A 144,179-nucleotide genomic window follows, 5' to 3' on the forward strand; every position below is an offset into this window, starting at 1 on the left:
AATTAAATTTAGACACTCCATTAAGAATGCATTTGTTGACTAGCTACAACTACTATTTACAATTTTTTTTCTATCTATTTTAAAATTTAATAATAAATGTGATCCATATTTTAAAAATTTTACAATACACTTCGAACATCTTTTCCAATGATTTTTGAAGTGAAACTTCTTTAGGCGCGTTGAGAGTAAAATTTCAAGGTCGCGTCATGGCAATACCGTCACATCATGGAGTAAGGCGACGATTTGGTATATTCGAATATTGCCAAAGAAGTTTCACATCTGACACGTGTGCTCGGTAGACGAGCTCTTTTTAGATTTAATAAAAATTTTGATTAAATAACGCTTTGTTTTATTAAAATACCCAATTAAATAATAAGTAATTAGATATAAGATATTGACCACTTTTAAATAGTATTCAATAAGTACGTTTGGAACAAATTTACACACATAATATAGACACAATTTTTAACCGACTTCAAAAAAAAGGAGGAGGTTATCAATTCGGCCGTAAGTTTTTTTTTATGTATGTACACCGATTATTCCGAGGTGTCTGAACCGATTTACGTGATTCTTTTTTTGTTCGATGCGGGATGGTGTCGAATTGGTCCCATAAAAATTTTATTCGGATAGGCCCAGTAGTTTTTATTTTATGAGCATTTTTGTCTGTAGGTATTTGTAAATTTTGCAAGTGCAAGTTTGAAGTCGGTTGTTTTTAACGCAGTTATCACTTGTTATATATGGACACATTGTAACTAAATTAAGGCACATATTTATCTACATTCTACGAAACTACTTACAAGTTTACAATTTCGTTTTTATTGGTAAAGGGTGAGTAGTTCAGGATACATCGCCCATTTTTGCAAGTGACTACTATCAAGCTGATTTTCCGTTTGTAGCTTTATTTTGATGAGACGCCCAATAATTTCGTGTACGAAAGTCTCGATTGTGGTAGCTAACAAAGATAACAAGGATAAAATTTTTTGATTTGATGGTTCTCAAATATTTATTACGCAATTTGTAGGACAATATGTCTGTTGAATTATATAAACATTAACTAAGTGAAAACAAAAAAATCAGCTTGTTAGTAATCATTTATGATGACCTCGTTATCGATACATTTTGGAAAGGGGGACTCTTTGAACCAACCATAGATTTTGTAGGACAAATATTTTTTCGAATAATTTAGGTAATTATCTTGAGATTGAACAAAAAAAATAATTCAGTTAGTAATAAATATTTGAGAACCATCAAATCAAAAATTTTTATCCTTGTTATCTCTGTTAGCTACCACAATCGAGACTTTCGAACACGAAATTATTCGGTGTCTCATCAAAATAAAGCTACAAACGGAAAATTAGCTTGATAGTAGTCACTTGCAAAAATGGGCGATGTATCCTGAACTAGAGTAAATTATCAAAATCAAAACTTTTAAATAGCGGAATTATTTAAAACAACATTCTTTATACATAACTAGCTTACCGCCCGCGGCTTCGCCCGCTTTGTCTAAAATCTAATAAATTATATACTAAAACCATCCTCTTGAATCACTCTATCTATTAAAAAAACCGCATCAAAATCCGTTGCGTAGTTTTAAAGATTTAAGCATACAAAGGGACATAGGGACAGAGAAAGCGACTTGTTTTATACTATGTAGTGGTATATAAGTTGACGTTATTTTTTTTATTTTATCGCAATTTTTTTTTTAATCTAACCCGCTAGATATTTTTTACCAAATTGTAATCTAATTCTTAATCTTATATATAAAAATGAATCGCAAAATGTGTTGGTAAGCGCATAACTCGAGAACGGCTGAACCTATTTCGATAATTCTTTTTTTATTATATTCCTTGAAGTACGAGGATGGATCTTATGTAGAGAAAACGTAAATATGTACCACGGGGGAAGCCGGGGCGGATCGCTAGTACTATAATAAATGCGAAATGAGTTTGTTTGTCTTTATTTCACGTCTCAATAGACGTAGAACGAAGAGAAACTATTTTCTACAATTTTTTGTCATAAATACATATTTTATACACATACGTATCCAAACCCCAAGTCACTAAAAATCACTAAACATTGTTAACCCTTTATCAGAACGTCGGCTATAAAAATCTACCAAGGTTTTAACTATGTACATGCAATGATTTTATATATGTAAATCCACAGTATTATTATAAATTATAAATGCGAAAGTAACTCTGTCTGTCTGTTACTCAATCACACCTTAACTACTGAACCAATTTGCATGAAAGTATAGAGATATTTTGATACCCGAGAAAGGACATAGGATAGGTTTTACCCCGGAAATCCCACGGGAACGGGAACTATGCGGGTTTTTCTTTGCGCGAGCGATGCCGCGGGTGGAAAGCTAGTCCACAATAAATTGACCCATTAAAACATCAAACTACGCAGTTTTAGCACTAGTCCTCTTCTGTGATTTATCCACATAAATTCTTGGGAACAAAACAAATTTCCCGCCCTGTATTTTCTTAGTTTCATGTATCGCGTCTTCCATATTCCACGAGGGCACTTCACAATCTGTCCAATTTCTAGAACATTCTGGAATTTGCAGTTTATCGAGCACCTTTTTACTTATATCCGGTACAATTGGCTGTAATATTATTGAGCAGATTCTTATAGTTTCCAACGTAACGTGTAGTACTACGTCTAATTCTTTCTGACATTCGGGTTTTTTCTTTAACTCCCACGGTTTAAGAGTTTCAAAGAATAGATTGGCCATGTGCAAGGCTCGTATGACCGCGTCTACCACTTTGTAGAACTGATAATTTGTGTAGTGCTTGTGGCATATTTCTGGAATAAAAATAAATAAATAAATAAATATTATAGGACATTATTACACAAATCGACCTAGTCCCACAGTAAGCTCAATTAAGGCTTGTGGTGTGGGCAGGGCTCGGAAACCGGTTTAAATTCTTAACCGGTTTCGGTCATTGACCCCAAACCGAAATTGATTTAGGTTAAAGGTTGCACTTTACCGGTTTTTACCGGTTTATGCGAAATACCGGTTTTTCATTAATATTGGTTTTGGTGGTGAAAATTAACCGGTTAAAACCAAGTTACATAAGGATCCTCGGCCCCCGCTACCCTCGCTCGACGGGCCTGGACGTTGCGAAGTCATTTAGTTACAAAATTCTTAATCGCACTCAAGTTCGCAATTTTAGTTTATATTTGAAAAATTGAAACTAGCTTCCGCCCGCGACTCCGTCCGCGCGGATGTCGGTCTTTGCGTGGATGGTTTATTTCTCCATTTTGAGTAACTCGGACAATGACATCTTATAAATATCTATTGGACCCAAATACGGCTAGGTCTATAATAATACGCAACGTGTGTTCGCGGTACCTACTACAGAACAACGTCTATGGATAACTGAAAAATTGAGATTAATTTTTTTTCTACGTATTTTTCCAGGATAAAAAGTATCCTATTTTACGCCCAGGATAATAAGGTATAATTATACCAAGTTTCATCGAAATCGAACCGGTAGTTTTCACGTGATGTCTTCACATACAGACAGACAGACAGACAGACAGACAGACAGACAAAAATTTTTTTAATCACATATTTGGGTTTGGTGTCGATCCAGTTACACCCCCTGCTAGTTATTTTTTCAATATTTTCAATGTACAGAATTGACCCTTCTACAGATTTATTATATGTATAGATTTGAATTTGATAACTAGATTTCCGCCCGCGGCTTCGCTCGCGTTTGCAAAGGAAAACCCGCATAGTTCCCGTTCCCGTGGGATTTCCGGGATAAAAACTATCCTATGTGTTAATCCAAGTTACCCTCTATATGTGTGCTAAACATCTATACATCCATAGATCTATACTTACAAACTATATTTTAGAATAGAATATATTAGATATATTAGATACTAGCTTCCGCCCGCGACTCCGTCCGCACGGAAAAATTAAGATTAATTTTTTTCTACGTATTTTTCCGGGATAAAAAGTATCCTATTTTATGCCCAGGATAATAAGGTATAATTATACCAAGTTTCATCGAAATCGAACCGTTAGTTTTCACGTGATGCCTGAACATACAGACAGACAAAAATTTTTTTTAATCACATATTTGGGTTTGGTATCGATCCAGTAACACCCCCTGGTATTTATTTTTTCAATATTTTCAATGTACAGAATTGACCCTTCTACAGATTTATTATATGTATAGATATTAGATTCACTATATCTTGTGGCAAGCGTTAAAAAATGAGGCAAAAATAAAGGAATTAACCGGTTAATTTGGGTGTCAAAACCGTTTGTGCAGAAGTAACCGGTAACCTTAATCGTTTGGGTTACTTATAAACAGTTCACTTGTTTAACCGGTAAATGAAGGAACGATATATTTACCGGTATATAATCTAAATTAACCGCTCTTTTCAAACCGGTTCCGAGCCCTGGGTGTGGGTACTAGGCGACGATAAATATAATATTTAATAAATACATATATAGATAATAACACCCAGACCCAAGAACAAATAATTGAGTTCATCACACAAATATTTGCCCTGACCGGGGATCGAACCCGGGACCGTCGGCTCAGTAGGCAGTTACTTTACCACTGCGCCAACCGCGTCGTCAAAAATAAAAATAAATAAATTAGAATTATCAATTACTAGCCGTGCCCCGCGGTTTTACCCGCGTTGCTCCGCTCCTGTTGGTTTTAGCGTGATGATTTATAGCCTGCCTTTCTTGATAATTGGTCTATCTAACACCGAAATAATTTTTCAAATCGGACCAGTAGTCCCCGAGATTAGCGCGCAAACAAACAAACAAACTCTTCAGCTTTATAATATTAGTATAGATTCAGGATTTAAGAAGATGTAGGTAATAGTTCAAATGCGTTATGAAAAGCTTATACTTTATGGCGGCATCTTAACATTCTTGCAAATTAGTATTATTTGAATTCTTTCACGTGATATTCGAAAATATGATTATTATGATAGGCGGAATGTTAATTTGCTTATAGTCGAGCCAATTTAATAGGCAACATTTGACGTCTATCAATTTTATCTTCGAAGAGAGGTAACCTGCTTAAAAACATCGATTGAAGTGTATTAATCGATACGGATTTGAAACATTTGTCAATCGAATTTATTAATTTATGATGATTTGTATTCACAAGTAATCAATGCATTCGATTCTAGATGTCAGATTTCGATTTTTAGAGTAACGTATATGTATAGTAGTATTTAAAAAGAAAAAAGGTTTATTGACACAAAATTGTAGCGACGTCAGTTCTTCAATTCAGAAATTGTTTATTATGTTTAGTATGGTTTATCAGTAAAATGAAATCTTAAAATTACTTGTATCGGTCATTATTATTATAAATATGTAATTGTAATTGAAAAAAGTTAAGCAAATGTGCAGTTCTAACAAAACGAAATATCATGTTATTCTATGTCGTCGTTACTAGGTTACGTTGTTGAATTTTGTTGAACTGTCAAATGTTGCCTATTAAAATGGCTCTACTATAACATTTGTTAAGCAAGTTGGCAACAACGCTCGAACAGAGAAAATACATTTATTTTAATTTCAGTACGGACGGCAGTACAAAGTGTCAGTTATAATTTTTTTTTCCAAAAATTTGTTCACGGAAAGAAATCAAACAATAATTTATCGCACAATAATCAACAATTAGAACTACTATACCCAGTGTGAGTGAGCTTGCATTACACAGTATACTCTACCTGGCAACACTTGAACTTGGTGCAGCAGCACAATAAACTACATTTGGCAACACCGTTTCAATATTTTCTACAATAATATAACGCGTCTCATTAAAGAGACGAATCTTCAATGGCGGCCAAAGCTGACACTGACATATGGTAGGGTCAGCATAAAAGAAAATAAAAATAACGTAAATGGGTAATAATTTTATAAATTATTTTAATTTGTTTGTTAACAAACTGTTTTCTTATTGTATTTGTGTATTTATAAGAAGTACCATATTTACGAATACAGAATGCAACAAAAATCCCCATAATACTCGTATTGAGCCCATAAAACTGAACAACTTTTCCCAAAGAACATATTATGTGAAATTCCAATAAAACATTTTTTGGTACAATCACAAATACATAATTGTCATTGTAAATATATGATAAATACTATTATAGGGAAAATCAAATACATTTTAGTGATTTTATTATTCCCTATTTTTTTTGCATGCCGTAAGTGCGTGTAAGCGAGAGGGAATGATAAACGCCGCCATTTAAGATTCGTTTCTTTAATGAAATGCGTTATAGCAATAAAAGCTTGCAATACTTGCTGCACTCACCTGGCAACACTTGCACCTGGTGCAGCAGCAGCACGGTGGGCTGCAGCTGGCAGCACTTGGTCAGCAGCGCGGGTCTCAGCGCTGGGAACTCGCCGCGCGGGTTCAGCGCTGAGCCGATGCTGCGGCTGACCAGGTTGCCCAGCGTGTCCGCGAGCTCCGCGTTCGCTGTGTTTATCAGTTTCGTCTCGCTGTAATCTGTGAAATTAGAAAAGGCCGAAAATTATAATAGAATAAAGAAGAAAGGGTAAAAAAATACTTATACATTACAACAGTTTATCAGTTTTGTTTCGCTTGTTGCGAGTTATTTGACACATGAATGGTTTTTAATGCAGAATAACGAGTAATTGTTGAATCAATCAATTATTCAATAGGTATAAAAAGAAAGACCAAATGGGTGAATTAAAGACCGAATGAGTAAATGAATGACTGTACGAATGAATGAATAATCGTAATCTATACTTATACTATATTATAAAGCTGAAGAGTTTGTTTGTTTGTTTGTTTGTTCGAACGCGCTAATCTCGGGAACTACTAGTCCGATTTGAAAAATTCTTTCGGTGTTAGATAGCCCATTTATCGAGAAAGGCTATATGCTATATATCATCACGCTAAGACCAACAGGAGCGGAGCAATTCGAGTGAAACCGCGGGGAACAGCTAGTAATGAATAAATAGTTTATATAATTTTTTTTCTGATTATGCGGAGCTGTAAAAACTATTTTTGCATGCCAGTGTAACTGGCGAATGTGCTGTACTTTCCTTATTGTAATAACTTGTAAACCACATTTGAGCAAATAAAGATATTTATTATTACTCACTGGCATCATCCGCTACAGTAGCCTCCCTCAGCAGCAGATATCTCAGCGCATGCGCAGCCGGCACACCCCTCGGGTGCACCACGTTGCCCACACTCTTGGACATCTTGTTCCCGTTCACCGTCCAGTGTGAGTGCACGAGCAGCCGGCGGGGGGGGTGACGTCGGGCGGCCATTAGAAACGCCGGCCAGTAGATGCCGTGGAACCTGAGAGATATTTTATATGTTTAGTAAACAAGACTTGTTTACTAAACATATAAAATACTCACTTGTTTAACAAGTGATAACTGCGTTAAAATTTTGGCATATTATGATATATTATGTATAAGTTAGATATAAGTTACATATTATGTAATATTGACATGATTTTAAAAGAGCAACTATGGAGTTTCTTGCCGATTCTTCTCCATAGACACTGCTTTCCGAATCGGTGGTAAATGTTAAAAATACTTATGTAATGACGATTCGAAAGTGCTACTAAATAGTAGTCTAATTGAATAAATGAATGTTTGAGTTTGAGTTTATTACGGAAAAACAACCGACTTCAAACTTACACTTGCATCATTTACAAATACGGACAAAAATGCTCATAAAATAAAAACTACTGGGCCTATCCGAATAAATTTTTTATGGGACCAATTCCACACCATCCCGCATCGAACAAAAAAAGAATCACGTAAATCGGTTCAGAAACCTCGGAATAATCGGTGTACATACATAAAAAAAACTTACGGCCGAATTGATAACCTCCTCCTTTTTTTGAAGTCGGTTAAATATAAAAATATGATACATAGTTGTTTTATTCAATTTGATCTACCAAATACACATAAGAAAAATGTGGGACACCTGATTGGAACGAAGTTCCTTTCGTTTTGAAATAAGTAGTATAGAGGGTATTATTTAATAAATTAACAATATTTAGGAGTTAAATGATAAATGAAATAAGTTAATACGGAAATTCGTTCCAAATTCATGAGTCGGTCAAACCGTCATCACCATCGGACATCGAGGTGTGTCATAAACACACCACAAGACACAAGAATTTTAATGTCTAGAAGGAAACATAAAACTAACTTAAACACACTCACTATATACAGTAGAATCTTTAGGTGTGTTGGTTCTGTAATATCAGGGGTATTCATTCCAACACGAACGCAGTGTACCTACTTGCTACGTGTTGAACTGGATTTTAATTCCACCTATCGTGCAGATCATTGCTACGACATGATTGTTAACGCTGACTGCGTCCGCTCAACTCGACACAAGAATGAAGAACGCTGACTGCGTCCGCTCAACTCGACACAAGAATGAAGAACGCTGACTGCGTCCGCTCAACTCGACACAAGAATGAAGAACGCTGACTGCGTCCGCTCAACTCGACACAAGAATGAAGAACGCTGACTGCGTCCGCTCAACTCGACACAAGAATGAAGAACGCTGACTGCGTCCGCTCAACTCGACACAAGAATGAAGAACGCTGACTGCGTCCGCTCAACTCGACACAAGAATGAAGAATGCTCACGCGTCCGCTCAACTCGACACAAGAATGAAGAATGCTCACGCGTCCGCTCAACTCGACACAAGAATGAAGAATGCTCACGCGTCCGCTCAACTCGACACAAGAATGAAGAACGCTCACTGAAGGCAGAGGCGCGCATGCGTCGCCACTTGTCGCGTCAAAACGACATGCGCACATGAAGACAAGTGCCTTGTCCTAATTTACTAACATTATTATTAAGTTTTTTAAGTTATTAAAGTGAAACTTTTATTACATCGTCTCAAACTTTTTGGTCTGTGATAATTATCATACAAATTTAAGTTTTTTAAGTTATTAAAGTGAAACTTTTATTACATCGTCTCAAACTTTTTGGTCTGTGATAATTATCATACAAATACGATAATTATCGTAAGTTTCACTTTTACCGTGGTTTCATAAAACCACACAACATTTTATATTATAATATGTATTTCACTAACAAATGGATCTGTTATCTGTACAGTATGGAAAATAAAAATAAAATAGAGATTCATACGTTTCGGCTATCATCAACGACGGCATGCATTTCACTAAAATCAGCCTAAATACCTATTACATATTGATATTGTGTATCAATGGCCATATGAAATCTATTGGCTAAAGCCAGCTGCTGATGAACAAACGAGGATCTAGTGATCAGTTTCTATTAAACTCAAACATTTATTTATTCAATTAGACTTTAATTAGAGCGGAAGAGAGCTACAGTTCCATACAGGCTTTCTGTGTGGCACGAATGCATTCTCTGGGACAGAACAGTATTAATTTACGTTTCTCATTTGTGAGTGAGGAGTTCGTAAGGTCATGGCATGGCTCATGGCTCAGGCAATGTGAACAGAAGAACAGTGCACCCCTATCCAAGCTCTGCGTCAACTTCTCAAATATCAGCGAAACGGTGAGCACATATTTTGAAGTGAAAACTTCTTTAGCGGCGTTGGGTATAAAATCTTAAACACGCGTCAGGACATGTGGCCTGATCGAAAAAGCGTAAGACGGATGTTTTTTTTTTAGCCCTCATATTCCATGCGTAAGACCAAAATATCAAACATGCTGAACGTTAATAATCAAGTTTTCACTTCTGCCGGCACTCCCGGAGTGCAACCCGTCTTTTTTTCCATCGCGTTGGTGTATGCGGTTACATTCGGGATGATATACTATCGTCTCTTTGTTCATCTTGAAGGTTGCGGAATGCGATCACCAGACCCGCAGGTTCCATACCTGAAATGATGAACAGTATGCCCGTCCCGTGAAAATAAAATTGAACTCGACTGCTAAGCCCTTCTAGACACAAGAAGCAAGAACGAAGGCGGAGCACATAACGAAAGCCTTTGGTCGGATATGGCACAAAGCGCTTCTTTCGAAGGTTGATCACGTGGGGTCACCACTTTAGGTGTGTTGGGTGTTCTAAATGAAATACTCGCTTACGAAGCATACATATTTATTCAATCAACTGGGAGTTTCACACTGTATATAATACATTACATTTATTATTATTATTACATTATGTGTTTTGTAAGTCAGCAAAACCCCTACAAATCCTTTTATTGACTCTTGTTATATTGACCAACCGCTTATTATGACGTATTACACAGCAAAGTTTGATTTTCATATAAAATTCTTAATAAAAGTCGGATAAAATGACTTCGTTTATAATGACATATCGTTTATTGTGACCAATTTTTAATGAATTGTCCGGTTATACTGACCGAAATTAATTCTAAAACTTTCAACACTAATTTCTGTTTGGGAAAATTGTGATATCCGACAACACTTTGTTTTGTTTGTTTTAAGTCTCAATGTGTAGGCATCTCTATTTTGTTTCTCTGGATTACATACTAACAAAAACAGGTGATTGTTTATTTTCTCCAAAATGCTTTGTATGACGTCCGTGACGTGTTTGATATTTCCCTTCAATGGCACTATAAACGGATTCCACTGTACTACCAACTCAAACCCACTCACTTCATGATATTCTTGCCAACCACCTGCACATCAGCAGGCCAGGGTCTGCCCCGACTCTTCACTAGCTCATCATCAGGGTACCCGCACATCGTAAACAAGTGACCGACATAATAATATTATTACCTTCAACAAGCCTTTTTACGCTATCTGGACAAAAAACTAACGCAACCCACTCACTTTAAAGTACCAACTTGGCTCACTACACAAACCCACTCACTCACTACACATTACCAACTCAAACCCACTCACTTCATGATATCCTTGCCGACCACCTGCACATCAGCAGGCCAGGGTCTACCCCGACTCTTCACCAGCTCATCATCAGGGTACCCGCTGACGGTCAGGTAGTTCACGAGTGCGTCGAGCCACACGTATATACTCTGCTCTTCGTCGTCTGGTACCTTGAAAAATTATAAAAAAAACCTTGTAGATATAAATTTAAAAAGAATAGAAAAAAATCGATCACGAGGCCGGATTTGAACCCGCGTCCTTCTCGCCAATCCGGGGCCGGGATGCCACTCGTGTAGATATATATAGGATACTAGCTTACCGTCCGCGGCTTCGCCCGCTTTGTCTAAAACCTAATAAATTATATACTAAAACCTTCCTCTTGAATCACTATATCAAAGGGACATAGGGACAGAGAAAGCGACGTTGTTTTATACTATGTAGTGAAGTCATAAAAAAATATTTTTTAGTTTATTTCCGAAATCAATGTATTCTTTCTTTCAAAAAATAGCGTGTGTGTCGAGCACATGTGTAAGAAGTGAAACTTCTTCGGCAAAATTCAAAGATACCAAATTGTCGCCTTACTCCATAACGTGATGGAATTGTAAAACGCGACCTTGAAATTTTACTTTCAACGCGCCTAAAGAAGTTTTAATTTAAAATTTCATTTATTTTGATGATACATTATCCAAATCAAGATTTTGCCATAGAAATGTCAATATTTACGATTCTTCATTTCAAAAGTTAATCAATTCAATATTAAATAAATATTTTTTTATTGTTTCAATTGTAGATGTGATATTTGTTAAAACAAAAGTATTATACTCCAATAAAATTATACATTATATTCACTACATAGTATAAAACAAAGTCGCTTTTCTCTGTCCCTATGTCCCTTTGTATGCTTAAATCTTTAAAACTACGCAACGGATTTTGATTCCGGTTTTTTTTATAGACAGAGTGATTCAAGAGGTAGGTTTTATATTTTATTAGGTTTTAGACAAAGCGGGCGAAGCCGCGGTCGGTAAGCTAGTCATTAATAAATCGTTAAGAAATCTCATATAAAGCTGTCATACCCGTATAGCCCAGTGTACCCTAGAGGCAGGTCTGCTGACAGAGATGTCTGGCAGGTATACATCGTCTTCCACCATCTCTTGGAGCTGCTTGTGGAATTTTACAGGTTTGACTACGCCATCTGATGATTAAGAATTTTATGTTACGATTTAACGCCATCAAAACATTACAAAATAAACTGTTTTTTATCCAACCCATGACCACAGAATACATAATAGTAGCTAAACGCTACAGAACGGACACTCTCCGCCTCCCGCCAAAATTAAACACTTACCTCACCCCGCACGATCAGACATAAAATGGTCCATATTTTTCTACAGGGACGATACGCAACGAAGATTGACAACATTAATCAAATTGACTTAAAGTAATTTTATTATTTTGGATTTGTGATTATCGTTTTTCATAGAAAATGGTTAGATATTGTGGTGTTTAGGGATGTATTTCATCAGAAAAACGCGAATTTTTTTTTACGCTAATCAAAAATGTGCCAACCATAAAGCGTTAACACACACATTTGCAGTCTCTACAGTGTGACTGTCAAAACGATAATTTTGTATGGAGTGTCCGGGGTGTGACATGACATATTACAAAATTGTTGATAAATTATTTCTGCTTAAAATGTGTTCAATTTCATAATGTCATTTTTTAAACATCCGTAGTAACATAAGATATTTATTTAATACAAGCTGTTCCACGCGGTTTCACCCGCATTGCTCCACTCCTGTTAGCCGTAGCGTGATGATATTATAGCCTATAGCCTTCCACGATAAATGAGCTATCTAACACCGAAAGAATTTTTCAAATCGGACCAGTAGTTCCCGAGATAAGTGCGTTCAAACAAACAAACAAACTCTTCAGCTTTATAATATTAGTATAGATATGAATGAAAAAAATATAATAATAGAATAGAGTATTTTAATATTAATCAGCAGTTTCTGAGATCAGAGCTTTTAAGTTTTAACCAAACCAACAAAATCAACAATAAAAAAAAAGAGTGTGTGTACTTATGTACACGCGTTAGAAGTTATACTTCTTTGGCGTATGGAAAATACTAGAATATACAACTTGAACATAGTTATCAATTTTCATACCACCTAGAACTAACTTCATGCTGTTAAATTCAGGTGTCGGTGTGCGCGCGCATCGTAAAAATTCACTCTCATCATTTTTCTCCATCGCGCCAAAAGAAGTATAACTTCAAATATCTATAATACATAATTCAAACCTGTTTTCAGCCAATTCTTAAGGTGCGTCTTGAAAGCACTCAATCTAAACATGTAATTGCTTTCCTCAGTCCACTCCACTCTGTGTCCTGATTCTATCGACACTCTGACCTGTTAAAAAATATAAAAAATCGTATGTAGGTACCATTGTTATGTATTTTATAATTTAAAACAAAAAATTCTAACTGCACACCGCAGCTTCACTCAATTGGTAGTCAATAGTCATAAAAAAATGTAAATGTATAAATCTAGATTTTATAGCAGTAGTGTATTTAGCATATTCTATTTATTTTATACAATTAGCCCATTATTCATTTTTACCCATTACCATTTTATTATAATAAATCAATTACATACTTAACTAATTTCGATAGCTGATTGTGTTATAATTACTAACTGCAAAATTGTTATTTCTCATATTTGCAAAAGATCATATTGTATTGTTCTTGTTTATGAGATAAATAAAGTTCTTTAAACCGAATTACCCTATCATAACACATCATTTACTCATGTATTTATTTGATGTAATTACTAATTAGCCCTATTGTCCACATAACACGCACGTCATGTGCACGCTTTCCTCAATCAACGGATTGCAGGCTTGTATCTTGCGTAAATTGTAAAACTGTATCAACGGAGCGGCAACGTCGTGTCCGCTGTTTGTAGTGCGGAGCGGCAACGTCGCGTTTGCTGCTCGACGTTCGGAGCGGCAATCTCGCGTACAGTGCCACAAACATAACTGACCCGGTGGCAAAAACTGGAACTACGTGCCGCCTTTTTGAAATGGCACATTTTCACAGACTTTTCATACGGAATATTTTGTATAAATAAAAAGTTACTGTAAGTATTAATGTTAATTTACACCATTGGCAATGACATTATTTTTACCCTTGCATCCGGGGAAATACTATTTAGCGGCACTAAAATCGACATCAGCGACACCCTTACCGGGTCAGTTAAGTTTGTGGCACTGTAAGTCGCTTGTCAAGCGGAGCGGCAACGCCGCATCAGTCGTGATGCGTTCGTCGTGCGACGTTGTCGCTCCGTTGACACAGGATGAAAGCATACGCATGTTGGACGTACTACGTAAACAATAGGCTTAACATCTTCACAAAATTGATCATTTATAATAGAAGTTATTGAAATATTCAACTGAGCTGTTTTTTCGAAAATTACGTAATTTAAACGAAATTGTAATAATTTAGTGTTTATAATTCATATTTGTTTTATTTTTATAAATGAGTAAAATATATTTAATTAAAACAAGCAAAACCTTTTCTTTGCTATAAACCTCACGGAGCCCGAGACCTTTCCAACGAATGCAAAACCGTGGAAATCGGTTCGTGCATTCTGGAGTTATAGCGTCAGGAAGGAAAACCCGACTTTTTTTATACATATAGTAGATTAGAAAATCCATAATCATAAGAATGGTTTTATCGAAAAAATAAATAAATAAATGTCCATTCTGCGGCTCACCTTACCGTCGTTAGTGACTTCTTCTCTCGTGTGAGTTTCAGGCACGAACGCTTCATCGTTCACACTGTACCAGCCGGAATATTTCGCTTTGTATATGTAGTCTTGGTCTCTTAGTTCTTTCTGTAAAGATGAGAGTTATAGTCATTTTATTAAGAGCTGGGATCTTAAATACCTCTATCATGAATTTTAGGTTTTGATTTAAAAAGATATTTAAATCAAAACCTAAAATTTTATAGATATACATATACACCCAGTGAACTTTATAACACCTGTCTTTTTTTTTCTAAATGTTTAAACTTGCCATGCATTACATGGAAACATTTCAAAATCAAAATAAAACTAATCGGATTTAGTGTTTCTAGAGTTTTAGTAAGTAACAAACAGCATTTGATTTTTATATATACTGATACAAATACTAATTTGACAGAGAATTAGATTAAGAATTTCTTCTATATAATCGAATTTGAATGAATAACTTGGAAATTATTGCAAAAGGAATCTGACATAGACTACTTGGACATTTCTTTCTCATTAAATCTCACCCAAAAATGCTTAACCGCCTTCAAATGCCGCTCCTCAGTAGTTCGCACAAAGTCTGTATAATCCACATGGAACTCTTTGAACAAATCTCTATACTCTTTAGATATAGTACTACAGTACTCTGGTGGGGATTGATTGGCTTTTGCCGCTGCTTGCTGGATTTTAGTGCCATGCTCGTCTGTGCCTGTTAAGGAATATTATCTTTTATCTTTACTAATATTATAAAGCTAAAGTTTGTTTGTTTGAATGCGCTAATCTCAGGAACTACTGGTCCGATTTAAAATTATTTCAGTGTTTGATAGTCCATTTATCGAGGCTATATATCATGATGCTAAGATCAACAGAGGCGGAGCTACGCGGGTGAAACCGCGAAGCGCAGTTAGTATATTATATATTATTTGGTATGGGAATAATATGTTCAATTTTAATTTTTTGTGGTACTTTTAAAGTGCTCATGCATGGATTAATAGATAAGCTGTCATCATTTTAAAAAATGACAAGATTCTAATAATCCTTTATTTTTTCAAAAAAAAATATAAAATAATTTCTTTTAATAACAAGGTCAAAATATAGCATTGGTATAAATTAAATTTTAGTAAGTATCTCTTTAGTTTTGGTGTATATTATGTAAATTAAGCAATTGTATTAAACTATCTATATTCTATATTATAAAAAATATTTTACAAACCTGTACTAAATATTACTTTACAATCTGGATTGGTTAGTTTCTCAAATCTCTGAATGGCATCTGCAACTACAGCTGTGTATAAATGGCCCAAGTGAGGAGCTGAAAATCAAACTAAATTAGTAAGTCTTAATTTAATAAAATTGCTGCTTTAAATTGAATAACTTAGTACTTAGTAGCTAAAACATTTCATAACTATCTTTACTTTTGACAATGTAATTAACATAGTTATAACATTTCATTTATTTATTAAAATATGGAGAAAAGATTTTACTCCTTATTATAATATGGTGAAAAAATATATATATTTTAGGTATACCAGTTAGAAAATGAGGTATGAAAACAGCTGTATTTACATAATATTAAGGCTTATAATAAAACTCACCAGCATTTACATAAAATATCGGCGTAGTAACATAAAATGGTCTCTTTTGCACCAGAGAAGAAAGCAAACGAGTTGTTAATCTCATCTTTGATCTTTAAATATCAACAATAATAGATAGGTTATCCTTTTATTTAATTAGTTTTCCTTGAAAGGCCATTAAAGTTCTGTATCTGGCTTGTGATTTTTTTAACGATAAAACAGTATTTTTTATTATATTTTAACTATTGTTCCATAATTTACTTGTGATTTTAAATGTAGAATGTAGATGTTTTGAAAGCTGTGTGAAAAACACAGATTATGTATTAGTTACGTGAAAAATGTTTGAAAGTCAAATATTTCAAAACTCAAAGTCAAACTTCTAAAATAAAATAAAATTTTGTTGCCACCTATGAAATTTTAAAATTAGCTTAAAGCACAGATTATTTGATAGTACCTAGCTAAAAAAGATTTAAATGTAATGCCAGTCACTCACAATAGCACGAATAATAAAGTACGATATTCACAAACGTTTTAAATTATAAATGAGCACAATTATTCGTACTTTGCACGAATAATTTTAGTGTACGTACGTGAATCAAAACTTTTTCTCCTTCTTCTTATTTAATTATGGCCCCGCTCACGCCCCACCCAATTAAGGGACATCGCTAGAGTCCAGTGTAAAGGTGCGCTTATACGGGCAAATATAATTGCTCAATTCCAGTTCCAGTCAATTCTCGTCAACTATGACGTCACGAGTACATCAAGCAATTTACTGCAACGGCAACAAGTATCAATGTAGCGCAATACAATATGGAGCGATACGGCGTACCTTCATCAAGTAGGCAATACTATCATACACGAGCAATTGAGTATTCGCTCGCTATGGACGACATTGGTCTTGTCACTCTCCTCGCAGAAGCCAGACAGCAAGCCGCAAAACAAACAAGTGCAAGTGCAAGATAAAAAAATTGCCTGCAATTTCCAAGCCAAATGGATATTCGGAAATTCAAATCTGCAACAATGAGAGCGATATAAAATATATGGGGCAATTAGAAGCAATATCGCCGAAATAGTTGCCGCAATTTATTGAAATTTCTCCATTGCTCCACTAATTTACTCGATCGTGTTGCCGAGCAATTATTGTCCTTGTCACAGATCTAGCACTTGTGTAGGCGCACCAGGCACCTCTGTGAATGCGATGGCCGATGAATCATGTTGACTTCTGACAACTGACATGAGACATCTGTTAATTGTGTTGACATTTTGAAACAAGAAACAATTTGGATTCGAAAAAAATAAAGTAATAAAACAGTTTTTATAATAATAACTTAACCCAGCAGCTATTTAATAAGCGAAAAATGGAAGAATGCGATAATGAAAATGAGTATAAAAGAAATAAGGTAAATAACCTCACATTGTTTATTATTATGCCGATATCGGCATAAAACTTAAAGAATATTTTCTAGAATAATTCCATACATTTTTGAAAGTACAAACCTGCTTTTATATGTTTATGTTACTTATACCCTATACTTATAACATGCTATTTGTATCGAAAATATATTTATTTAGTATTTACATAACAGCTGTGTTTAAAAAACAATAAATCATTTTACGCCAAGTTAATTTAAAGATTTAAATAGTAATATTTATGTTTTGCACCTTTAATATAATACTGATTAGTGTTTTATTGTGTATTAAGCAATTTGGTTGGTTTATTTTTACATTTTGTTTGAAATGAATCAAAGAAATCAATGAAATGCTTAATTTGTTGCTAAATGCAAATCTCGAGAACAGCTGAACCGATTTCGCCATTTTTTATATTCTTTGAAGTATGAGGATCTCTTCTCTTCTTATGGAGAGAAATTGTAAACATGTACTACAGGCGAATCAGTGGCGGACCGCTAGTATAAATTTTATATTTTTTTCATAAGTAGATCATATTCCCTATGAAGTCTGTCAGATTTTTATTTAAAGTGCTATTGTACTGCAATTTAAATTTCTAACTAGTACAATTTTTAATACTGATGAAATATCTTCTAGGACCGGAGCCCATCCCCTGGAGTAAAATCGACAGCAGTAGTAAAGTTCACAGCATTCCAAAGTCCTGTGGGCTATGCACGGTTGCAATGTAACACTGACCTTAACCTCCCCCCATCAAATTGGGGCGGGATAGATACATATGGCCTGAAACAGATCTTGACTAGAGGAAAGGGGTTGTCAAGGTATGTATTTCTGAAAATATTTTAATGTTTTGCTTAATCTTTTTTTTATATATTGTTTCTCTTATACAACCAACTTTAAATTATCAAGGATTCTGGATTAAGTGATTTTGATGATATGTACTTTAAATTGTCATACAAATAGTTTTAGATACAGAGACAGTATAAGAGAATTAATATACAAGAATCATAATTGATTGAAACTGTTTTATTTACTATTGATTATTTTTAAACATATTTATTTATGTTTTATGCTATTCTCTGTATAACAGTAATTATGAAATATTGATGTTTGGTTACCAAAATCTTTGACACACACATACAACATAGCCTATATCATTATGGTAATATACTTACCATTTTTTTGTTTATTACAGCTTCAGAATGGCGCACATGTTCCCGGACTGTGTTGGCGAGGTGGACGTGATATCAGACGCCGAATGCATCAAGAAATTACTCAAACTGCCATACCAACCTAATGGAACTGTAAGTAGTCTGCTATCATACCTTAAATATAACAGTTAACCAAAACTTTATTAAGGACTAGCGGTCCGCCCCGGTTTCGCCCGTGGTACATATTCACGTTTTCTCTACATAAGAACCATCCTCGAACTTCAAGGAATATTATAAAAAAAGAATTAACGAAATCGGTTAAGCCTTGGTGACCTCTTATACTTATTTCTATTTCATTAATTATTATAAGTTAATATTAGATTACCATTTCCTTTTTAAAGTATAACGAGTGATGGGCTAATAAATTAAAATTTTCCCTGCTGTAGCGGAATAAAAAATACACACACACACACACGAAATTAATAAAAATGGTACCAAATTTTCCATCAGGTCAGCATGATGGTGCACCGCGTGGAAAACACCCTGCTTCTTGATGACTTCGACGTCTACGATTACCTGATGAAGTCGGAGTGGTCGTGGCTTAAGGACTTCTTCTATGAGAATATATTGAAAACTATGTCTGAGAAGGTAAGATTTTTAATGTGTAAAAAAATTGTTTTCTTTAAGCGCAACAGTGTTTTTATATTATAACTAGCTTACCGCCCGCGGCTTCGACCGCTTTGTCTAAAACCTAATAAATTATATACTAAAACCTTCCTCTTGAATCACTATCCATTAAAAAAAAAACCGCATCGAAATCCGTTGCGTAGTTTTAAAGATTTAAACATACAAAGGGACATAAGGAAATAGGGACAGAGAAAGCGACTTTGTTTTATACTATGAAGTGATTTTAATATAGAGGTAAAATAAGCAACAAGAAAAATATCGTCCAAAGTAAATCTCTGCCTGCTCAGTTTCTAATGAGCGTGTAAAATAGATTTTATATACATATTACGAAATAAAGAATGAATGTTTTCGAAAACGCCTTTCGGACATTTTTGACGACCGTACCGAATCAAGATGTGAAAGGATATTAGACATAATTAGATCCTAAAGAGTAAAATATGCTGCTTTTATTGCGACGAAATATAGAGAAAAAAAAATTTCCTTTTGGCCCCGCGGGCGGAGCTGCCTGTTACAACAAGCCTAGCATATCAATTGTTTTATATAATTTAAATGCTAGGCTAGTTGTAACAGGCAGAATCGCCCGCGGAGCTAAAGGAAATTATTTTTTCTCTATATTCCTTCAAACTAAATTTCTTCATAACTGACATATAAAGTTAAAATTCATACACATACATATTCGACTACGACGATACTGAAATCATTTTAAGGGATCTTTTATAATTCTTAACAACATAATATGGATAAAAAAAAAATATACTTAGATATAATAAATCACATCAACAAAAAATGTTTATAAATTACAACATAATATATGCACAACTACACCCACACATACACACATGCACACACACTCACACACAAACACCCACACACACTTACACACACCCAGACACACACATACACACACACACACACACACACACACATACAATCACTCACATTCATCTAGATACACAAATGCGCTTACGTAATAATTTAACTTACCTCATCATTAATTTTGTTATTTTAGAGCTTTTACTTTAGTTTATAGACATAATATTATGATCAATATTGGGAGAAGCCTCTGGCTCCTGAGACACAGTTTAAAACTAGTTAGGGAGCCAAAGGATTCATTACCTATTTAGACCTGTGTAATTATGTCAATAAAGAATTTTATTATTATTTTATTATTATATAATTTTTGTCCCCAGGAGCGTATGTCCCTCACCCCCGCCCCGAGCCCCAGTTCTCTTCAACTCACGCACAAGTTTCTGTCCCACAGTGTGGTGGAACGGCCCCAGCCACTGCCGGCCACTTTGCCCCATACCCCTATGTGTTTAACTGGTGCGTATTTTTTTATTAGTGTTATTTTTTGTATTTAAAAGTTTAGGTATTTGAAGTTTTTTTAATAAGTACAATTTTTTCTAATATTATCTTTAATTGAACTTGTTACTCTTTGGCATACAAATTTGATTTATTCATCATCAGATGAAAAACAAAGATTTTTATTAAAAATATTTGTAATATCTGGAATGATTAAACAATTTTAAATGGATTTTAAACCTGATGTATTTTATATTTCGAACACTTTACAGCGAGCATGAGCACGCCAATTTTAAAATCATTTTAAAAAATGCTTAATTTCTAAGTTTGTAATACTCGCGAGAAAATCAAATACAACAAAATACTTTGCAATGTTTTTCCCACAAGCATATATACAAAATACAAAAAATTGCAGGACCATTTCTGCCCGAACCCGAAACTCGGCCAGAAGAACCGGCAGAAAACGCATTTAATCGTAACGTTCTCTGGACATTCGAAGATATACACATGTTAATTGGCAGCAATTTGCCCATTTTTGGGGATAAAGACAGGCCATGTGTTTCCTTACGACTCAGAGACGCTAGAGAACCTATAAATGTTCTTACTGGAATAGACTATTGGCTGGATAACCTAATGTGCAACGTTCCTGAAGTTCTAATGTGCTATCATCTTGACGGAATAGTTCAGAAATACGAACCCATGAAGACGGAGGACTTGCCGAACATGGAAAACTCGAAATTTTCCCCCAAAGTTATAAGAAATGTAGCGCAGAATATACTGTCCTTTTTAAAGTCGAATGCTACCAAATCTGGGCATACTTATTGGTTGTTTAAAGGGCCACATGATGATGTTGTCAAACTATATGATCTAACGTCACTATGCCCTGATAGTTTGGACAATCCGTTCACAACTCCCGTGGGAATGTTGTTATATAGAGTGGCAAGGAATATGAGGTTGATGAATAGATCGAAACATGTCCGCCAACTGTTGGGCCACGTTGTGCAACTGTTGAAAGCGGAACGATATCCGCAAATAATAGCGTCGTCGTACTACATGTTGTCTGATTTGTATGTGCCGGCTACTACTAATCCTGCTAATCCGGAGTTTAAAGGTATGTCTTTGTTGAATTTGTTGGAATGAACATATTAAATATTTTTTTTTCAGAATAATTTTGGTTACTTAAAATTTCATTATACGGACATTAAAAGGTTTTCAGAATTCACTGCAAACAGTCGACACCTATAGACAAATGTCGTTAATATTGTTTCAAAGAAACTTTTGGTTTTAGTTCTTTTATGATCTCCTTTCATAGATAATATTCGTTGTCGTTACATACGGGCAAAAGCCACGTTCTGCAGCTTATGGTAAACTCTGGTACACACTCTATATTTTTTTATTTTTTCGCCTGAAAGAGCAATGAACATACATACAAATTATTGATATTTTTTTTCAACACAGATGAAAGTTCAGATTCCGACGAGGAATCTGATTACGAGGCTGAAAGTTACGCAGAAAACTTTGAAAACGCGTCCGAGCGAGATAGTAATATGGGTGAAAAGGATGACACTACTGAAAAGGAAAATGATGGTGAAAAGGTCAGTATGAGAAATTAAGAAATAGATAACAAAATAAGTGAAATAAAATTAAATTATAATTGAATATTTATTAAAATTATTTTTATCAGGTCTTAGTAACTTCCTAAAGAAAATCGAAAATATTATTAATGAGTTTAGATTATGTTTTGGATAATACATAAAATTGTTGCATAATTTTCAAGTTAGTATTTAAACAATAAGATGTCAATGACAAAAATAAAGTAATAAATACACAGTAATCATATAATTTCAGGCGAAAGAAAAAGAAAAAGATACATTTGAGACCAATGAAAACGTAGAAGACATTTCAAGTGAGGACCGTCTCGCGTTACAAGTGAGAGGTTTAGCATTAAGGGATATTGGACATAGACCTACAAATTCTACTACTGTGAGTTCTTTTAATTTATCTGTGAAAGATTAAGTATTTTTTAAAGTTAAATCTGTAGATTGTAATAATGTGCCATTGTTGTAGATTAGTAACAGCAAAGGACCAAATACATAACCTAGTGGCACACCTGTTATAGTAAGGTTATGAGTAAAGCCAATCAGCCATTTTATTTGTGTTTCTTTTACTAAACAGTTAATATTTTAAAAAAGTTTTAGATCTAACGCGTTAGATGATCATTTAAGAATATACTTTTTTATATCTATCTTTTAAAGGTGTTCATAAAATGAAATAAACATTTTTATATAGTTAGGTTAGAAGAATAAAGCCACATGTAATTTTGTCGTTAAAATTCATTTAAAATTTCTATAATAGGACGAGAAATCCAAAGAGAGTGAGAGCAAAGGTCTCGGCTTGGAAGTGCCGGAGCGGTGTGGACGCGCCTTAACACATGCGCTGAAGGGACTGTTGGCCCTGCATCATCTTACCATTGATAAGTCTAAAGTATGATAGTAGTAAATGTTCTTTTTTTAGCTTTGAAGGTTGTTAATTGTAAAATGTCAATTTATTTATTAGGCTCTTAACCCATTGAGCACCGAGCGGCCCAATCGGACCACGACACAATAGATTTTCAATTGTGTCTGTGATTCCGGAGGCTGAGTTATTATTAAAATGTCTGTAGTAGGTCTGAGTTTCTGACTCTTCGACACACTCTTTTTTTCTACAGAAATAGAGATGAAATTAAGATTAACGTACGATTTACGCGTGTGCTATTTAGCTGGAACTCAAAACTATATATACGAAAGTAAATGATTTATATCAGTGACATTATTTTTTGGTTATTTCTAATAGCAAGACTGCTGCAAAATAGCACGCTTGACTTTTTTGGCGTATAACATGTTTGAAAATCTTGAACCCAGTAATGACTTTATACAACATTTAAACTTCGCAGGAAGAAGAGCGCGAACGTCTCAAACAGCAAATAATAATCGAGGAACAAAATCCAAAAATGGCGAACCCATACGAACCAATCAAAATGAGTTACGAACCCATCAAAAAGAAAGACGCAAAAGAACACGTATCCAGAAACCGTCGCAGAAAACGCGAAAGGAAACAATCAGAGAAATCAGGAAACTACTTAATAGAAGTGAACTCGAATGTGGATAAGAACGCCATTTTAATACGAAAAGAGAATACACTACCAACATGGCACGAACCTAACAGAGATGATAATTTCGCTTGGAAGTTACATTTGAAAACGTTACTCTATGAGAAATTATGTCTTGCGTACGCGACGTTAGCTGAATATAGCTATTCGCATGAACAATACGGTTTTTCTCTAAAATATATAGATATGGCTAGTAAATGCCAAAAGTTATTAAGCAGTATGATAATAAAAAGTCGCGTGGTAGATGCAAGTTGCTTGATCGGTCGTGTGGGGGATAATTTCTTTCAGTTAAGCAAACATTGGGCTAGCTTGGAACAGTTTAAGAAACAATTTGAAACGGACCATGGTATTGATGTAAGGATAAAAATGGAGATCGAGAATGATATGGTTGAAGAGATTGAGGATGAACCGTGTGAGGATTTCGATTTAGGTATGTTTTGGTGTCTGTTGCATATATTTTTTCAAACTCAAACATTTATATAATATTCAATCAGACTTCTTCTAGAAGCACTTTTGAATTGTCATAAAATATTAAACATCGGTGGTAACACCGATTCGGAAAGCAGTATCAGCAGAAGACGAACCGGCAAGAGAACCCTAGTTGCTCTTTTAATGTTATTTTGTGTGCAATAAATATTCACGATCGAGTTCAAAAATTTAGGCAGAGTTTTCTAATTAGTGTATACAGTTCACTTTAAACATCCTCTCGAAATAAGGTGTTAATTTAAATGAATGCCGGATATTTTTGACGACCTTTTAATAGGCGATTATTAGTCTAATTATTTTTATTTATCAATTTAATGACTAGGATTATTATAATTTGAAACATTTTTTATGATGCAAATTTTTATAAACGATATCTTCGGTTATGGATTTTTCTACTTTTTAGGTTAGATAGCAATAAACTTCACAGTATAAAAATCTTTACAAAATTGTCGAGTAATAAATTGTTTTCCAGTAAACTTACCTATTTAGATTTGTGCAACTAATACAGTTAAAAATAATGCCTTTACTAAACCATATATTCCTTCAATCTATCACAATAAATTAAAATTACAGATATAAGTTTCCCAACAAGCGAAACAGAAGCAATGTTATCTTCCTGCCTATACTACAGACGAGCAGCGGGGGCTGGGGGTCAAGGGGGTTCTGATTCATCCGAAAATTTAGGGGTTTCAGGGGGTTCAGGGGGTTTCCATAAACGCGGGGAGTTATTGAGGCGTCTAGCTTCTGTGTGCAACGAGTTGGCTGTCAGATACATGAACGATGGACAACGTATGTATGTTGTGGTGTTTAAATTTGGGTGTTGTGTTGTAACGTGTTGTATTTTATTAGAATAGTCCTGGGTTCGATTCCCGGTGGAGACGAAAAAATCGCGGTTTGGCAGGACACAGAAGGCTGATTTACTTGTTCCTAAAGAAAATCGATCAGTGCAACAGATGTATGCATGGTCATGTGACTTTACTTTGGGTGTTTTTAAAGCATACTGATTGAGCAACATTGTATTTGGTGTTAGAAATGAGTTTATTTTTCACACATTTGCGCCCTAAAAGGTATGGGCACAAACCTGGAAAATCTCAATCTGTTGTAATAAAAACAAAATAATTCTTAAATATTCGGTACATTTCATTTGATGTTAAAAATAAGTTTGTTTTGATGTTAAATGTATAACATTTACTACCTAAAAGGTACATACAATCCTGGAAAACCTCATTCTGCTATAATTGAAACAAAATAATATAAAATATTCACCAGACTTACTTTTTATTTACTTCTTCTAGAAATCTACATGAAATACATAGAAGAAGAAGAGCAGGACAGTGCAAAAGCGAAGCTATTGCTAAAACAATTCAGCTCAATGTCGCGTAAATCCGCGGAGTGTTTGGACGAAGCGACCGCCATATTTGAGCAAGTGAACGACGTGCCTAATTTGGCACTTTTGTATTGTAATAAGGCGAGGTATATGAGGTTTAAGGCGCATTGTGAACAGGGTGGTTTTAAGTGAGTATTTAGTTATTTTTTGTACTATAATATATCTTCTATAATCTATATCATATCCTACTACTATTCTAAAATTTTTGAGATGTGCATGGATGTGTGTTGCTCTTTCACGCAAATACTACTGAACCGATTACAATTAAATTTCGCACACACATATATGGTAACTTGGATTAACACATAGGAAAGGTCTTATCCCGGAAATTCCACACGAACGGAAACTATGCGGGTTTTTCTTTGAAAACGCGGGTGAAGCCGCGTGTGGAAAGCCAGTTATAATATCAACGTCAAATGTGTTGCTGAGCGTAAATCTCGAGAATTTGATCGAGATTAATTAGATTTTTTTTTCTAAAGTTAATGTTAAGAACCTTTCTTATGGAGAGAAACGAGATAATAGGGCAGAACAACGTCTGCTGACGAAGGTATTGAGAGAAAAGAAATAATGGGGCAGAACAACGTCTGTCGGGGCAGCTAGTACAATATGATAAATTAATGAAGTGATAAACTATTATACTGTCATATTGTTTAGTATGTTCTGTTACTACTGAATTTACAATTCAGTAACAGTTAGAGTATCCGTTGACAAACTAACCAAGGTGACATTCGTTTTCAATTTCCCATAGGCTTTCGCCATATAAAAATATGCCTCTTACTCATATAACACCCGTCTCTCGTAGCGCGGACAAGCGTCGTCTCTACAGCCAAGCAGAAGAGCTGTATGGCGAAGCCCTACGCCTGCTCGGGCCTCGGGAGATGTGTGGGGCTGCGCCCGTGTGGGAGCTCGTGCGCTGGGAGCTCAGCTGCCATCTCTACACTCGTGCTGTGTTGATGCAGGACTCGCCGCATATTTATGCTGACGTGAGTTTAGAGTAGCTCTACGGCTCTACGGATATCGCTCTACGGATATAGCGCTTCGGATGTAGCTCTACGGATATAGCGCTTCGGATGTAGCTCTACGGATATAGCTCTACGGATATAGCGCTTCGGATGTAGCTCTACGGATATAGCTCTATGGATATAGCGCTTCGGATGTAGCTCTACGGATATAGCGCTTCGGATGTAGCTCTACGGATATAGCTCTACGGCTACAGCTCTATAGCTACAGCTTTACAGCTATAGCTCTACAGCTACAACTCTACATGATATCATACTGCACATATCAACTATAATGCACATGAAATTCCTGCGTAGTAAAAAAATAAAAAAAAGAACGAGTTAGTCGTTTCGGGCACAATTTACGTGTCACGGTGAACGAATAACATGAAATACAGGAGAATTTCTTTATATTAGACAAGCCATTAATATAGATTAGAAATAAGAATGGTCCTAGTAGGCACCCTTGAGGTACTGCATATCTATTTTATTCAGATGTGTAATTGTAAGCAACATTCTTCTCGTCTTTCTCTATATTTAATTTTTTCTATTTGTTGGATAGCTTGTTATCAACTCATATTCATGGTTCCAAATACGAAATTTCTTACAGTTGAATGTTAATATAATGTGAGTCACAGAATCAAAAGCTTTTGCCAAATCAAAGTGACAAATAAAATAAATAGCAATAAAACCTGGACTTATATACAAAACATTATTACAGGAGGTCACAGAAGTAGCTGAAGCGTTTAAACACGCGCTTAAGTACTGTCTCTTAAGCCCTGGACCAAGACAGTATTTATATCAGTTCAGAGCTGCCATGATTCATCATAGATTGGGTTCTCTATATCACTCGCAGTACAGGTAAGTCGTTTTTGTATAATTTTGATGTACGTCTAAAACTGTTTGATTTTTATAATCTCTTTGACTTTTTATTGTGTTACTAATAGATTTGTGGTGGTCAATTAATTTTCTTTTAGCTCTTTTAATTGTTTTCGATAGAACATTATTTTATTTTTTTGTTTAACTTATGTGAGATTGAAAAGTGTAAAAATGCATTTTATTAACGTTATAAACGTGATAGTTAATGTACGTATCTGTGTTTACCAAACCCACGCGAAGTTAACTAGTTTTTTAACGGTTTTTGATGATGCTTGGCAGTGATGTAGTTCAAATACCAGAATGACACATAATCTATAAATATATACTTCATTTTTCCCACGATTTCCACGTTTTAACCGTTTGGCACAGCTAGTGCCAACGACGAACATTTGACTCCATACCCGTAAAATTCCCCAGGATAACAACAGAAGACGGTCCCAAACGGCGTACACTATTCAACGCAACGTGCACGAACTACGAGCGAGCCGCGATACAGTTCGCTGCGCTGGAGGACGCCGCCATGTTCCTCACTGTTCGGCTCGAGCACGTGGCTGCATTGGAGGCCCACGCACAAGGTATACACACTCACCCCACTCTCATCCTCTCACTCACACCAACTCACTGTGTACACATTCATGCACACCAACTCAGTGTATATGCTACAGTCAAAACCCTGAACCAGTCAACGACATATAAAATCAGTCAATAAGGATATTAGTCAATAACATTAATAACCGTCAATAAGGATATTGACTGGTTCAGGGTTTTGACTGTAGCACATACACTGACTCGCAACAACTCACTGCACAACTCATGCGCTCAAAGTGCGCGCGAGCCGCTTACCAACTAACTCACACTCACGCACTTACGAACTAACACTGATTCATTTATAAAACAAACTTACACTTACTTAAGAACTCACCTGTCGGTGACTTACAAATTAATTAACACTCACGTAGATACGAACTAACTAATACTAATGCACTTACGAACTTATTTTAACACTCACGTAGACACGTACTAACTTACACTAATGCATTTCCGAACTAAAACTTACAAACTAACTAAGTCTCAATTACCTACTAAAATACCTATAAACCAACCCGTTCACATATGGATGGGTTCGAATATCGAATAAATAATTATTTAAAATATTATAATCGAGTCAGTTAAGTTAAATACCTTTACACTTGATCATCTTAACTGCACCTTGTATACATTCTCAGTATATTTCGAACTTTTTATCTTCTTTTTTCATACATTGTATTATTTTAACTGGCATACAAACTAAACATAGCATTGGAAGACTGTAATACCATATATAACTTCCCGACGATATCCGTGAAACGACGTATCGTATCGTTATCGAATCGCATCAACGTCGTGTCGTTATCAAAATTACAAGATACACAAGTGATAACTGCGTTAAAAACAACCGACTTCAAACTTGCACTTGCAAAATTTACAAATACCTACAGACAAAAATGCTCATAAAATAAAAACTACTGGGCCTATCCGAATAAAATTTTTATGGGACCAATTCGACACCATCCCGCATCGAAAAAAAAAAGAATCACGTAAATCGGTTCAGAAACCTCGGAGTAATCGGTGTACATACATAAAAAAAAAAAAAATATATATACCGGCCGAATTGATAACCTCCTCCTTTTTTTTGAAGTCGGTTAACAAAAATAAGTACGGATTTAAAATTAAAATAACTAAATATAATACAAATAAACTAATCTCCTGCCACGTTGTCACTTTTGAGTTGGCATCAATTGATAATATTATACAGTCACAGAGTATATTTAATCTGTAATTAAAATATTTATAACCACAGACTATGTAAACGTTTATTTTTATTAATTACATATATTTGTCTTGGTCTTTCTTTGATTTAAATTGTTTGAGAAGATTGAGAGACGCGAAATCATTATGTGGAATCATGGAGAATTTAATCTATAGATATTTTTAGATCCTGTCTAGAAATAGATATATCCTTAAATTGAGGATTACTACTATACAACTATTATATACGTAAAAGATTGTGAGAATGGATAAATGTTATGTATAACTACCCTTTTTAACCGACTTCAAAAAAAAGGAGGAGGTTATCAATTCGGCCGGTATGTTTTTTTTTTTTTATGTATGTACACCGATTACTCCAAGGTTTCTGAACCGATTTACGTGATTCTTTTTTTGTTCGATGCGGGATGGTGTCGAATTGGTCCCATAAAAATTTTATTCGGATAGGCCCAGTAGTTTTTATTTTATGAGCATTTTTGTCTGTATTTGTAAAAGTTTGAAGTCGGTTGTTTTTAACGCAGTTATTGACTTGTACTACAAGGGTTGAAATTTGAGACAAAAGTGAAATTTAACCATGCGAGCAATGCCGCAGGCGCCAGCTTATATAAACCACTTCCTCTCATTGTGAGATTTACTGAATAAAACCTATCCTATGTGTTAATCCAAGTTATCCTCTATATGTGTGCTAAATTTCATTGTAATCGGTTCAGTCGCATTTGCGTGAAAGAGTAACAAACATACACACACATACACATACATCCATCCTCACAAACCTTCGCATTTATAATATTACTAGGATAGGATTTGAACATCTTTAATTTTTATGACATTATCTTAATTCCTTTTATTTTTCTTCCACACATTACAGTAAATAAGTGTTAAGAAAGATAATCCCATGTTACGTGTTTTCTTGTGAGTTGGCATCAGCTGATGAAAATAAACGTTTAAGATTAGATTAATTACACTGCAGAGAAATTCATATGTAAATAACTTTATCGCTAAATATTTGTATGAGAGATTCTTTATTTAATTGAGTTTTAGTGTTTTATGACTGAAAGGGCTATGAAAAATAAATGTCTAACCTCTGTATCACGTTTACTATTTTAAGGTTTATTTTTAAAAGTTGCCTGTAAATATTGCATGGTTTAAAATATCAGACAGTTAATGTAGAAAATAGCAAAGTTTATTAAAAAGCAAACAGTACATTAATGTGAAGACTCAATCAAATTATAAAAGATACTTTTAAAGATTTGTTTGGGTTATAACTAAAAATACTGTAAATAATTCATTAGCATACTTTGCATAAAGCAATAATTAAGTCACTTTTTTAAATTAATTTTATTTCTCTCCACAGTATCACCGAATCTAAAACTGAAATCGCTCCAAACGGCCATAGAGTTACTCCGACAATCGCACTCTATAATGAGACTGCTAAAGAACCGCGATCCAGAAGACAAAGATACACAAAAACCCGACGAAAGTGATGACAAAAGTCTCAGAAATGAACAGAGCCTACTTACTTTATACGAAAGCAGATTACACTATATATTAAAAAGTATAATACAGTACTGCAGATCGAAAACCAATAAAGATTATGAAAAAATAGCAGAGTTAAATAAGAAATTGTACTGCGCCAGCCTAAAGATCAAGAAAGATGACGATATCCGGGTGTACGCGGCTAGTATATGCGATGTGCTGACGGCAATGGATGAGATTAGTAAAGAGTTTGCCTGAGATTTAAATAAAATTGTTATTTATTGGATTACGAAGAAAATTGGATTTTCGGAAGAGTTTTTCCATCTAAATTGCCTTGGAATTCCTTGATTCTTGGTAATTAGGGCTCGATTTTATACCTGCAATGCCTAAATTTGGTAGAAAAGTTGATAAAAGAATCGAACTAACTCGAAATACTAACACTTCACTTGATAACTCGTAAGTAATGAACAAATATTCCGGAATGCATCTGGCCCATACCTCATAAGTAAATGTCACGTTCTTTGCCATTGTACAAAGTACCTTATATATTGGCTGTAATTAGAGATAACAAATAAATATGTGGTGCGAAAGTCATATTTTATATTAATTGCAAGTATTTTTATCTGTTTTTTCATTCAATGTCAGGTGTTGAGGAGAATGAAGGAAATTTTATTATTCAAGTAAAATTTTACAAAATTGGTATTACTTGCGGTTTTTCATGTTAAGTTATTTTTAAAAAAGATGCACTATAGTGAAATTTTCTACTTCATATGTTAAATTTATAGGGTTGCAACTAAAGGTGCCTTAATATAAAAGTATGTAGTGTTGTACGTAATTGTTACAGTTTTGTATTCACTTCTTTAATGTGTCAACCCTATTGTGAATTGTAAACATTAATAATAGGGTATTTTAATTTTCTTTTATTTGTGTCTTAAAATTTAATAGTGCTTTCTTTTTAACAAACTTATCAAGCTTTTTCATAATAGGGTCTGCATTCAGTCAATGTTTATCGAAACATGTATTAATATTTTATCATTGACTTTTTTAATAATTTAAATCAAATCGAATTTGTTTATATTGCTCGTATATGGTCATACAAAGGTGTTAAGTGTGTCCTATCGAGCCCCATACACAAAAATCAAGATTTTTTCCCTTTTCCTGACAAGAATTGAACCTGCGACTCTAAAAATAACTTTTTCTTCACTAACTAACCACCATGAAAGAAAATGTTCTTTTATAAGATATAGAAATCTCGACTTTATCTAAGAATACGTTTTGATAAGATTCAGACTGTTTGTATAATTAAATGTATGTAAATAAGGTGTTAATAAACGTTTATTTTTTATATTTGTTGTTTTATTTGAGATTTAATTGTAAGAAATCCTCTGATTAAGACATTGTACAAGTCTAAACTAGGGTGCATTTACATCTAACGAACATAGAGCTAGAGCAAGAGCATTCTTTCGTGATATTTTTTTATTTATAAATTTTGGAAAACAAAATTTCACATTTATTTCAAACACAGTTACTTACGAGGTAATTAACCTTTTAGCGTAAACGTAATCTCGTATTCAGTGTTGTTCAGTATTAGAACATTGCATAGAATCTTTACAAACGTACTAAGAACAACGAAAGAATGTTCTATGCCTGTAAAATAATTTGCCCGTTTGATGTAAATACACCGTAAGTAAACAACAAAAAAGTTGACTTGAGTTGTAGCAAGCATTTATTTTATTTTTTTTAATTACATTATCGATAATAAATAAAAAATAGGTATAGGTAAAAAAGATAGGATAGGATAGGCAATAAAAATACTATAAAGGTTTCAAATTTTTATTTAAACAAAGATTATCACAATTTACAGTCTAAAATAAATTTATGTACAAAAGTATAACATGGTAATAAATTCATTCATTCGAAACTGGTTTAGAAATATACGAAGAATATTATTTCTTTTGGTGATCCAAAAATATTTCGTATAGAAAATACCAAAAAAGTTTAATGCCTAAGTAAGTCTTCATTTATATTTCTAAACAGTCACTTATATACCTTAAATTTGTACTTTGGTATATAATAAATTCGTCTAAAAACATATTTCATAAATATTTCTAAATTCGTTTCAAAACGTCACTGAGTATAAAAATTCGTCAAAAGTGATTCCAATAACATAAAATATAATATTTATGGTCTTATAAAATACGTATAAAATATAACTACAGCTTTAAAGGCTGATATGTTTGTGATGATTAAATATTTGCTAAAAGTAGATAACATATCAAAATAATAATTTTAAAGCTTGTAGCTTATAGGAAGATTTACTATCATTTAACTATTTGTAGCATGATAAAGCCAGCTATAAGTAATTTTAAAACAACTACAACTGTTTAAGTCTAATAGCCGTTTAAAAAATGATAGATCACATATAGCCATGTATGGCTATTATAAGGAACATTTATAGTCAGTTATAGTCATTATAAGTATGTAATTAAGAATTATAGTCAGCTATAGCCATTATAAGTATGTAAGTATTAACTATAGTCAGCTGTAGCCATTTTAAGACTTACTTATAGTCAACTATAGCCATTTTTAGTCACTTATAACCGGCTTTATCTATAATTCGGCTTAGCCGTATAACTATTGCGCACGCATTAGATAAAAATAACACTTGGTCCCACACATCCTTCGCAAATCTCAAATAAACATAAATTTACAAAAAACAACTAGTTAGGATACAATTTGATTTATTTACGCCTTCTCCGGTTTTGGTTTTCTGAAAATAAAAATAAAAAATGTTAATTTTGTTTTCGTTTTAATATTTGTGAATATTAACAAATAAATAACATGAAAATAGAAATAAAACACATATCTATAAATACGTGAAACGAGTATTATCAAGACCACAGCAGAGTTTTTTGGATTGCATTTGAAAATTGACACAATCTATCAGATAGGTACGAGACTTATTTACGTCAATTGGTCGTTTTGTCATTTGTATCAATATAAATAAAAGATAATAATCATCGTTACTAAGGGATTTTTCATTTTCATATTGAACCTGATACTGAAATATATTATATGCAAAATTGAATTTCATCCTAATTACCCATAACCGTAAACTAATCAGTAACAGTAACCATAACTATAAAGTTATTTTGGTGTTAAGTCATGGTTATGGTTACTGTTATGGTCTATTGTTAAACTAGTCACACGGTTAGGTAGTTTATCTACATAACAGTAACTATAACCGTAATCATAACAGTTACCATAATCATAACCGTAACCATAACCGTAAATAAGCACTCACCCGCCAGCAAGCATCTCCTGTATCTCCTGGAAGCTCTTGCCCTTAGTTTCGGGAACCACAAAGAGTGTAAAGAAGAAAGCGAGTACACAGCACACGCCGAAGATCCAGAAGCCCACGTACATTCCCAGACTGTCGGATATTGTGGGGAAATACCTGTTGGAGTAAAACATGTTAGTTGTTGTTGGCTAAATTCGATATTTTAGGCCAAGAGTCGGAGCTTTAGGTATCAATGTACAATGTTGATTTTAAATTTATGGTGAGTATGTTGGATCAAAAACAATTTAAATATTACAGAAAATATTCCAGTATTTACACTAATTGATAATCTAAATTTATTTGTTTATTGTAATATTACATATAAGATGATAAAAAGTAAATTATAATTTATAGCTATTCAGAAACGACAATATAAATGACCAGCTGGTTTAATGCTAATCACAATTTGCACCTGTAAAACACAACTCACTTATTAACCATGAAGGTTATAATCCAATAGAACAAGCAGACTCCTTATAACCTAAACCTGGCAAACAACATTTTTCTTCCTTTTTCCCGTTGTTTCTTAAACTCACCTAGTTACAAGGAAGGCCATGATCCAACAGAAAGCCGTAGCTATCGGAGAAGCAGCAGCCTTAACTTCAATAGGGAACAGTTCGCTCATGACCGCCCAGGGTAATGGTCCAAGTCCCCAACAATATGTCACTATGAATAACACTAGGGACAGAATTGGCAGAAAACTGATGGAATCAACTACGGGACTCTGTTGTTCAGCTAGTAGGAAGAACATGCCGAGGAGACCCTGTAGAAATATTGTTGTGATTATTTCATTTATTTATTCGTCTTCATCACTAGGTACATAGTATAAAACAAAGTCGCTTTCTCTGTCCCTATGTCCCTTTGTATGCTTAAATCTTTAAAACTACGCAACGGATTGTGATCTATGATATATAAAAAAGCTAGATACGTTACCCGCTCTCTATTTTGGCAAGAAAAAACTCAGCTAAGTGCCCGAGTTTCATTTAGTCACGCACCATTCAGCGTCGTGGCTGGACGTTCTTTTTGTATTTTAATCGGCAGTTGTTATTACGAAGTACATGAGTGAGACATGTATTATGTATCGTACGTGAGAGTGAAAGAGAGAACAACTGTATTGGTGATAATGCGTTAGTAAGTAGGTATGTATTAATTACGCTGTTTTTTAGTGCAATGATGTTGGCGTATGCCGCGTCTACTAGTATAATAGGTCATTGATTGTGATACGGTTTTTTTTAATAGATAGAGTGATTCAAGAGGAGGGTTTTATATGAATTTTATTTATAAGATTATTATTTAATTTATTATATACAGGCGGACTAATTTATTAGGTTTTAGACAAAGCGGGCGAAGCCGCGGACGGTAAGCTAGTTAATCCATATAAAATATTTAAAGGTAATTGTTTAAAATATGTAATGACGATTCGAAATTGCTTCTAAAAGAAGTCTAATTGAATAAATAAATGTTTGAGTTTGAACGAGCATTGTGATTAATGAAAAAAATGGTGACAAAGTGCTGTACAATTATTTTCTAACCGGCACGGAATTTTGGCCACTGCAAATTTTTTCATAAAATAACACTATTTCTTTTCTACTACAAAATACAATAAAAATTTAATCAAAACTAGTTACTTTAATGTTTTTACTAACTTTTAGTAATAATTGGAAGTTTATAAGAAGTACTACCGCGTAGATATGAATTAAACAAGAATTTACGCTTTTCCTGTGAAATTTAAACGATTTCTTAAAAAATGCTAAAAAATTAGAAAGAACGTTTCCATATAAAAAAATTGAACCTTTTAATAAAGGGTGTTTCCTTCTCTTGCCTTAAACACTGTTTGCATCCAGTCTGGCATACTCTAGAAGACATTTTTGATGTCCACTTGAGCTATAGTGTACCAAACGGCCCCAGTTGTATTTCTAAGCTCATCTAACATTAGTGCTGGGTTGGAATCGAACTTTATGTTTCTTTTAAGCATGTCCCAGATGTGTTCTATTGGATTAAGATCCGGGCTACGAGCTGGCCACTCCAAATTTTCAATAATAACCTCTTGAAGGTACTCTTATACGCATCGTACGACACGTGGACGTGCGTTATAGTGTATTAGTAGCAAATTTTCTTCACTGATAAACCTGTAATAGGGCTGAACATGTTCCTGGAGAATTTCCTCGATGTACCTGATCAAATTTATGCCATTATCTACGATAAATAACTCCGTGCGAGCATCGGAACTTATACCTCCCCATACCATTATAGACCCTCCATGAAAAATCGCAGTTTGAGTGTGGTGATGGGTGAAAACCTCTCTTCTCGTCTCCTCTATACTGACTCTTGGCTATCAAAAGCTCGTAAAGTGCCTTAGCAGTCATCTGTGAACACCCCACGAGCGCACTGGCTGTGGGTCCAGTTTTCATGTTTTCGTGCAAAACGAAGACGTGCTTCTCTGTGATGTCTGAGGAGTTCTGGACGGCGTGCTGGTCTGCAAACCTTCAAATTAACTTCCTTCATTAGTCTTCTCACCGATTGCTCACTCACATTTATTGTCCTGGTGTTTTAGAGCCGGTGGCGTATCTCAAAAACTGTCAGAAAGCCATTTCTGAGTATCTCTTGAACAATAAACGGGTATTCTCGAGCTGGTGTGCACCTCACGCCTTCATTTCCTGGTTAGTACATGTAGCTGCCAGTCTCCTGGTATCTTTTCCATGCATAGAGCATCGCTGAACGTGGTACGTACTGTACATTAGGTACTTTACGTTGCGGCAGTCATTGGTCTAACATTGTGATGGCCTGAGTAGGTTGTTCAGATGTTAATGGCATTTTTTATTGTTTGTTATGATCATTGACTATAGTACAACAATAACAATATCTTAAAACGGCATAAACGATATCCAAAAAAGTTTAAAACGAACAATTCGTAACTTCGGCTTAACCGCACAAATCACAAATTTCGAGTAACTCTTAAAAAGTGGTAAAAAATTAATCTCAAACTTAATGATTTCTTACCATAAAATTAAACAAATAATATGTTAACATATCTGCATACAAAAAAATCGTGAAAAACACTTCAAACTTTTTTTATCGGCAAATTTGTAAGTGGCCAAGATTCCGTGCCGGTGAGTGTATTATTATAACAAACCATGAATTAAGGGGACTTTTTATACATATTCTGTAGGAATACAGACTTCTTATCAGAAGGTTACTGACCGATATTACACGTTGTCGAACTTTTCCAAGACTTGTTTATTTTTATCAAGCTATTGCATAGCTTCTATCGCGGGGACCGAATCGAGAAATTCCATAACGAAAAAACCTCACGTTCCTCACTCCGACGGGCGGAGGTGTGGCTTGAAGGCATAGCATGCAATAGCGCAACCGCCCCAGTCCCCGAGTGACACACGTCTTTTTTTATTCTAAGTTCTTTTCGCCTTCTTTTATAAAAGTGCACAAGTGCTAAAGAGTTCGGCCCAAATATTTTTGATAATCACCTATTGCATAAAATTGATGTTTTTAAGGTCAAAATTATATTACGAAAGACGATACGAAGATGATTAAAACCAAGAATCCCAATTAACTTACCAGGCCAATAGCTGTTCCTGTACAAGAAATGAGCAATAGGATCCTCCTTCCGAGTCGGTCCACCACCAGAGGTGTGATGAAGGAAGCTACAACCTGGAAACCAACATATTATAAGAATATTTCATGTTCTATTTTATCTTTATCATATTATAAAGTGTTTGTGCATTGAAAAAAAAATGTCTCGGTCTGGCAGGACACAGAAGGCTGATCACCTACTTGTCTCTGAAGAAAATCGATCAGTGAAACAGATGTATGTATATTGTATAATGCATCATCAGCAAACCTAAATAAAACAGCGTAGAACCGAGGGGTCCGGGGTTCGATTCCCGGTGGAGACAAAGAAAAAGAAATGTCTGGCAGGATACAGAAGGCTGATCACCTACTTGTCCCTAAAGAAAATCGATCAGTGAAACAGATGTATAATGCATCTGCCCCTTACCCCACTAGGGGACACGGGACTTCACTTTTTATTTATAGACAAGGATCCATTAATTCTTATTATACAGATAAAAAATGAACGTACCTGAACAGCACCAACAATAATAGTAGCAATGGCTGGTTCTAGAGATGTTCCAGAGGCTTCGAAAATGGTGGTCATGTAGAACAGCACGGCGTTAATACCACAGAACTGTTGGAAGAATACTAACGCGCAGGATATGTAGAAGGCTTTGAAATTACTGCCTCTGAACACATCCATTACCTAGTGGAAAAACATTTTTTTATTTAGAAGTTAGGAGGGCAAAAGTTTTTATGATAGCACATAATTAGTAATGTCTTACTGAAGTATTTTAACACAGTTACCTACCAATAATTGAATTTACAATTTAAAAAAAGTGTGTGTCGAGCACACGTGTTAGAAGTGAAACTTCTTTGGCAAGATTAGATACCAAAATCGTCGCCTTACTCTATGACGTGATGTTATTGTCATAACACGACTTCCTTTTGATTCGAGAAAACATTGAAAATATTCACTTCGGATAGAAATCTACAGAAAAGAGCTAAAAAAAAGGATTTATCGTTATCTCTAAAAGAAAGTTACTTATTTTAACTCATAAAGTCATTCCTAGCATATTCCTACTTCCTACAAAACTAAAGAATCAAAGTCATTCCTATAGCATATTCCTACATCCTACAAAATCTAAATTCTTACCGTAGCAGTTTTCTCCAAAGAGGCTTTAACTTCAGACTCCAATTTACTGAGTTCTGCTTCAACACCGGCGCGGGATTTACCACGAATGGTGGCTAAGCAGTCTGCTGCTGAATCTCTATCATCTAGGGAAAGATATAGACTTGTAACTTCTACAGCAGATACTCCTAACCACAGCTCCTAACTTTTGACTTTTATTTTAACTAACTATTTACTTTTAACTTCTAATAGAGTAACTAGGAACTTCTTACTTCTAATTACTACTTTTACATTCAATTAAGGAAATTTTCTAACATCTAAACTACAAACTTGTAAGGCGATTAACACACGGTGCCGCGTGCCGCCGCGGTTGGCGGTGAAGCGGTTCTCAAGTTGCATTGGCTTCTATTAAATCCGTTGATACCAAACACACATACACCGCTCGACCGCGCGGTCGAACAGTCCGTTCCTCGTAGGGATTCACTGCCAACCGCCGCGGTGCGCGGTGCCGTGTGTTAATCGCCTAATAGGGATATTTGTTATTTCTTACAGAAAGCTTCAAATTGAGGAAATTTTAATTTCTCGAACTTGAAATAATAGCTGAGCGAATAGTCGGAGTTTTTTTCTATTTGCGTTTTGGCTACCACAAGTAACAGAAAAGAAAAAAAAATCGTTTATAACATAAGGATCATAGTTAACATTGAAAGAACTTATAGGTATATTTTTAAAGCAATTAACAATATTTTTTTTTATAATATAGATACTTAACATCCTAAAGTTTAGGAAAAACTAAATATATTTTTCGATAACTACATTATTAAAGAAGTAGAAGCACATACCTTTCAATAAATAGTACGTAGGACTCTCCGGCATGAAGAAGAAGAGTACACAGAAGACAGCAACAGCGGCCGTACCGACATACGCGATAGCAGAATACGAGATGTAAGGCCCGATGCCGTAGATTAATAGGAAACCAAGTGTGATGAACGCTTGCAGGAAAGAGCCTAGAGCACCTCGACTGTCATCCTGTTAAATGAGAGAAATCCATACTAATATTATAAATGTGAAAGTAACTCTGTCTATCTGTTACTCAAACACGCCTAAACTACTGAACCAATTTGCATGAAATTTGGTATGGAGATATTTTGATACCCGAGAAAGGACATAGGCTACTTTTTACCCCGGGACATAGGATACTTAGTATAATATAAAGAGGACATTTTGGATTGCTTGTTTGTAAAAAGATACTGAAGCAATTTGAATTCTTACATCAGCAGAAAACTATATTATTTTCGGTCATTATAAACAAGCGCTCCATCCGCGGCTTCGCCCGCGTAGTTGAAGGAAAACCTGTATAGTTTCCGTTCCCGTAGGATTTCCGCTATAAAATGTATCTCTTCCTTTCTCAGATCCTATTTATAAATATACCAAATTTCGTCCAAATCCGTTCAGTTATTTAGACGTGAAGAAGAGACAGAAAGAGTTACTTACGGGCAGACAGAAAGATTTAATTTTACTTACAAGTTAAAAATGATATTAGTAAGGATTTGAATACAGGTGTATCTTGCTTGGATTCATTCATTACTATTCTCTAATTCAACTGACTCATTTGCTATTATGCATAAAAATTGTAGTATGATTGATGCTATTGGGTAATAAATTCCTTACTTCAACTTCTACTCTTGGCGATTCTTATCAAACAAACATAAAGAAAAATATTTGTATTTATGTGTTATTACACTAATTTCTGCAATATTTCCCTATACATATTCATCATCATCATTAACAGCCCATGTTCGTCCACTGCTGGACATAGGCCTCAGTCATGGCACGCCACTGCGCCCGGTCACTCGCTTGTTGTCGCCAGTTTGGCCCAGCAACCCTGCGGATGTCGTCACTCCACCTTGTAGCAGGGCGTCCTACGCTACGTATATATTATATGTATACATATACATATCTATACATATTATATGGTGATTATCTCTATATACTTAATTTTTTTTCCTCAACTTTTTTAAAGAATAGGTAGAATAACTACAATGTTATTCGTTTACTAGAACTGAACTTTGTACTTAAATTTTATGAATGTCCCGACTATTATGACGGGTGTTTTTTAATATATTATTATCAGGTTATCAAAGTGCATTAATTACATGCAATCTCCACGTAAGTTATCAACGAGAGGAGTATGGTGAAGGGCGATCCTTGGCACAGTAATGATAAGCTTATCATGCACACACCCTCGAAATAAAAATGGATTAAAGCACATTATTTTATTATTTTCATGATGTTTAAACATTGCTTAAACTTTAAAGTATGTTATTGTATGGAATTGATCGTTATTCGTTTTATACAAATTATGAAAATAATTTTTGTAGTGATAATTTGTATGAAGCTTGAACCAATATATTGTATGTTGGTGATAGACTTAGGATGCTAAAAATTAAAAAAAATATATATTTGCATCTGATACGATTTTAGACTGTTTCATCCATTTATTGCAATTATACATAAACAATATTTTTGTTTGATATTACGATAAAAACGAAATCCTAAGATAAATTTCATCACGATACGTGCCGGTGAGAGATCTTTCAGAATTTTAACTATCGGCTATCCTAAATTCATATGTAGGTAAAGCGTCTGCGTATTAAAAGGAAATGCAAAAAAAATACGGAATAGACAAGCCTACTTATTCCTAAATTATTGGTCTATAAAAACAGTAGATCCCAGTCGAATATTCCTTCATTTCAATTCGAGCACATAACCTATATTCCTAACCTCACATTGTAGTCAACATAGGTCAGGTAGATTGCATCATTTGACGAAGTTATTTAGCATTTTAGAATAAATACGTCATAATTAATTAGAAATATACTTGCTGATGATATATCAAAGAAATGGGATTACTAAAATAAGAAAAATGTGTGCGTGTACTAGTGTACACACGTAAGAAGTGAAACTTCTTTATGACCTTATTTTTCAAAAAATAATTTACTATATTCAACTTTACAGAATTTATACGTCGAATCACGCGTGGTAGGGATAAGAAAAAGATGGCGCGTAACGGAAAAATGTTACGCGTAACGAAAAAATGTTACACTAAATTTTTTTCCAACCCCGATAAAGAAGTTTCACTTCAATAAAGAAGTACGTGGATATCCACTTTTTGAATATAGATAGAAATAAAACGCACACTGAAGAATGGCGAAGCAAAATACTATCTCTTGAGTAAAGGGAGATAGATGTATCTTTAGGTAGGTACTATTTCTTATCAAATATATCTTTATTATACGCAATACTTCATTTCTCGTCCGAACTTCTAAGGAATTCTTTGCCAGAGTCCACTTTTACTGGATTATTTTAAAGCAAGAATAAGTTTCTCCACCACTTAAATCACGGTCAATACCTATCGCAAATGGTAGACGTATGTCCTATGTTCAAATGTCACCTTAAATTAATAAAAAATAAAGAACTTTCTCCCAAAATAGGCTCCAAAAAAATTATTAGCAACTTCAAATATAACATTACAATATTGCTCTGCCTTCTGAACTAGGTATCTGTATCTCAGAAGGCAGTGCCTTCCCTTACAAATTCCATATTACATTATATTTGGCAAGTTAAAAGCCTAACTTTAACTAGTAACTCACCGTGGCTATTTCAGCACAGTACATAGGCGATATAGTAAACACCATGCCCACAGCAATGCCCCAGAACACTCTGGCAGCGAACAGGTAGGCCATGGTCTGAGCCACGGCAACTAACACCCAGCCAATGTATAGAGGAATAGTGGACGCCATTAATGCCCATTTCCTGCCGATTTTTGACGCGGCTAGACCACCGACGAATGGACCTGGGAAAAGGACATTTTAGATATTGAACATCTGTTTATTAATTATGAAGACTGTAATATCGTTTTGTAAAATACGTGGAGTTAAAAGAAAGAAAAGCTGAAGAAAATAATTTCAGAGTCACGTGTAGAGTCACGCAACATATCAACATTGTAACCTGTGATTGTAAGAAACAATTTTCGCACAGTAAGTCTGAAAATTATTGATCTAACTGATTAATGAAAGAAAAGATTAGGAACACACCGGTTTGGTAATTTACTGAAGAACTAAAAATAGAAGGAGTCATTCTGTAAATGGAATCAGTAAACTATAAGAAAAACAAATAATTACGATAAAACGCCTTCTAAACATAGCATAATTCACACAATGAGTTTTCTGTAATAGCAATCCATAAACTACACTTTATTAAAATGTAATTAAAAAGCCTCTACATACCAAGTATAGCACCAACAGACACCAGAGATCCCATCCACGCAAGCTCATCAGATGTCGGCAGTTTGTCCAAAGGCGTTTCTTCTGTGTTATTTAGTTTGACGTTTATGGGAGCCGTCCACCCCATGTTGTAACCTAACGACGCGACCAGTAGGTTCGCTGGAAGATAATATCGTTGTTAAGTAACACGATTACTCAATATTTAGCTGAAAAGTTTGTCCGTTTAGTGGAACGTGCTCATCTCAGGAAAAACTGATTGCAATTGAATTTTTTAGTGGACATTTATCGAGGAGGCTATACTTATAGCATCACGACTAAAAGACAAGGAATAGCTATGAAAAATGTTGTAAAAATATTCATATGGATAGCAGACGCAGTTGTGTAGGTCAGCTTGGTGAAGCTAGAGTGTTTTATTTAATTATTTTCACTAAAGACCTTAAAGTTATTCCTTGGTACGATGGTTTAGACGTGGGTGAAGAATCAAGGTGTTCTAAGTTTAGTCTTGTAAGAAAGGCTGATTTCTGCTTATACGTGAAGCAAATATAAGGAAAATTAATTAGAAATCCATTTGCCTTATACTATAGAGTATATAACGGGACACTACACTTTACTTTTAAAACTTTTAAATGTTCGAAAACAATTATTCATGTATACCACAAGAAACAACCAACAATAGAACCCTAAAAATCGAAAATAGATTCCCAATTTATTTATAGAATAAAATATTATAATGAAACGCAATTTCCTAGATAAGGATTCTCGTTATGGAAAACGTTGTGATTATTTATACAACTAACATATATGTTGCTCCAATATTAGCATATTGTTATACACTATTATAGCTCTTATCTAAAGGGAATAAAGACCTATTTGCGTTGAATAGTTTTAATACGTTAATGTAAACATTTGTATTATTACGATTGTTCGAAGTAGGAAGCAGTTTTACAGACAATTGAACAAGAGATGATCGTCACACTGATTTTATTAAATGCAGCATTCATGTATAATTCGTATGTTTTGTGAACTATTTAATTAATTGTTATAAAATGGACAATAATTTTATATTTTTTATGAAAAATGCGCTGAATAAGTAGGATTTTGAAAAAACTACGAGTAAGTAGCTGAAAATTGTGTTCTTCATTTGATATAGCCTAGGTTTGATATAATCGTAGATTTGTATTCCATCTATGAAGTGTCTAAGAAAATACCTATGTTTATAAATCCATAAAACACTCTTTCATATTTTTGAGTTTTGACTCTATATCGCACGTTGTTTACCAATATTAGAATTATATAATTATCCTTAAGCACTTCTTCATATTTACGCAAATTTTCTGACTGATAGTAACTGTATATTTTGTTTCTACATAGGTATAATTCCATAGACAATTTATTATACCTTAGTTCTATTGAACAGCAAAGCTCAAACACGTTACAAGTGATTGAAAATGCGGGCTTGGCTCTAATGTTGTTTGGCTTGGCTTATGGTAATTCTTAATGAAAACAAACACTTGGAGAGCTAGGAGTTTTTATGGAATTTCCCTTGTTGGAAATTCTGTATTCTTTCCCTAGTAATAACTATCATAAGGAATGCTACATAAACCTGAATGTCCTAAATTCTGCAAAAAAATTGGTTGTCTGTAAAGTCGGTTCACTGACGATAGTTGAACGTGTCAACGTCCGATTGTGCTTCTTTGTCGCTCGTTCCGCGCTCTCGCTTGCACATGGAACGCCTCAAGCGAGGTAACGCCGCATGAGTCATGCGTGCGTGCGTTTGTGCGTTTTCGTGCGTGCAGCCGGCTCTATCGAATTATAAGACGTTGTCACGTCAAAAATAATTGTAAGACATCTACCGAGAGTTTTTGGAAAGTGTATAGTAAGAGAGTTTATTAGGTATAAACTCATGTCACAGTTGAATATCTTCCTATTCCATATGGGTCTGAAATACAATAACGCTAATTCCCTTTACTAAGTAGTAAATTAGCTGGTAACTATTATTTCATCTGTTACTCATTGTATTTTTATTGTTTATGCGGATGGAACGCTCTATTTTGAATTTTGATAATAACATATCAACAATATTGTAACTTTATTAGTCACTAGTTACCTACTACCTATCATTTATTTTGTACCTTGTGACGCAAATACATACATCATTGTATTTACATGTTTATTAAATAGATCCTGTTATATCCCAGTCGCTGATCGAAATAGTATTTTGAAAATAAACAAATATAGTAATAAATAAACCTTCAATAATTCCGGTATAAATCAAACAGGGTTCTACAGTTGTTTAAAATAATAGTAGTGCCCTGCTGCGCTTCAGTTAACTACAATACTATGGTTTCATCCATACTATTATTAATATTATAAATGCGGAAGTAACTCTGTCTGTCTGTCTGTTACTCAATCACGCCTAAACTACTGAACCAATTTTCATGAAATTTGCTATGGAGATATTTAGTTACCCGAGAAAGGACATAGGCTACTTTTTATCCTGGGAAAATGACGCAATCCCGGAAATCCCACGGGAACGGGAACTATGCGGGTTTTTCTTTGACTGCGCGGGCGAAGCCGCGGGCGGAAAATTAGTAGTTGATAAATAAGGGAAAATCGTGGAAAAATAGACTAAAACAAAACCAACGTTTGAAGTAGGAATGTTTGTAATATCTGTATACTTACATAGTGTCTACTGCCTAAAAGCTATAGGAAGATTCATAGTCGCTTTTAACTGGAGTTTGTTTACTTGACTGTAACAAGAATTCTTCGCTATCTAGGTATGTCTTCCTATCATTTTTAGTTCAAACGAATGTGGCACGCAGTTCTATATATATGTAGGTATATTAAAAGCCCCTTTGCATTGGTATCTAAAAATAAGAGCAACATAAGACGGGATAATACGCCACTTCCCAATTGACCGGCTAATTTATCGACATTGCGTCCCGTTTTGACGCGTTATCTTGTATTGAGATCTTGCAGTTTTGTATTACACACCTATTTGGTTTTTATGGCAGAATAAAGCAAAGGAGTACCTAGGTGTGGCACCTGAAGTAAAGTTGTCACTAGCCTATAAATAAATTTTATATGTATGTAGGTATATTAGTTAGCTGGAAACCGTATCTTCACTTGTGTGTTTTCTAGTGCTGATCCACATTATAATGTAATTAAATCTGTACCTACTAATTTTAATACAAATACTATCAGCTCACAGCTGTTGCCTGTTTTGGCGTCATTGAGTTAGAAACATTCAAACTTTTACATTTATATAATAATTTATACTTTACTACTTATATGTATACTTTATTATATAATATCGGAATAACCTACTGTAATATCCTTTCTTACTTGCTTATTTCAAGTACCCTGAATCAGTAGGTATAGATAAAATCTCTACAACCGAAACAATTATATTACAGGTACAATTATATTTTCTATGAACCTATTTCATAGGTATTATATGATATTTGACGAGAATATTCAACCGGAAAGACCTTCTCATTAATGGCCCCCGTAGATGGCTTCAGAAATATTAACAATAGCATCATAAAGACAGCATAATAATTATTGATATATTGTCTCCGAGAACAAAAATACGACTCATCTTAGACAGATAAGGTTTTGAGATTGATACTTAGTAACTAATTAATAAATAGACTGCGTTTTAACTTTTAGTTGGCAGATATAGGTAGTTAACTACCCATTGAGTGTAAAAATTTGTGTCTTGATTAACGTAGTAGTTAGGTAGTCTTAATATAAATCAGTAAAGTTGGGCGGGTTGCTTGTTATTATTTGTACACGTGTACACATAGAGTTTTAAGAATTCATCTATTAAAAAAAAATGCGTCTGGAATTTTATAAGTATTTTTTACGAACTCAGCGCATGCAAAACTATAACCTCCTTTGAACTTAGTATACTAACAGTGGGACACCCTGTATATACCTACTTATAACTAGTAGTTTTTAATGACTAAGATGACTCGTAAAAAAAGCTATGTTACTCGGAAAAGAAAAAAGCTCTACGTTACATTTAAATGGTAAAAGAATTCTTCAAACCAATCGAGTTGTTTTTGTGATAATTGACACAAACAAACGAATAATCAATTATTGTATTGTCACCGATCCTTAATTAGTTTACAAATAAGTTTAAATTAAATCTGTCTGTATGTTATATACAAACACACAGGGGTGCTTTTCCACGTTTGTAAATAACCAATAGTATCGCTTCAAACGCTAAACCAACGCTAAACGTTTAAAACTTCAAACTAAATGAAACTAAAGAAGTCAATTCCTTTCCCTTCATTCAGTTACGTTAAATAAATACAAACAAGTCAACAATCCACACCCACTGAAAACGTTTCACCAAATCATTATTCCGATCAATCTCGGGCGTCGCGTGATAGTTTTTATTTTTACATCACTATAAATAAACTATGTATAACAATTGTTTATTACACGTGCTCTTTTACGTTAGTTGTGACGGTACATCACTGATCACGATCACACCCATTTAAATTTTTGGCAGATTGTAAAAATATGCATTTACGACAGTATTATGTTTATTTATTAATGTTGCTGACGTGTTAATAACTTGGCTGAGAAGAACAATTGCTATCATTATTATGACAATTGTATCACATGTTTTGGATTCTCAAAAACTGTTTTGTTTATAATACTAATCGCGCAACTCGGTTCCGCTCGTTGTGTATAATAACACGCTTATATTATCTTCACCTGTATGTATGCGATCGACTTCAGTCTCGATTTTGACCAACTTTAAATAGACAGATTAAATCAAACTTTGTACACTTATCAAGGATCGGTGAATGTAATAATTTTAAGAGTTTATCTTAGTAAAGGGTTTTTTTATTTTTTAACTCTATCTTGACATTAAAACGATTTTTTGTATTGATTTGATTCATTTTTATTTATATAGCTAATAAAAACTACCAGTTACTGGAAAATATTCACGTGAAGTAGTAGAAACATTTCCATTTATCGAATCTATCAATAGATAATTTAGAGTGCTATCAGTATGATTACAAGAAAGTGTGCCTTTACAACTTGTAAATGATAATGATTACAACATCTAGGTACATTGTCTAGGTCTTAATTTATTTGTTATGCATAATTATGTAATGTATCCTATTAGTCCTGTATTAGTATTTTCTCGTGTTTGATTTTACTCGGGTACCTATTATTCTTTTAGAAATTAAAACTTATCGCCGGTCGCTCTCTGTAAAGTTTCGAAACGTCGAATTAAATAATATTATAATGAATAAATCGGATTTAAAATCCTTTGATTTCTAGCTCTGTCTTATTTTTTCGTGATGATCAAACAGCTGATCGGAACTATAAAATTTTGCCACTTAAGCTATTTTTCAAATAGGTAAAATGTACAGTCCTTTTTGGGCTACTCATATACACTATACAATGGTTTTGGCCTGTATCTATCTATATCTCTTTTTATGTGTTATATATTTATTTATAACTAGCGGTCCGCCCCGGCTTCGCCCGTGGTACATGTTTACGTTTTCTCTACATAAGATCCATCTTCGTACTTCAAGGAATATAATAAAAAAAGAATTATCGAAATTGGTTCAGCCGTTCTCGAGTTATGCGCTTACCAACACATTTTGCGATTCATTTTTATTTATAAGAAGACTTAATAAGTATACTTCTTTAATTGTCTACTAATCTACATAATGGGAATTACTTTTTCCAATAAGAAGATTAAAGAAACCGGTCTTCAGAAAAATAACTCAAATAACATAATCCTATCCAAATTTAGTTACTTATTATAACCAGCCGTGCCAATATTTATTGTTTTATTAAAATGTAATACAACTATAATATTGATAAGTTGATAAGATAGGAAATGGCATTTTACAACATCTTTGTATGGGTGTAAATTATCGTGTTTGCGTGGGTTTAGTCATATCTTATTGTATTGCTATTGTTGCAGTTAAGTCGAAATTATAATTAGATTATGTGTTGACTTTCTTTGACTATACTTGTGTTAAATTAGGTTAAATTGTGTCCTATAGTTTACAAAAGTTAATCATTTTTTAAAGTTTTTAAACACGTAATATATTACGACCTTTTAAATTTCTAAATTCCTATTATTTCTGATGGGCCACAGCATCACATAAGTGATTGGGTTGAATGTTAATCTTGCCTTTGCTTTTTAATATGTTAATGGTTATTGGTTGTAAAATAAATTCCCTCGAGGACCATGAAGAAACTGGAAAGTATGTTCCTTTGAATCTTTCCTGAAATTTTGATTATCAGAGCTAAATCGTCACCATATATTGTTTAATTCCATTTTTTATAGAAGTCAATCGATTGTATTTATATATTAATTCTATTTTGTTTTTACCTTCACAAAAATAATTATTGTTATCGTCTATTCTACTTTTAATTATAGTGATAAGTACGTAGGTACCTACTGAAGGAAATTATTAAAAATAAATATATATTGTATTCTCATGGTTACTTTTTTATTTCTTTATAAGCAATATTATTGCTACTTGAGTGCACCTGTACGCGTAACTAGTAGGTACATTATCAATTATAAATTAATTATTATAGTAGATAATTAGTATTAGTTATTGAGGTATGATAGTAACGTAAGGTAATAAAATGAGCAAAGTACATTACCTATTTGATAAACAGTACATTGATATTACTTACAAATGGTGTAGCAAAGTATTATACTAGCTGTGCTCCGTGGTTTTACCCGTATTGATCAGCTACTGTTGGTCTTACTGTGATGATATATAGCCAATAGGCTACCTCGATAAGTGGTCTAACACCGAAATAATTTTTCAGTACGGACCAGTAGTTCCTGAGATTAGCGCGTCCAAACAAACAAACTCTTTAGCTTTATAATATTTATAAGTATAGATGATTACCTATACTGTGGCTGTAGTGTATGTTTGTTCATTTACCGACAAAAAAAAGATTTATTAATATAATATGTTGTCAAAATATGAGTTAATTTTTAGAGCTTATAATTTCGAATGTGATAAGCTCATTTTCTGGATCTGTGATTACTGATTCTATCCCATCTATGTTACTGCATGTTTCTTCGTCTATTTCAATATAGCCTATATTTTTCCTAATTATTAGGAATAATAATTATATTATTAGGAGAGTTTTGACTCTTAATTTTCTTAGTCCTTAAATGCGAAAGTTTGTGAGGATGTGTGTGTGTGTTTGTTACCCTTTCACGCAAATACTACTGAACCGATTACAATGAAATTTAGCACACATATAGAGGGTAACTTGGATTAACACATAGAATAGGTTTTATACCGGAAATCCCACGGGAACGGGAACTATGCGAGTTTTTCTTTGAAAACGCGGGCTCGGGCATCTAGTCTCTAATCTCTCTCTAATCTATTAAGTGCAATAATAGTTTTTTTATTAGGTATTTAATTTGCGCAATACGATAAACATTTTCTACAATTAAATAAAACGTTTTATCAACATGTTTGCGAGTATAAATACCATATTAATGTGCGATTAAATTATTTTTCATAATAATCATTATCATGTGTGATAAATGTATATTTTATTGAAGGTTAATATTGATAATATTTATCATACTGTGCATACCTATGTACTGTAGATAATATTACGTTATGTAATGTAACTTTTTACATTTTGATAACCCCCAATATCTAAATGCTAGCTAAAGCGTTTGACTTTGTCCATATAATATCTTCTATAATATAAAAATGAATCGCAAAATGTGTTGGTAAGCGCATAACTCGAGAACAACTGAACCGATTTCGTTAATTCTTTTTTTTTATTACATTTCTTGAAGTACGAGGATGGTTCTTATGGAGAGAAAACGTAAAAATGTACCACACGCGAAGCCGGGGCGGACCGCTAGTTTGAGTTAATTTTCTATACAATTTACGTCTAACTTAGTAAGGTCAATATAACTTTTTCATTACATTTTCAGTACATAGTCGGTATAAATTATTTATCTATTATAATAATAACATAAAACAATTCTGTCTATCAGTTTGTTTTGGCTAATCTCCCGAACGGATGGATTATTACTGGAACTCTCTGATAACTGATGTTATGACTAACTAATGCTACGTTAAGCAGTCATTAAATTTTTCTCGTTTTAGGGTTGCCATCAGCTAATTATTTAGTTTATAATATAATAGGGAAAATATTTTTCTAAATCGTCTTACTACAATATGTCACAAAAAATATGTAGTAAGAAAAACTATTTCGTAAAAATATTATCAGAAACAATAATATTTTTAATATATAAATTGGTGTTTTAATATTTTTTTGACATCGAATTATGATAGGCTCTACATGGTCTACGAAAGTGCTACGAAACGTAGGCCTTGTTACACTTTCTAAATGAACTTTTAGAAGCACAAAAATAGATGGTATGGATCTTCATATAACAGCATAGAAAATATTATTTTATTGTTTACATATGTTTTTCGATTTATCTGTATCTTTCTAATTATCAATCATAACAGATTACCAATAGCCAATATCATGACCACCTTCTAAATTTTATAAATCTACAATTTAGATATTATTTTAATTTATAATCTTTATAATATCGTAACTATTATATTCTTTAAGCTTGTAATCTTTTAAGATAACCCCTAGCCAACAATGTTTATCTTTTACATTTTTGTTATTTTGCGGGACGAAAAAGATTAGGCTCGTAACTTGTTGATAAACACGAATTTTTGAATATGTAAACATAAAATTATTATTGTTCGCTAATGAGGCGGAATAAATAACAATATTTATAATAAGTACATTTCATGAATAATTTTTAATAACTAAAAAGTTTACTGTTTTAAGATATTAAAATTGGGCTAATTATCTCAAGTTTTGGATTTTAATATTTTAGAATCTTGTTATATATTTATTTATTTTATTTAAAAAGGAGATATATGGAACGAGAAAGACGTATTACAATTGGCGGCCTTATCACTAAGCAGTGATCTCTGCCAGGCAACCAAGCGGCAAAAAAGCGAAATATTTAATAATATACCTATGCTCTATGTACAAATATAATGTATGAAAAGGAATATTTATTATAATTTTGCATATAGCTAGCTTATCTATCAATTTCATGAAATATAAGTACCGAAAAATTTTAAAATTGTCTATCAGATATTTTATCAGCAAGTTGTCTTGCTGACATTTTATCAAGTGATGTACAATCTGATAGATTTAATTGTACGTGAATTTGCTACTTCCTTAGTTCCTTGTTATATATAAATACATTGTTTTTATGGAAATAATTATTTAAATGCAAGTCACTATAGAATTGTTCATTGTTTCGACATATTATTTCTGTGGTTGTTTTATTGAAAACGTTTAAATTACTTTTTTGTTAGAGTATCTCATGTAAAATGGTAATTAACTTCATAATCGATTAATTTAAATGAAAATAATATTATTCATACTTTTCAATTGTTTTTGTTAGGACTATTAATAAAGTAAAAGTTTGTACCTACTATGTTGCAAGGAGATCATAATTTAGTTTCACAACCGCAATGGTAGATGTTTTCGAATTAAAAACTTTGTCTACTTATAACATAAAATATATTATTTAGGTGGGATAGTGCGATAGTGAGACCCTATAAGTTTACTAAATTTTTGTTATTTCATGTTGTGTTTGAAATAAGGAAAAACGTTGATAGTTTGCCCCAAACGCTAAGTTTTTTTACATAATCAAGAATAGTATAATTTTACAATGCCTAAGTACCTACTGGTTTTTCTACACAGAAGTTAAGCGGAAAGTGTGAATTATTGTTACAAAGTAAATTACAATTTAAACGTCTGGAAAATGAGTGCATTTTATTATTTTCTATCGAGGGTTTTAGAAGGATGGCAGAAGAAAATCTTTTTAAAGTTATGACTATAAAAGCCGTTAGGCGACTATTACAATAGTGATATAAAAATTTGGACAATAGGTCCATTTTAAAATTAGATTTTTAAGTGGTTGGAACTGTATTTATGTTGTATTTTTTTTAATTAATCTTATAACTTATTTGAGATCAATATAATAGATAGGTACCTAGTTAAAAATAACTAGATAGTCGTACCAAAAAATAAGAAACAAAATATTTTATAAGTTATCTATCAAAACTTAAGTGAATATGTTACAGAAAAATATTAAAAAAAAAAATAGATACCTACCCAAGGGGTAATCTTCTGAAATCTTCATTCAAGTATATCAACGATAGATATGCTTTGACACTATGATATTCGCCTGTCTGATAAAGGATCATCACGATATTTTATTTATTACATATTAGTTTCAAAATTACATAATAGACAACTGAAACGAAAAATATTGATTCGTCATTTTATTTTCGATTTCATTATCTATACTAATATTATAAAGCAGAAGAGTTTGTTTGTTTGAAAGCGCTAATCTCGGGTCCTATTTGAAAAATTCTTTCGGTGTTAGATAGCCCATTTATCGAGGAAGGCTATAGACTATATTATATCATCACGCTAAGACCAACAGGAGCGGAGCAATGCGGGTGAAGCCGCGGAGAACAGATAGTCAGATATATCTCTAGAAAACAATATTGAATGTCATAGAATAGGTACCTAATCGCAAATGAGAAGTATTTCTAAGCATTTGAATGCCAAAAAACCAAAAATATCAAATTAAAAGAGAAGTATTTAAAAAAAAACCGGCAATTTTAATAACGAACAAAATATATAACAATAAAGCAGAACAAATGACCGAATTAAGTCAATTTATTATTGTAAAAACCACAATTTACAGCATTATTATCGCGTTTACATATCAGCTGATGTCAAGTTTAATAGTAGCAGGTCATTATATACAAATTATACATAAACACCATATAATCATCGACTTATAGAAATTATTTATTAAACGCTTCCTCACATTTATAACACAAATATTCTTATTGATGCGTAGGTATAAAAGTTATTTTAAATTTACTTACTTACATGGAATTGAAATTATGTGGTTAATAACGATTAATTTATGAAAATAATAATAAAACTCTAATATCTTATTGCACTTTTGGTTGTGTGAATATCACGTTAGCTAGTTTTTATTCTTCTAAAGTATGAAATTTCCCGCGTTGCTTTCCCGCCAAAATGAACTTGACGATTATATTTTTTTACTGTCCTGTTACATTTTTTTGGAATAGGAAAACAGTATAGTAGTTTTAGCTTGTTTATGTTTAAGAAAGAATACATTTCAATTAATTTAGTTAAATTGAAATATTTAAGTACGAAGCGCATAAAATTAGACTGAACGAATTTTAATTTCACGCGTCGCTATCACGATTTATTTTTTAACGTGAGTTTATAATCGTGACAAAAGGAATTACAATTAATGCTTTGTTTTATTATAAAATATAATTGATGCTTATTTTAGTTCTAGATGCAAAAGTCAATAAATCAAATGTGGTTAAATATTATACAAATAAAAATATTATGTTTGCCTAAAATTACCACATTTTATTTATCCAATCAAATGTAGAGTTTCGACACGCGTTCGAAATTTAAAAACTTTCAGAACTCACGACTGCTCATCCATTTTCAAAACGCACGAAGCACATCCACATTCTTTAAACCACAGACAATTAAAAAAAAATTCGAATCACAGATAATACACAATCACAGAGACATACCGACGCCGGCGATGACATATTGCCGCCAGAGTTGGCCTGCCTCCATCCTGTACGATTGCTGGTTGACTGGCGGTCCGGTGCCGACGGGGTCGTAAGCGTAGCTCCTATCAGCCATCTGACGTCACTTGATGCTACGTAGTTTATTGGCACGCACGCCTGTTCCAAATCTGTAACATTGTTCCGGTATGATTTTTCCTGAAGATGACACTAGCAAGAGTTTGCGGAAAATATACTCTATGACTGATATATAGAGCTCATTTTATCTTTAACTTTTAACACTTTGGGGTCCCTAAATAATGCTTGACATAGACTGTTCAAATTTCTTGTTTCCATAGTTACGTTTTAAAAATTAATATGAATTTTGATTGAATGATAATGTAGTTAATTAGAGCAATTAACTGATTACGTTAATACAATTGCAAAACTATAACAAATTGCTTTGATTAACGTAAAAATGTGTTTTGATTGTGTGATAAATAGCCGATTAACTTCATAATAAATTGTTTAGTAATGACTCATAGGAAACAACGTATTTTCTTGTATTTGTAAAAATGGGGCACATGTCCCCATGTGGGGTATGGGGCAGATGTATTTCACATATTAGTATCACTGATGTATTCGTCTTTTATATATTATTACTAGCTGTTCCGACAAACGTTGTTCTGCCTTACTCTGATCACTTAGGGGTATGAAAAATAGATGTTGGCCAATTATCAGACTTACCCGATATGCACAGAATATTTCATGAGAATCGGTCCAGCCGTTTTGGAGGAGTATGGTAACGAACATTGTGACACGGGAATTTTATATTGTATAAGATATTATAAGGATTGTAGAGCCTCATTTCATCGCATAGCATCGTATAATTCTTTCACTATTCGAAAGCTACATTATCCACGAGTAATATAGTATAGGTTTTATCCCGAAAATTCCACGGGAACGAGAACTATGCGAGTTTTTCTTTGAAACCGCGGGCGGAGCTACCGGCGGAAAGCTAGTACTTATATTATAAACATAGGATTTTCCATTATTACACTTAATAAGTTATTTTTTTTTCTGTTTCTCAATTTATTATCTCACTTCTTTGCCTTCTCCCCGTGGTTGCCTGGCAGAAATCACTGCATAGTGATAAGGCCGCCCTTTGTGCTTTTTTTTATTGTAAATTGTTATTTTATGTACCTGGTTTATTGCACAATAAAGCGTTAAATCTATATATGTATATAAAACTCAAAGGTGACTGATATAGTGATCTATCAACGGACAGCCGAAACCACTGGACGTATCGGGCTGAAATTTGGCATGCAGGTAGATGTCATAACGTAGGCGTCCCCTAAGAAAGGATTTCCCGAAATTCTTGCGGGAACGGGGAAAAACGGGGATGCACGAACAAAGTCGTGGGCGGAAGCTAGTAAATAAATAAATAAGTAGGTAATTATCGCGTATCTCTATATAATGCGATACAAAAATGGATAAATTCAATATAATATTGCAGAATTATACAATTATGTAGGAAAATAGAAATAAATTCAAGAATGTACATGCATTGAATAAACTTGATATTCTATGGATTCCACTTATCTTATTTACTACATCGGATATATATATTTTAATAATAAAGCTTTAGGTATAAGCATTAACGCCATCTACGAACAAATAAGGAAAAAATTGGCAACATAATCTTGTTTAATCTATGCATCCAGAATGGATGTGATTAATTTATTAATTGAAAAAGAAATAATCATTGCAAGACATCCAACTTGATATTCTGTAGAAAATGGTTAGAAAACCCATGAATAAAGGCAAGTACAAAATAAGTTAAGTTAGGTACCTACTGTTTCATTTACATTATTTAGGTACACAATCGTATTGATTGGATGGCATAATAATCAGTACCTATAGTTAATCCTTCAAAACTAAAACGCATTCATATAAGTTCAACCGCATATCCATACAAAATAGGTATATTGTTTAGACCATACTTTTCATTAGTTAATGATCTCCTTACTTGCTGTGATATTAAATCCTCATTGTAATTACTATTTAAATTTTTACTCTTTTATATAAGCACCTCTCCAATTTAGCATATCCTTCTACTTAATTTTATGTATTTTATCCTTTCCTATTATTAATTTATATATTTTATATATTCTATCTTCTATAATCTATATTATTATTTTATTTATTATATCAGCCACCCGCGTAACATGTACGTTTCTTCTTTATCTCTTACCTTGGGCAGTCTGGAAGAGATCGCTAGTAAGCGATAAGGCCGCCTTATGTACCTACCTTTTGATGTACCTTTGTATAATTGTAAATATTACTTGGTGTGGTATATTAAATTGATAAATAAATAAATATAAATTGCTTGATATCCATTGTCCTGACAATGATGAAACGTTGGATTTAATTGTATAAAGATTTCGTAAGGAAAGATAATCCAGTAATTATGTACCTATAGCTCTGAATATCATTCATGTTATTATTTACACACAATGGAAATGTTTAACATCTGTAGCTCTAGTTGCCCTGCGTACTGAACTAAAATATGCTACAGAGTGCATTCAAGAAGTGGCATTATTAAAAAAAAAGCGTAGAACCTAACGTCAAAGCACAGCATTTTCTTTTCTGTAGGATATCATATCAACAGAGGAAACTTCTTATTCATTACATAATACATATACTTATAATTTATAACAATATAGGTATCAATAGAATATATTATTTTGCATAAAAGTATGTATGCTCGTAGCATGTGAAACATAAAACAGTTTTATCCTTCCTGCTGCACAAAAATTAGAATACAATGATTTTCTTGCAAATTGTAATCTGTGATAGATCCGAATAAGTAAAACAGTTTTTCCGCGTATATTTACATAAGAAAGATATAAAATATGTTGTCTATGTTGTGTTTGTTGACTGTTGTCTATGTAGTCGCGTAGTTTTTCGCGTAATTTTTAAAACCTATGAGAATAAAATAAATCACTACAACTGAATAAAATAAGTTGTAAGACGCGTAAAAATTACATACGCGAATTAAAAAAAAAATATCTGGACCAATTTGAAATCTGAAAGAATATGATTTTTTAAAATACGAATTGTTTTTGCACAGAAATATATATATACAGTTGAAATAAATATTTAAATTATGGCCTGAAAAAATCCTATGACTCTATAGAGTTTATAAGCTCTATGGCTCTCTAAGAAAAAATAAAAATGGAAAGTTTGTTAGTCAAATTATAAACTCAGAAATAAGTCCATGTACATAAAACAGCTTACGAATAATAATTCTCAATACTTTCATTATATTGTTCGATATAAAATGACGTCAATGAATAAAATAATATAAATACTTGTTAAAAGTCACATCCATGACCCCATATTTAATAACACAAATATGAGATAAGTCCGAAACAATATTATTACGTGACAATTAAAAAAGCCATAAGTTTCAGTTATTCGAGGTTATGGATTCTGTTTTTCTATATAAGCTTTTATCAAAAGTAATATTTTTTATAATTTGACGTTATGGTTTTTGTGATAACATTTTTATTATTTACGATATTACATGAAATGAAATTTTTGGTACAAACAATGATTCTTTGCAAACGAACAATTCACAAATAATTTTTGACATTATGATAAGTGATAACAATAAAAACAAACCTAGTAACAAGTTCACCTATCCTATTTATAATATTGGCCTAGATTAGGATTACATAACTAACACAACAAAGATGTTTTAACGAACAGCTATTCAAAACAAAAACAAAATTAACTCTATTTCCAACACTGTCTATTTTAAACCATCTTAAACCATCACTATAAACAGGGTGTCCCACTGTTGGTATACTAAGATCAAAGGAGGTTATAGTTTTGCATACGCTGAGTACGTAAAAAATACTTATAAAATTCCAGACGCATTTTTTTTTCAAATGTTTGAATTCTTAAAACTCTATGTGTACAGTGTACACCCTTACCAAGCAACCGGCCCAGCTTGCTACCAGCACATGACTTATCGTTATGATTATTTCATAGAAAATGCTCACATTTGTAAAGCGGTTTATGCCGGCTGAGCGAAGCTAGAGAAGAAAACATGGATTTTCAGAAAATGAAATTTTTTTTGATGTAATTTTGTTGTTTAAGTATTTTTTACGTGATCAGTGTATGCAAAACTACAAGCCCCATTGCGCTTAGTATACCAATAGTGGGACATCCTGTATATTCATGTGTATCACACGCATAATATATACTATCAAATACGACATGGTTATTTTAGACGCTGTCTTATATTTTCAGTTTGACTATGTATTTTACTTTTAACCGGACGTTTCATTTAATAGCTTGATAAACACGTTTATATATTTTTGTCTATTTATACGCTTGTATTTCTAATTTTATTTATACATAATATATAAATTGTTAAGCTACAATACTTTGTAGGAAATATGGCTAATGTATCCTCTAAAACTATTTCTGAACAACTATATTATCAAATGTATTTAGGGACATTTTACTACTAAATGAAGATAAAGGAAAACTCATAGATGATGCCATTTTATTATAAACTTACTGATATCGTTATAAGAATTATTTAAATAAAATATAAATACGACAATTTTAAAATAAACTTTAACTCAAAATAATTTAATTAAACTAATTAAACGTAAAATTAAATTAATTAAACGTAAAATTAAAATATTGTATTGTTATCAAAAACATTTGAGCATTTTCTCAAAATATAATAAGTTGTTATATTATTCACAAAATGAATTAGTTTGACTGTGGTTTGCCAATATTTAGACAATATGCAGTGAGTCATTTTCGCGGCTATTTTCTTTCAATACTGTTCAAACAGGATAAATGCATGTGTTGAGGAAATCATCTCGAGACAGTTCATTGAATCAATAAAGATTTCCTATATCCTGTTCCGGTACGCAACGGAATAAAAATTGGTATGTATGTACTTTTTCCTTGAAAGTGCATTGTACGGAAGCAATGCATTTCTAAGTTTGTAATGACAAAATATGATAAAACACAGTTTTCTGCTATGTCATAAATATAAAATACGTGTTAAAGATAGAAATAAGTTGAATCAATGCTTGGCTTATGAAATTAAATACGCCTGTATAATTTTGTGAGCAGAATTTTCTTCACGTACACGAGGTTAATGTATAAGAGAAAATGTGTAGGCGCTATTAAAGCTTGAACGTCCAACGATTAGAAAAATTCATTATATTTTCTATGCTACAAAGAAAAAGCTTCGGAAGTGGTTGGACTTTTCTCTGAATACCTAAACTAAAAAAAGAATCTCTGCGTTTTAATTTAGGCTCGTTCCATTTCTCATTTTCAAATTATATAGGTACTAACTACTGAACTGTAAGAACGAAATTTTTATGAATTATGTTGCTGTAATTTATTTTAAGTATTTATTTTAAGTATATCAAATATCATACAAGATTTGTTACTGATTGCAGCTCGTATCAAAATATCTATCGAAAAGTTTCTTATTATCGGAACATCTATACAAATTCAAAATGAAATCAAAGAAAATTATGATAAAAAATCAGTATTTTATGATGCACTTATGCAATTAATGTTGATTTTATTGCAATCATGAACATACAGATAATATAAAGTGGTAGATAGAAAATAGATACTCTAGATACGCTAATGTGAAGAGCTAAGCACAAATCAAGGTTTGATACAAGTGTTTTACGCTATAAATTATGTTTTACAAGTTAAAATGGTTAATGATAAAATGTATATAAATATAATATTATACCTACAATTTAAAAATATTCGTTGCCAATGCAGGTATGGCTTATTAGCTTTGATTAGATTTGGTCTTTGGATTAAGTTTTCTGTAGCACGGGAATCTATACTAATATTATAAAGAAGAGTTTGTTTGTTTGTTTGAACGAGATAATCTCGGGAACTACTGGTCCGATTTGAAAAATTATTTCAGTGTTAGATAGCTCATTTATCGAGGAAGGCTATAGGCCATATTATCATCAAGCTACGACCAACAGGAGAGGAGCCACGGGGGTGAAACCGCGCGAAGCAGCTAGTATAATAATATAATGGGTACTACTTAGTACCTACCTAGAGATCATTGTGACTGCAACTATCGTGATACGATTCTAATGAATAAAAATATACAAATGTATCAACTTTTTTATATGCATACTCTACGTATTCTTCAGTTCTATGCGCAAAAATAATCAGATGAACTAATATTGATATTTTAGATTTAATTTCTTGTGGTTAACAACCTACAAATAATATTATCTAAGATAGAAAATTCTTCGCGCTCTACAATATGTTTTAATATTCGGAATTAAATAAATAACGCATGTACCTACTCCATGTCATTATTTTTCATATATTATCTGTATCAATGTTGTTTTGTCACACTTACTATGACAATTAATTATCTGTAATAGCCTAGTTCCCGCCAAATCATTGACGTTTATCAGATCAAGATATTGGTAAGGACATCACTTTACATCGATTTCTGCGAGTGCGATGATAAAATAATTGAATTAGCATAATATATTTGATTTAATAAGTTATTATAATATGATAACTGAACCTACTTCTTTTTAGTATGAAACGCAATATATATTATACCGCGGCATCGCTTTAAAGTTCTAATCCGGTCCCACGATCCTTTTTAAAAATAGACTTAAATAACGTTAACGTTATTTTGCTTTACCCTTATCACCCTTATCACTTAGAGAATGAAAAATACATTTTGTTTGATTATCTATCCTGTCCGATATTCACATAAACATGAGAATCGGTCAAGCGGTTTCGGAGGAGTTTAACTTCAATCACCGCGACACGAGAATTTAATATATTAATTTTTTTATATATTTTAAGCTAGAACTATAATAATTATAATATATCCTATGGAGATTATGTTCTGGATAAAGTCATAGAGTACAAGTACTCTATCCCGCGAATGAAGCCGCGGGCTTCTCTATATAAATATCTCCATCTACTACTACTAGAAACTTCTTAAATACCTGTATTAAAAGAAGTTTCTAGTCTAACTCATATATCTAATAAATAACATTTACTCCAGGGTCATCCACATAATATATTTCATATGATAATATTGCAGGAATGTTGTTATTATTTAATTCTATATATTGTCGTTTTCTTTATGTTTCCATTAAAGAAACTATAGCATTTCTTACTAATTATCTATGGATATAGAGTACATTGAAGATATTTCTATAGGCATAAACAAAATAATGAAGGTATTGTTAACTTGACGTGCTGTATTCGAAACAAAATGTTTTTCATATAATGATGGTAATAACATAAACGAGATAATTAATAATGTATTAAGAATTAAGAATCCTTACATGAAAAAGGAACTAAATTTATCTGTAACTTCATTTAATTGAAAAAAGACGTACCTAAGTACGTAGGTAAGAGGAATTCTTCCACAAGTAGGGAAGAGCGTTTTCTGATGACTTTTTTTTAATTTATTGTTTAGTACGATGAATAATACCTACACAGGTAAGTATCGAAAAGTGTGTTTAATAATAAAATGAATAAATCGCATTTAAAATTCGTTAAAAATTCTTTAATTACTGAGTTTATTTAGGTAATTTTTGCGCTCACTTGTCTCGAAGCAAAAAAATCCACAAGAGCCCAATATTCCGTGTTTTTCTAACCTACAAAATAATGTGCCCTTCAAAATAAATAACAATAATAAAAATCAGTTTCTGATTTGCGTGAATTAAAACAATCTTATCTAGTATTTTAGTAATCACTGACCGTTGTAAAAGGAATTTTATACTGTTAGGAAGCTATTGTTGATAAGATAGTCACTTGATAAATAATGCGTATACTTAATTTTAAATCTTTAGAATTATATAAAACTAAAAGTAATGAATTTAACTTTTTATAAAGACACTAGCGCGCGGCATAGCCCGCGCAGTCAAACAAAAACCCGCATAGATCCCGTTCCCGTGGGATTTTCGGGATAAAACCTATCCTATGTCCTTTCTCGGGTATCAAAATGTCTCTTTGTCTCTGTGACCAAATTTCATGCAAATTGGTTCAGTAGTTAAGGCGTGATTGTGTAACAGACAGACAGACAGAGTTACTTTCGCATTTATAATATTAGTAAGGATTACTAACGATGAACTCTACATTTTTTCTAATTTTAAACGGTTAGTAAGTTTTAGTTTTTCATAAACGGCAATCCCGTTTTGAATTTTTGTAAATTATTTATTTATTTATTTAAGCCTTTATTGCTGATACTAACATACATATAAAACTAAATCTATCTTAAACATTATTACATATTTAACACATGGGATTTTTCGGTTTGGTGATCAGCGTGTCTTGTGACACATAGGCCTCTTCCAGCCGCTTCCACTCATTCCTATTGTTCGCATGTCGGGTCCATACTATTCCACCAATCTTTTTAATATCATCTATCAATCTCTTCACTTGTCTACCTTTCCTTAGTTTTTCATAAACGGCAATCCCGTTTTGAATTTTTGTAAATTAATTATTACCATAGACAGTTAAATATTATTACAGAAAAATGTCATATTTTATAAGTAATGCTCTAATGTATTATGTAGGTATCATCATGTATCATACTTGTTTATTTTGGCATTTCTATTGTTTTTAGTGTATGATAGACACAACATATTATTTCGTATTCAAATAGATAGTCAATTTTCTGATTTGAGCTATAACTTAAGTAAATATTTATCCATTCATATTTCCATTATTTTCTTCCTCAATAACGTAAATTTCAATTAATTCTCAATTTGTATCGACTTACCGGGACATTAATTGTAATTCAAATGCCTACTTATAAATTCAATACATAAAGTGTTTGAAATAATATAGGAAACATCTGATAACTAATAACTACGTATCTACTAGTACATATAGTATTTTATTATCTGTGGTACGAATAGCATAATCTGTGCTAATAGTTATAAAGCAGATGATATTATAAACCTGACCACAACATAGCAGTATGCAAAGTATTAAAATTACAAAAGAAATAGACAGCATACCTACCTAAAAGATAAAACCGGCTACACAAGTACCTGCAGCAGGGGCAATTTTGAAATTGAATTGAATTGGGTCCTTTTTTGATGTGTATAGGCAAGCAGGGGCAATATAGAGAACAACTGAAATTGCTCCGACCGCCGACCAACCGAGATTGTTCCAATATTGCCCCTGCGGCATGTACATGAGTACCCGGTCTTATGTGTATTAATCTATTTGTTTATATGCAAATTAAAGAAACTGTTTTTTTAGACATACTACTCATTTCGCTTTTGTTACGGGGCATTTACATCAAACGAACATAGAGCTAAACGAAAACTCGTATTCAGTTTTGTTCAGTATTGGAACATTGCAGATAATCTTTTCGGGCTAGAATAAATCTCCTTTCTTGCTGCTCAAATAACTTCAATTTGGTCTTGTCAGCCCCTACTCTGTAACTTGCATTTGTTCCCGTATATGAATAGGTACGGGACTTCGATATCCTACATCCGTATACGTGACGCCTACACAAATACTACAGTATACAAAAAAAATATTGAATACTAATTAATACGTGTTAATACTGTGTTAATACTTTAATGCAGTCTCGATAATTAATCAATCATTAATCATGATTATGATTTTTGTATGATCCTTTATTGTATAAAAATGCATCGAATTTTATTTATTATTAGTTATTACCTACTATTATGTAATATAATTATGCTATATATAATATTATCTATAGTTTATAATAATATAAAGCTGAATAGTTCGTTTATTTGATTGAACGCGCTAATCTGAGGAACTGTTGGCCCGATTTGTAAAATTATTTCTGTGTTAGATAGCCCATTTATCGATATAAGACCACGGGGCACGGCTAGGTAGTTACATATTATAATATTATGTAGCTCAAAATAATCAATCTTAAACAATGCTAAAATATCTGTATAGATATCTTAAGTTAATCTATAATAATATGTTTTAATAGATAATATAATAGATATAATTGAAATAGATAATAACAAACGAAACCTGACTAAGCCCCTAGTTAATAAATTAAAACTATTGAAGTGATTTTGTTATTTATGATATCTTATGTAGGATTTGTTTTTAATCCTTAAATACCTACTTATAAGTGACGATATGTCGATAGATATATGCTTTTAATATAATATAGTACCTAATATTTTATATATCTATATTCTATTCTAACATTATAAAGCTGACGAGTTTGTTTGTTTGAACGCGCTAATCTCAAGAACTACTGGTCCGATTTGAAAAATTCGGTGTTAGATAGCCCATATATCGAGGAAGGCTATAGGCTATATTATATTATCAACACGCTGCGACCAACAGGAGTGGCGCCACGGGGGTGAAACCGCGGGGAGCAGCTAGTATAGCCAATAATATTGATAACATATAGGCCGATAGCCGGAACTTGGCGAAATAGCACATTCAAATATTGGTTTAGTGATAAAAAAAATGTTTGCAAAACAAGGTATGAATGATACTTCAGTATATTTTTATATTTATCGATAAACAGTTTATTGCAAGATAAGGTTACTTAAAAAAGTAGTTAATTACGTATTTATTAATTAAATTATAAACTTGCATCCATAAAAATGGAGCTCTAGTTTATGAAATTACTATTCGTGTGTAGCGATAATCATGTAAAAAATACGCATCAGACATGATAAAGTTTAAATTTAATATCTACTATTTTGTTATTATCCATTGGGTACAATTTAGTATTACTTTAAAAACTTGATACTTATTAAATAAGTAAAAAAAAAATTATTTGCAGAATTTCTATTTTTCGTGAAAAAAAATGGTTAAAGAAATTGGATTCGTTTAAAATTTGTAACAATAACTATGGAATTTTTGTAACAATAACATTATTAAATGCGTATCGTTCTTATGAAGGAATAAAGTTAAATAATTTAAGTTAGTAGAGCTAAAAAATAGCTCTTCCTCATTTCAAGTTATATTACACAGTTACGTTTTTGGCTCTACATTCAGATTCGCTTCTATAGGTAAGTACTGAATAGGTTTTTTTATTTTTTACTATATACTATATTTTTTAAATATTAAATACTAAAAAATATTAGCTGCCTATCTAAACCATATTAAATAATATATCTTTCACTTAAAATCTTTCGCTGGACCAAATTAAACCCAATCACTACCACTACAAAATATAAGAAACAGATTAAACAAGATCTGCAGAACAACAGATAACACAAAAATTAAATCTATGCTATAATACATTAATTTTAAAATTAAAAAAAACTTACAATTTGGTCGAGGACAGTTACGGAGGCGGGTCGTACGAATATGATACAATTTATACTCTGTACGATTGATTCACAGGCCGGCCTATATCATTGCAATGTGTCAACTGATAAATAATTTCATTATAAAGTACTGATTATGCTTTTTAATGACGTACACTGTGTAAAGAACTATTAACCGTTAGAAATAGGTACATTTGATCGATACTTTCTAAAAACTGTTCCAAGAGAATATCCAAACTAAGTCATAGTAAAATTGAACAGTATATGCATTAAAAAATATATAATATCATATTTAGTTTTCAAAATAATACACAAATTTTTCACTGTGCAGCATTTGTTACAATTTTTTATTTATTTACAAAACCAAAATGCTAACGACGAACGACGCGACGTTTTAATTTTTTAATTTTTGATGCACGAGCTTATTTATTAGACAGTCCAATATGAATTTAAAATATAAGGACGAGAGCGCACTATGTTTCTTATTTGTATAATTCAACAATATTTTCTATTATTTATTATTATTTGAAAAAAATTAAATTTAAAATCAAACTTACATAAATGGAACACGGCACGTACCACGCCACAGCAAGAACTAAACCAAAGTTCAATACGTAAAAATAATAAGATATAGATGTGAATAATTTTCTGATAAACCAAAGGGTCTCTTATGATAGATAAAAGGTAATTTTCCTTGATGTGTGTTCGTTTTATCTATAATTACATTTGTAAATCTGATGCCTAATTTGTAATTGCAACGTAAATTACAATCGAATGATTTTCCAATTGAAAAAGTCTCCAGGATTTATTTATTAGACTTGTTTTGTTATTAGAGTAATCTAGAAAATTAATATATTATCTAAATAGCTAATTAATCTTAATCTAAAGATATACATATAAGTATGACGTACGGATTACTCGATCTTACTTCATTATAGATTTGGAGAGAACAATATAGATTAATAGAATATGTTAATCAATATCTACAAAATTATTAGACTACGGAAATAATTTGCCCTTCACTACATACTAGTATAAAACAAAGTCGCTTTCTCTGTCCCTATTTCCCTATATCCCTTTGTATGCTTAAATCTTTAAAACTACGCAACGAATTTTGATGCGGTTTTTTTATTAGATAGAGTGATTCAAGAGGAAGGTTTAGTATAAAATTTATTAGTTTTTAGACAAAGCGGGCGAATCCGCGGGCAATAAGCTAGTAAAATATAATTCTGAAATATTTAATGTATACTAGGTAGAATGTGTATTAGGTATAGGTAAGATTGCTAAATAAATTTATGTTAGTATATAGGTATAAATAGTTATACCCAATCGAATTTTGAGATTTACATAGGTACATAGGTATAAATAGTTATACCCAATCGAATTTTGAGATTTACATAGGTACATAGGTATAAATAGTTATACCCAATCGAATTTTGAGATTTACATAGGTACATAGGTATAAATAGTTATACCCAATCGAATTTTGAGATTTACATAGGTACATAGGTATAAATAGTTATACCCAATCGAATTTTGAGATTTACATAGGTACATAGGTATAAATAGTTATACCCAATCGAATTTTGAGATTTACATAGGTACATAGGTATAAATAGTTATACCCAATCGAATTTTGAGATTTACATAGGTACATAGGTATAAATAGTTATACCCAATCGAATTTTGAGATTTACATTAAAAATAGCTCTACCTATAGTATCAAAATATCTGAATTCAATTTTTGAAGTGAAACTTCTTTATCGGGGTTGGAAAATTTAATGTAACATTTTTTCGTTACGCGTGACAGTATTCCGTTACGCGCCATCTTTTTCTTATCCCTACCACGCGTGATTCGACGTATTTCTGTAAAGTTGTATATAGTTAATTATTTTTTCGAAAAATAAGGTCATAAAGAAGTTTCACTTCTTACGTGTGTACACTAGTACCTACACGCACAAATTTTTTATTTTAATGGATTATTACTTCCGTAGTCTTCCATAAGCTAACTTATTTTCAGGAGCGTCCTTAAATAAATATAGAGTTCTGCTTTCAGCTTTAATAAAATACGTTTTTTTTTCTTCATATTCATATTAAATTTACAAGTAATAACGATACAGGGTATAAACGTATGTTAATTCGAGTAGCATTGTGTAAGCACTTAATATCAAGTGGTTTGACGCCGTCTCCAGATAAACGTGGAATGCAGGAAACGTCGGAGGGAAAAGTTTGTATTTCTTGTAAATGGTGAGTGTGGTCATTGTTGAATATTACATTTTTAGTATTTACGTATAGGTAGGTAAACTTTTTACAGGGAGTTATTTTAAAAGGCCGCCTCCTTGGTACAGTAGTTGACGCGTGAGCGTAGAAACGAGGGGTCCTGGGTTCGATTCCGGGTGGAGACGAAGAAAAAAAAATGTCTCGGTCTGGTAGGACACAGAAGGCTGATCACGCACTTGTCCCTAAAGAAAATCGATCAGTGAAACAGATGTATGCATAATGCATCTGCCCCTTACTCCACTACGGGGACATGGGACTTGAATTTATTTTAAAAGGATGAATAGTTTCCTTTTTAACACGCTTTTATTAGTAGGATATTAGCACAGACTAATAATAATATATGTACTACGTATACAAATATTAGCTATGTTAGCTATGTGTACCTTTGGGCTTTAGCCCCAATTAAATGAACAAATTTAATTCTATCTTTGTACACTTATCATTGGTGACTGCAATTTTGTTCTGATTGTGTTTTTTAGTTCTATTTTTACTAAGTATATAAAAAATATCGGGTTTTCCTTCCTGACGCTATAACTCCAGAATGCACGAACCGATTTCCACGGTTTTGCATTCGTTGGAAAGGTCTCGGGCTCCGTGAGGTTTATAGCAAAGAAAAGGCTGGCGAAACGGAGTTCGCCCGGTTTGCTAGTTTTTATTTATTACGTAATTTCGCGATTTCAATGAACTAGAGAAACAAATAAAGAGCTTTGATAATACGTATCTATTAGAAACAATGGAAGACAAGCCTAATATTTCTGTACAGTGCAAAAGAAAGACTGTTATGAAAACTAAAAAGTCTTGTAAGATTGATTTCTTTCAACATTAATTTAATATTATAGTACCTTTACTTGTCTACCTAGACTTTGAAAACATATTTTTTAAAACTTAAAAGTATTGTTATATGGTTTCTTTTCGATTTATTGTTTTACTAGCTTACCGCCCGCGGCTTCGGCGGCATTGACTAAATAATAAATTATATTATGCTAAAACCTTCCTCTTGAATCACTCTATCTATTAATCCCTCAGCCCCTGGAATCACAGACACAACAGAAAATCTATTGTCTCATTGGGCGGCTCGGTGGTCAATGGGTAAAAAAAAACCGCATCAAGGGACGTAGGGACAGAGAAAGTGACTCTGTTTTATACCTACTAGGTATGTAGTGATGATGATTTCTATTCGATTGGATTTGTTGACTTGTACCTAATAGGTATATAGGTACTATTATTACTGATGTATACATTTTTTTTTATCAATTATTATTCTAATCCTTTCTAATCTATGATAATCCTAAGGCCCCTGTGATTGACGATATATTATTATTAAAACTTTATAATAACGTATAAAAAATTTACCTACGGAAATGAGTTTATTTGTATGTCTTTTACGTCGCAACGGAGCGATTTTATGATTTTTTTGGTTGGAGATAGGAGGCTAGAGAGTGACATAGACTACTTTTCACTATGGTGAAACAGATAGATACATTCCCATACGAGTTTCTTAAGCGAAAGAATACAAATAAGATTAAAATTAATCTCTTCACTAAAACCATATTAACTAATATTATTTTTCTTTTATATTTTGTTCCTTTTCCATCTCTTAGTAACATATTATCTCGCCATAGAATACCTATTGTAAAAACCATCCAACTAGAAATGATAATTAACAATATAAAATTACAAAATGGCCAAGTGCTGTCCACTTGTTATTTTATCAGCTTGGAAAATTACAATTGCAAAATGATTGATGACTCTTAACTAGTTGTACTTAGATGTAATTGCATTTTACATTACTCTTTTTTGTTAGTCTATACGCACAACCGCATTGTTATTTATCAATAAACTGTAAATGGTTAATTGATTTTTATTAATTAACTACGTAGCTGGAAAAGAGACCGCCCGGGTCGACATTTTTTATTTTTTTAATAGCTTTATTGTCCTTAATTCAAGCAAGCATCTTTTTTTACTGAATACATGCGAGATTTATTTCATTAAAATCAAATCCTACATCTGATATTTTTGACCAAAAACTTTTGCAATCAAACTAAGTACATCTTCGCTTAGCAGCATGCACGATCGCGATCGTCGTCATTCATATTGACCGAATAAAAAATATATTTATCCGAGAGATTTAAACACATATTTAACCTTTTTTCTATCGTAATAAAAACTAAACGCCTTCAAAAAATATCACATTGTCATTTCGATACATTTATAAATCGGCGCCTGTGAAAAATTTTACAATGCAAGGGCAATATGAAAAATTAAAATTATTCAGAGTGATACACCTCCAATAATATAAAAATATTACAATGGCTTGTCACACTAAACTTCCGAAATTCGAAGACGATTCATCTATAAAAGGATCCCATTTATTAGGACCAGGTATTTATTGGACATCATTTAATTACTATTTATGTAAGTATTTACGATGGTCACACTTTTTCAATAATTATTAACACTATATATCTACTATTAACAAAAAAAAGTAATTGAAAAAAAAAACATTTTTATAAAAAAGGGAGCTTAAAGTACCTACAAAATTATCGTTTTGACAGTCACACTGTAGAGAGTGCAAATTTGTGTGTTAACGCTTTAGGTTTTTGGCAAATATTTTGTGCCTAGCGTAAAGAAATTCGCGTTTTTCTGATGAAATACATCTGTAAACAGCACAATATCTAACTATTTTCTACGAAAAACGATAATCACAAATCCAAAATAATAAAATTAAGTGCGGGGTGAGGTAAGTAAGTGTTTAATTTTGGCGGGAGGCGGAGAGTGTTCGTTCTGTAGCGTTTAGCTACTATTATCTATGTAGGTATTCTGTGGTTTTGTGTCAATAATTATAGTTTTTCTCTTATCTAATACAGGATTGGAGTCTAAATTCGACGAGCTCAAATACGAAATAGTCCACAAAATTGACAAGGAACTACGCGATTCTAAAAACGCGCGGGAATATATAACTCAGAAATATGACGAGTTGTGCAATAAAATACAATATTTAACTGAATTAGACGCTACTGTTAATGGTTTTCGTACTGATGTGAAAACTATTGAGAGACAAATATTAGAATTGTCTTCGAGAATAGATGATATAGAGAAGAGAGCTATATGCAAGGAATGTCCGTCAATAACGCCATCTATGTTGGGAGTACAGAAGTAGTTAATTTTTGGTAATCTATTGTATTTTTTTTGTTACGTCCATGTCATATTAATATATAGAATGTTGAAATAATAATGTAATAATATAATATTCTGTGAGAAAAAATATTTTTTTAATTTGCTGCTTTGCGTATACCCTTGCGTATACCTAATAGGTAGTATGCTTAAAATTATAAGTAGAAATACTTTCTCAAAATATTATACATCGATTACTTAGGTATTGTTTATTTTATGCAACACTGGATGTGGCAATAAACTTGGCTCATATTATGGGCCTTTTACGCTTTCTATGATTCGAGTTACTTTACGACTTAGGAATTTCTTTGAACATACATTTTTTGTATTATAGAAATTGTTGGGTATAACAGAAATGAAACAATCACATATGATAAAAATAATATAATTAATCTATTTACAATAAAATAACATCAAAAAATAACAATTAGGTACACATATCAACAGTTTCGCATACAAATATTCGCGAGACTATAAACATTACGGAGTCTATCACTAATTATCATTATTTCATTTATTTGTTCACATTACATAAAAATCATTTAAAATTTAAAACTAATAAATATTTGGCACGTCTAGTCCTATAAGTACTAAGAATAATCACCAATGTACACGTGAGCCTGCTCAGAATAAGCTCTAAGGCCGCGTTTCCATCTGCAAGAAAACTTCCGCAAGAAATGTCCGACAGTCTGTCCGACAGCAGCTTGCAAGTATAAACCAGCACTTGCTACATGGTTCCATGGTCCTGGTGACATTTATTGCGGAAGTTTTCTTGCAGATGGAAACGCAGCTTTAAGCCCTTTCAGAACTTTCAGTCAATTGAACATGATGCTCCATTCATATAAATAACAAATCACTCACAAAACAATCAAAAATTCAAACATACGTCAAAAACTTTGTAACATTACGCTTTACCCCCCAAAATGGTCTGGATTTGCGATACCGTTTTTCCCTTCGTCTCCGGGATAAGGAAAAAGACGAAAAACACGCAAATCACCATAAATCCGGAGAAGAACCAGAAGCAACTATATATTCCAATCGCATCTTTCATTAGCGGAAAACATAGAGTAACAACAAAGACTAGCATCCAATTTGTAATAACGGCCACACCAGACGCCGTACCTCTAAACTCAACCGGGAAAAGTTCAGCCATCATCATCCAAGGTATTGGCCCAAATCCAAGAGAGAAGGAAACGATGAACAGAACCAAGCAGACCAACGGCAGCCAACCTGCTGAACTAACATCTGTACCGTCTTCCTGCATTTTGAAATACGCTCCCAGAACAATAAGACAAATTCCCATAATAATACAACTCTGGATGAGCAAGATTCGTCGGCCAGCACGTTCGACCAATAATGAGGAGATATACGTGGCGATGGTTTGGACAACGCCAACTATGATAGTGGCGATGGCTGGTGGGATGTTGGAGCCAGCGGATTGGAAGATCTGGTTGGTGTAGAAGATGACGGCGTTGATACCGCTAAATTGTTGGAAGAACATGAGGCCAAGGGAACAGATGAGCGCCATTAAGGGGGCCCGGTTGGTGATCATGTGTAACATGCCGCCACGTTGGCGAGATGCGTTGTCCACCTGGAAGAGATTAAATGGATTAATTAATATTTTAGCTAAATAGAGGATAGGTAAATAGATCTCTACTACAATTCAATGGAATTGTAGTAGAGAACAATTTTTTATTCGATTTTAAAGATATATTCTTGTGTTAGATAAATTGGTTGGAATTTATTTTGTTATTTAGATTTAATAAATGTTTATATGATAATATATAGAAGTAAAATAAAATGAAATAACGGGTCCGCCAAATAACATTTTTTTTTTAAAAATGCTATTAAAAAAAAACTACTAAATATTTTTTCAAATTTATTTTTTTATTTGAAAGTACTATCCTTCCGGTTAATGATGGAATATAATTTCATTCAAATGGCTGCCTCGGCTGGCCATGCAGTACCCTACACGATCGGTCCAATTTTTGAGTACATTATCGACTGTGTGCAGCTGTATTTCACCAATGGCTTCACGAATATTGTCCTTTAAAGCGTCAATTGTCTCTGGCTTGTCGGCGTAACACTTATCTTTGACGGCACCCCACAAATAATAGTCCAACGGTGTCAAATCGCAGCTCCGAGGTGGCCAAACGACATCAGCTCTGCGGCTGATAATGCGATTTTCAAAAACAGGGCGCAAAACATCAAGTGTAGCGTCGGCTGTGTGGCACGTTGCGCCGTCCTGTTGAAACCAAATGTTGCCTATATCCTCCTCTTCAATTTCTGTGAACAAAAACTCGTTCAACATGGCCCGATAACGATCGCCATTGACTGTAACGGCGCCACCTTGCTCATTTTCGAAGAAAAATGGCCCAATTATGCCTCTGGACCAAAATCCGCACCAAACAGTGACTCGTTTTGGGTGCACCGGCTTTTCAATGAATGCGTGCGGGTTTTCTGTGCCCCAAATGCGACAATTCTGCTTGTTTACATACCCGCCAAGTTCGAAATGAGCTTCATCTGAAAAGATGATTTTTTTGGCAAAATCCGCATCTTCTGCAAGTCGATCGCAGGCCCACTTAGCGAAGCGAAAACGCATTGGATGGTCAGTTGGCTTCAACTCCTGAACTAATTGGATTTTGTACGGCGTCATACCAAGGTCTTTACGCAAAATTCGTCTCAATGATGTCTCCGAAATGTCTAATTGTTGAGAACGACGGTGAACTGATGTTGATGGCGTTTCACGCACACTATCGGCCACAGCAGCAATATTCTCGGGTGTACGCACTGTTTTTGGCTTTTCACGCGTTGGTTTATCGATGAGGATGCCAGTTTCTTTCACTTTTTTCACAAGGTAACAAACATACGGAGCTGACGGTGCTTCATTTCTTCCAAAATCCGTACGCAATTTTCGCACACATTCTGCAACATTACCATGATTTTCAAAGTAATGTCGCAATATTTCCCAGCGTTGTTCAAGCGTATACACAACCATATTCGTTCAGCGGAAGGATAAAACTAATTATCTGTCAAATTAGGCATGAGCTAAGTGTTGCCATTCACGAAATAAGCACTAGTTGAAAAAAAAAAAGTTAGATGGCGGACCCTGTATAATAAATTAACAACTTCAAATAAAGCATTACAATTTTGTGCCTAATAGTTCGGTCCTGGTGGAGCCTAACAAAAAACTATTTTTTTTAACAAAAATATAGAAAATAATTAATAGTTTCTTTAATTATAATTGATCATAAAAAATTATAGTGTAAGCATTGAATATGCTGCCCCTGCAACGAATCAACAAAACTGAATATTATTTTTATAGAAGTGAATTATTTCCTCACCTCCTTCTGCATATCTTCAAGTTCAGTGGTGAGATCAGCATCAGGACCGCGCAGCCATCGCAGAGCCTTTTCAGCATCACGACGTCTGTTCTTGCCAAGTAGATATTGAGGGGTTTCTGGCATCCACCTGTTATGTGAAAAAATATATATTACATTGATTATACGTCTTATATTTTGTGCCAAGTAAAAGAATAGGTATATAATGTAGATAATTGTTGTAAAGTCTGAGTCTGACCCGATTGCCATGTAACTAGTGTATGTTTTTTTAGTAATATAAGTAGTTGTTAAGTGTGTGTAACATGTGACAATAAATATTTTTTCTTTCTTTATTTTTCTTAATTCTTTTCTAAAGGAATGACAAAATATGCATTTCCACTCAAAACTACAATAATATCCTTCAATTTTTTTATATTGGAATTAGATTTATGAAAATACATTTACTAAATTCAAAATTGTCATCAACATGGTAAATAAAAATATTCGTTACAATATTAAGGAGCTGTTGTTTTTAATAACAATACAACGTGTAAAGGATCCCAACAATGAAGAAGAAGCTAGAAGTCTAACGTATTCTAATAACTTACCAAAAGCACAGGCAGAACAGCAAGTATAATAGTTAGCGTCCTATCAGATGAACGAGATCCTAACAGTGAAGAAGATTTAAAAGAAAATAAAAACGTACCAAAACACAGCAACCAGAAGCACAGGTAGAACAGCAGATATAATAGACAGGGTCCGCCAATGTGTCCAGCCACCGATCACGAAGGTAAACAGGATCCCAACAGTGAGGAAAAGTTGGAAGAATGCTCCTAAAGATCCTCGTATCGCAGTTTCTGCTATTTCACCGATGTACATTGGTGCTGCGACGCAAATTCCACCTGGAAATGAGAAAATAACAATTATGTAAGGAAAATAAATAAAAATAATAATCTAAATGTTTGGAAAGACATTACAGACATTACAGGCTTTATCTTGACCATGGTTACTAATCAGAAAACTTTTTTTCATCTAGCAATGTATACAAAGGAAAGAGATTTAGTTAATTGGAATATAGAATTTGAAAGCTACAATAGGATTAAATTCTGAATTCCAATTGGTTCGGAATATACCACAAAATTATTGAAATTTGCATCGATAAAGGATGATTAATATTATCATCCAGATTATGATATTTTATACTCACTATCAACCAGATGTATCATAATTCATATTATAGAAACGTTTATAATCATACCTAGATACAATTCATCGACAATGCTACATACATTTTGTTGTATATTAGGCATTAAAAAACGGTGATTATGTGTTATGGGACAGATGCCGGATGCGTTTTACGTCGATATTCTCTTTATGTGCCAATTATTTCCTTAGTCAGCGCTAGGATACTTTAAAAGTATAAAATAAAAACTTACCAGTAGACAGCCCAGTAAAGAATCTCGTAGATATCAGCATCAACAACCAATTGATTAACAAGGGTAGAACTAGCATAAGAATTGTGGGTTCATATCGAATACAGCCCACAAAAACCATCACATATTTAAGTAACTAAATTATAGGTTACTCACCCGTAGCAAGTCCAGCGAAGAACCTCGCAGATATCAGCATACCGGCACCATTCGCGAAGATAGTCAACAACCAATTGATTAACAAGGGTACAGCCAACATAAGAATAGTGGGGCGTCTTCCAAACTTCTGAGCTATGAAGCCCACGGGTAACGCGCTGATCGCTGCTCCTATGGCCAGCACTGATGATACGAGAGAACCTGGAAGGAAGATTATTATATAATTAAATATATTAAATATATATATTAAAATAATAATTATTATATTATATTAAACAGTTCAATAAAAGTATATAGAAAATTAACGACACATCTGGCTAAAATATTAAAAGGAAAACTTTGCGTTAGTCGTGTCGATCATAGAATGTGTATATTAGCTTTTTGTTGTATATATTTACTCGACTATAATTAAACACGAATTAAAACTATGTAAATATTATAATACATGAATTGTCTGTATACAGGGTTACTTGTAAAACACCAGCAACCTCGCAGGACAAGATAGCTAACATCTTATGTAACAACATTTTTTGTGCGACTTTTGATAATTTGTTAGATTTTATTTTCATACAAAAATAAATATTAATTTCATTTTCCATCTGAATATTATAAACTCTACGCGCATTCGAAAAACTACGTCAAGAAGAAGCGAACGAGAGGGGGAAGGGGGTGTCGCGTCGTCCTTTCGATGATGATTAGAACATAGACTTACAAATGTTAGGAGAGTTCAATAAAAGCTTAAAAAATCATTTAAAAATAATTTATTGCGTTATGCCAAAAGTCGTAGACCAAATGTTGTTACTTATGATGTTAGCTATCTTGTCCTGCGAGGTTGCTGGTGTTTTACAAGTAACCCTGTATATGAATGCGTCATGAAAATTCTAACTCTACTACATCTAATTACTGCTAGCTTTACAAATTTATGTACGCGTCCAAAGCGATAAAACACAACAATAATTGAAAAGTTCTTACATGCCTTGAATTCTTTACATTTCTAACAATTTGATTCGTGTGCCAAAACAAAACAGAAAAAGAAAATTAAATAGTTTTACTGCACCTAGTCACACCTAGTGCATTAATATAAAATCTCTTAACTATTTTACTTTTATCAAGTTTTATATCTTCTATCGCAGTGCTAAAATTCATCAGCTTGGTTCAGCTGTTTCGCAGTTGCAGAAGCACTTATCTAAGACTCATTTTAATACCTTTATTTATTCAATTCCCACAGAAACCATCGACAAAGTGGAAAACCACGTGCTTCAACCAAACTTTGCCTACATTATTAAATAATAGTTCCGCATACTACCAAAATAATTTGCAGCAATAAAAAATGAAATATACTGGTAACTGCCACACAGTGCATACCACATTGCAGCCAAAACACTTAAAATTTATTTACACTATAGTGGGTACTTTGGAATTCTGGCAAGCTTCGACTATTATTTCCTAAGTACTAGGTCGCGTTAGAGTATATATTCTATGATACTACTAGTATACGTAGTATATTATTATTAGTATTTTCTACTAGCTTTCCGCCTACGGCTTCGCCCGCGTTTCCAAAGAAAAACCCGCATAGTTCCCGTTCCCGTGGGATTTCCGGGATAAAACCTAACCTATGTGTTAATCCAAGTTACTATCTATATGTGTGCTAAATTTCATAGTAATCGGTTCAGTAGTATTTGCGTGAAAGAGTAACAAACATACACATACACATCCATCCTCACAAACTTTCGCATTTATAAAATGTTCGTAGGATAGGGAAGTAGGATAATAGTACTAGACTGCTAGCCGGTTTCTGTATTGAAAATTGATGTGATTAAGGTTTGAGAAGGCTTAGGTCACATACAAGGAATATTTATTCAGCATTTAGTATGGTTTGATGGGTCCTCTTCACAATGGGCAATGTTGGGCGAGTAGAGACTATAGGCAATCACGATTGTGTACAGGGCCATGTCTGTGATAGGCCGTCATTGTAGATGTTTCTTCATAATCGCCGTAATGGCAAACATCGACGATCATTTGTTGGGCCAACGCTCTCGATTATGAAAATAGCAATGGGCCCAATAAACGCCACATACTGAAGAACCGATTGAAAGGCGTACCTAAGTACTAGACTTAGATTAAAATAATGCATCTTATGACCTACAGTTGGATAAGCGGAAATATTAAAAGATAGTTCTGTCGTCGAGTTGTCCATGATAATGTGACAAAACAAGGCTAACCTCGTTTTAAAGTTAATTAGCGTTTAAGCATTCAGGGTTGGACTAATTATATCTTCAAATATTCTAACTGCCTAGATAATATTGTTAGTGTCATGTGTAAGAACTAAAAGTATATATGTAGGTATTTTATAATTACAATTAGAAATTGTTGTTCATACTGTTGTATATTTATTCGTGTAGGTTATTTGTTTCTCGTAGTCTGTAGACATTCTGTCTCCAAAACTCAGATATTACTTAGTTAAAAATATTATAAGACCAATATTATTACTTTAGTTAAAAATATTATAAGAATCTGGATCTACTGTAACTAAGTTACCTACACAATTTTTTTAACAGATAAATAAATATATCAAACTAGATCCATGTGGCAAGTTAATTTTGTAGAACGCTCCGATAATTCATTCTTAGAGTATTATCATCTTTTTAACACGCTTTTTTAGCTTCACCTATACATTTGTATGTAACCGACTCATTAGACTCGATGTTGACCCACTGCGGACAGATTCATAAACGTAAAGCGTGTATTTTAGTTTTTTGTCTACTTATATTATTTTTATTATGATTCCTGATTAAATATCAATAATTCAGTACATTATATTTATAGCCGTGGGTGTATCGAACCATACATACGTCACACCCTCCCTACTTGCACTTTCATTGGCAAGCACTTCCAGACATCACGGGATTAACAAAAATAAGATAGTTTTAACATGTTATATGACGTCACAGCAATGCTGGCAATATGCCACGGAGGTCTGGCTGTGGGTGTGCCTGGGTATTTTTATATCGCGATCTTGACTTCACGTGAGAATGTTGAAAACGGCTTGCGCATGTGTTTTTGAGTGGGTTGATTGATAGAGGAAATAGGGATCGTCAATTGTTGTTTTGAAGGGAAGACGGAGTATACCTTTATTTATAATATTATATACTATATTATAAAGCTGAAGTGTGTTTGTTTCAACTCGCTAATCTCAGGAACTACTGGTCCGATTTGAAAAATTCTGTCGGTGTTAGATAGCCCATTTATTGAGGAAGGCTATCCATACTAATATTATAAATGCGAAAGTAACTCTGTCTGTCTGTCTGTTACTCAATCACGCTTTAACTACTGAACCAATTTCCATGAAATTTGGTATAGAGATATTTTGATACCCGAGAAAGGACATAGGCTACTTTTTACCCCGGGACATAGGATAGGTTTTATCCCTGAAATCCCACGGGAACGGGAACTATGCGGGTTTTTCTTTGACTGCGCGGGCGAAGCCGCGGGTGGAAAGCTAGTAGGCTATATATCATTGATCTAAGACCAACAGGAACGGAGTAATGCGGCCTGCGGGTAAAACCGTGCTACGATAAGTAGAACAAATATTTTTATGAATTCTTTAAATTTATAGATAATTAACACAACGGCAATTGATAAGGTTGTTGTTACGAGATAAATCTTTAAATATGTTGTTTAAGAAATAGGGTGCATTTAGGGTCACCGCCCACCCAAAACTTTAATAATAGATAATGAATTATGCTTATCAATGATTTTTAAAAGACGTTCCAAAATCGACCGAAAGTTCTCAATTTGTAGCGTTTTTTACACTACACACATTCCTTAAAATTATTATCTTATATTTAAATTAACTTATAAGTTTAATAGACAAAGGAAAAGTGATAATAGATTAATTAGTAGGTATTTTATATGTGTTTGTCGCATCCACAGAGCAAGTAATATAGGTAAGTAAATTAAAAAAAAACTCACTCTCTTTAGTGTCCAACAGGAAATCGGCGGGCTGTCCCAAGGAGTTGAGCAGCGCTTGCGTCACATTGTTATTGGCAGTGACATTGACAGCGAACACGTCAATCTCCTTTGGCGCCAAATCGGTCGTGTTCTGCGGCGGTTGCAGCTGCGGTAGCGCGGGTGATGTCCAGGCGAGGATGGTACCGGCGGCCACGGCACCGATGGCAGCTGAAATGTCATTACATTGTATTTGATAATCCTATCAAACACAAACTCAAGCATTTATTTGTTCAATTAGACTTCTTTTAGAAGCACTTTCGAATCGTCATTACATATTATTTTTAACAATTACCACGGTTACCAATAATATTAATTCCTACTAATATTATGCGAAAGTTTGTGAGGATGGATGTATGTGTATGTATGTTTGTTACGCTTTCACGTAAATACTACTGAACCGATTACAATGAAACTTAACACATATAATATAGAGGGTAACTTGGATTACATAGGATTCCCGGAAATCCCACGGGAATGGGAACTATGCGGGTTTTTCTTTGAAACGCTAGTGTCTAATAATTTATTGTCATGTTTACTTGCGAATTTACACATTCGTACGAATAGCTAGACGAATGACGAACACGCATATGCAACGCATATGTAAATATTGCACTCGCTATTCGCCTTGAGATTCGCGTATTCGTGTGTAGTGGTTTCTTGGACGTATTTGTGAACAGTGGTTTGCGACGATACTCGTATTCGAATGTTTATAGACAAGCCGCAGCATTGACTGCGCCGATTACAAATATTTTTGGTTACGTTTTACAACAAATCAATATAAGCTGAGGAATAATTCAAAGTTTAAAGTCTTAGGTTCATCCGAATATACTATTTGCCATATTTGTATTCTTACCATTAATTATATACTATTCTTCAATGGCAATCTTTCGTCATATTTATTAGGTTATTTGGGCAATTTCCTTCAGCATTACTATTGTCTCTGCAAAATCGATTTGCATGTGGTAAGTATTATTAAATCTTTATTTCAATACTTTTAGTGATATAAACCAAATCGATCAACTTCATCTACATTTATTTGATAAGGTCCTATTTTTATATTGAAGGATACATCGGCGAAAGATCAAAGATTCCCTATCAGACCTATCTGGTTATTGATAGATTAAAAATTCAAAAGATAGTGACTAGATTAATAATAGAATGAATAACAAGTGCTAAGCACTGGTTAAACAATCTAAATTTAAAAATAATCTACTAAAAATGTATAAATAAAATAAAAAAAATGTTGTGTGGTTTTATGAAACCACGGTAAAAGTGAAACTGTTCGAACGGTTCCGAACACTGCTTTGTGTAGCGCATGTCGCGTGCCGAGTAGGTATACCTACTCGGCAGCCGCGATACACGCGACATGCGCTACACAGACCAAAAAGTTTGAGACGATGTAATAAAAGTTTCACTTTAAAAACGTTTGGCACTCGGAGACTGCCGCGGTAAATCTATTGCATAGTAGCCTTCAAGCCACACCTCCGTGCCTGTCGGAGTGGGGAGCGTGAGGTTTTTCGTTACGGAATTTCTCGATTCGGTCCCCGCGCTCAAGGCCCGCGATAGAAGCTATGCATAATGCAATAGCTTAATAAATAAAATATGCAAAACGAAGTCTGTCCGACTGTCTCGCTTTTACGCCTAATAACAGATTTGAATTAGACGTAATTGCTCTTTATCGCATTGATTTTAAAATTTACCATAGAATATTTAATACTAGAGGTCCGCCCCGGCTTTGCCCGTGGTACATATTTTGCAATAAAAGGTAGCCTATGTCCTTTCTCGGGTATCAAAATATCTCCATACCAAATTTCATGCAAATTGGTTCAGTAATTTAGGCGTGATTGAGTAACAGACAGACAGACAGAGTTACTTTCGCATTTATAATATTAAGTATGGATATTTGTATAACTACGTGAGCGTGCACGCAAAACCGTGGGCTAAAAGCTAGTTGATAAATGAAACATGTTATCAAGGGCAGTTGCTCGACATTACAAGATCCGTTTATTTATATACAAACTTCTGTAACGATTACATAGTGTATTTCGGTAGTAAGGCGATGTACACATTCATCGCACCTATTGTCAGATTTGATTTGTATAAAACTGAAAGGTTTGTTCGTTTGTTTGAACGCGCTAATCTCAAGAACTACTGGTCCGATTTGAAAAATGATTTCAGGTATACATATCGCCTCTTTGCGAGAAAAACGTGATATTTCGCAAAATGTTTTTTTTTTTTTATTTGATAATCGAAACCGCCGTATTCAACTTTATTTTGTGCAAAAACGTGGTGTTTTAAAAGTGAAGGACAGCGAGACCATGAGCGAAAAGGACGTCACTACAGTGGTACGTTGCGTTATCGCGTTGTCCCTTTCACATAGTACTCTGTTTTCAACACTGTGACAAGTTAGTTTTCTCTTTAAGCGCCAAAGGTAAGGAGCTCTCAGTTTTCTGCAAAAACGTGATATCACGAGTGTACCACAGTTTTATTGCAAACATATCTTTAAATTCAGTGATATTTTTTGTTATTATACTGTGGTAAAGCAATATAACTCGGTTTTCTTGAAAAAATGTTTCAAATGCAACTTTTTATAAAATCTGATATCACGTTGTTGTTGAAATAATAACATTTTTGAATTGTGATATCATAAGGTGTAACATTGTTGATGATGAATGGTTTTTTATTACAAGAAATGAGTGATGGTCATTTATTGTTGTTCCGTTTTTATAGATATGTTTCTTATTTCAATGCAATACATAATGATTTATCACGTTGTAAGCACTAAAAGAAAATACTATTAAGACTTATTTTTTCAGATGGGGACGCGGTCCAAATACTTAGTTTTATTAGCAACAAAAGAAAATAATGACGGAGAACAAAGCAATTCCATTTCTCAAATGGAAATACATGAAAATGAAAGCGACAACAATAATATCGAGCAAGGCGATTCAACTTTTCCAATGGAAACTAACTATGAAAGCAACCGAAATGAGGAGGTGACTGGTTGCAGCGCTGCAGCAGTTGCCGAATGTAAGTAACATTATTAGTTAATTTTATTGTATGTAATGTTATTCGACGCCCGTCTTTTCGTGTGTTTCGTGTGAGGCTTATAGATGGTAAAGTGAAGCGTGGAAAACATTATGGTAGTTATCATAATATTTATCATTTTGATATTGTTTTAGACAAAGAAGACTCAATGGTCACTAATCGTCGCCGTTGTGAATCAACTAGTAGTAGCACCAGTAGTTCCTCAAGTAGCAGTAGTTCATCAAGCAGTGGTCCGTCTTTCTACGAAGGTATAAATTTAATAAAACTCATATTATTGTGGGTACTCGATAACTGTATCTTACATTTATTTACTGACTTATAGATAATTGAAAGTTTAATAGATTTTTTTTGTTTTTTTTTTTAGATAGTGACGATTCCGTAAAAGACCCCAACTATGAAATTATGAAACCAGCACGTGTGAGCTCTTCAGAATCTGACGACAACAATGACGTCTATACCAACATCGACTTTCGAAAGGATCAAGACGTTTTTCATTCTAGTGCAGCTACTGTAAGCACAGTACTCAATGCTATAGACCTGAATGTGACCCCAACAGATGAGCATGAAATTGTATTTCATACCGTAAATCAACAGGACCTGCTAATATCAGAAAATGAACCACCTGCCGTCGAAAATGTTAGCACCACGCAAGTAGAGTCAAATGAACCAGATAATACCCCTACTAAAAAAGGTAAAAAAAGGCCCAAAAGAGAATTATTATGGAAAAAAAATGTTGCGAAGCGACTAAGAAACTGTGGAAAATCATACAAATCAACAAAAACTAATAAAATTATACCGGAACGTAAACTAAAACCATCTTGCAAAGAAACATGTACATTTAAATGTGGATCTAATATCACTGAGGAGCAAAGACAACAACTTTTAAAAGAATACTGGGATTTAGGCGAGATTGAAAAGCAATGGTCTTTCATCGCAAACAATATCGAAGTAGTCGTCCCTAAACATCGATACGTTAAAGTTAATCCGGACGGAACCATAGCATTAAATCGTGATAATAATAATGCTTTCTTTTTGACTGTTTCTGGAGTGAAGATTAGAGTATGTAAACTGTTTTTTAAGAACACTTTGGGGATTAATAATCGCCCTATAGAGACGGCTTTAAAGAAAAAAAATAAAGATACTAACATTTCATTAATGAAAGATAATCGTGGGTGTCATCAAAATCACAACAAAGTGGATGAAAATATAAAAGATGGTGTAAGAGTGTTTATTGAGTCAATACCAAAAATTGAATCGCACTACATTCGTGCTAACTCGAAAAGACATTACATCGATGGTAGCAAAGCTATTACAGATCTCCATAGGGACTATGTTGAACAATGTAAATCCCAAAATACCCGTTTTGCAACATACTTGATGTTCTATCGCATATTTACACAAGAATTTAACATTTCATTCTTTATTCCAAAAAAAGACTTGTGCGATATATGCGAAGTAAATAAAAATAGTACAGCTGAAGAGAAGGAGTTAGGAAAAGAAATCTATGAGATGCATCTAAGAGAAAAGCAATTGTCACGAATTGAGAAGGCAAACGACAAGAATAACAAAAATATTTTAGTTGCTGTTTACGATCTTCAAGCAGTCTTTCAATGCCCTAAGGGTGAAATTTCAGTTTTTTACTATAAGTCAAAACTGAATGTACTTAACTTGACCATTTATTCTAACCATTCAGACTAACAATGCTGAATGTTTCGTATGGGATGAATCAAACGCTAACAGAGGCGTAAACGAAATCGGCACTTGTGTATTCAAATATCTGATGAAAGTTTCAGAAACGGCCAAAGATCTGGATGTTGTCTTCTACTCAGATAACTGTGCTGGCCAGCAAAAAAACAAGTTTATGATAGCGATGTACCTATATGCTGTACAGACTTTGCCAAATCTCAAGTCAGTGACACATAAATATTTAATCAAGGGTCACACACAGAATGAAGGCGATTCAGCCCATTCTCAAATAGAAAGAGAAGTAAAACGTCAGTTAAGATCAGGTCCTATGTATACCCCTGACGCATTTATTGGTGCCATAAAAGCTGCCAGAAAAAAAGGGGAGCCTTTCCATGTGAATGAATTGAGTTTCTGTGATATAAATGACTGGAAAAATGTATGCAACCTGATGAACTATGCGCTGGTAAAAGATGAAGATAATAACGCAGTGAAGTTTTCAGGAATAAAGGTAATACAAGTTAAAAAAGAGGACCCTAATGCCATATTTTTTAAAGATTCGTATGCCGACGTACAGTTCAAGAAGGCCATCGTTTTGAAGAAGAATAAGAAGATAAGTAACAATACCAATATTGAATTGAAAAAAGCTTATACTCGGAAACCTGGATTAGCCGAAAAAAAGAAAAAGGATATCATGGATTTGGTTAATAAAAACCTCATCCCAAGATATTATAAGCCATTCTTTGAAGCCTTGTAAGTTTTAATAATACTGTTTTGGAAATGAATGGCATTTCAGCACAAAATATGAGTGATATGGTTTTATCTATTTAAAGTTTTAATAGGCGATTTTTATGTTTTTTGTTATTATAATGTTTAAGATTTTGCTCATAGAGGAGATTTATGTTTTGATAATTATTATTTTTTGTTTAGAATTTTGCTTACTTTATAAACATACGTTTATAAAGTAAGCACTTAATTGTGCAAATTTACTGATTACTTAGTTTATGACCGAGACTGAAAACTTAGATTACTAGTTTTTTGAGATTATATAATTAAGATGATTACAATGTAAGAAGAAATAAGCATAAAGTGAGAAGAATATTGATTACATTCAATAAAGGCTGACTAACTGTTGATTAGTAATAGTTTTGTCCAAAGAAACCACTGTTTAGCTACAACTATTTCATCTGTTTAATAAATGTTTCTAATTTCAACAATGTGTTTTTATATTATAATTTAGCATAAAATAAAAATAATAGCATCAACAACGTGACAGATTAATTTGCTACATCGTTCTTCTTATACTTTTTCAGAAAAAATGTGACATATTTTTTCCTTTTTTTTTTAATGCTTTTTTTGTCCTAAAATCTTTTAAATTAGGGTATTTTTTTTGCATTATGCAATGGTTAATAAGATAATTCATATAATTTGTTATAGATGTAACCCATAAAAACGTTCATTTACCTAATATACCTTTTTGAAAGTTTAAAAATGCTCTCCTGTAAAATCGCCTTTTTCGAAATAACACGGTTTCGTCGCAAAGAGGCGATATATTATCATCACGGCTAACAGGAGCAGGGGAATGTTAGTACAACCGCGGGCAGTATTTACTAGCTAATTATCTACGCCTAAATTTAAAACGTTATAAATGTTAATATCCAACAATAATTAATTAATCAATAGGCAGGTATATATTCAAGAAAGTCGGGTTAGTTTAATAGGTAACCCACCTTATAATAATACAAGAACAAGTAAACGAATTCTAAGTCATATTTTTTCTTGCATTTGTGACCGACGATTACTACGACAAAAAGAAACACGTGTAAAAGGAATTAATCTTGATGTAAATATTTACGGAATCATCATTTGAGTACCCGCTAAAAATAAACTTGTTAAAAAATCTTTTCATCTATACATATAATAAATCTGTAGAAGGGTCAATTCTGTACATTGAAAATATTGAAAAAATAAATACCAGGGGGTGTTACTGGATCGATACCAAACCCAAATATGTGATTAAAAAAATTTTTGTCTGTCTGTCTGTCTGTCTGTCTGTCTGTATGTGAAGACATCACGTGAAAACTAGCGGTTCGATTTCGATGAAACTTGGTATAATTATACCTTATTATCCTGGGCGTAAAATAGAATACTTTTTATCCTGGAAAAATACGTAGAAAAAAATTAATCTTAATTTTTCAGTTTTATACATAGACGTTGTTCCGTAGAACCGAACACACGTTGCGTATTATTATAGGCCTAGCCGTATTTGGGAATTGGGTCCAATAGATATTTATAAGATGTTATTGTCAGAGGTATTCAAAATGGAGAAATAAACCATCCACACGAAGACCGACATCCGCGCGGACGGAGTCGCGGGCGGAAGCTAGTGTTTAAATATAAGTACCTAGTTATTCTTTAAACAGATCATATCTATGGTTTTGGGAAGCTATTATTCACAATACCATACAATATCGATAATATAAGACCTTTTTTTTCTACCTTTTTATATGGAAATACTAAAAATACTTTTATGGTGGAGACTCCACGTGGAAAGAGAACAATGAAATTTTAAATTAATATAATATGGCCTATGGCATTTAGGAACAATTTATCTTAACTGGTGATAAAGGTTTCAAAATAGATTTAGTTCTGAGATCATCTATTGCATAGAGATAATATGTACTACCACAGAAATATCTTTTGCTGATAAATAATTGACAAACAATCATCTTTCCGCTTTAAAATTATTAATAGAAACTTTAAAATTATGAGATGTAGGAACGAAAGTTTAGCTACGATTTTAATTTCTTTGTTTTCAACCGACATCAATCATCATTACTTATTGCATAGTCCATTTTTCAGTTAAAGGCCTTAATGTGTGATCTATTTTCGTTTTACAAGCTCGTCCTAAATACATTTCCTTTGCAGTTTCGTGAAGATAGAACGATGTCAATAAAATATATAGTCTGCAATCGATTTATAAAGGCCATTGCTGAGATAATTTTCATTATAGTTCAGGATACATCGCCCATTTTTGCAAGTGACTACTATCAAGCTGATTTTCCGTTTGTAGCTTTATTTTGATGAGACACCGAATAATTTCGTGTACGAAACTCTCGATTGTGGTAGCTAACAGAGATAACAAGGATAAATTTTTTGGATTTGATGGTTCTCAAATATTTATTACGCAATTTGTAGGACAATATGTCTGTTGAATTATATAAACATTAACTAAGTGAAAACAAATAAATCAGCTTGTTAGTAATCATTTATGATGACCTCGTTATCGATACACTTTGGAAAGGGGGACTCTTTGAACAAACCATAGATTTTGTAGGACAAATATTTTTTCGAATAATTTAGGTAATTATCTTGAGATTGAACAAAAAAAAATTCATTCAGTTAGTAATAAATATTTGAGAACCATCAAATCAAAAATTTTTATCCTTGTTATCTCTGTTAGCTACCACAATCGAGACTTTCGTACACGAAATTATTGGGCGTCTCATCAAAATAAAGCTACAAACGGAAAATTAGCTTGATAGTAGTCACTTGCAAAAATGGGCGATGTATACTGAACTATTATTGTCGGTATTTGATTTATTTCCAATACTTACATTTCAATAGACATTTATCATTCTAACTGCAATCATTACACTACTGCTACAATATATAAGCTGTATGCAATAAACCTAAGGTTAATTTGAAAGTTTCAAGGGATCGTTCATTAATTTCAATGCATTTTGTCGGTTATGACTTGGTTATGACCTCCAAGAATTTGTACAATCAGATGAAACAGGATTACAAACCACATTGGCGGTTTATCTACAACAGTAAGCTGATTCTTTGAAGGCCGATACTGAAAATAACACAGCTTATAATTTTATAAAACAAATAGGAAGAAATGCAAGAACATCTTTTTCTGTAACTTATATTGAGTACCGCTCATATAATGATAAATATTAGGTAGGATTATAAAAAATACTGCTTACGCCAACTTATTTCCAAACCCGTTACAATAAGTACCCTAAAACGTAGTAACTATTTAGTTATCTCATATCTGTTAATCTGTACCCAACTTTAAAGCACTTTTCTACCTCCTGAAATTTTACTCTCACTGCTATGCAATCCAACTAAAGAATAGGATCGATTGTTTTGTGTAATATAAAATAATAATTAATAATCTAAGTTAATAAATAACGTATGTGTTTAATTTGATGCAGGAGTCAGCTAAAATAAGATAAACCGACGATAACTATTTCTTAGTAAATCGTATTTGTCGTAGACATTTGTCTTTCCTATTTTTAGTAGAATTGCATAGAAATCCAAATAAAGTAATAATTGTGCTACAAAGCTTCTTACCAGCTATAGCTGCGATATATTGGTTCGTCCGTTTCGTCTGTCCGCCCTTCTCCTGGACGGAGAGCATGTGCATTGCCGGCTTATCCATTTTGTCGTGTTACTGCATTCTGAAACAAGAGAGAATCGTTTAATTTCATACTAAAATAATATGATATCTTGCACTTTTTGTCTTATTGCGCTGTATTGATACCTACTTAATTTAGCTTTCCTAAGTTAATCCGGAAATTTATGAAGGTATGCGTCGCGTCGTGTTAAAGACTAAATAATAACTAACTTACATCTATCCAGAAAGGTTACCTACGTCTACCTAAGTAGGTAAGTATACAAAATTAGAAAATTTGGTCTTTTTGTTCTTTGTAGAATAATTTCAGAATAAAATTCATCAAAAAAATACACTTCGGACTTTTCTTTCAGATAAAATACATGTGGCTAAAACTGTTTCACTTATCAAGTTATTTATAAATGGTATTGCAAAAAAACACTTTCGTTCAGATAAGCCTTTTCAAATTGGATAGCTCCATAGTGTCAAAAAATCATCAGATGTTTATTTTTTATTATATTAGAAAAAATGATATTAATTTACTTACGCATCTATCAATAATAACACGCTACGTCTATTGGAAGTCACCGCTAACAATGATGGAAATCTAATACAGAGGTTAATTGTAACTGACACGACATTGAACTAGACGAAGCACCTGGCTTCGTCGCTTCTGAATTTAATAATAGCTCGACGAATTGCATAAATGGATTAGATTAGTCGTTCATTTAAATTCAGGATGCTATCCTACAACTTTTTTACGTTAGGTTCCTACCCATCCTAACCTATCCCATCCTACTAATCCTTCTAGTAATATAACCCATAAATAAATGAAAAAGTTTGTCTGGTAGGTTTGACGCAAAAACAGCCACTGAACTGATATTGATGAAACTTGGTAGCTTACGCCCAGAAGTGAGAACAGTTACTAGCTTCTGATCCTGGCTTGGGCTTTAGTAAAACTGTGTGAGACAGGTAGAGACATCACGTTTTTATCAGTTTTTAATCTAATAGTACCTACTTAAACAAGCCTGAACATATTATAGATTCCAGTATTGTCTCATGAATTGGTTCATTAATATTCCTTCATAGCGTGACTCTCCAAAGACTATTGTTCAGAATAACCTAGAATCCCTAGGGCATCGTAAAGGACACCGCCATGATAATGGCATACTAATTATCTCTCATTAGATTACAAGTGCAAGGATTTGTGTAACATCTATTGTTAGGGCTGCTACATTGTAATTTTTTTCTGTAAAATAAAATAACAACGTTACTGCTTAGAGAGATTCAAAATATCTTTTATATCTTTTCATCTCTGATACTATGATAAAAAAAATATAAAAAAATACATGAGCTGAATTCGATATAAACATTGAAAAAAGAATCAAGTAACTAGTAGATACTTAAATCAACTTAAAACTACGTTTTGGTAACCTTTCTAATAAAATTGTAAGTATACCTACTTAGGTACTACAACTACTTTAGTATATGGGGGAACCGTTTTAATTAACGTCTTAACATCCAAATATAGGTTACAATGAATTAATGAAGCAGATTAAAATTAGATCGTAGTTAATCGGGATTTGAATACAAATCAATGTAAAATATTTATTTTTTTACGCTATTGCGTTTACATTCAGGCTGAATTCTGAGTTCTTGAGATTAACAACCAAATAATAAAATATATTATCCCATTGAGCCCCATTGGGGCCCGATCGGTCTAAGACACAATAGATTTTCTATTGTGTCTGTGGTTCCGGGGCCTGAGTTATTAAGTGAGAAGTCTTGTGCGTAGTGCTATAGGGAAATGTGTGTTAAATTAAAAATGTATGCAAATAGGTTCATAGCTGGACCTTTTTTAGAAATACAATTAATAATTAATTATGTTGAACTAAACCGTTTTACTTTTTACTGCACCGAATACAGCCTAGTTTACAGTTACGACATAAGCTTCTTTGTAGACCATAGACTATAGAGTATAGAGTATAAACCATAGTCATAAACGCTTATACACAAACAATGATATAATTCCAAATTAACATATCAATATTTATGCGTCGTTTAACATACCGTATAACCAAAACACTGAGATAATTACCAAGTTAAATAGCATTGTTAATTCGTTAGCCGAAATATATGCCAGTCTTTACAAAGATAAACTAATAACTTATTTAAAAAGTGTGAAAAAGTGAAGTCCCGTGTCCCCAAGTGGGGTAAGGGGCAGATGCATTATTCATACATTTGTTTCACTGATCGATTTTCTTTAGGGACACCGGACAAGTAGGTGATCAGCCTTCTGTGTCCTACCAGACCGAGACATTTTTTTTCTTCGTCTCCACCGGGAATCGAACCCAGGACCCCTCGGTGCTACGCTCACGCGTCAACCTCTGTACCAAGGAGGCGGTCTCTAATAACTTATTTGAATAAGCGTTAATAATTTTTTATATTTTTTTCTGAAATGGGATAGAACACGACAGTCTCATGGTTTTTCTTGAGACAAGACCGCGATTCGTGAAAGAGCCTTGGAGAAGCTTTTGGCCAGCATTGGGACTCGAGAGGCAAAGTACAATACATTACAACAATGATAATAAATGGGAATTACGTTTCACCGCTTTAAAAAGTAGCCTATATCTACCTATCTCCAGAAACAAAAATCCTTAGCAAAAATCATACAATAAATTGCTCAATTTCGACGTGAAAGAAACACACTTTCTAAACAAAGTCGTAACATTTCAATTGCACAATTCAACTAAAAAGATAGTACTTCTACAATACTCAAACGTTCTTCCGGTCTTTATTGTTAAATAATATTGTCGAAATGTAAACAATACAAAATTGAATTAGAATAGCAGCAGATATGATAGGTCAAGTCCACACGTTGAAGTCAATCGCATCTTAATAAAGTTCAATAGAGACAACGAGGTAATATTTGAGTCATCCTGTTTTCAATCAATAGATACTGCCGCTGCGTTCCTGTTATTATCTCTAGCAAATAAACTATTAGAAATGGTCTCATTACTCATTATAGGTATAAAAATATAGGACTACGAATATGGTGAAAATAATACACTAGTTGAATAATAGTTATATTTGAATTTATAAAGCTCCTTTAATTTAAAAATATTAAGAGAATCGAAAAGATTAGAAGAGAAGAGCTATCTATATGATATTATTGTAATATTATTAAATACATACCTAATTATTCATACATTCTACACTTTTAACAAGTCTCTTTAAATTTAAGGCGTTCTATACGAGAAATAAATAAATTATTTCAGTGCTATCGATTGAGAACTTAAATTTTGCATTAGACACCTTCCCATAAAAATCTTCAGAGCGCGGTAAAGTACATTTTTCCGTTAATTATAAATAGTTTAAATGGCCATATATCCATGTTATCAACCCTCACAGCGGATTCTCAAAGCGGAGATATCTCGATTATTATCTTTGAGATTAAGATTATCGCCGTAGCTACTGAATATCTTGGATTTTATATCCTTGTGTCAGGGGATTGAATTATCAGATTTCAATTTATATAACACCTATAAAACGTTTGTATTGCCGATTATTATATCATACTTGGGGTCTACTACACATCATAAAACATTTTTATAATCTATTGAGTCGATATCCACCTATTTATAAGTAGGTTACAATTCAAAACTGCAGAAATGTTATAATAAATTCGGGTTTCATAATTTGGGCACAAATTGAAACTTAATTGTTTTTGGGTACATCTATATTAGGATTATTGTAATTAGGGTACAGGCTGTTCAACAAAAACATTTCATTTAAAATAATAGATTTGAGTTTTCTAATTGCAAAAGATGTAAATAAAACTACAATCATACATCGATAAAAGTTAAAGAAATTTAACATTCAAAACTAATTTTCTGGAAAGTACAAAAGAGTAGGTAATTCATATATATATTTGCATATAGTGACTGTTTTCTTTTCCACTAAACAGACACAAGGACAAACTAAAGTACACTCCAATCTTACACTCATAGATAAACAAATTATCTGAGACATTTCAAATTTAGGATTTAGATAGCGACCGTCGACTACTGTTGGTTGTAAATCGTACCCTTGTTTATCCTATTTATGGTACTGATATATATTTATTGTTTCTGCTTTTATTCTTTTGATAGCACTTCATACAAAACAGCTTTTGACGTAATGGTTAGTAATTAGTTAGATATTCGGTTTCGCTTTGATGCTTATCGCTTAAGGGTCAACTCACACCGAAAGACTCACGCCGCGGGCTCGAGTTTCTCAAGCGATAATAAGTTTTATAGTAATGACAATAAAGTAAAAATTCATATGACACGGAAACTGCGCTCCGCTTCGCTGCCTTTCGCCGCTATTTTGGTGTGAGGTGACCCTAAATGTGTTACGAAAGGTACCCTCTGAAATTCGTAAAGTTTTATAACAAACTGCAATGTTAAATCCTACGTTATTAATTCATAATTATTTAACTAAGTAGGTACTAACTATTGAATCTTTTTATGTTTTTTTTTGTGACGGACATCCCATTTTCTAAAAAAAAGCGTGTTTAATTATAGATCATAGCTTCAACAAGTAACTTCTTCTTCATTGGGCTATGGTCGCAATCCATATAGCGTTGCTAATACTAAAAAAAGAATACGAGTACCATTGCTGTCCATTGCTGTTATCAGCACTGATAAGCGGCAATTATTTTATCTCTCCGTTGTTACTTGGAAAACATTAAAATCTCTTTTATAGAGTGCTCGCAGTCTATAAAGCACTTCATTTTATGGTGCTATAATATGGTTATATTATATTAATGATACAATTCAAATATTGATATAGTAAAAATCACATATATGAATTTGAGCAATATTTATTTTATTTATTACTAGCTTTCCGTCCGCAGCTTTGCCACTATTTCCGTTTCCGGTAACTCTTCATCTTTATCATCTTCATATTTATTGTTTCTCAGGTGTTTAATTGTCTCTGTAGTACTTTGGTACCTTTGTTATCAAAATCGGTTGTGTGGTTAAAGCGTGAAGAAGACACAGACAGAGTTACTTTCGCTTATAATATTATTTAGGACTGGCGGTCCGCCCCGGCTTCGCCCGTGGTACATATTCACGTTTTCTCTACATAAGAACCACCCTCGTACTTCAAGGAATATAATAAAAAAAGAATTAAAGAAATCAGTTCAGCTGTTCTAAAGTTATGCGCTTACCAACACATTTTGGGATTCATTTTTATATTATAGATTAGTAGGGATATATTAATTTCAATTTTGTTTATAACATCAAACAAAATATTGTAAAGTTAATAGTTTTTGTTATTGTTAGCTTATATTTTCATACTTTAAAAAATCTAAAGCGGTTTATTTGCAAAACTGTATTGCGTTTTGTTAAATGGATGAGGGTCACTTGGAGACCAAACATTTACATCCTTTTCCTTTTCCTATTACACATGACAAGAGGTTTGCATGCATGAATCAACATATTACCTACTTTAGCTTGTCTAAGAGAAAAATTATTATCTACTAATAATTGGGGTATTTACTTATATTCGCAGCTTATTTATAATAAACATAATGGGAAAGTATGTTGTGCCTATTTGTTCCCGAAGTATTAAACTGGATATTTGGCTCAATAGAGATAATATTAATAATAAATTGCCTGGCCTGAATGATCAATCCTTTCATAATAATCCTTGTGAAATGTTTACAAATCTTTTTAATTTAATTCATAATGAGTTTGAAAAAATCTTTAAAGTTAAATCTTTAAGTATTACCCATGCTATTACCAAGGATTTACCATTTAGCCAATGGGCAACACCTAGTATACACAGATGCAGGAACGTTTTATATGAGTTATATGGCATGAAGCAATATAACAAAGACATGTCATTTCCTAGTTATGTTAGAAATTATTCAAAAACTTTTAAAAAAGTTTGTTTCACTGCCAAGTGCTTGTATGTCAGAGATAAAATACGCAACTCTGATAACAAAGTTAAAACGGTTTGGGCAATTATTAATGGTGAAATGGGCAAAAGCCAATCAAATAGTACCATAAAACTTGTTAATGCTGGTAGGGTCATTGACAAAAGTGCTGATGTTGCGCTTGCTTTTGAAGATTTTTTTAGTAGTGTCCCTGCTAGTATTACCGAAAAATTAAATTCGTCATCAGCGCTTGCGGAGTCCTACTTGAGGGACCATGTTGCTGAGTGTAATGTATTATTTGAATTGCGACATGTGACTGCAGAGGAAATTGTTAAAACTTTTAAAACATTAAACTTAAAAAAAAACATATTGTGATCTCTGGGGAATGTCTGTAAATTTAGTAAATAATATTATAGAAAACATTGCCAACCACTTAGCGTTTATATTTAATCAATGTTGTGACTGTGGTATATTCCCTGATTTATTAAAGTTAAGTAAAGTAATTCCTTTATTTAAAAGTGGTGACCAAGAAGACTGTAATAACTATAGGCCAATTTCCATTTTACCAACTTTGAGCAAAGTCTTCGAGAAATTAATTTTTAACCAATTATGTAGTCATTTTGTATCAAATGGTTTACTGCACGCCAAACAGTTTGGTTTCACAAAGGGGCGCTCTACTACTGATGTTGGAATAGCTCTTTTGTCACATATATATAAAGCATGGGAAAATTCAAAGAATGCTTTAGGGATATTCTGTGACCTTTCTAAGGCTTTTGACTGTGTAGAACATACCACTCTATTACGGAAACTAAATTTTTATGGTATTAAAGGTTTATCTCAGGACCTCATAGCTTCATATCTTCAGAACAGGGTACAAACCGTTGTTGTTAATGGAGAGAAATCTCGCGGTGCGCCGATTAACATAGGTGTTCCGCAGGGATCTATCTTAGGACCGTTTTTTTTTCTTAGTATATATTAATGACCTACCTTATTATTTGCAGGATATGTGTGAAATAGTACTGTTTTGCAGATGATACCTCATTAATATTTAATGTGGATAGACATGACTCAAACGTTGACGAAGTAAACTCTGCTCTTTTACGCATATCCAATTGGTTCACTGCTAATAATTTATTATTAAATGCAAAAAAAACAAATTGTGTAGAATTTATCCTTCCAAATGTAAAAAAGGTGAAAAGGGATATTATTTTAAACGGGGAGGTATTATACCCTGTGGATTCTACTGTTTTTCTTGGATTGACACTAGATGAGAAGTTACAATGGGGGGCCCATGTTGCCGCCACCGCTGCTAAGCTTAGTTCAGCTGCATATGCAGTTCGAAGAATAAGGCATCTCACCGATGTAGACACGGCTAGATTGGTTTATTTTAGCTACTTTCATAGCATTATGTCCTATGGAATTCTGCTATGGGGCAGGGCTGCAGATATTGAAACTATATTTATATTACAGAAAAGAGCCATACGCTCTATATATAATTTACGTGCTAGGGACTCACTAAGAGATCTCTTTAAGAATACTGGTATCCTCACTGTACCATCACAGTATATATTTAATAATATTTTATATGTACACAAAAACGCAGACTTACACACAAGAGTAGGAGATAGACACTGTTATGGCACAAGGAACAGAAATAAAATTGAAATGCCATTTTACCGGTTAGCTAAAATTAAAAATTCATTTATGGGTCAAGGTAAGGGTCAAGGTATACTTTTTACAACAAAATTCCTCATAGTATTAAAGAGTTTAGTAGTGCTAAATTTAAGAATTATGTAAAAAACGTCTTAGTTCAGAGAGCCTATTACAGCATTAAGCAATATATGGAAGATAAAAACCCATGGAGGGTTGTCGGGTGAGAACCGCAGGACAGTTCTTTGGCATATTATGATAATATACTTATACGTACGGTTACTTACATATTTTGTAAAATTAAATTGTAATACTGAAATGATTTAAAAGAGCAACTATGGAGATTCTTGCCGATTCTTCTCCATAGATACTGCTTTCCGAATCGGTGGTAAATGATAAAAATATGTATTGACGTTTCAAAAGTGCTTCTCGAAGAAGTCTAATTGAATAAATAAATGTTTTGAGTTTGAGTTTTAATAAATAGTTTATTCTTGGATTTATGCAACTTTCACTAACTATTCTAATTTGATTATATTTGACTTATGACATTTTGCTGAAAACCGAAGAAATCTGTTCTATCTATATTAGGTACATAATATAATAAATCTGTTGAAGGGTCAATTCTGTACATTGAAAATATTGAAAAAATAAATACCAGGGGGTGTTATTGGATCGATACCAAACCCAAATATGTGATTAAAAAAATTTTTGTCTGTCTGTCTGTCTTTCTGTCTGTCTGTCTGTATGTGAAGGCATCACGCAAAAACTAACGGTTCGATTTCGATGAAACTTGGTATAATTATACCTTATTGTCCTGGGCGTAAAATAGGATACTTTTCATCCTGGAAAAATACGTAGAAAAAATTAATCTTAATTTTTCAGTTATCCATAGACGTTTTTCTGTAGAACCGCGAACACACGTTGCGTATTATTATAGGGCTAGTATGGGCCGTATTTGGGTCCAATAGATATTTACAAGATGTCATTGTCAGAGTTACTCAAAATGCAGAAATAAACCATCCACGCGAAGACCGACATCCGCGCGCACGGAGTCGCGGGCGGAAGCTAGTACCTAATAATTTTCGAGTAGGAGACAGCCGGAAACGATATTATATCCATACTAATACATATTATAAATGCGAAAGTAACTCTGTCCGACTGTCTGTTACTCAATCACGCCTTAACTACTGAACCAATTTGCATGAAATTTGGTATAGAGATATTTTGATACCCGAGAAAGGACATAGGATAGGTTTTATCCCGGAAATCCCACGGGAACGGGAACTATACGGGTTTTTCTTTGACGGCGCGGGCGAAGCTGCGGGTGGAAAGCTAGTTATATTATATAGTAGCGGTCCACCCCGGCTTTGCCCGTGGTACATATTTCGCAATAAAAGGTAGCCTATGTTCTTTTTCAGGTCTAAATATTGTCTGTGCCAAATTTCATCAAAATCGGTTGAGAGGTTTAAGCGGGAAAGCGTAACAGACAGACAGACAGACAGAGTTAATTTCGCATTTATAATATTAGTAGGGATTATGTTATGTACAATACTATTATAGATTTAGAAATGTTGGCGCCTGCCTGGGCCATAGCAAAAAATATTTAGCGATGTTACATAAACAAACGTCACGGTGTATTCATATTTATTTTTACACTTTGGCACTACACCGTAAGATTAATGTGTACGTCTTTGTTTGTTAGATTTTTCAGATGATTTAAAGTGGTTAAAATTAAGTGTATTTACAATTAACTGTGCCCGCGGTTTTACTCGCATAACTCCTTTATTCTATCCGATTCTATTATATTCCGCTTATCTTAGCATGATGATATATAAACTATATAGCATATAGACTAGCCTACATAATAAATAAAACTCGTTTAAAATCCGTTAAAATGTCTTAATAATAAAGTTTTCTAATGGTTTTTAAAATCAAAGAGAAAATACTATGTCTACATTTTTATTTAAGTACTTCTTTTTATTATCTGTTTTATTTGTATTCAAATTATTCTTATTCCAAAGAAAACGTTTAAAAATTATCTTATAGATAAGTATAATAAATATACCTAGATAGTTTAATTAAAGTGTTAGTGCGATATATCGTACTTATATGTGAAAATATATTATATGTACGATAATAGAGTACAGACAGCTATAAATACCTAGTACCTACACTACAAGCAAATACAAAAAATGTGTGCGTGTACTAGTGGACACTGTACACACGTAAGAAGTGAAACTTCTTTATCCCACCAAAAACATAAATGTAAAAATTGGAGCCGAGTTCAATCGTTGACTTAATTTGCCAAAAAAAGAAATGAGATCTAAATGTGTGCCAAGTTCTGCAGATAGTCCAGAAATTTATTTACAAAGATGTATTAAGTTCTTAGGTTGACTGAAAACTCAATTGTTTTATTTTCCCTTAGAGAACAATGTTTATTCCAAAATATAACTTTTTTAATTTGAATAATATAATTATTTTCACAAAGCAAACAACTAATGACCTATTGAACCCCATAATTTGATGAGGCTAGTTTTTAGAACCTCACAAAATATAAACAGTATGTAAAACTAGCCTCATCAAATTATGGAGTTCAATAGGTCATTAGTTATATGCTTTGTGAAAATAATTATATTATTCAAATTAAAAAAGTTATATTTTGGAATAAACATTGTTCTCTAAGGGAAAATAAAACAATTGAGTTTTCAGTCAACCTAAGAACTTAATACATCTTTGTAAATAAATTTCTGGACTATCTGCAGAACTTGGCACACATTTAGATCTCATTTCTTTTTTTGGCAAATTAAGTCAACGATTGAACTCGGCTCCAATTTTTACATTTATGTTTTTGGTGGGATATCATTACTTTTTGTACAGAAAATTACTCTGCAAATTTGATTTACTTTATAAATATAATACTTTTTATATACGATTTTTTTATTTTTTTTTCTTGCGGTTTCTCTGTATGGTTTGTTTAGTTTTATTTTCTATACTAGCTGTTGCCCGCGACTTCGTCCGCGATTAGGTCGTTTTTCGTCATTCGTCGTTTAAAAAAAATACGTGACACTTTATTTTAAAATTTTCTTAATTACCTATTGTCTCTTATAAAATTTAACTACATTAAAATTGAACACTCTGATAAGAAAATCTTATAATCTGAAGAAAACATGAATGTGGTTTAAATTCTACATTACTTAGTATCAAATAATAATCTAAATTAAATGTAGATTAACAGTTTGAGCACACCATTATAGAATATGTACCTAAGTATTAAATTACGTTAGTTTACATAGTAACTTTACTAAAAACACGATGACTATCTTTCGCGCTCGATACCACAAACTAAGCATGTTTGTGGTACGTGGCCCGCGTCACTTGACCCCCCGCGAGTTCCCCTCCGTTGCTATGCGAAAATACATTCGTCGCCCTACTGTAGGAAAAATTGTAATACTGTGGCCTGGGCGTTATAACACGTCCAGGGAGTTCCTGAGTGCCGATATCACCATCTTGAGGAAAAGCTTCTAATGTCGATTTAAAACTGCATACATACGAATTAACCTGTTCTAAAATTGTGAAATGAGTTCAGTTTTAAATTTGAGAAATATTGATTTCTTGTATTCCACTATTCGTTGTAGTCGAATACAAAATATATTTAAACAAATTTAGGTTGGCCTTCAGGCAAAAGGGATCCTATCAAATGGTAAACTTGACCTTGTATCTTAAAAGTAAGCATGAACGGATCTTCTGATAATTATTGAGCACCAAAGGATCATTTGAAACGCACTACTATAAGAGCGAATATTGTCTAATAACAGTTTACATTGCACCACAGAATACATAATACAGAATACTAAACGCTAATTGCACAGTATGTTCCTCTAAAAGTAGTGATTTCAAAGGTTCCGGTGTATCTTCAAACGAAAGCCGACTCGCCTTACTACACTTTAAAGCATTACAAAAAGAACATACTACGTTAATATCGCCTATACAGAAGATGATCTGTAATCAATTGTGAGGTTATAAGCAAACCCACTTTTATATTTGTCAGACCACACCACCGAATTCGTAGATTGTTTACCTCAAGACATTAAGACTATGACGAAATCTGTCTGCAGTAAGACGGGCCTCTCGCTATTCGTACGTTTCCAGAGACCGAATAGTTTCAATTCTTAATCTTTCATTAAACAAACTTATTAATCGTTCTTGTCTCATATAATTGTAATATTCGCGTCCCTACTCTAGTCATTGCTTATGCTCATGTTCATCTTATTATGATGCACCCTATCATTTGTCAAACGGTCTTCATATTGAGTAAGTAAAGTTTTTAATTGTGAAAAAATGTATTATGATTTACACTACATATTAACACTCTTTTATCATTTAACATAAAATATAAGTCAGTGAGTGTGTAAAAATAAATCCAGCTAATTACACATTAAACTTATGTTTATAATTTGGTATACGACATGAAAATATATTAATTGTCAAGCAATAATAATACAGATAAATACTGAACATAAGTATAATAGATATTAAGTAGTATTAGTTAAAATATACTTTGACTACTTTGACTGTAAGTTAAAGTTTATTTTTACTAACAACATGTAAATGAAGAAGAAATAATAATTACCAACGTACTAACCTTTTCTATAATACTTAACACGGCACATTTTTCAAATTATCTTGCTCAACTCTACTAAAAAATTTGAGGGTTTTGTTGAAACTTTAATATGTAAAAACTATGATATATCCAAAACCACGATACAACTTGCATGCGGAAATGCTCATTACAATTGTGAATCTAAAGAATAACTAACAACATACTGTTCAATTTTATTGAGCTGATGAATATCTTTTGCCTGGAAGAAATCACCGTCGCCTAAAAAATATAATGTGTTTTCTTATAAAACCGTTACATAATTTATTTTATCTACTTAAATAATGAAAATGATATATTTATAAAATATAAAACATATTATGTAAAATGATTAAAAATAAATAAATGAAGCAACTATGATTCAAAGAAAACATCTTTTTCAGTGTGAAAATGCTCTAAGCAATCCTGGATGATGAACTGTATATCATGTACCTACTCTGATCCCAGTACGGTCGGTACGTCGATAGCCATAACGATAAATATTATAATCAGATAACCGCAAAGTCAAAATAAAAATAAAATTTTGACTTTGCGGTTATCTGATAACTTAAAACATTACTTGTAAAGTTGTGAGTGCAAAATTTACGTTTCATTTGGCAATAACATTTTTTTCGGTACTAAAACGTAGTAGTTTGATATGTGGTTGGCTGCCCCTCCTCTCCTTCCTGAAAAATATCCTCCAAAATTTCCCGAGATACTTCCAATGATTGAACCATTGGACGTTGGACATTAACTTCAGTCAAAAATTGACGAAGCGGATGATTACTAATTTCCACTTAATCCTCGCTGCTACTGTCTTTATCATCAAATCATCAATTTTCAAGTGGTGTAGTAAAAATATCAGCAGAAATCGTCTTCCAAAGGCGATATAATTTTATTAGCATTGAATCTGTAAATAAAAAAATCAAAAGTTAACTGTAAATCTATAAAAAAAGCTACTTACAAATAAAATTTTATCAAAAACTTCTGTTCCCAATGCACCTCAAAATAATAAAAGAATCATTCATTTCATTTCATTTAACAACTTACCAACAAACAACAACAACTTACCTTTTGTGGGAACGCATGATGGTGAAAATTCACAAAACACGAAGATTGCATTTGATATTTTTTGTTTTATTTGCATTCAATTGCTTTATAAATATCACTACATAGTATAAAAAAGTCGCTTTCTGTGTCCCTATGTCCCTTTGTATGCTTAAATCTTTAAAACTTCGCAACAGATTTTGATGCGGTTCTTTTAATAGATAGACTAATTCAAGAGGAAGGTTTTAGTACATAATTTATTAGGTTTTAGACAAAGCGGACGAAGCCGCGGGCGTTAAGCTAGTAAATTTATAAAACACGGAGATTTTTAAAATTGTAACTAATGAACACAACAATATATTATTATACTCTTTGGAACACAATCATTAGATTAACTGTAGATAATATGGTGTCTATTTTTACTTAAAATAATAAACATCTACCCTCACTTTAAAAAAAATGTAGTTTATTATTTACACGAAATATATCTTATAGGGAACGGCAGATATGGGTTAAAGAGTTAAATAAATAAATAACATAATTATATTTAAATTATTAATTTTTAACATTGTGTTCAGTAGTGTTATAAACATGTAAATTGATTTGATTTTTACGAAATCTCATAGATGGCGCTGTTACAAAATTAACATTATACAACTTACATTCTTTAAGCTATGTTTCTCTTCCCAAGTTACTTAAATGGCATAATTTTTTATAGTGTCAATCTAGATATTGTCAAACAACATTTATATATGCGTCATTTGATTATTAATTTCCAATAGTTAACGTTAATAGTTAACGTGTAAATTGATTTGATTTTTATAACATTTAATAGATGGCGCTGTTTCTAATTTGTCTTTATACTACTAAATTCATTAAACTGTTTCTCTGCCCAAATTACGTAAATGACATAGTTTTTATTTTGTAAAGCTAGATAATAGCATGGCTTACTCGAAACCAACATTTAAACATGAGTCTTTAGATTGTACGCTGTCGTAATACACGGAATACGTAAGAAAAATAAAGGTTCACAGCTCCTCCCCCGTAGGTGATAGCTTAATAATATGTAGCCTATAGCCTCACCCGTCCTGTTAGTAATATTCATGCAAAATTTGAAGTAAATCTATGCAGTACTTTTCGAGATTAGCTCGGACAAACATACAGACAAACAGACAAACAGACAAACAGACAAACAGACAAACAGACAAAAATTCTAAAAACTATGTTTTTGGCTTCTATATCGATTATAGATCACGGCCCAGGTATTCTTTTAAAAAAATATTCAATGTACAGTTTTGACTTTCCTACGATTTTATTATATGTATAGATTTTCTTATATGTTATGAATGTCAGCGCACATTGCCCCGTCATTATCTGCAATTTTTTAAACTCGTTTTCTGTTTAAAAGATTACATGATTTTCTAAACATCCAGCGTGAATTTGTACACACACTATTACCAAGATGCAAAGATCGTTGTAGATTGTAGAAGAATCGTCGCCTTACTCCATGACGTTACGGTATTGCCATGACGTGATCTTGAAATTTTACTCTAAACGCGCCTAAAGATGTTTCACTCATATTAATATTACGCAAATTAAATCATTTCGATCTTCGACGAAGCCTTCTTCCATTACACCATTTATGGTAATTATTTTTGCATGCTTGTATTGGCTAAACATGTTTGTGCTTTATTAATATAATTGTATCACCATTGAAAAGGTACCATGCTTAAAGCAAAATAAAGATTTTATTTATTTATTTATTTATTTACACTGAAATTAAAACTAAACTAAACACTCATAAATAAAGAATAAATAAATGTGAATATGTAAAATTATATATTATTTTTAACTGTATGAGCAATAAAGGCAATATTTTTATTACAATTTTCTTTTATTTTACGTTTAATAACAGTTTTGAATAAAGAAATCATGCAATCGAAGTAATCCGCCCTAGCGATACTAGCGCGAGTGAGTGTGATGTCAGAGGCGCTTCGAATCTACAGATGTTTCGTCCTAAAATATGTAAACTTCAATAATCTATATCTCAGTCATTTATTGATGGATTTCAAAATTTTTTTCGGCCACTGATTAGTTTTGATCTATTTTTTAAGACTAGTAAGGTGAATATACTATTTTCTTTTTTTTTTAACTTTTCCATTTTTCCATACAAACAAAATTTATGTCATTAAAAAAAAAATTAAATACAGATAAATTCAGTATTTTCTGATTTTTTCCTTTGTACACTCACTATTACCTAGTTGATTACAAAATTTGAACTTTCTAGGTTATCTGGAAGTGGGTTAGGTTTTGTATATGTCTATAAGTCAGTCAGTCTTAAAAATTGCGATTTTTGGATATTAATATCTACGCAACTGTTTAATCTGTATTTATGAAATTTAAGGTTCTTGTTTATCTTGAGGTCCTCTTGATATGTACCAAATTTGGTTTATATAACTTAAATAGTTTTCGAGTTATAAGGGGGTGAAAAGTGGCTCGAAATGGTTCGTGTAAATATACACACGGCTGCTGCTCGCCAGTTCTCTTCGCTTGAACTCGGCTTGACACGCTGCCGCGTGTCTAGATAACCTTATTTTTCAAAAAATAATTTACTATATGCAACTTTACAGAAATACGTCAAATCACGCGTGGTAGGCTTGTGGTAGGGATAAGAAAAAGATGGCGCGTATCGGAAAAATGTCACGCGTAACGAAAAAATCTATTTTTTTTCAAACCCCGATGAAGAAGTTTCTCTTCAATAATCCCTAGGTATATATATTATAAATATTTATATATTATATATATATTTATATATTATAAATGCGAAAGTAACTCTGTCTGTCTGTCTTTCTCGCTTAAACCTCTCAACCGATTTTGATGAAATTTGGCACAGACAATCTTTAGACCCTGAGAAAGAACATGGGCTACCTTTTATTGCGAAATTTATTATGTAGGTACCACGGGCGAAGCCGGGGCGGACCGCTATTTATTACTACCGTATTTAACAAATTCATGCTAAAATAACGTCTACGAATTAAACTTTTCGTGAAAACACTTCATCTCGTAATCCTTATAATTTTTAATACCAGAATTGAATACTAAGTAAATATAAAAATAATATGGTTTTAGCACTTTTAGCAGCCCAAATAATATTATGCCTATTTTCAGTCAGCTTTTCCTGTTAGTATCTTTTCTGCTCTTATTGAATTTTATGAATGTATGTTCTTGTAGAAAGTGTTATGGCTAATAGTAATAGATGTATCAAAATCGGTTCAGCCGTTCTCAAGCTAAACGCTTAGCAACACAAAGAACGAATAATTTTTATTTATAAAGATTATACATATCAATAATTACCATCTCAAAGAATAACAAAGCTTATCAGTTTCCAAAAACAAGATGTTTAAAACTTACTTCTGTTACGGGCTTGAGGTCAAACTTTTTGATAATTTATTGTTTATCACTCATATTAGGAGATTATATTTATTTTAAAGTACGGAGATAAGTAGGTATTTACTAATTTTATAAAAGTATCTAGTAAATCATGGAGTTTAAAAATAGCTTTCAATGTAAAATACGAGGAATTTCAATCCATAAAGTTATGGTCGTTTTTACTTTCTAGTTGTCTTTGAACTTTCAATACTTATTAGGCTTTCTAGGTAATATAAACAGAACTATAACCTAAACTCCTGAGGAATTAAGCACAGGATATTTATTTATTAATACTTTAGTAAATGTTATGTTCATAAGTTTCAGTCGTGTTGCTGAAGCGAATGAAGCGAAACCAACATTCTTTTGTATTTAATCTGGTGCGTCTCCATTCTACATACTCTCTATAACTACGCCTATAATTCAAGTTCATTGACATTATATAAGATTTATAAATACTTCATGTTATACTGGGATAAAGATAGACATTAGAACTAATAGTGCTTATTCTAAAAAGTTTCTTAACGTTAGCGTTAAGAGCGTTATAAAACAGCGCAAGATAATTATTTTGCATTGAAACTTCTTTAGGCGCGTTGAGGGTAAAATTTCAAGGTCGCGTCATGACAATACCAGGTCATGGAAAAAGGCGGTGATTTATTAGGTATCTTTGAATCTTCCCAAAGAAGATTCATTTAGTTTAACAAAAATCAAAACTATTGAAATGTATTTTTGACCAACCGGAAGACACTAGCATTCAAATAAAAAATAACATAGTCGATTCACGCTGTTGTATGATGAACCGAAATTCAAAATAACGAGCAGATAATAAAAAACACTTGCACTTTAAAACTCTCAGGCATTTTAGCAGAATCTCTTTCTAATAGAAATTGGTTTGTTATTTTGAAACGTCGGTATTTTAATAATGTTTCATTACAAACGATACGCCGTGTCTATGCCAAATATCATTGGAATTCGTCAAGCATTTGACAAAATAATCGAGTAATGGGTTAACCGTTAATGCATTTGTATTTTTTTTTCAGTGCATGTATATTTATAGATTGTTTACATATTAGATCCAGCTAAATATTGGAATCTTCGAGGCTCCAGTTTTTATTAAAGAAATTATCGTTTTATCAAATAGTCCAGGGTTTTTAGACGGTTACCCGCGTCAAATCTCTTAAAAATATAAGATGATTTTTTTTTTTTTTTGTGTAAAACACCTATATATTATGAAAGGTGTAAAATAAATTCGTACACAAGACGTGCACATACCTATTAACGCTAATAAATTATTTGTGTTGCATTAGACTTTCCTAAACATGCTTAACTATTTAAAATACGTAAAATTATTGCCTTTTACTGATATCGATACTTCTTATTTTTTTAAAAAAAAATTCAAAGAAAATTCACCTGTAAGAATCTTGTTAAAAAAACGTTCAGTTCGCTGAGAGCCACGGTTCGCAACAAACGTGTTTGTCGAGTGTATTTACTGTTTAATTACGAATAAGAAGTTTCGTTCCGCTCGAACGGTTCGTGCGTTATCAAATGGATGCATTCGATAATGCACCTTATTTACTATGGAGGAAGACATAATTGTCGAGAATATTGACCATACTAACATTTTAATTCAACAAAATGTTGAGAATTCCGAGAATTGTTTATTAGAAAATATGATTCAGCAAAACGATATGGACAATTTAAATGAAGTGGAAGAGGCTAGGTCACGGCCAAATAAAAGAGCTCGGGAAGTTGATGAAGAGGAGATGTGGGTTACAGTAGGTAGAAATGGAAAGAGGTTAGCCCAAAAAGTTGATCTGTATATAAATAGTACCGAAAAGCTGCCTAAACAGTTTACATTTGCTAAATTGCTAGAAGAGAACAACATCAGTAGTGTGAGCCGCATTAAGTATATTAACCCCTATAAAATATTTATTCAGTTTGAAAAGTCTGAAAGTGCGGAAGAATTAATCAATTGTAAGTCTCTGCAGGAGCTTGGCTGGAGGTTTCAAAAGCCGCTCGAGGTTGTAGTATCTTATGGTGTAATTAAGAATGTGGAAGCAGATTTGAGCGAGAAAGATATATTAGACATTATCTCGAGCAGCAGTGATATTATTTCAGTCAAACGATTGAAACGAAGAAATAATACTGGTAATGGATGGGAAGAGAGTGAATCGGTCCGCTTGGGATTTAAGGGTTCATCATTACCAGCATATGTATACATCTATGGGATGAAAATAAATGTGGATCCATACGTATTTCCAGTTACTCAATGTTCTAAGTGCTGGCGATTTGGGCATGTTCTACGTGCCTGTCCTAATAAGAAAACAGTGTGTCCCAAGTGCGGTAAGAACCATGGGAACTGTGAAACTACTGCATTTAGGTGTGTCAACTGTACGAGGAACCATATATCTATGGACAGATCGTGCGGGGTGTTCTTGAAGGAGAAACGACTTAGGGCTATAATGGCCGAGTTCAACTGTTCTTACAGAAAGGCGTTGCAAGTATATGTTCCTCCTGAACCTGCTCCACTAAGTGATGAACAATTGATGCCCCCAATATCGGCATTACCCAATCAGATAGCTGCGTCCATATCTGAGGCCACACAATCTCAGGATACTAACTCGACTACTTACGCAAGCGTGGCACGCACTCCCAAACGATCCAGTGTCAATCAGCATCAACGGAACGTACCTCAACCCGTGGAACAGACTCGTAAAAAAGAGAAGAGTAAGAGAAAGAAACTAAGTCAGGATGAAGTATTTAATTGGGATGTTTCTTCAGACTCAGAAGCAATAAATAATGATGAAGACGGTGAATCGGAAAACGAAGAGCAATCCAGAAATGAAAAAAAAGAGAGAAGAGAGAGAATTAGATCTACGTTAAATTATAGACAATTACTGACAAAATTATATGCGTTAGTAACTAACTCGGAAGTAGATTTGAAAAACAAAATTATCCAAGGAGTGACAATATGTATTGAGTGGTTGACATCTGTAGTAGGACAGTATATACGTAGTTTGCCTTTTAAAAATATGTTTAGCTCATTATGGGTATAAACAAAATAAATATTATTCAATGGAATGCACAAAGTATAAGAGCTAAGCGTACAGAACTTGACCTGTTATTAAGTACGGAAAAAATTCACATTGCAGCTGTGTGTGAAACGTGGCTGAATAACGAGATTATGTTTAAGATAAGTGGTTTTAATATATTCCGTCATGATCGAGAAGATTCGTATGGAGGTGTAGCCATCATAACTCACAATTCTATCAAAGCCCAATTACTGCCAGTACAACTGTCTAACTCAAACATTGAAGTAGTAGGTATCAAAATTTTCAATTGTAAATATATTGAGTACATAATCTCCGTTTATTGCTCACCGTCAATACGAACTTCTCAACATGATTGGGATGAACTGTTTTCTATTTGTTGTCAAAAAACTATTATACTAGGTGATTTTAATGGTCACCATGTAAGTTGGTCATGTAAGACAGATCCGAGGGGTAACAATATTTTTGACTCTTTGATGGAAAGTAATTTTGTGTCGCTTAATGATGGACGACCTACGCGAATAAAATATGTTAACGGAAGCTTACAGGAATCTTCACCGGATATTTCAATTGTATCGTCAGATATAATAATGCATTTAGATTGGAATGTAACGAATGAATCACTAGGTAGCGATCACTTGATAATCAAAATTAATATTTCATACACGAATACATCGCCGAGTTATATTAAAAAAAGAAATTATAAAAAAGCAGACTGGATAGAATACCGTAAATTTATTGAACATAACATTTCAAATTTCCGTATAATTGAAGATGAACCGCAAAAAAGTTATGACCTATTTCTTAGCATTATTGATGGAGCCGCTGATGCTCATATTCCTTTTTATAAAATTCGTCATGATCCCACAAAACGTTTTATTCCTAAGCCTTATTGGAGTCCTAATCTCTCAAAGGTAGTTGCAGAAAGACGTCTGGCTCTTACTTTATTTAGAAAAAATCCAATCCCTGCTAATTTGAATAAATTAAAAGAACGCATTAGTATTGCCCAAAGATTAATTAGACAAGCCAGAAATGAAGCATTTTCCAAGTTCTGTTCCTCACTTGACGAAACTACTTCTGTAAATGAGCTATGGCGTAAGATGAGGTGGTTGAAAGGCCATAAAGTGTCCAAGTCTCATGTAGACGAAGGCTTAGCCAATGATCTTCTGCATAGTTTGTCACCAGATTTTGTATGTTCAAAGAATCCAATTTTTTCCTCGAAGAATATAAAGATAGAATCATCCTTTTCACTTAATGAACTTAAAAGATGCATTAAAAATAAAGATACTGCACCCGGAGACGATCAGATATCATATTCAATGATTAAACACCTACCAGAAAATGCATTAATAATCTTACTGGAGTTATATAATTTATTTTTCACACTCAGTTTCGTTCCTTATCAGTGGCGAGAAATTTATGTTATTCCCATTCCTAAAGTCGGTCGCGATCCCTCTTCAGTTTCAGCGCTAAGACCAATTTCTCTTATGTCCTGCTTTAGTAAGATTTTACATTCTATGTTGAGGAATAGGTTAGAATGGTTAGTAGAAGGTAAAAATCTATTTCATGAGGAGACTACGGGCTTTCGAAAAACTAAATCTTGTCTTGACAATCTCACTAATCTAGTGAGTAGAATTCAGCTAGGATTTTCCAAAAATTTACTAACAGGTGGATGTTTTATTGACATTGAAAATGCTTATAACAACGTTGACATTAAAGCACTTCTTTTAATTTTAGATCAGCTCGGTGCTGGCTCAAAACTTTGTAAATATTTATGGACTTTTTTGAAGGAGAGAAATATTAATATAAAGATCGACAATACTACATTATCCCGAAGTACAGGACGAGGCTTGGCTCAGGGAGACCCATTGTCCCCTCTACTATTTAATATTGCAACTCTCCAGGTTAGCAAACAGATTTCTAATGTTATGATTTCTCAGTATGCTGATGACTATGTTTTGTATATTTCGGGAAAAAATGTTGAGTATGTATCTAGGGAATTGCAAATAGCTTTAAACAAAATAAACAATATACTTGGTGAGTTAGGTTTAGATATTTCTCCAACTAAAACTAAGCTTTGTATTTTCAAAAGAGGTGTCAATAGACAACAAATGTCTCTTAATATAAATAATACTACAATCGAAGTAGTTAGTGCTGTTAAATACTTGGGAATGTGGTTAGATCAGTCTTTAAAGTGGAATATACATATTCAAAACTTGGTCAATAAAATATCTAGATACTTAAATATTATCAAAATTCTGGCTGGGGCATCATGGGGAGTTCATCCCAGACAGCTTAGAAGATTGTACATTGCTATAATAAGGAGTAGGCTAGACTATGGATGTTTTTTATATGATATTAGCTACCAGAAGCATACAAGTAAATTAGATAAGATACAAAATCAAGCAATGAGGGTAATCGGTGGTTTTATAAGAACTACTCCAATACATGCCATGGAGAGTGAACTTAGCCTCTCTCCATTGCACGTACGGAGGGCGTATTTAGGTGGTAAATTTTTACTAAAAGCCAAAGCTCGATCAAATAATGTAACTATTCATGTATTAGAAGAATTATATACATTAAAAGATAACAATTATTGGCGCAATAAAAAAAAGCCATTACTTGTGATTCTGTTTGAAAAATTATCTAACATTAATATTCATAATACTCGGCAATTGGAGATGTTTTCAATGGATACCTGGGTCACTAATATAAATTTAGATAATATAGTTTATGTTAATATTCCTAGTATAATTAGTGCCAAACGAAATTATAGCTCATTAGATTTAAACCTAGCATGTATGGATTTAATTAATAATCAATATTTTAATTATTATAAAATATTCACTGACGGCTCCAAGGATGGGGAGGGGGTCGGTTCTGCATTCTACGACATCCAATGCGATATAAATTTAAAACTAAAAATTAATAACAATTACTGTTGTATAATGGAAGCAGAACTAATATCAATTTGTGAGGCTCTGTCCTACGCAACTTCGTTAGTCCAAAATAATATTGTGATATTTAGTGACTCCAAAAGCGCGTTGCAGCATTTAATCCGCTGTACTTCGGGCCTACCAGGTACCCCTATAGCTTACACCATTTTAAGTCATATTTTAAATTTAACTGGTAATTGCAAAACTATAAAATTACAGTGGATTCCATCACACTGTGGACTTGAACATAACGAGCGAGTAGATATGTTGGCTAAACAGGCTATTTCAGATGGAGTAGATTATAATATGTTACCCTATTACTCGAATTGCATTTGTTTAATTAAAAACTACTGCTATAATCTATGGAAAGAATATTTTGATGCGCGTTCAAAAGAAAAAGGCATATGGTATAAAACCGTCCAGCCACAGCCGCTGAGGATTCCATGGTTTGAGCATCACAGGTTTTGTAGAAAGGACATAGTTTTGATTATGAGGCTGCGTACCGGGCATGTCCCATCAAATAAGTTTGCGTTCCTGATGAAGAAGGTCTTGTCACCGAATTGTGTGCAATGCGGTGTTCCAGAGGACCTAACGCATGTATTGATGGAATGTTCCCGTAATGCAGCCTACCGATTATCCGAGTGTAACAACATATTGAAAACGTTTGCTGATATTAACATTATTTTGTCTAACCCCCATTCGGAAGAAATAAAACGTATTATCAGACTATATAATATAGGTTTCGCCTCGGATCTGTCTCCTTAAATTTGTAGCTAGATATAATTATTAAATTACTGAATTTATGTATTAGTGTGTAAATTAGTTATAAGTATGTGTGTACCTGAGCGACATATTCATTTTGTGATTAAGCTCGTTAAATAAAGATTGAAAAAAAAAAAAAACGTTAATGACCGTTACCGTTGACAATATAGAAGCGGGTAGTTGTAAATAATTAACGAAGTTAAAAATTTTATTACTGAATAACTGTTAATTATATACTTAAAATTTTAAAATTACTTTTCTTTTTTGATAAATTGATGTAAGACAAAAAAATACAAAATCATATGGATTTAATCGTAAACACAACCGAAATCCGTAAAAGAATAGCATTAAAAAAAATAACTTACCAATTGTCAAAATATTAAATAACGACTAAACATACAATGATACACTTATCACAGTTAAATTATTATAACCTAAAATCATAGAGAACTTTTTTTTATTATGTAATGTCTAACGCGTTCTTTTATCGATGTTCGCCGAAACACTGGAACGCGCACGGTACGCGCGCCCGATTTTAGTACACTGGCCAAATAATTTCTATTTTCATAAACGGACGATGAGAAAAACCAATATTTGAACTTCGAACCGACCGGCCAGTTTGAATTATCTGTTATTTTGACAGATTACGAAATGTTAATTTAAATAATAGCTGAAACGTTTTTACTTTTTATACCTATTTAAATATTATTATAAAAAAACATGAGTCTTATCACAGTTGACAGATATATACATACTACGTTTTTATTGTTGAACGTAACACCTAAGCTATCATAGGTAGATATTAAGATCAAAGTTTGTTTAAAAATTTTGTATAATGATCTTTTATGCAAGTATAATATGGAATTTGGCTGAAATGTGTGGATTTGGAATATCTGAGCCAAGCCAAAACATACAACAAATTGTTTATTATTATTCATTAAATACAACCACATTGTTAACCCATTAGGCGGCTTATAAAATCAGTAAATTACTAAAAATCTTATCTAGCTACGGGTAGATAAAAGCAGCACGACAACGAATATCGATCTAATTGATAAAACTACAACAATAAGTTATTAAGTTATTAATAAAATGACGCTATTAATATGCTAAGTATGTCCTGTGGGATAGGGCCATATTATCATAATTTTCTGAATATTACCTATCTAGGACAGGCAAGAATTTTCATTGCCTACTTATTCCAAAATGCATTAAATATTTCAGCTGTAGTTTGGATTTGAAAGCGTAAGGCCGTGTTTCCTGAACGAAGATGTAAACGCGGCATATCAGGCAGGATTCATGTTGCTAATATTACCATAAACATCTACAGCCTTACTTATAAACGCCTCTTAAATTTGAGAGCCCCTCTTAGCTGTTGATCAACGTTTTTTTCACTTATAAACCCAATTCAGTGCTGAGAAGTGTTTTCTCAGCGTTGCCAGAACGTTACTTTTGTAACATTTTACGTTACTTTTGACCCTCAAATGTTACTTCCATGTTACATCTAAGATGTTACACGACACAAAATGTTACTTTTGCGTTACTTTTTAGATTTTCTGTTGTCTGTTTTTTTTTTCAGCATTGACAGTCGATTATTCGATGAACAGTTGCCTATTACAAGCCGTGCAAAAACATATTAGTATGAACTTCGTTCGCAATTTAGTATCGCCATCCCTTTCTAACCAATACACACAGAATACGAAACTGAAGTGAAGTTAGTCGCCAACCGATACTAATCTGTTGTTGCATGGCTTTTACGAATTTTTACGTTTAATAAAATGGTCAAGGAAAGTATTTAAGCTTAGAGTATATATTACAATAGTATAGAGCGCGTGTATTGCACAAATTGCTTAGTGCGCATCGTAGGCAGATGAGCTATCACTTCGTAGTATAAAACAAAGTCGCTTTCTCTGTCCCTATGTCCCTTTGTATGCTTAAATCTTTAAAACTACGCAACGGACTTTGATGCGGTTTTTTTTTAATAGATAGAGTGATTCAAGAGGAAGGTTTTAGTATATAATTTATTAGGTTTTAGACAAAGCGGGCGAAGCCGCGGGTGGTACATAGGGACATAGGGACAGAGAAAGCGACTTTGTTTTATACTATGTATATTGTATAAGTTAAATAAATAATATGTAAAAATATAGTTCTTCTTGTAAACTATCGAGTACAGCGTTGGTCAAGCCACATTACTATGAGCCGCCACGTCGGCATTGAGGTACGCGAGCGAGCCTGCGCGTGTCCGCCTCCCACTTCCCCTTCACCCCCGCGATGCTAGATTTATTTTCATAAAAATAAATACAACAATCGATTTACCGATGAAATGTGATACTGAATTTCAATTTTGTGTTTTTTCTAGTATCGTTCTTACAAGATCGAACTGCACATTTCACCATGTTTATTCGTAAAAATGAAAAAAAAATCCCTAGAGAAACGCACTTCGATAGCACTTAACCTACTTAGACTACGAGCGCTCGCGGCGGGAACGTCGTGTTGTTCCCACCTGTGCCTACTGTTCCCACTTCGTTGTTCGCACTCTATAGATAGTATATATTCACAGTATAAATTATACTTTAGGTATTTAAGTTTTATTGAAGTGAAAACTTCTTTAGCGGCGTTAAGCACTTTTTCTGCAATGGGTATAAAATCTTAAACTCGCGTCAGGACACGTGACCTGATCGAAAAAGCGTTTAGAGCGTTTTCACATTATCCGATCCGATATCGGATATCGGACGCCGATAGCCGATATCCGATATCGGATACAATTTGCCCTTTCACATTGTCCGGTAGAATCGTTCCGATATCATCATGAGTGTTGCCAGAATTTTTTAGAGAAAACTAAACTAAATTGCCAGTTAATTAAAAATAACTAAAAACAACTTCAAAAAAAGAAAAGTAAAATGTAAAAAAGATTTGATATCATTAATTATTGCATATTATTTAGATGTGCTATTTACAAAATAGTTTTGTTAACGGTCATTTGTATAGTATATAATATATTATATTACGTTAACACATTATAAATTAAATAAATTTATATCAATACCTACTACAACCTAGTATTAGTTAATAGTTTTAGTAATACAGATTAGTAAATACCTTTCAAAATCTATTAAATGTATTTTTAGCAAGACGTACCTAGTCATTTAGTCATTTTTTCTCTATATATAGATTTATAAAAGTTCATGTAGTACCTATGATAAATTTATTAAGTGATACAATCTTTGTTCACATTTTCTTTTCTTTTTCATAATACACTGAAGACATCCTAAAATAATATAGAAAGGGTTTTAGGTTCAAGCAAAAAATTTTTTTAAAGAAAGCGCCCGCCGCCGATTTTTAAGAGCAATAAACCCTATAAGACTGAAAATACACAAACTAGTGCTTTTTTGCTGTTGGTATACTGCCTTTTCGAAAATTGAGTTGGCAGCACTGAACATTATCGTCCGATAGCCGCTGCCATATCGGTGTCGGCTCCGATATCCAATAGAGGACCGGACAATGTGAAAGACAGGTAGATATTTCATACATTTTACTTCCCTCCGATATCGGATATCGGCTATCGGCGTCCGATATCCGATATCGGATCGGATAATGTGAAAACGCTCATGGAGAGTAGACAGCTATCCCCTCTCTACTACGCGCGTTTTCACTTCTGCCGGCACTCCCGGAGTGCAACCCGTCTTTTTTTTATAAATAAATTGCCATAATAACGTATTTCGCCAGTTTCCACAATAAAAAAAGGTAATGTTACTTTTTTCGACAAAATGTTACTTTTTGGTCAGTGTCGTGTTACTTTTGACTATCTACCACTGGCAACACTGTTCCTATATTACTTGCTGATTGCAGATTGCTCTGTGGTCATTTGAATTTGACACTTAAATACACAGAGTACTTTTTTATAATAGGTATATGCTTATATAGTGCACGTGTTTTGCATTATTTTGAATTTATTTTGCTTTTAATACAGCTCCAATGAGTAAAAGTACAAATTAAAATGGATAAAAGTAATCAAAAGAAGCTTTTGCAAAAGCCTACATTGGCATATACAAGCAATCCGAACTATAGTAAGCCACCGAAAATTGCTAACCCAGTGAGTAGAAAAAACTAGTTTTGTGTATTACCTATTAAAAATGTTAATGATGTAGTAAAATTTCATGATCCTTTTCTATACTAGCTGATTGAATATTTATGTTTCAGTACCTACAATGCTTGGGAACGCCTCACATAGATTCCTTCAACTTTATGATGACCGATGGTTTAAAAATGGCGATAGATCACTTACTTCCCGTAGAATTCGAGCTGGATTCGGGTGAAAAAGTAAAAATCCAGATAGACGAAGCCACATTCGCGAAGCCTAGTGTTCCGATGGAAGCTGTAGGTGTTAAAAACCAGAGGGTTTTACCGACAGAATGCAGACAGAGAGCGGCGACGTATAAGGGGGACTTTAAAGTCAGATTGACGATAACTATTGATGGAAAGAGTATTACGGTGGATAGGTCATTGGGACACTTGCCAATTATGATTAAAGTAAGTTATAAACAATTTTTTTCAAACAATTTGTAAAGATTTTGTTATATTTGTATCAGCCCTTAATAACTGTGGTTCTAACAAAATAAATGAATATCACAAATTAACTGTTTCCGATTTTAATATAGATTTTGATTTACTGTACATTGTTTTCTAAAAATGATTAATTTTAAATTTAAAAGCTAATTTTATTGTAAACATTGAATCGTCATCATCATATTATAATTTTTTTCAGTCTAAAGCCTGTCATCTCGATGGTTTATCACCTGAGGAACTTGTAAAATTTAACGAACATGCTGACGAGTGGGGAGGCTATTTCGTTGTGAAGGTAATTACAAGTCTTATAATAATTTTGTAATCAATAAATAACTACACCAACGAAATATAAATAATCACTTCGTACATATGGAATATTCGTTTGTCTTTTATCTATTTGTGTTATTTCTTGTCTTTATTAGTAAATGTTGTATGTTATTTACCTTAATTGTTAAACTGTATCGCATTGTTGCATGTAATAATTGTACACATTTTGTTGGGTTGCGATCTGCTCCCGAAAATGTAATCCCTTAGGGCTAACAAGATCGTGAGCCGTTGTGTGTATTTAATTTAAATAAATAAACAAGTATGTTAGATTTTGATAAATTTATTAAATTGTCCGATATTGCAGATTATCATATTGGGTAAAAATTATTTTGGGACATCTGTTAGATATGTTAAAAATATTTTGTCAAAGATTGTGTTTTTTTTGTGTTAAAGAATAAACATATTATATTGAATTTGAAAATATAATTATTTGAATTTGAAAATTTTTATTGTTAGCATCCTGCCAATTAGTGACAACAAATTAGTGATCTTTTGCTTGTTTACCTTTTACCATGGTTGCCTGCAAGAGATCACTACTAAGTTATAAGGCCACAAAATAAATTGGCCACCAAATACTGTCTTTTTCTGTTAGTAGGTCTAAGGTTTCCCGTCTGTACAACTTTATCAAAATGTTAAATAAATAAATAACTAGACTACATTATAAAACTTCATACAATGTTTAAAATAAGGATTGTGGTTTGAGAAACAAGACATTATTATGTTGACATTCATTTCATATATAAAAATTATAAAAATTAATACACGTTCCAGGGTCACGAGCGTCTCATGCGCATGTTGCTAGTGACTCGACGTAATTATCCGGTCTCCATCAAGCGATCTGGGTGGAAAATGCGCGGGAACCTCTTTACGGAGTATGGAGTGCTGATGAGATGTGTTCAATCCGATCAGACGACCACTGTGAGTATTATACTATAATGTTAATAAAAGTCAAAACTAGAATTTTTTTGTTCCTTACTGTAATATTATGAATGGGAAAGTGTGTATGTCAGAGGAAAATTGTTTAAAAATTCGATATCCAGCAGTGTTAGTAATTTAACACGCTTGTAGCTTCACCCCATGCTTACCTATTTTACACCAAAATAATAAGGAGTGTTAAGTTTTTTTTGTACAACAATTTAAAAATTCTCTAAGTAATTAGTAATTTTTGGACAAATGAATATTGAGAATTACGCGTCGTGTTCAAATAGCATAATGTCTGCATAGCGAGCATTATCATTTAGTCAAAAATTTCGTCAGTGAATCTTTTAACCACCACGCGATTTGTACAAATTTTTCACTCAATGAGCGTGTTTGATAACGATTATGCATGTAATACGAATTGATTTTTTATTTTAGAACAACGTAATACATTTCCTACAAAACGGTACGAGCAAGCTAATGTTCTCGCATGGTAAAGTGATGTACTATGCGCCTCTAGTACTTATGATGAAGTGTCTGGTTGATTGGCCGGACCATTATATATATAGATTGCTGTTGCACGGAAAGAAGAACGATTTGTATTATGACAAGTGAGTTTTAATTTGGTAAAAAATTACTAAGAGTACCATTAAAGTTAAAGAATGGTTAGTAGGTAAGAAAGGTAGGTTTTTATTAAAGCTATGCATTGAAATTTTTCATATTAATTACTCCCTGTATATTTAATATATCACATGTGAATGTTAAACTAGTATTTTTGTCATATTATTAAAAGTTTTAACGGATTTTAAACGCGATTTAAACATTTACGTTTCGAACACTTCAAGCTCTCTGTAGTGTTAAACACTTAATATAAATACATATATAATTTCTTTTTTCTTAATATTAAACTAAATATTGCAGCTGCATCCAAAACATGCTCCGCGAATTACACGAAGAAGGCCTTCACACGCACCAGGAATGCCGTTACTACCTCGGCAAGATGTTCCGAGCAAAGATTACAGAATTACCCCCGTGGGCCACGGACCTTGAAGTGACTGATTTCTTATTATCCAGATGTGTGATGATACATTTAAATGATTATAAGGATAAGTTTAACGGACTTGTGTATATGACGCAAAAACTGTATGATGTTGTACAGAATAAGTGTAAGGTAAGTGAATATCCAACTAAGAAAGAATCTATACTAATATTATAAAGCTGAAGAGTTTGTTTGTTTGAACGCACTAATCTCGGGAACTACTGGTCCGATTTGAAAAATTCTTTCGGTGTTAAATAGCCCATGTATCGAGGAAGGTTATAGGCTATATTTCATCACGCTACGGGTAGCAGGAGTGGAGCCACGGGGGTGAAACCGCGCGGAGCAGCTAGTCTTTATTAAAATGTATGCCAGTTGTTTGGCGAATTGTCTGGACTTTATTATGAACAATGTGAACTTTGTTCTACTACAATTCAAACGAATTAATGTTTTTTACACGTTTTAAGAATAGGAATGTTAACAAGCTTTATGTGTCAATTAGCTTTCCGCTTTTCAAAGAAAAGCCCGCATAGTTCCCGTTCCCGTGGGATTTCCGGGATAAAACCTATCCTATGTGTTAATCCAAGTTACCCTCTATATGTGTGCTAAATTTTATTGTAATCGGTTCAGTAGTATTTGCGTGAAAGAGTAACAAATACACACACATCCTCACAAACTTTCGCATTTATAATATTAGTAGGATTATGTGTCAATTTCATTGATACACAATAAACAACTAGACTCACAAACACGCTCAAAAATTGTCCGAATCAAAACTCTGCTCTTGCGTGTATCAGGCAGAGTTTTCTAAAATTGACTTTGAATGTTATTGCCACTAAATAAGGTGGTAATTTCAATGAATAAACACACAATTTTTAAATAGCTGATTGGAAGTTTTGTTAATCGTATGTCAAATGTAATTTGAAAAATACGATTTATTTGGACACTAGAATTCATTATTATCACCATTAACAGTTTATTCTATGTTGCCTGAATCTTAAATAAAATTTAAATAAAAACATTACTTATCACTTAGCTAAGATAATCGATTCGTTTGAATTGAAACGAATATTTTTTCGTTACAACTCTACAAAGTTATTTTTAATAAAATACATGTATAACAATAATATAATTAAACAGGTAGAAGGTGCCGACGCCGTGATGGTGCAAGAGATACAAGTTGGAGGACATCTGTATCTCCAAGTGCTTAAAGAGAGAATGGAAAATCTATTGAATGTCATGAAATTCGTATTTATCAAACGGGGAAATAAATTGCAAATTACTTCGGTGAGTTTTTTTTTTGTATTTATTTTTAACTAGCTTACCGCCCGCGGCTTCGCCCGCTTTGTCTAAAACCTAATAAATTATATACTAAAACCTTCCTCTTGAATCACTCTATCTATCTATTTAAAAAAAAAACCGCATCAAAATCCGTTGCATAGTTTCAAAGATTTAAGCATACAAAGGGAAATAGGGACAGAGAAAGCGACTTTGTTTTATACTATGTAGATTGTATTGTATTGATATGATTGTATTGTATTGATTGTATTGTATGTAGATTCGACAATTTTTTTTATAATTTCATCAAAGTAATGTTAGAAGTCTATTGTGTACGCCCATTTCAAACCTCTGCCTCATAGACGCTAGGCAGAGATTTTTGTTTAGAAAAATTTTTTCCTTATTCTAGTTGTTTATTGTACGTAAAATATTTTTGTATCATTGATTGCTACACTCCTATTGGTTGTAAGGTTATATTATAAAGCCTCTACTAAAATGTCAGTGTTTTTGCTTATTAATAACCATTATAAATACAATTAATTCGGATTTTACAGTATTTTATTAAATTTCACAGACAGACATCCAGAAATTTATCAGAGCTGCGGGTAGTTTGGAACAAAAGATGGAAACGTTCATATCGACTGGGAACGCGCCGTCGAATAATGTGAACCTACCACAGAACAAGGGGTTGACTATAGTGGCCGAGAATATTAATAGGATGAGATATATGTCCCATTTTAAGTGAGTTATTTTTTATTAACCGACTTCAAAAAAAAGGAGGAGGTTATCAATTCGGCCGGTATATATATATATATATTTTTTTTTATGTATGTACACCGATTACTCCGAGGTTTCTGAACCGATTTACGTGATTCTTTTTTTGTTCGATGCGGGATGGTGTCGAATTGGTCCCATAAAAATTTTATTCGGATAGGCCCAGTAGTTTTTATTTTATGAGCATTTTTGTCTGTAGGTATTTGTAAATTTTGCAAGTGCAAGTTTGAAGTCGGTTGTTTTTAACGCAGTTATCACTTGTAAATATGAGGAATCGGTTAAAAAAATAAGGCTGGGACTTGTTTTTATGTGAAAATTGTTAAATAATTTCAATAACTTTATAGCAACAAATGCATTCGCATTAATTAAAGTAATAAATTATAATTGGTTATGACATAAATCTAGTTTAGTGTTGTAAATTTTTTTTTTTCAAATATGATCTAAATATCCATCGTAATTCATTATTGTTGGTAACAAAACTTAAAAATGAGTCAGTAAACTCCACGGGCCACATTGAAATAATATGTATAATGTAGCTAAAATTCACAAATTATTCTTGGTGACACGGTAAAAGACACGGCTGCGAATCCTGTAATGTGATCAATTTTATTCGAAACTTTTTTTCATTTTAAATTTTCCTTAAAATAGAGCAATCCACCGAGGCTCATTCTTCATGGAAATGCGAACAACGGAGGCCCGACAGTTACTCCCGGACGCGTGGGGCTTCGTGTGTCCCGTACACACCCCGGACGGGGCTCCGTGTGGCCTGCTCAACCATCTCACTGCGTCTGCGCAGGTTAGTGACGAAAAAATTACAAAAACCAACAAAATTTTGTAAAAAAATCGTTATAATGAAAAAAAATGTGAAGAAACAACAAAAGTCGTAGGGCTTCGTGTGCCCCGTACACACCCCGGACGGGGCTCCATGTGGCCTGCTCAACCATCTCACTGCGTCTGCGCAGGTTTGTGACGAAAAAATTCCAAAAAATGGTTGTCTGTAAAGTTTACTGACAATAGTTGAACGTGACAACGTCTTAAGGCCGATTGTGCTTCTTTGTCGCTCGTTCCGCGCTCTCGCTTGCACTTCAAGCCTTACGGAACGCCTCAGAGCGAGGTAACGCCGCATGAGTCATGTTTTTTCGTGCGTGCAGCCGGCTCTATCGAATTATAAGACGTTGTCACGTCAAAAACAAAAAACAAAAAATTCAATAAAAAAATCGTTAAAATGCAAAAAAAATACTAAATAAAGAAATACGTATAACGTATGTATTTTTATACCTTATTGTATTGATAGGAATGACGTATAAAACTAATTTAATATTTGTTTAGGTGACGTCATATCTAGAGCCGAACGTTATTGAAAATCTACCTAAAGTTCTGGAAAAATGTGGTGAGTAAAATTAAAATATTTCTTTGAGCATATCAATACATTGGCCACATTTTTTTATTATGTGCGGAACTATTCGAATAACCGTACAAACAAGAAAAAAAGGTTTGTGAAAAGAATATTTTAACGTTCTAGAAAAAAATTACCCACTGAATACTCTTTTACGAAACGGTGATTAAACCCTGCTTTTAAAAAGTCTAGAATTAATATTTTAATATCGTAAGGTAAAAAGATAAAAAAAATCATTATAGTTATTAAGTGAGATAAATTAAATTAAATATAATATTTTGCAGGAATGGACCCCATCAGCTCGGTAACCCACACCCCATTATCCCAGGACATGTATAAATACCCAGTATTCATAAATGGCCGACTTGTCGGCTATTTCCCGGAAGATACAGCTGCAGATTCTATAGCGTATCTGAGAACGCTCAAAGTTAAAGGGGAAGACGTGCCGATTAGTACTGAGATTGTTTTGGCGCCGAAAACACAGGTAAAAAAGTGGATGAATGTGCTTATACAGGGTTATTTGTAAAACACCAGCAACCTCGCAGGACAAGATAGCTAACATCATAAGTAACAACATTTGTTCTACGACTTTTGGCATAACGCAATAAATTATTTTTAAATTATTTTTTAAACTTTTATTGTACTCTCCTAACATTTGTAAGTTTATGTTCTATTCATTATCGGATGGACGACGCGACGCCTCCTTCCCCCTCTCGTTCGTTTCTTGTATACGTAATTTTTGGGAGGCGTTGAGTTTATAATATTCAAACGGAAAATTAAATGAATATTTATTTTTGTATGAAAATAAAATCTAACAAATTATCAAAAGTCGTAGAAAAAATGTTGTTTCTTATGATGTTAGCTATCTTGTCCTGCGAGGTTGCCGGTGTTTTACAAGTAACCCTGTATAATTTAGTTTTAGAAATTAAACGGGCTAGGTAAAATATTAGTTTGAATACTGTACTGTATAAATGTACTGCGATTCTACACAACTGCCTAATTGATGTAGACAGTTGATAACAAACCGCAGCAAGTCAACGACTATTAGCAAAGTGAGGGTATTTGGGTCAAACGTCATATAAACAACGTCCGAGCCTGTAGGCACGATTCGTACGAATGCGCTACGATTCAAATGAAGGCGGCATTTATAGTATTCGATAGTTATTCATGTTCTTACAGGAAATAGTGACAGCTATATTGACAATTACTATTCATCCACAAAAGTATTAAATCAAAAGTTATGTCTAACATTTGTTTATTTTTTGTGAATTTTGAGATTTGGAAGTATAATTTGGATGATTATGAATAGTTTGGGTTTTTGCTGCAAATTTATCTAATGAATTTTTCAAGCATTGGCACTTAATATTAGTTTTTTTTTTATATACCAAAAGTGAACTAACAGACATCAGAATGTGTATTATTATCAGTAATAAAATCTACTTAGTACAGAAAATAAAATTATCTTATTCTAACAACTTTTATTATCTATAATTAATAATTATTAACAAATTTATCTTAAATTTCTCAAAAACCAACTTTAAGTCGAGTTCGATAAGACAATATACTATTATCTTAAATTTTCCACTCGCAGACTCCTGGACAATACCCGGGAATATTCCTCTTCACATCAGAGGCTCGTATGATGAGACCGGTCATTAATTTAGCAACAGGCCAATTAGAATTAATAGGCACTATGGAACAGTTGTATTTGGATATAGCTGTCACACAGACCGAGATTGTTAAAGGTAATATAATTTTATTTATTTCGGGTATAGATTAGATATCATAAAGACATAGAAATGTGTACAAATTATTTGGTAAATAAAAAAAGTTCATGTGATCCTCTATAATTCTTTATAAATAATATTTTTGAAGTGAAACTTCTTTATCGGGGTTGGAAAAAAATTTTGTGTAACATTTTTTCGTTACGCGTGACATTTTTCCGTTACGCGCCATCTCTTTCTTATCCCTACCCCGCGTGATTCGACGTATTTATGTAAAGTTGCATATAGTAAATTATTTTTTGAAAAATACGGTCATAAAGAAGTTTCACTTCTTACGTGTGTACACTAGTACACGCATACATTTTTTTTTAAATTAATATTGTAGATACAGTTTTATTTGGTCAATTGTAATGTTCCTATTATAAATGAGGATGATTTTTAATATAAGTGATGAATTAAAAATAATAATTACAATAATTAAAAGTGTTCCGAATATTTTAAACATGTAATAGTTGTTTAAGGGATAAATTATAATTTTAACTATGTTTATGCTAATCATAAATAACATATTCAATTTACATTATCTTGATCTGTCTCCTGCACTAGAATATCACTGATATTATTATTTTAATGTGTGACCCTTTACAAGTGGTTTAATTTTTTATTTTCTCTATAATTCGCTACCAGGACCACTCCGTAAGTAACACAATAGTTAGTAGATATGTAATAGTTATAATATTAAACGAATTAGTAAGAATGTTAAAAAAATACAAAGAAATATATTGACTTTTAGGTCTAACAACACATTTGGAACTTACAAAATCGGCGTTTATGAGCAACTTGGCCCAAATGATTCCTATGCCTGATTGCAACCAATCACCAAGGTAAGAAATATTCAGTTTTAACAATAATAAAAAAAAAAATGTTTATAACATTTATAATTAACTAGATTAGTAATTAATTTGAGTTTAGTCGCAAGAAAAACTTAAAATTTTGCTTCGAGTAAGTTAGCATACTGGAAATTAAAAACTTGTGTAAGAATTTTCAACCATCGTAATTTCGTTTGAGCTATTTTGCAGTTTAACTTTGTCCAAATATCAAGGATTGGTGACAATACTCTTAGGGATTTTAAATTCAACCTAGAAAGGTTTTATTTCTTACAAAATGTTTTTAGGTATATGTCTACCTTCAACAATAAAATAATAATCGACTAAAAATAATTAATTAACACGACTAAACACAACCAAAACGACCGTTACGTCCGAGAGTCAAATGCAAAGTGTCAAATCCGCTGTTCAACACATTTTTATAACCACCCCCTCGGTTTGGGTTGCAGTTGGGGATTTGTTTCTAACAACACAATAATTGAATTTATATTTTTTGGTTTTATGGCATTCAAATGCTTTATAAATATAAATTTATAAAGAATAGAAAAAAAATATTTATTCTATTCTTCAGATTCTTATAAAAGATGGCGCGCGGTTTGTCCCTTAAGACACATAAAACTGAAAGAATAGAATAAATTCGATTGCTCTGGCGGGTCACGAGTGGCTGAGTTGGTCAGGCATCCGCCCCGGAATGGCGCGAAATGATGCGGGTTCGAGTCCCGCCTCGTAATCGAATTTTTTCTATGCTTTATAAATTTATAAATACAATAATTTCATAAGTTTTAATATGTTTTTTTTTTTCTTTTTTAACTGCCAACAATAGGGAATATGCATAAAATTTTAAATGGCCTAAAATATTTTTTTCTCGAATACTTATTATCGTAATATTATAATGAAAAGGATTTTTTTTTATTTACTTTTTATTTAAACCCCTAAAATAATATTCAAAAAGTGCAAAATAAGTGAGCGAAATTCAAACTGCCAGAACGCGCCACCACTGGTCGAACGAAATGTGACGTCATTTGACACGACATTGTATGAATCATCACTCCATACTCCATAGTAAACACAAGGTAAACACCCACTGGACGTGTCATGTGACGTCACGCAAAGCGCGCGTACAATGGCGGCGTTTGAACTGCTTACATTTTTTAAAATTATTTTCTACGTTATAAAATAGTAAACTATTAATTTAAGACAAAAAAGAAAAACATGAATATTCCCCATTATTTGATATTATTTTTCATATTCTCTCACCAGAAACATGTACCAATGTCAAATGGGTAAGCAAACTATGGGTACACCGATACACACGTGGGCTACAAACGCGGAAACCAAGTTATATAGATTACAAACCGGGGCTACACCGTTGTTTAGACCTTTACACTATGATCTGTTGGGTTTGGACGATTATCCGATGGGAACTAATGCGATATTGGCCGTTATTTCTTATACGGTAAGTACGGTTTTGGTTTGGATTGTTTTTTGTTAGTATGTTGTTGAGTTAGGATAGTTTGATTTGTGTTATAGTAACTATACGTTATTGCTATAAAAAATTCAGTAAAAAAGGTTTTTTTTCACCTATATTTGTGCTTTAAGAGAAACTCGATTTAGAATTATTTATTTGTAAGAAAATTTAAAACTATTTTTTTTGTACAGATAGTATTACTGATTTTAGTATTACTGTATTCTGACAATTTTTTCTTTTTAATTTTATGTAACAATTAGTTTCTTTTGAAACGCTATATAGATAAATTACAAGCTTAGGCTCAGTCAACTGTAATTGTTATTTTATTAAAATAGACATATTCTAAAAAAATATTTTCATTCTACTAAGGGCCGATTTTTCAATGCTTGGATAAAACATATCTGTCCAATAAAGTATTACACGATAATTATAAAATGTCACGTAAACTGTCAAATACGGGCAATTAGAATACGTTTTTAAAATGGTAGTTTTATACATTATTCGACGAATAAGTTTTATCCAAGCATTGAAAAATCGGCCCTAAAACAGACTAGTTTATCCTTAAAAAATTCCTTTCAGGGCTACGACATGGAAGACGCGATGATAATAAACAAATCAGCATACGAGAGAGGCTTTGCAGCGGGCACTGTTTACAAATCTCAGTTTATCGAGTTGAAAAACGCAACTTCATATTTCGCGAGAGACCCGAATAAGCCTGATCTAGCCAAGTTTATAGATGATGACGGGTTACCGGCGGTTGGTGCTAGGTTGGAAAGCGAAGATCCTTTTTATTGGTCAGTTTTGATCTATTTTATACTCCTTTTCTTCTACACTAATATTATAAAGAGGAAAACTTTGTTTGTTTGTAAATGGCTCATAAACTAGTACTAATTCTAGTACGGTGCGATTTACCCGCCACTTCATTCCGCGCACAACCAAATTGTGGAACAGCCTGCCTTCGGCGATTTTCCCGAACGCCTATGACATCGAGGCATTTAAAAAGAGAATATACCTCCACCTCAAAAAGTCGGCAACACATCTTCGGACACGTCTGTAGATGCCTATGGGCTGTGGAATTGCTTACCATCAGGCGATCCACATGCTCGTTTGCCTTCTTTCATATTAAAAAAAAAAAAAAAAACTACTGGACCGATTTTAAAAATTCTTTCACCATTCGAAAGCTACATTATCCACGAGTAATATTATAGGCTTTATATTATCACGCTAAGACCAACAGGAGCGGAGCCACGCGGGTGAAACCGCGCGGCACAGCTAGTATTATAATATAGCAGGCCGTTCCTGTATTGACTTTTATAAGAACTGTTGGGTCATCGATATATTAAACCTTTTGTTAAATCATTAATATACATTAGAAACAGAAATGGACCAAGAGCAGTACCTTTTTGCACTCCAGAGTTAGATATATTTCTTTTTGATCGCTTCGATCGATCGCGAAGATTAAAAAAAAAACACACAAACCGATTCGACGATATTGGTCTATGTGTTTTTTTTTCTTTTGTGTTTCACTTCTCTCTTTCTTAAACATCTTTTAAATTATTAATATACTAGCAGTCCGCCCTGGCTTCGCCCGTGGTACATATTTCGCAATAAAAGGTAGCCTATGTTCTTTCTCAGGGTCTAAAGATTGTCTGTGTCAAATTTCATCAAAATTGATTGAGAGGTTTATGCGTGAAAACCATACATACATACATAATTACAAACCTTTCCTCTTTATAATATTAGTATAGATAGTATAGATAAAGACGCGTTGTGAGTAAAATTTCAAATACGTTATGGTAATACCATCACGTCATGGAGTAAGGCAATGATTTTGGCAATGATCTTTAAATCTTGCTAAAGAAGTTTCACTTCTGACACGTTTACTCGGCACACTCGCACTTTTTTTTTCTTCTAACGATTGTTTTTCCTAATACCTTTATGTATTTGTTTCATATACAGTTACTACGACGACGACAGAGCCCAATACGTAGTGACCCGTTTCCACGGCAAGGAAACAGCGTTGGTGGATAGTGTACGACTTTGCGGTGATTTCTCACCTAAAGCCCCAAGACGAGCTTGTGTTATGTTACGTGTACAGGTAAAATTATTCTGTGTGTGGAAAGTAACTCAAATCTGGTGAAATTTATATTTTTGGTTTTATGGCATTCAAATGCTTTATAAATATAAATTTATAAATTGTGCGCGGTGTGTCCCTTAGACAAATAAAACTGAAAGAATAGAATAAATTCTGGCGGGTCACGAGTGGCTGAGTTGGTCAGGCATCCGCCCCGGAATGGCGCGATAGGATGCGGGTTCGAGTCCCGCCTCGTGATCGAATTTTTTCTATTCTTTATAAATTTATAACTCAAATCTATCATATTGTCCGAGGCAAAACTCTGCCTACGCGATTAAGCAGAGTTTTCTTATGAGCGACACAATACTCTCTTTAAAAAACATAAATTATTTGAATCTATAATTAAAATTGAAATAAGTCGGGTAGACAAAGAAAAATTTACAGACTAATGAAAATAAATTTTTGACCTGCACAGCTATGAAACTTTATAGTTAACGTTATTAAATCGTAATATAAGAAACCTCTGTTTATTTTTTTCCAGCGAAATCCCACCGTAGGCGACAAATTCGCGTCCCGGGCTGGCCAAAAGGGTATTTGCTCACAAAAATGGCCGGCGGAAGACCTACCCTTCACGGAGTCCGGGTTGATCCCGGATATCCTGTTCAACCCCCACGGTTTTCCATCCCGGATGACAATTGCTATGATGATAGAGTGCATGGCGGGGAAAGCTGCGTGCTTGCATGGACATGTGAGTAGAATTGATAAAAAATAATTTTAATTTAGTCAGAGCAGTGGTGGCTCAGTGGTGAGACCTCGGACTTCGAATCGATAAGTCCGTGGTTCGAGACCAGGCGAGCGCACAGGAAATAAATTGATTTTTCAATTTATCTGCGCATGTTGTAACATCACCACTGCTCGAACGGTGAAGGAAAACATCGTGAGGAAACCGACATGTCGAAGAATTAAAAAGTTCGACGACATGTGTCATCCGCCAACACGCACTTGGCCAGCGTGGTGGATTATGGCCTGTACCCTCATAGGAGGCCCGTGTCCCAGCAGTGGGAACGTATATGGGCTGATGATGATGATGATGATGAATTTTAATTTAATATTTCAAGGGTTAGTAGTTACAGGGATTTTAATACGAATATCATAGCCTAATAATGGCTTATCACAAACACTTGATAATGGTGAAAGAGTTGTTGGTTTAATATTTTTAATTTTCTTTTTCTTGTATCACACTGTTTGTACATCTTTTACAATTGTGGTCCAGAAATTCATAGCATGATTGAAAGATATTATGGTAATAAAATCGGCAAATCCGGCTCGAAGGACCAAAATGCTTGATATGTCCAGATACTAGATATTAGATTTTTATGACGATTAGATAATATGGATGGTTGTTGGCTGACTTGTGATGTTCGATTGCATCGAAAAAAGAATATTTAGCTTTGAGAGGCAGTCAGAATGAAATCTCTATTATAAAACGAAAATAATTCTGTGTATGCTTCTTTAGAGACCTTAGAAAGGACATAGGGTAGTTTTATATCCCGGAAATACCACGGTAACGGGAACTATGCCAGTTTTCTTTTATGGTAGTATAAAAAAATATGTCGCAACTACTATATGTGTTTTATTAAAACAGGTACACGACGCAACACCCTTCCGTTTTAACGAAAAGGACACAGCTATAAACTATTTCGGTAGGCTGCTAGAGGCCGGGGGGTATAACTACTACGGAACCGAGCGAATGTATAGCGGTGTGGATGGGCGGGAAATGGAAGCGGATATATTCTTTGGCTTGGTGCATTATCAGAGGCTGAGGCATATGGTGTCTGATAAGTGGCAGGTGGGTGGATTTTCTTATTACTTACGAGATCTAGATCTAATTTTTGTCTTATACGAGATTGTATTGATTTACTATGGGCTGATTTTTCAATCCTTGGTTAAAATTTATCCGTCCAATAACGTATTACACGAACATTTTAAAATGTCACCTGTAAACTGACAAATACGGACAATAATTAGAATATATTTTTGAAATGGTAGTTTAATATGTTATTCGATGAATAAGTTTTAACCAAGGATTGAAAAATCAGCCCTATGTGTAATAGTTTTGGAAATGGGTTTTTGGCGATTATTTGGGAACTTTTCGAGTGTTGATTCTGGTAGCGAATATGCTGACTGACCGGTTGGATTAGTTGGTAGTTACCCTGCCTTCCAAGCCAGAGGTCGTGGGTTCGATTCCCACCCGGGGCAAATATTTGTGTGATGAACACAGATGTTTGCTCTGTGTCTGGATGTTAACTCAAACTGAAAAATTTATTCATTCAATTAGACTTCTAGAAGCACTTTTGAAACGTCATTACATATTTTTAACATTTATCACAATAGTTAATTACACATACAGAGAAAATTGTCCTGAAATATTAATTTTATTTATTTATTTAATATGCTAATCAGTGTACCAACAAAGCCTATTATATTTTGCTGTTACATAATTACAAAATTAGTGTATTATACTATTTTATATGGTAAACCTATGTTGCATCTGTCGGATAATTTATGTATGTTGTTTTGATTGTGTTGCGTCTGTCGGACAATTTATGTATGTTATTTGAATGTGTTGCGTCTGTCTGACAATTTATATGTATTTTTTATTGAATGTGTTGCGACTGTCGGACAATTTATGTATGTTGTATTGAATGTGTTGCGACTGTCAGACAATTTAGGTATGTTGTGTTGAATGTGTTGCGTCTGTCGGACAATTTGTGTATGTTGTATTGAATGTGTTGCGATGGTGGACAATTTATGTATGTTGTATTGAATGTGTTGCGACTGTCGGACAATTTATATGTATGTTGTATTGAATTTGTTGCGATGGTGGAAAATTTATGTATATTGTATTGAATGTGTTGCGACTGTCGGACAATTTATGTATGTTGTATTGAATGTGTTCCGACTGTCAGACAATTTATGTGTGTTGTGTTGAATGTGTTGCGACTGTCGGACAATTTATGTATGTCGTGTTGAATGTGTTGCGTTTGTCGGACAATTTATGTATGTCGTGTTGAATTTGTTGCGGCTGTCGGACAATTTATGTATGTTATTTGAATGTATTGCGCCCGTCGGACAATTTATGTATGTTGTGTTGAATGTGTTGCGTCTTTCGAACAATTTATGTATATTATTTGAATGTATTGTGTCTGTCGGACAATTTGTGACTGTTTTGTTGAATGTGTTTCGTCTGTCGGGCAATTTCTGTATGTTATTTTAATGTGTTGCGTCTGTCGAACAATTTATGTAAGTTATTTGAATGTATTGTGTCTGCCGGACAATTTATGTGTGTCGTGTTGTATTTGTTGCGTCTTTCGGACAATTTACGTATGTTATTTGAATGTGTTGCATCTGTCAGACAATTTATGTATGTTATTTGATTGTGTTGCGTCTGTCGGACAATTTATGTAATGTTATTTGATTGTATTGCGTCTGTCGGACAATTAATGTATGTCGTGTTGAATGTGTTGCGTCTGTTGATTAGGAAATCGTTACGTATTAATGCGAATATGAATGTGGCCGCGTAATGGACGTAGTAACCTTGCATATAGTGAAGTGTGGGCGTGTGTCGTTGTGTTTGTGTGTGTTGTGGTGGATGCTTTGTCTCTGTGTGTGTGTGTCGGCACGTATATGCGTTAGTAACGTATATTCCTTGTGCGCTTGTGATGCGTGCGTGTTTGTCGCATTGGCTAGGACACTTGCGTGTTGTGTATCGGCGTGTTTGTGTGTGTTAATGACGGAATTTTATATAACTAATGTGTAATAAAACGTGCGATGGTGCAGGTGCGCACGACGGGCGCGATGGACGCGCTGACGCGGCAGCCGGTGAAGGGGCGGCGGCGCGGGGGCGGCGTGCGGCTCGGGGAGATGGAGCGCGACGCGCTGCTCTCGCACGGCGCCGCCTTCACGCTGCACGACCGCCTGCTGCACTGCTCCGACGAGACGCAGGTGCGTGTGTACAGGGTGCGCGAGGGGAGATGGAGCTTTTCCCTTTGTCTCATTAAAATAAAATTTCACTTTTAAATTCTAGAGTTGTTGAATTTCCCAATTTAAATTGCCTTTACTAAAACATTAAAACATTTCAAGCCATTAATAATAAAATTATTACGCTGTGGTTACGCTAAGTTACAGAGATATCACTATGCCAACGCAATAGTGATATCTCTGTAACTTAGAACGTCACAGCATTTACAGTAGCCACAGCGTGAACATCGATGTAGAGTTGCATAGCTCTAGCGTGATCATCGATGTAGAGTTGCATAGCTCTAGCGTGATCATTGATGTAGAGTTGCATAGCTCTAGCGTGATCATTGATGTAGAGTTGCATAGCTCTAGCGTGATCATCGATGTAGAGTTGCATAGCTCTAGCGTGATCATTGATGTAGAGTTGCATAGCTCTAGCGTGATCATCGATGTAGAGTTGCATAGCTCTAGCGTGATCATTGATGTAGAGTTGCATAGCTCTAGCGTGAAATATTTCAGTTAATTTCCTTTGTCTCATTAAAATAAAATTTCACTTTTAAATTCTAGAGTTGTTGAATTTCCAAATTTAAATTGCCTTTACTAAAACATTAAAACATTTCAAGCCATTAATAATAAAATTACATATAAATAATTGTCTTTTTCTTTCCAGGCATTGCTATGCACAAAATGTGGAACTCTACTCGGGCCAATCATAACAACAACGCTGACGTCAACGAAGGACACATGTCGTTTGTGCAAAGATGGCAACGTGGTCTCTGTGTCTATTCCTTACATCTTCAAATTCTTTGTTACGCAATTAGCGGCTGTTAATATTAATGTGAAAATCAATGGTACTAATAGTCTGGCGATGACGGCCGCTTAATAAATGATTTTGGGAAGCTTTGTTTGTGTTTTATTTACTAGTTTTTAAGGTTAGAAATTAATTTGGCATATCGCATCCTCGCATAGGCGCAGAGCGCTTCTATCATTTTTACTTTTTATAATTTACTAAATATCGTAAACATTGTAAATTCTTGAACATTCTTACTGGCTTTTTTTCGATATAGCATTTTAATTTTTTGACCACATGAAACCACCTTTGATTTAACTACATTCAATAAAAAAAGTAATAAAAAAGTACGCAAACACTAGGATCTTACAAAAAAAAGTGACCCTCAAAAATGTATACGGCACATTTATTCTAAATTGATTCATTTTAAAAATCAGTGAATTATGTCTATTATATCTGTAGCGACACCTCGGTACAGAAATAATAAAAATTTCTGTACCGATATTTATTTTATTGAATACTAGCTTCCGCCCGCGACTCCGTCCGCGCGGTTGTTGGTCTTTGCGTGGATGGTTTATTTCTCCATTTTGAGTAACTCGGACAATGACATCTTATAAATATCTATTGGACCCAAATACGGCTAGGTCTATAATAATACGCAACGTGTGTTCGCGGTACCTACTACAGAACAACGTCTATGGATAACTGAATAAAAATAACTGCGTTAAAAACAACCGACTTCAAAAACGGAAAAGTAAGAAATAAAAAAGATTTGATATTATTAATTACTACATATTATTTTTATGTGCTATTTACTAAAAAGGTTTGATGTCGGTGCATGGGCTTAATACTAAGTGCTTAGTGTTTGGCACCGACTTCAAACCTATTTAATAAATAGCACATAAAAATAATATGTAGTAATTAATAATATCAAATCTTTTTTATTTCTTACTTTTCCGTTTTTGAAGTCGGTTGTTTTTAACGCAGTTATTTTTATTTAATACTTTTTAGTGTATTTTTCAACACGAATCAAACGAGCCCAAACTCGATAAAGTTGAGTCAATATATTACTGAGTTCCTATGGCCACCTTCCGATTCCATCATCAGATCAGCTCCATGTCATGATAATGTTTCATCGCTATCCAATTTACATTCGTATACAAAATTTCAGCTCAATCGGTTACCGGGAAGTGAATCAAAGTTACTTGCTACATTGAAATTAAGTCATCGAGTACAGACAAAAATGCTCATAAAATAAAAACTACTAGGCCTAGCCGAATAAAATTTTTATGGGACCAATTCGACACCATCCCGCATCGAACAAAAAAAGAATCACGTAAATCGGTTCAGAAACCTCGGAGTAATCGGTGTACATACATAAAAAAAAAAAAAAAAAAAAAAAATATACCGGCCGAATTGATAACCTCCTCCTTTTTTTTGAAGTCGGTTAAAAATTGAGATTAATTTTTTTCTACGTATTTTTCCAGGATAAAAAGTATCCTATTTTACGCCCAGGATAATAAGGTATAATTATACCAAGTTTCATCGAAATCGAACCGGTAGTTTTCACGTGATGTCTTCACATACAGACAGACAGACAGACAAAAATTTTTTTAATCACATATTTGGGTTTGGTATCGATCCAGTAACACCCCCTGCTAGTTATTTTTTCAATATTTTCAATGTACAGAATTGACCCTTCTACAGATTTATTATATGTATAGATAATATATGATGTGTTGAATAAATACATATTCAAATACAAATAAAATGGCGTTTTATTGTTTTTACACGCTTTATATTAGCTTCACCTGTATGTTTGTTTGTAACCGACTTCTTTGGGCGCGATTTTGACCCACTTTAAACGGCCAGATTTCGTTCAAACTTTGTAGATTTATTGAGGACCGATGACAATACACTAATTTGATAAAATTTTCTATAAAAAGCGTGTTTTTTAGTTTTTTTAAACTATTATTATTTCGTATGCATATAATAATGATGAAAACGTTACAAATGACCTGTGTAGTATTTTTTATGAATATAATATTAATGTTATTTCTAATTTCAACAAAATTATTATTTTTGTAATATCGATATGGTTACATCCCTTTAGAGCGATTGTATTATTACGTATATGTACAGAGATTTTTCTGTGTGATCGATGTATGTGTGCAAAAACATGCTAGTCTGCCAATTTTGTAATAGTTTGAGTTTGTAAAGACACAAATTATTTTTGTGAATGTGTGATTGTGTTTCAAAGTGTGAGTTACCCTCCCCGCACCAAAATCGGCAGTGTTTAGTTAGAATACTTGCCAGCGTGCTCCATCCATTACTTAATGATCTAAGGTCAAATACAAAATGAGATGACATTTGTCTTGAGACATAACTATAAATAAATAAACTATAAAAATTCGCTTATTAATTAATAATAAATGCTATAAAAATTCGCTTGGTCAGCCCATCACGCGGTCATTGTAAAAGTTACCGTTACTGTTAAATTTAACTGTTGAGGTTTTCGGTTATTCGAGATCAAATTGAATAAAAATATGCAATAGGTATTAATTTTTGCGAGTGTTTTATTTGTTTATGCCTTTTAAGTATGAATGACAGAAAATAATACAAATAAGAAACTCACTTCAGAGTTCAGACACCTTCAGAAATGTAGATTGTGGGTATTGTAAAGAGACGAAGATATTTAATTTTTTGTATATATTTGTAGTTGATCAAATGAATCAAAGAGTGTTTGAGTGGGTCAAATTAATCGTCTTAATGTTGTTTTAGTTTACTTAGTAACAGATCTACCTAATAAAAGCGTGTTTGAGTAAAGAGTAGTTTTGAACCAGTCTAACTATGGTGGGTAACAAAAATAAAACACCTCATACTTTCGTAAATTTTTATTCCTTATAAAATACATACAGTGAAAATAAACTCTGAACATAACGAATCTTCAAACACAACCGAACAAAATTGTAAGGCACATTAGAAAATTCGCTCTATTCCTCCATAACTTCTACTTCTTTCTTTTCTTTCTTCTTCTTTTTCTTCTTTTTAGCGCTCGGCTCTTCTTGGCTCTGCTGTTCTGCTTCTTCCATAGCTAGTTTCATAACCTCAATGTTTTTCATAGGAATGTCACCGGTTTCGTAGAACTTCAGACGATCTTCAACTTGTTGACGCAGTTTTTCACCAAATACTGTTGTCTGGTTCTCTGTAAATGGAGAAAAAAAGTTTATTTCTTACATAGTATTTTTTTCGGATATTCCACGAATATATAGGAATAATATACTTATACAAGAATTCATATTTTTTAAAGGATTTTAAAAGTGTAAAATGGATTATTTGTTTTGTTCAGACGTTTTGAACATAATAAAGAGCGTGTTCACATTGAACATTTTTTCACCGGTGAACAGTGTGAACATTTTTTCACCGGTGAACAGTGTGAACATTTTTTCACCGGTGAACAGTGTGAACATTTTTTCACCAGTGAACAGTGTGAACATTTTTTCACTGGTGAACAGTGTGAACATTTTTTCACCGGTTATTATATTATTATATTATAATTTATGAATAAACGTGTTTAAAATCCGTTAAAAAGTGTTTCATTAAGTTACATGTATTTTTAACTACTTGAAATAGTAAAGTTACACAGATTAGTTAAGAATATTAAGCAAGTAGTTACTGTACGTTGGCGAACTGTTATGTTATGTTATGCTTTAAATATTAAAAATTGACCATTTTATAGAATGAATGCAATTTATTATTTGTAGATATTTAAATGATGGTGATGTAGTGTTGCAACTGTATGCAGTTAATATGTAAAAACACATAACGTAATTACAGTCGCATTTCTATAGCACGCTATTATTACCACAAGCCAATATACAACCTGCAATAGATCAAAACGTGCATAAATTTAATTTATATTTAAAATAGATAATAATTTAATAAAAAGCTTAATTATTTTAATGTCTGTTTGTGTCAGTTAAAATTTAAAATAATGTATAAAAATGTACGTCCAAATTTACAAATAAAAGCGCACACGTGTCAGAAGCGAAACTTCTTTGGCCAGATTCAAAGATATCGTCGTCTATATAATCGTATATAATCGTCGCCTTACTCCACGACGTGACGGCATTGCCATGACGCGACCTTGAAATTTTTACTATCGAAATGAAACTACAAATGATCTACAAATGAACTACAAATGAAAATACTAACCAGAGAAACAATCAATCCTCGACGCTATAGAACACTTATTGGCCAAGTATCGGCTGATCCTGCCCTTGTTCTTCAGACCGGCTCGACCAATGAATGTAGAATGGTATAATAAACCATATTTGGGTGTGTTCGAGCGTGTTTTTAACGCTCGGAATAGAGCTTTTTCCGCACCTGTCGAAAATAAAATAAAATATAAAATATTGTCATAATTTTAAATTTGAAAATGATGTTAGACAGTTAGGTTTTATTTTTTTATCAGCATTGCTTCAATGCAATTCGTAATATATTCGTAAAGTAAACCTATGAAAGTCGTAAACGACATGATATCAATAAAAATTTAATACTAGGTACATCAAAACATAAATCTATATGCACATAATTGAATGAAAATTCTTTATTAGCTAGTTCAATAAAGAAACGAATCTTCATTGGCGGCGCTTATCATTCCCTCTCGCTCACACGCGGCCGTACGGTATGCAAAAAAAAGGGAAAAATTAAATCACTAAAATGTATTTGATTTTCCCTATAATAGTTTTTATCATAAATTTACAATGACAATTATGCCTTTTGCGAAAGTAAATAATGTTTTATTGGAATTTGACAAAATATGTTCTTTGGGAAAAGTTGTTCAGTTTTATGGGCTTATTACAAGTATTATGGGGATTTTATTACATTCTGTATACGTAAATATGATAATTCATTTAAATACACAAATACAATAACAAAAAAGTTTGTCAACAAACAATTTGAAATAATTAATAAAATAATTATCAATTTACGTTATTTTTATTTTCTTTTTTGCTGATCCTACCATCTGTCAAAGTCAGCTTTGGCCGCCATTGAAGATTCGTTTCTTTATTGAACCAACTAATACTCACTTTTACCTAACAAAACATAATATTAAACACAAGAGTAATAAAAGCCTATACACACCAAGAATCTGCAAAGTAGACGCAGGATACTTGGCCAGGTTGGTGAGCGAACCAGCCTTGGATATCAGCCGAGCCCCGACCTGGTCTCCGATGAGAGTGGTGAGGTTTGGAGCCACCGAGTTCATCTTTGTGTGAAGGTACTCCGATATTTGCTTTCTGGTAACAAAAGATATGATGTCAATGGCTTGGTAGATTTGATTGTTCTTAGAGAAATGATTGCAAGAGTGTTAGTTAGGTAATAACCTAACTAACATGAATATTTTTTTTTTGTCAAGATACTATGAAATTGTAATGGAAGTTGTGCATTTTGTGTATTAAGTTAAGTAATATTATAAATGCGAAATTTTGTGAGGATGGATGTACAATTACAATGAAATTTAGCACACATATAGAGGGTAACTTGGATTAACACATAGCTTTGAGCTTTTTTTTAACAAATGGCTTTATCCCGGATATTCCACGGGAACGCGAATTATGTGGGTTTTTATTTGAAAACATTAAAAGCGAAAAAAAATATCATTGAAAATATATTGGTTAGATACAAATTGTATCAACATAAAAATAATACATATTTTGTGTATATATTATGTATTTATATTTCAGTTGAATTAATAGAGCACGCGCTTATAACCGCAAGCCATTGAACGACTTGCAATAGATCAAACGTGCATAAAATGAAAAGAATAAAATATTTAATAAATTAATCTCTATTTTATTATTTCGTGCTATTACGTTTTGCTTTCTACTTGCATAAATTAGGTAATGTATTTTTACGTGATAAATTAAAAAAAATCATAATTTCAGAAATCCTAAAGACACTTCAATATACAAATAAAACGCATCAACCAATAAAAATATACCATCTACCACATCATTATTTCCAAATAAAAACCAAATTAACAATTTTTATTATTAAAAAGTCTTCACTAACCTGTAATTACTCAACGACACAACCCTCCCCGCAAACATTTGTATATTAATCAGGTCCACAGGCGATATATCCATTCCCATTGACATTTTGGACGCATCAATGATTGCTTGGGCCTTCTCCGAGTCACCAAGTATCTCAGTGAGTGGCTCCACTGATTCTTCGGTGAGAGATTTCCTGTCTTTAATGTATTCCGCACATTTTGTGTATAGATGGTTGTCAGGGACTATGCTGACGAGCTCTGGGAAGTGGTAGGAGTACCATTCTCTGGAAATGAATATAATTTTAATTAATGTATTTATTCTTCTATATACCTCAATATAATTGTCAAACACTCATGTGTATTTATAAATTTTGTTTTTCATAGGTATTAAGTACATTTGAGAAGAATTTTCTGAATAGATTCAGGTTAATTTTAGTTTAAGATGCTCTGTTCCAATGTTGAACACTGCTTAATAACTTTCATTTTGTTCTCGGCTTTCCTAAGATAGTTATATCTCAAAGCTTCACAAATACTTATGACGAGTGTGACGGACACTAAATTTCACCTACATTGATATCCAAATTATTTAAACAATTTCACTATTACATATTATTAACATTCATTAGCAATTGTCATCTTCACCGTGACTTGTTTGTTCCAACGGTTAAAGAGGAAATTCTCCAGAAACTTAAGACATATTATAAAAGCCGTATAAAAAATCACCCCAACGTACTTGTCTGGAACATGATGGAGCCCACTCGCACTTTTAAGCGCATAAAACAGAGAGCTCCTCAAGACCTCCTTCCACCGTAGAATCAGACTCACCATGATCATAGAAAATATTATATGGGGACGCCACTGGGCGTTTACCATGCATGTCAACATTAAAACTTATAACCACCAGCTTAATGCTTAATAAGGCAGATTGCAGGTTTAGAGGAGATTTAAAAAAAAAAAATATTATTAATTATTAAGCTATTGCATAGCTTCTATCGCGGGCATTGAGCGCGGGGACCGAATCGAGAAACTCCGTAACGAAAAAACCTCACGCTCCCCACCCCGACGGGTTCGGAGGTGTGGCTTGAAGGCATAGCATGCAATAGGTTTACCGCGGCAGTCCCCGAGTGACACAAGTCTTTTTATTTTAACACCTCACCTGATCCTCATAGAAAACGTGTTAACATCTTTATCAAGCTGATCCAACAGCGCAATAGACTGTATGATCATATTATCCACTCTGTGCACGTTGAACTTCACTCTCGCACGGGAGTACGAATGGCCAAGTCCGAGTTGGGCCACGCTACATGCTTTCTGCGTGAGCCCCTTGATTAGTGCATGGAAGTGAAACTTGATACCTGTAATTGTGTACTTTGTTTAATGTTCAATTTTAAATCTATACTAATATTATAAAGTTGAAGAGTTTGTTTGTGTAAACGCGCTAATATCGGAAAAGTACTGGTCCGATTTTAAAAATTCTTTAGGTGTTCGATAGCCCATTTCTCGATGAAGGCTATAAGGCTACATATTATCACGCTAAGACTAACAGGAGCAAGCCACGTGGGTGAAACCGCGGAACGCAGCTAGTATACATATTCAATTGATGACATTATGTTAAAAATCAGTTTGTAATGAATAAGGCAGAGCAAGTACTTTAAATAATAAAATATCCCTCAAATAAGATCAATTGAATTTCTATCCATTTATTAACATTAACATATAGCTACCACTAACATAAAATTTAATTTAAAAGATATATCTCTATAATCAAACCTCAGTTTTTCAACAGATAACAATCTTGCAAAATAGCTGATAATTATGTAACAACTTGGTATAGTTTGATTGAAACTTAATGGTGGTTTCGGAAGTTAGTTGTGAAACCAAAATTGCGTATCGGAACGTACAATTTTCCGAGCCGCCATTAAGTTTTATTTGTACTGTAACACAAAAACATCTCTCTTATCTTACCTCTAATCAATTCAGGTACTGCACCAATGTGCGAGCAGGGAATCTCCAGGGCTTCGCTGATAGCTGCACCAAGCTTGGGATCCAGCACACCTAGCGTGCATTTTGATCGCTTCTTGCGTTTCGGTAACGCCCCCTCAAGGAAGAGGTTCAAATCTTCTGGTAAAATACCTGTGTAGATGTTAAAAGTTTAGTAACACACTTGTTATTAATTGTAGTGAATCCAATCATAATGCAGCAAAAATAATAGTTGCATTTAAATAAAAACTAGTATTATATTTTAAGTGACTTTACTAATACTTATCTATGTAATTTAGGTCAATAATAAACGACATAGGTACAATTTACATAAATAAAACATTGTTTCAAAGTTAATCAACCTAAAAAAAAAATGAACAATGTATACATTCTACAACATTTTCATCTTAATTTACCTTCAGATATCGCATTAATGTTCTCCAAAGCCAAAATAGCGGACTTGAATGGCTGGAACGCAATCAGAGACACAACTGAGTTGAAACGCTGCAAGTCCGTCACAGACTGCTCCACTTGCGGCAAGAACGTCGCCAGCTCCTCGAACTCCGCCACGCGGAAGAGGGCGAAGCCTGCGGCGTGCTCGAAGAGCACGTACAGCTTACTCTATAAGTTAATTAATGAGATTAGTCTGTGAACTAGCGTGATAAACATTCATAATTGATTGTATTTTAAATAATGCAGTCGTCTGTTTGTATATATTATGTAGTAGTAGAATTATATTATATTATATGTTTACAAATAAATGCTTTGCTAGTAATGTATTGAACTCTTTACATCAATATTATGTTGATTGAAGTTATTGGTATGGATTTTTGTACTTATGGCCAGGTAAATAAAGTGAACATCATATTAGATCTTCTTTTCTTTCCACATATAAAATGTTAGCATTCCATATTTGAGGTTATAAGAGCATGTAATTAAAATAAACTTATAAATAATAATATAATTACAAAATAACAATACGAAAGATTTTTATGTTGGTTCAATGTGTGAGATATTAGTCTGTGAAATTATAATTAAAATATTTACTGTAAAACATTACTCAACGCAACACTAAAACCAGGAACACCATGCCAATAATTGTATAAATTGTAAAAGGTTGCACAGAAATAATTAAACATCTGATTTATTGCATTAATAGTTCTACTTACCATTTTTAACTAATATTCGTTGTTATTTACACATTCACTATCATTTTTATTTTAAAACACGTGTATTTATTATACCCCCGCGATTTTATCACGCAAGTCGCAAGCGCCCCCACACCAGATAAACGCAAAAAAAACATGTCAATATTTTGAGGTTATGTTTTATGGATGCGTTCTGAAGTAAATAAATAAATTATTGTTCGCAGTGATGATGATGATGAACTGATGCTATACCAGTGCAAACTTAGCACCCCATCTATGGAATTTTGGGTCGAAAATGACCTTGATCGTTAGGTCCCCGTTAGGTCCTTTAAGGTCCCACAATTTTTTCGTTAGGTCCCCTTTAGTTTTTTTTTAATAATTTTTTTTTAATTTTAGGTATAAAAAAGTTACACTTTAGCACCCCATCCATAGCAAAATTGGCAAATTTTATCAAAATCGTATTCTTTACCGTTAGGTCCGTATAGGCCTCATCATTGAAATTGTTGAATTATTTATTTTATTAAAATTATAAAATAATAA

At 33.2% G+C, this 144,179-nt stretch overlaps 8 protein-coding genes across 13 annotated transcripts; 4 read left to right on the forward strand and 4 right to left on the reverse strand.

Moving 5' to 3' along the window:
• Positions 1 to 2,266: 2,266 nt before the first annotated feature.
• Positions 2,267 to 16,501, reverse strand: LOC123702883 (methionine--tRNA ligase, mitochondrial). 2 transcript variants are annotated; one of them, XM_045650723.1, is made up of 10 exons: positions 16,229 to 16,501; positions 15,847 to 15,945; positions 15,161 to 15,342; positions 14,619 to 14,738; positions 13,145 to 13,253; positions 11,919 to 12,037; positions 10,864 to 11,015; positions 7,123 to 7,325; positions 6,306 to 6,500; positions 2,267 to 2,811 (listed from the first exon to the last, which is right to left on the reverse strand). In XM_045650723.1, exons 1-10 carry the CDS (start codon positions 16,311 to 16,313, stop codon positions 2,405 to 2,407), a joined length of 1,671 nt encoding a protein of 556 aa, XP_045506679.1. In that variant the 5' UTR covers positions 16,314 to 16,501; the 3' UTR covers positions 2,267 to 2,404. The 2 variants fall into 2 exon arrangements, with proteins under 2 accessions (XP_045506679.1, XP_045506680.1); XM_045650724.1 differs by lacking the exon at positions 6,306 to 6,500.
• A 963-nt stretch (positions 16,502 to 17,464) lies between these two features.
• Positions 17,465 to 32,276, forward strand: LOC123702692 (erythroid differentiation-related factor 1). The gene is made up of 16 exons (XM_045650469.1): positions 17,465 to 17,607; positions 18,251 to 18,432; positions 18,807 to 18,915; positions 19,273 to 19,410; positions 20,640 to 20,772; positions 21,167 to 21,862; positions 22,210 to 22,346; positions 22,600 to 22,734; positions 23,107 to 23,235; positions 23,684 to 24,329; positions 24,959 to 25,174; positions 25,681 to 25,900; positions 26,575 to 26,755; positions 27,492 to 27,631; positions 28,067 to 28,224; positions 30,810 to 32,276. The coding sequence occupies exons 1-16, from the start codon at positions 17,566 to 17,568 to the stop codon at positions 31,187 to 31,189; spliced, it is 3,642 nt and encodes a 1,213-aa protein (XP_045506425.1). The 5' UTR covers positions 17,465 to 17,565; the 3' UTR covers positions 31,190 to 32,276.
• Positions 32,277 to 32,750: 474 nt separating this feature from the next.
• Positions 32,751 to 66,896, reverse strand: LOC123702693 (facilitated trehalose transporter Tret1). Of its 2 annotated transcripts, none has more exons than XM_045650470.1 (11): positions 66,819 to 66,896; positions 54,935 to 55,101; positions 43,257 to 43,412; positions 42,621 to 42,823; positions 39,810 to 39,996; positions 38,995 to 39,116; positions 38,368 to 38,544; positions 37,845 to 37,937; positions 34,808 to 35,034; positions 34,236 to 34,388; positions 32,751 to 33,701 (listed from the first exon to the last, which is right to left on the reverse strand). In XM_045650470.1, exons 2-11 carry the CDS (start codon positions 55,047 to 55,049, stop codon positions 33,677 to 33,679), a joined length of 1,458 nt encoding a protein of 485 aa, XP_045506426.1. In that variant the 5' UTR covers positions 55,050 to 55,101; positions 66,819 to 66,896; the 3' UTR covers positions 32,751 to 33,676. The 2 variants fall into 2 exon arrangements, with proteins under 2 accessions (XP_045506426.1, XP_045506428.1); XM_045650472.1 differs by lacking the exon at positions 66,819 to 66,896 and adding an exon at positions 66,262 to 66,360.
• A 3,906-nt stretch (positions 66,897 to 70,802) lies between these two features.
• On the forward strand, positions 70,803 to 71,746 carry LOC123702842. The gene is made up of 2 exons (XM_045650660.1): positions 70,803 to 70,923; positions 71,409 to 71,746. The coding sequence occupies exons 1-2, from the start codon at positions 70,851 to 70,853 to the stop codon at positions 71,699 to 71,701; spliced, it is 366 nt and encodes a 121-aa protein (XP_045506616.1). The 5' UTR covers positions 70,803 to 70,850; the 3' UTR covers positions 71,702 to 71,746.
• Positions 71,747 to 72,084: 338 nt separating this feature from the next.
• On the reverse strand, positions 72,085 to 113,738 carry LOC123702670 (facilitated trehalose transporter Tret1-like). Of its 4 annotated transcripts, none has more exons than XM_045650433.1 (7): positions 113,561 to 113,738; positions 89,726 to 89,832; positions 80,594 to 80,800; positions 76,625 to 76,822; positions 75,742 to 75,937; positions 75,060 to 75,186; positions 72,085 to 73,306 (listed from the first exon to the last, which is right to left on the reverse strand). In XM_045650433.1, exons 2-7 carry the CDS (start codon positions 89,811 to 89,813, stop codon positions 72,620 to 72,622), a joined length of 1,503 nt encoding a protein of 500 aa, XP_045506389.1. In that variant the 5' UTR covers positions 89,814 to 89,832; positions 113,561 to 113,738; the 3' UTR covers positions 72,085 to 72,619. The 4 variants fall into 4 exon arrangements, with proteins under 4 accessions (XP_045506389.1, XP_045506390.1, XP_045506392.1 ...); XM_045650434.1 differs by lacking the exon at positions 113,561 to 113,738 and adding an exon at positions 90,313 to 90,565; XM_045650436.1 differs by lacking the exon at positions 113,561 to 113,738 and adding an exon at positions 90,212 to 90,565.
• Positions 108,025 to 109,503, forward strand: LOC123702613. The gene has a single exon (XM_045650372.1). The coding sequence runs from the start codon at positions 108,025 to 108,027 to the stop codon at positions 109,501 to 109,503; it is 1,479 nt and encodes a 492-aa protein (XP_045506328.1).
• A 3,314-nt stretch (positions 113,739 to 117,052) lies between the features above and the next one.
• LOC123702689 (DNA-directed RNA polymerase I subunit RPA2) lies at positions 117,053 to 134,566 on the forward strand. Its single transcript, XM_045650467.1, has 20 exons — positions 117,053 to 117,288; positions 117,396 to 117,725; positions 117,961 to 118,053; positions 118,860 to 119,006; positions 119,445 to 119,617; positions 119,928 to 120,177; positions 121,183 to 121,329; positions 121,895 to 122,061; positions 122,743 to 122,890; positions 123,424 to 123,484; positions 123,775 to 123,974; positions 125,082 to 125,235; positions 126,008 to 126,098; positions 127,362 to 127,557; positions 128,149 to 128,363; positions 129,529 to 129,667; positions 130,185 to 130,391; positions 131,289 to 131,492; positions 133,484 to 133,648; positions 134,334 to 134,566. Exons 1-20 carry the CDS (start codon positions 117,193 to 117,195, stop codon positions 134,544 to 134,546), a joined length of 3,396 nt encoding a protein of 1,131 aa, XP_045506423.1. The 5' UTR covers positions 117,053 to 117,192; the 3' UTR covers positions 134,547 to 134,566.
• Positions 134,567 to 137,332: 2,766 nt separating this feature from the next.
• On the reverse strand, positions 137,333 to 143,789 carry LOC123702691 (nucleolar protein 56). Its single transcript, XM_045650468.1, has 8 exons — positions 143,661 to 143,789; positions 142,908 to 143,112; positions 142,477 to 142,644; positions 141,668 to 141,866; positions 140,532 to 140,795; positions 139,602 to 139,756; positions 138,669 to 138,839; positions 137,333 to 137,658 (listed from the first exon to the last, which is right to left on the reverse strand). Exons 1-8 carry the CDS (start codon positions 143,661 to 143,663, stop codon positions 137,447 to 137,449), a joined length of 1,377 nt encoding a protein of 458 aa, XP_045506424.1. The 5' UTR covers positions 143,664 to 143,789; the 3' UTR covers positions 137,333 to 137,446.
• Between the last annotated feature and the right edge of the window lie 390 nt (positions 143,790 to 144,179).

Source organism: Colias croceus, chromosome 24 (genome assembly GCF_905220415.1).
Source record: "Colias croceus chromosome 24, ilColCroc2.1".
Taxonomy (NCBI): domain Eukaryota; kingdom Metazoa; phylum Arthropoda; class Insecta; order Lepidoptera; family Pieridae; genus Colias; species Colias croceus.

Coding starts and splice junctions, on each gene's coding strand:
- LOC123702883 (XM_045650723.1), bottom strand. CDS start 16,313: ATGAGATTAACAACTCGTTTGCTTTCTTCTCTGGTGCAAAAGAGACCA. Junction 15,946..16,228: donor GATATTTTATGTAAATGCTG/GTGAGTTTTATT, acceptor TTTGATTTTCAG/CTCCTCACTTGGGCCATTTA. Junction 7,326..10,863: donor GTCGGCAAGGATATCATGAA/GTGAGTGGGTTT, acceptor AATATCTCTCAG/GTTCCACGGCATCTACTGGC.
- LOC123702692 (XM_045650469.1), top strand. CDS start 17,566: ATGGAAGAATGCGATAATGAAAATGAGTATAAAAGAAATAAG. Junction 17,608..18,250: donor ATGAGTATAAAAGAAATAAG/GTAAATAACCTC, acceptor AATATCTTCTAG/GACCGGAGCCCATCCCCTGG. Junction 18,916..19,272: donor CATACCAACCTAATGGAACT/GTAAGTAGTCTG, acceptor ATTTTCCATCAG/GTCAGCATGATGGTGCACCG.
- LOC123702693 (XM_045650470.1), bottom strand. CDS start 55,049: ATGGCTGATAGGAGCTACGCTTACGACCCCGTCGGCACCGGACCGCCA. Junction 39,117..39,809: donor TACGTACTATTTATTGAAAG/GTATGTGCTTCT, acceptor ATCTTTCCCTAG/ATGATAGAGATTCAGCAGCA. Junction 33,702..34,235: donor CAGGAGATGCTTGCTGGCGG/GTGAGTGCTTAT, acceptor TTTTATTTTCAG/AAAACCAAAACCGGAGAAGG.
- LOC123702842 (XM_045650660.1), top strand. CDS start 70,851: ATGGCTTGTCACACTAAACTTCCGAAATTCGAAGACGATTCATCTATA. Junction 70,924..71,408: donor ATCCCATTTATTAGGACCAG/GTATTTATTGGA, acceptor TATCTAATACAG/GATTGGAGTCTAAATTCGAC.
- LOC123702670 (XM_045650433.1), bottom strand. CDS start 89,813: ATGGATAAGCCGGCAATGCACATGCTCTCCGTCCAGGAGAAGGGCGGA. Junction 76,823..80,593: donor CCTGTTGGACACTAAAGAGA/GTGAGTTTTTTT, acceptor TCTTCCTTCCAG/GTTCTCTCGTATCATCAGTG. Junction 73,307..75,059: donor TTGAAGATATGCAGAAGGAG/GTGAGGAAATAA, acceptor AATCTCTTCCAG/GTGGACAACGCATCTCGCCA.
- LOC123702613 (XM_045650372.1), top strand. CDS start 108,025: ATGGAGGAAGACATAATTGTCGAGAATATTGACCATACTAACATTTTA.
- LOC123702689 (XM_045650467.1), top strand. CDS start 117,193: ATGGATAAAAGTAATCAAAAGAAGCTTTTGCAAAAGCCTACATTGGCA. Junction 127,558..128,148: donor TGGCCGTTATTTCTTATACG/GTAAGTACGGTT, acceptor AATTCCTTTCAG/GGCTACGACATGGAAGACGC. Junction 133,649..134,333: donor ACTGCTCCGACGAGACGCAG/GTGCGTGTGTAC, acceptor TTTTCTTTCCAG/GCATTGCTATGCACAAAATG.
- LOC123702691 (XM_045650468.1), bottom strand. Junction 140,796..141,667: donor ACGTTTTCTATGAGGATCAG/GTGAGGTGTTAA, acceptor ATTCATTTCCAG/AGAATGGTACTCCTACCACT. Junction 139,757..140,531: donor GTGTCGTTGAGTAATTACAG/GTTAGTGAAGAC, acceptor TTTTGTTACCAG/AAAGCAAATATCGGAGTACC.